This window comes from Oncorhynchus masou, chromosome 16 (assembly GCF_036934945.1).
Source record: "Oncorhynchus masou masou isolate Uvic2021 chromosome 16, UVic_Omas_1.1, whole genome shotgun sequence".
Taxonomy (NCBI): domain Eukaryota; kingdom Metazoa; phylum Chordata; class Actinopteri; order Salmoniformes; family Salmonidae; genus Oncorhynchus; species Oncorhynchus masou.
Genome location: NC_088227.1, coordinates 46,725,826 through 46,870,004, shown reverse-complemented (window position 1 = coordinate 46,870,004; position 144,179 = coordinate 46,725,826). Strand labels below are relative to the sequence as shown.

The 144,179-nt window shown below is 45.7% G+C and overlaps 4 protein-coding genes across 6 annotated transcripts in view; all 4 read left to right on the top strand.

The window, feature by feature from the left end:
- Positions 1–9,110, top strand: part of LOC135558021 (runt-related transcription factor 2-like) — a 112,025-nt gene extending 102,915 nt beyond the window's left edge. For both annotated transcript variants that reach the window (XM_064991791.1, XM_064991790.1), the window contains one exon: positions 8,125–9,110. In XM_064991791.1, coding sequence (XP_064847863.1) covers positions 8,125–8,603 — 479 coding nt within the window. In that variant the 3' untranslated portion in view covers positions 8,604–9,110. The remainder of the gene's footprint in view (positions 1–8,124) is intronic.
- A 30,260-nt stretch (positions 9,111–39,370) lies between these two features.
- On the top strand, positions 39,371–90,185 carry gnpat2 (glyceronephosphate O-acyltransferase 2). Of its 2 annotated transcripts, XM_064991788.1 has the most exons (17): positions 39,372–39,477; positions 57,388–57,582; positions 61,317–61,493; positions 66,234–66,363; positions 66,564–66,691; positions 68,197–68,272; positions 68,921–69,072; positions 75,089–75,219; positions 76,933–77,084; positions 77,190–77,291; positions 79,232–79,489; positions 81,077–81,156; positions 81,259–81,399; positions 81,581–81,680; positions 87,839–87,932; positions 88,224–88,285; positions 89,615–90,185. In XM_064991788.1, exons 1-17 carry the CDS (start codon positions 39,469–39,471, stop codon positions 89,656–89,658), a joined length of 2,031 nt encoding a protein of 676 aa, XP_064847860.1. In that variant the 5' UTR covers positions 39,372–39,468; the 3' UTR covers positions 89,659–90,185. The 2 variants fall into 2 exon arrangements, with proteins under 2 accessions (XP_064847861.1, XP_064847860.1); XM_064991789.1 differs by lacking the exons at positions 87,839–87,932; positions 88,224–88,285; positions 89,615–90,185 and adding an exon at positions 87,732–87,832 and having other exon boundaries at positions 39,371–39,477.
- Positions 90,186–98,619: 8,434 nt separating this feature from the next.
- fam228a (family with sequence similarity 228 member A) lies at positions 98,620–123,318 on the top strand. The gene is made up of 7 exons (XM_064990456.1): positions 98,620–98,744; positions 105,302–105,381; positions 109,210–109,356; positions 109,465–109,542; positions 109,916–110,110; positions 113,422–113,509; positions 122,403–123,318. Exons 2-7 carry the CDS (start codon positions 105,304–105,306, stop codon positions 122,417–122,419), a joined length of 603 nt encoding a protein of 200 aa, XP_064846528.1. The 5' UTR covers positions 98,620–98,744; positions 105,302–105,303; the 3' UTR covers positions 122,420–123,318.
- A 20,244-nt stretch (positions 123,319–143,562) lies between these two features.
- Positions 143,563–144,179, top strand: part of iyd (iodotyrosine deiodinase) — a 20,691-nt gene continuing 20,074 nt past the window's right edge. The window contains exon 1 of the mRNA XM_064991786.1: positions 143,563–143,858. Within this exon, the coding sequence (XP_064847858.1) occupies positions 143,669–143,858 (190 nt within the window). The 5' untranslated portion in view covers positions 143,563–143,668. The remainder of the gene's footprint in view (positions 143,859–144,179) is intronic.

Genomic DNA, 144,179 nt, shown 5'->3' with positions numbered 1-144,179 from the left:
AACTCTGCTGAACCTTTGAATTTCAAAACAACCCCTTTTACAACTCTAAATGTTACGTTCCAGGCTGTCAGTAACATGAGATGGGTCTTATTGTTCTCTGTTAGTTAGTTCTCCTGTAGACTTTAGACGTATTGGGGCTGAGGGGCGAGGCCTGTCTGATTCCCTAAACAGCGGTTAGCACAGATCTGTTTTTTTAACAGTGGAAAAGACGATTGTTTCCTTTTTTCCCGTCTGCAGGGCTTTGATCCCAGAGGACTCTGGGTAATAACAGGCCCAGGATGACGGACAAAAACAGCTTCATACGCTGTCGCCATCGCAATGCATGCTGGGTCCTCAGAGCTTCTCTTTCTCTCTCTCTCTCTCTCTCTCTCTCTCTCTCTCTCTCCTCCTCTTTATTTCTGTCTGTGGTGAGGTCTTGTAGAAACAATAAATGTGGCCAGACTAGTTTGTCTCTACACCTGTTTGATGCCGTGCCAGAAGACTCTTTGTGTTTCTACTACACCCTAATTCCACCTCCTTACCGTTTCCCCGAGTCAGTCAGCCAGAGTGTGTGAGATGCCGACATTCTGCCAGCTGTTCTGTCAACTCTGATTGAGTTGGTTTCATCTCACCAGTGTCACACTTTATTCTCAACACTAATCTCTAGTGGACAGTTCTGGGTTTATCTCCTCTGTGTAGACCTGTAGTTTACAGTCCTGGGTTTATCTCTGTGTTGACCTGTAGTTTACAGTTCTGGGTTTATCTCCTCTGTGTAGACCTGTAGTTTACAGTTCTGGGTTTATCTCTGTGTTGACCTGTAGTTTACAGTTCTGGGTTTATCTCCTCTGTGTAGACCTGTAGTTTACAGTTCTGGGTTTATCTCCTCTGTGTTGACCTGTAGTTTACAGTTCTGGGTTTATCTCCTCTGTGTTGACCTGTAGTTTACAGTTCTGGGTTTATCTCCTCTGTGTTGACCTGTAGTTTACAGTTCTGGGTTTATCTCCTCTGTGTAGACCTGTAGTTCTGGGTTTATCTCCTCTGTGTAGACCTGTAGTTTACAGTTCTGGGTTTATCTCCTCTGTGTAGACCTGTAGTTTACAGTTCTGGGTTTATCTCCTCTGTGTTGACCTGTAGTTTACAGTTCTGGGTTTATCTCCTCTGTGTAGACCTGTAGTTTACAGTTCTGGGTTTATCTCTGTGTTGACCTGTAGTTTACAGTTCTGGGTTTATCTCCTCTGTGTTGACCTGTAGTTTACAGTTCTGGGTTTATCTCCTCTGTGTAGACCTGTAGTTTACAGTTCTGGGTTTATATCCTCTGTGTTGACCTGTAGTTTACAGTTCTGGGTTTATCTCCTCTGTGTTGACCTGTAGTTTACAGTTCTGGGTTTATCTCCTCTGTGTAGACCTGTAGTTTACAGTTCTGGGTTTATCTCCTCTGTGTAGACCTGCAGTTTACAGTTCTGGGTTTATCTCCTCTGTGTAGACCTGTAGTTTACAGTTCTGGGTTTATCTCCTCTGTGTAGACCTGTAGTTTACAGTTCTGGGTTTATCTCTGTGTTGACCTGTAGTTTACAGTTCTGGGTTTATCTCTGTGTTGACCTGTAGTTTACAGTTCTGGGTTTATCTCCTCTGTGTTGACCTGTAGTGTACAGTTCTGGGTTTATCTCCTCTGTGTAGACCTGTAGTTTACAGTTCTGGGTTTATCTCCTCTGTGTAGACCTGTAGTTTACAGTCCTGGGTTTATCTCTGTGTAGACCTGTAGTTTACAGTCCTGGGTTTATCTCTGTGTAGACCTGTAGTTTACAGTCCTGGGTTTATCTCTGTGTAGACCTGTAGTTTACAGTTCTGGGTTTATCTCCTCTGTGTAGACCTGTAGTTTACAGTTCTGGGTTTATCTCTGTGTTGACCTGTAGTTTACAGTAGTTGACCTCTAACTGTATCCTGGTGAGAGTAGAACAGAACAGAACAAAACATAGTATAACAGAACAGAGTAGAACAGAACAGAGTAGAGTGGAACAGAACAGAGCTAACTAACAGAAAATGTCTCATTAGATCATCTGTGAGTCTGAAAGTTCATCAGTCAAGTCAAACACCAAATTCGGAAGTGAGGTTCAAGAGTTTGGGGTTTGTTAAACACTTCCAAACATTTAGACAACCGAGCCTCTGCTTTCATTTAGCCTCATGAAGCTTGATCATGCTCCTCATCACAGTGGGATGCAGTATACACTCACACACATCCCTCACCTCAGCTCAGTAAACAACTCTGTCTGTTCCAGCAGCAGTCATCCAGCCAGTCAGCCAGCTAGTCAGCCAGCCAGCCAGCCAGCCAGCCAGCCAGCCAGCCAGCTAGTCAGCCAGTCAGCTAGCCAGCCAGCCAGCCAGTCAGCTAGCCAGCCAGCCAGCCAGCCAACCAGTCAGTCAGTTAGCCAGTCAGTCATTCAGTCAGGGGTTTACTAAACAATTAGAGCTGTATTCCCAGAGGAAAAATCCCCTTCTAATCTAGAACAGTCTTACAGGTCTGGAACAATCACCTTCTAATCAAGAACAGTCTTACAGATCTGGAACAATCACCTTCTATTCTAGAACAGTCTAACAGATCTGGAACAATCGCCTTCTAATCTAGAACAGTCTAACAGATCTGGAACAATCACCTTCTATTCTAGAACAGTCTTACAGATCTGGAACAATCACCGTCTACGATAGAACAGTCTAACAGATCTGGAACAATCACCTTTTATTCTAGAACAGTCTAACAGATCTGGAACAATCACCTTTTATTCTAGAACAGTCTAACAGATCTGGAACAATCACCTTCTATTCTAGAACAGTCTAAGGGATCTGGTGGGTGGAGGCCAGAGGAAGTTTAAAGACTCTAATTGACATCATATGCTATGTGACGCTGGCGACAATCCGGCTTCGCTATTACTTCTCCACATAAACACAGCCACACACACACCTACTCCTTCTCAGCAGACATGGTGACACGGAAGACGCCGTGTGATTTATGATAAGAGCAGCATGGTGTGCGTGTGGCTCCTATTCTTCTGATACTCTTTGGGCCCATGTTCACCACAGCCAGTTAATGGTGAAGCTGAGAAAGAGGGAGGGTGGTTCAAAGTGGTTCCACATGGGCCCCTGCTCAGTCATCCACATTGCTCTTTATGTGCTGCAATATGCACACACACAGATTACACACACACACACCCATGAGAGAGAGAGAAAGACAGAGAGAGAGAGAGACAGAGAGAGAGAGAGAGAGAGAGAGAGAGAGAGAGAGAGAGAGAGAGAGACAGAGAGAGAGACAGAGAGAGAGAGACAGAGAGAGAGAGACAGACAGAGAGAGAGAGAGAGAGAGAGAGAGGGAGAGAGGGAGAGAGGAGAGAGGAGAGAGGGAGAGAGAGAGAGAGAGAGAGAGAGAGAGAGAGAGAGAGAGAGAGAGAGAGAGAGAGAGATAAAACACACGGCACCATAGACATGCACATACAATTTCCAGCAAACCAAAACATCCCCCAAACACATTTAATCTGTTCTTTAAAGGTTCCCAGAATGTTCCCTTAGGTTGTGGGAACAGTGTGATGATGTCACAAAAGATGTTCTCAAAACCTGTTCAGTTGTGCGGATGATTCTACAATGTTTCTTTTAGGGTGCAAAAAAAAACATTCACCTGATGTCACAAGAACATTCCGGAACACATTTCATTACTTCAGTCTAATAACATTCAGGACACAGAACGCAGTTTCTGAGTTACTCAAATGTTCTCATCCTCTTCGAATGCTGTGTACTGTTACACTGTATTTTAGGATTGTCTTCATGTGTTGAAAGTTGGATTTTTCTGTAAATAACTAGTATTCTTGTGTATTCATGTACTTCTTAAATAGAACTCAGAACCTTCCAACTAAATAAGGAAACAATTTGATTTTAATCAAAACACAAATTTTAATACCCTTAAAAATGATGATAAATAATAAATATACAAAAAAACTAATTCAGGTTCAATGCAATAATTTTTTTATGGATAACATTTTCTGTGCTGTCTTCTTCAACAGGATCTTAATTTAGCCCCTTCAAGAACGCAAATACAGTTGTAACTTATTTTTTTAAACTTATTTTGTACATAATGTTGCTGCTACCGTCTCTTATGACAGAAAATAACTTCTGGACATCAGAACAGCGATTACTCACCTCGAACTGGAAGAAGCTTTTTTTTTTCTTTTTTTTTTTAGTACAACGAGAAGGATATACTGCTTTCCTGGGAACAGGCCCAAATCCCTGTCATTTGCGTGAAGAAAAGACTGAGGAAAAGAGGAAGCAGGCTGCCTTCTGTGAATCTGTAGGCGAGAGAGTTAACTCCCACTTTCCATCAATTCTACTGGCTAACGTGCAATCATTGGAAAATAAAATTGATGACCTACGATTACGATTATCCTCCCAACTGGACATTGAGAACTGTAATGTCCTATGTTTTACTGAGTCGTGGCTGAACGACGACACAGATAATATAGAGCTGGCGGGATTTTAAATTCACCGGCAGAACAGAGAAGCTACGTCTGGTAAGACGAGGGATGGGGGTGTGTGTCTATTTGTCAATAACAGCTGGTGCGCAATGTCTAATATTAAAGAAGTCTCGAGGTATTGCTCGCCTGAGGTAGAGAACCTCATGATAAGCTGTAGACCACACTATCTACCAAGAGAGTTCTCATCTGTTTTATTCGTAGCCATCTATTTACCACCACAGAACAAAGCTTGCATTAAGACCGCTCTCAACCAACTATATATATATATATATATATATATATATATATATATATATATATATATATATATATATATATATACCACCTTGTTGTGGGCCTACAATATGGTCATCAAATGCAAATCGCCATTCAATCATCATGGGATGTATTTCAATCAACTTTCTTATGCATTAAGGAGCTAGAATTGTGTGTGCTGAGAATGTTTTGGTAATGTTCCTGGAATGTTGTGGTAATGTTCCTGGAATGTTGTGGTAATGATCCTGGAATGTTGTGGTAATGTTCCTGGAATGTTGTGGTAATGTTCCTGGAATGTTGTGGTAATGCTGTTTGATTCAGAGTCCTCTGTCTCTGTACAACCCTGTGTGGATGAACCAGTGAGAGCTGGTCAAACTTTTAGCTTTTTGCCATTCTCAGTGCAGGTGGTACATAAAGCCCTGAAATCCTTAGATCAGAGAAAGCCTTATGTCTGTTAAATTGTCTGTCTTTAATGGTGGGCCCCAAGACTCTGTACTTGGTCCTCTCTTATTCACTATTTATATAAATGATTTAGACAAAAATGTCCAAAATGCGAAACTTAATTTTTATGCTGATGATACTGTTATTTACTGTTGTGCCTCGTCTCTCACAAAAGCTTTCCAGAGCTTGCAAACTGCTTTTTATACTGTTCAATATACCTTTTGTCAATTGAAGCTTATCCTCAATACTGACAAAACTAAACGAATTGGTGTTTTCTAATGCAAGAAATAGACCTCTGAACCTTTCATCTATTACTACCTGTCAGGGCAAGGAGATTGAGGTTGTAACCTCATATAAATATCTTGGAATTTTAATTGATGACGGCCTCTCTTTTAAATTGCATATTCAACAACTTACAAAAAAATTGAAGCTGAAATTGGTATTTTATTTTAGGAATAAGGCCTGTTTTTCTTTTGAAGCCAGAAGGAGGCTCGTATCAGCTACATTTATGCCTTTACTAGACTATGGGGATGTTTTATATATGAATGCTTCTTCTCAGTGTTTGAGATCAATTGACACCATGGCACTTTGAGATGTATTTTAAACTGCAAAACCCTTATGCACCACTGCACTTTGTATACCAGGGTTGGCTGGCCTTCTCTAGTCTCTCATAGGCTCAGGCACTGGTATACTTTTATTTACAAGCCATTTTGGGTTTACTACCTTTTTATTTGGGCATTTTTATTGTTCAGAAATGTGGTGGGTCGTCTCTTCGTTCGCTGGACTTTATCCTGCTAACTGTTCCAAATGTCCAAACTGAATTTGGTAAAAGCGCTTTTATGTCCTCTGCGCCATTGTCTTGGAACGCCTTACAGAATACTTTTAAACTGGAAGAACTTGTCCCGATCGGTGTTTTTAAATCACTGATGAATGATCCTGAGGCTGATTCCCTGACCTGTCAATGTTTTTAATTTGCTGTTTTTGATTTTGTTATACTCTTGTGAATTCTATGGTTTTACTAGATTGCCTGTAGTTTTTCATGTTGTTTGTCTGTGATTCTTGTAATGACTTTGCGTTGCCTATCTTGGCCAGGACGCTCTTGAAAAGGAGATTTTAAATCTCAATGAGCCCTTCCTGGTTAAATAAAGGTAAAATAAAAAATATATATATATATATAAAAAAATAAAAGGTGATATGTATATTGTGTGAACATCAATGGAATGTTATGTTACGATATGGAGGACAGAGGCTGGGATGTTTTCACCTAGAGAGGAGGAAGAAGGCCAGATTTACTAGAACAAACTGTGAGAGAGAGCAAGAAACAGAAAGAGATGTAGCAATATAAAAGTAATAAAATGGACTTATTTGGAAAGTGTGAAACATTGTGGGAATGCAGATGACTCCCGTAACCTTTAACTCAGAAAGGCTGTTCTGTTAAACATTGAATGACTGTCATCACAACTGAGCATATTCTATGTTTTGGGAACCTCTCTCTTGTAATGTACCCACACTGTTCCCACAGCCTCATGAAATGTTCTGGGAACCTCTCTCTTGTAATGTACCCACACTGTTCCCACAGCCCCATGAAATGTTCTGGGAACCTCTCTCTTGTAATGTACCCACACTGTTCCCACAGCCTCATGAAATGTTCTGGGAACCTCTCTCTTGTAATGTACCCACACTGTTCCCACAGCCTCATGAAATGTTCTGGGAACCTCTCTCTTGTAATGTACCCACACTGTTCCCACAGCCTCATGAAATGTTCTGGGAACCTTGAAATAAGGCTGTCAACATCAAAGGAGTGTTTTGTGCACCCTGAACCTGATACAATGAATGTCAGCTAATATGTTTAGTGTTTTGGGAACCTCTCTCTTGCCATATCCCCACAATGTTCCCACAACCTAAAACAAAATGTTTTAGGAAATTTTAAAGAACGTAAAAATGTGTTCTGGGAACATTCTGGGTATTTTGCATCCTAAAATAAACTTTGTAATAATCATCTGCACAACTGGACAGCTTTTGTATTTTGGGGAAATGTCTTTTGTGATGATGATCCCAACCTTTATAAGAACAGACAAAATACGTTCTGGGAACATTCTTGCAACATCAGGCGGATGTTTTGTACAAACATTGTATAATCATCACGAATGGACAGTTTTTGAGTTATGAGAACATTTGACGCAACCTAACGAATGTTCTGGGAACTTTCACTGAAGTAATTTTGGTTTGCTGGGAAAACATTACTGTTACATTGTGTTATTACATTCCCTGGAAACCTAAGGAGAACGTTTGGGGAACGTTCTGTTGCAGTTGTTTCAGATGTTGCACAACATTTAAGGTGAATGTTAGGAGAACATTCCAAGGATAATATATTTATAACATTAAAAAATATATAATAAATTGTTGTCAAAAACATTCTTTGAATATTTTGGGGATGTTATCATCCTAATATTATATGATGTTAGATAAAAACCTAACTAGAAAGTATTGGGAATGTTCCCAGTTTGCTGGGTTATGAATTCAGTTTCAACAGCTTCCCTCACATCTGATAAAGAAGCCAATCATTGTTGTTCAAGGATATTTGTTTAAGAATGTTAAAACTCTGAACACAATGAGAACATGTTCAATAGCACATTCTCTACCATTTACGTTTGAAATTATACAATAAATATTATTTCATAGTTTGGGCTTGTTTGCTGCTGGCACAGCTCCCCAAAATAGATTGTAAAATATATTTTCTTATCTTAATGGGACCACATTAATAGAGATTAAATCAATTGTTTTCTTTATGAAGGGACAATAAAGACAAATTAATTAAACTAATTTCTCTCTCTCTCTCTCTCTCTCTCTCTCTCCCTCCCTCTCTCTATCCACCCCTCTCTCACTTTCCCTCCATCCATCCAACTCTCTCTCTCTCTCTCTCTCGGTTCATCAGACCTCAGTCCGTTCCCAGGCCAGTTTGATCGTCAGTTCCCGGGTCTCCCCTCTCTGACGGAGTCTCGTTTTTCCAGTCCCAGAATGCACTACCCCACCACCTTCACCTACACCCCTCCCGTCACCGCCGCCATGTCGCTAGGCTCCACCCACTACCACACCTACCTGCCCCCTCCCTACCCCGGTTCCGCCCAAAGTCAGAGTGCACCCTTCCAAACCAGCAGTACTCCCTATCTTTACTATGGAGCCTCCTCTGGGTCGTACCAGTTCTCCATGGTTCCCGGGGGGGACCGCTCACCCTCCAGGATGGTTCCTCCCTGCACCAGCGCCTCCACCGGCAGCTCCCTGGCTAACCCTAACCTGCCCAGCCAAGGTGGGGGAGAGGGGGCGGTGGAGGGGGACGGGAGTCACAGCAACTCCCCCACTGTACTCAACCCTGCTGGGGGGCGCATGGACGAAGCTGTCTGGAGACCCTACTGAGGAGTTGGAATAGATGAAGGAGGCGGAACACGAGGAGGAAGAAGAGGAGGAAGATGAGGAGAAGAGGAGGAAGAGGAGGATGAAGAGAAGGAGGAAAGGAGAGGAGGCCCGAAGAAAGTAGGTGTGACAATGTAACTGATGTCATGGTTTTTAAAGCACAAATCCTTTTGAAAAGGGAGTTGTTGAGTTGCGATGAATAAACACCAGTGTCTCCTGCATCTGGAAATATACTCTGAGATAAAATGACAAAAGAAACAAAAGTAATGACTAGTATGAACCTGTCTGGAGGAATGTGCTGTGGCCAGACAGACAGACACTACAAAGGGATCTCGTCTCTTCTCAGCATCAATGAGACACAAACATAAACAATTATGGTAGACTGCCGGCCCCAGTGGAGAAGACATTATATTACTAAAGTATTACCGCATAGTAATCATAGTACTACAATATTACTATATAGTACTATACCATAATACTATAATACTACTATATAGTACTATACCATAGTACTACAATACTACTATATAGTACTATATCATAGTACTACAATATTACTATATAGTACTATACCATAATACTATAATGCTACTATATAGTACTATATCATAGTACTACAATATTACTATATAGTACTATACCATAATACTACAATACTACTATATAGTACTATATCATAGTACTACAATACTACTATATAGTACTATGCCATAGTACTACAATACTACTATATAGTACTATATCATAGTACTACAATATTACTATATAGTACTATACCATAATACTATAATACTACTATATAGTATTATATCATAGTACTACAACACTACTATATAGTACTATATCATAGTACTACAATACTACTATATAGTACTATACCATAGTATTACAATACTACTATATAGTACTATATCATAGTACTACAGTACTACTATATAGTACTATACCATATTACTACACTACTACTATATAGTACTACAATACTACTATATAGTACTATGTCATAGTACTACAATACTCCAGTATCATCATCCACAGCCTACATGACAATTATTCAGGCTATTTGAGGCAGACGGCTTGTTTTGGATTTCTATAAGGCTTTTAGCTGAGCATGTTATGTACTAGGACTATATAACAGGACTATATAACAGGACTATATAACAGGACTATATAACAGGACTATATAACAGGACTATATAACAGGACTATATAACAGGACTACATGACAGGACTATATAACAGGACTATATGACAGGACTATATAACAGGACTATATAACAGGACTATATGACAGGACTATATGACAGGACTATATAACTGGACTATATAACAGGACTATATAACAGGACTATATAACAGGACTATATAACAGGACTATATGACAGGACTATATAACTGGACTATATAACAGGACTATATAACAGGACTATATAACAGGACTATATAACAGGACTATATAACAGGACTATATAACAGGACTATATAACAGGACTATATAACAGGACTATATAACAGGACTATATAACAGGACTATATAACAGGACTATATAACAGGACTATATAACAGGACTATATAACAGGACTACATGACAGGACTACATAACAGGACTATATAACAGGACTATGTAACAGGACTATATAACAGGACTATATAACAGGACTATATAACAGGACTATATGACAGGACTATATAACAGGACTATATAACAGGACTATATGACGGGACTATATAACAGGACTATATAACAGGACTATATAACAGGACTATATAACAGGACTATATAACAGGACTATATAACAGGACTATATGACAGGACTATATAACAGGACTATATAACAGGACTATATGACAGGACTATATAACAGGACTATATAACAGGACTATATAACAGGACTATATAACAGGACTATATAACAGGACTATATAACTGGACTATATGACAGGACTACATGACAGGACTACATAACAGGACTATATAACAGGACTATATAACAGGACTATATAACAGGACTATATAACAGGACTATATAACAGGACTATATAACAGGACTACATAACAGGACTACATGACAGGACTATATGACAGGACTATATAACAGGACTATATAACAGGACTATATAACAGGACTATATAACAGGACTATATAACAGGACTATATAACAGGACTATATAACAGGACTGTATAACAGGACTGTATAACAGGACTGTATAACAGGACTATATAACAGGACTATATAACAGGACTATATAACAGGACTATATAACAGGACTATATAACAGGACTATATAACTGGACTATATGACAGGACTACATGACAGGACTACATAACAGGACTATATAACAGGACTATATAACAGGACTATATAACAGGACTATATAACGGGACTATATGACGGGACTATATAACAGGACTATATAACAGGACTATATAACAGGACTATATAACAGGACTATATAACAGGACTATATAACAGGACTATATGACAGGACTATATAACAGGACTATATAACAGGACTATATGACAGGACTATATAACAGGACTATATAACAGGACTATATAACAGGACTATATAACAGGACTATATAACAGGACTATATAACAGGACTATATAACTGGACTATATGACAGGACTACATGACAGGACTACATAACAGGACTATATAACAGGACTATATAACAGGACTATATAACAGGACTATATAACAGGACTATATAACAGGACTATATAACAGGACTATATAACAGGACTATATAACAGGACTATATAACAGGACTATATAACAGGACTATATGACAGGACTATATAACAGGACTATATAACAGGACTATATAACAGGACTATATAACAGGACTACATGACAGGACATCACTGAGTAGCAAAAGAGGACAGGAACATTTATGCTACCATGGTGATGACAGTCACACGTGTTACCATAGTGATGATGAGAGTCACGTGTATGTTATTGTGTGGTGGTATGAACAGCAAGTTTGCTTTAAAATGTCTGTACACTCATTTTATATCCATGAATTAAATTGGTATATTATTTGTGAAAAGATGATGTGGGTTGAGGAGTTTTAACTTATGAAGACATAAATGATGTAATGTATTTGTTAACTTGAGGGTAAAATCGTAATCTGAATATTTTTGATGCATGTGTTTGTCTACGTTTCATTAGATCCGCTCTGTCTCTCTTTTTCATTCAAAGATGTCTATTTTTAACATGTTGTAAGTTTAAACATCCTCTCCAAAGAGAATGAAAAAAATCATTTTGCTCTGTAAAATAATAATGATTTTGTCTGAATGATGACATCGTTGTGCGTACAGTAACTTCCTTAACGAGCAACAACATGACCGAATTCAACACCGAGCTCTGACTTCACACAGCAACAACATGACCGAATTCAACACTGAGCTCTGACTTCACACAGCAACAACATGACCGAATTCAACACCGAGCTCTGACTTCACACAGCAACAACATGACCGAATTCAACACCGAGCTCTGACTTCACACGGCAACAACATGACCGAATTCAACACCGAGCTCTGACTTCACACGGCAACAACATGTATTACGCCGTCGAACCACCGACAACTTGTTACTTCAATCAGGAAGGTACATTTTTGTCACAATGAAACGGTTCAAATCCCCGGAGCCGACAAGGTGAAAAATCTGTCTCAGTGCCCTTGAGCATGGCACTTAACCCTACAGTGCCTTGCGAAAGTATTCGGCCCCCTTGAACTTTGCGACCTTTTGCCACATTTCAGGCTTCAAACATAAAGATATAAAACTGTATTTTTTTGTGAAGAATCAACAACAAGTGGGACACAATCATGAAGTGGAACGATATTTATTGGATATTTCAAACTTTTTTAACAAATCAAAACTGAAAAATTGGGCGTGCAAAATTATTCAGCCCCTTTAAGTTAATACTTTGTAGCGCCACCTTTTGCTGCGATTACAGCTGTAAGTCGCTTGGGGTATGTCTCTATCAATTTTGCACATCGAGAGACTGAAATGTTTTCCCATTCCTCCTTGCAAAACAGCTCTAGCTCAGTGAGGTTGGATGGAGAACATTTGTGAACAGCAGTTTTCAGTTCTTTCCACAGATTCTCGATTGGATTCAGGTCTGGACTTTGACTTGGCCATAACACCTGGATATGTTTATTTTTGAACCCTTCCATTGTAGATTTTGCTTTATGTTTTGGATCATTGTCTTGTTGGAAGACAAATCTCCATCCCAGTCTCAGGTCTTTTGCAGACTCCATCAGGTTTTCTTCCAGAATGGTCCTGTATTTGGCTCCATCCATCTTCCCATCAATTTTAACCATCTTCCCTGTCCCTGCTGAAGAAATGCAGGCCCAAACCATGATGCTGCCACCACCATGTTTGACAGTGGGGATGGTGTGTTCAGGGTGATGAGCTGTGTTGCTTTTGCGCCAAACATAACGTTTTGCATTGTTGCCAAAAAGTTCAATTTTGGTTTCATCTGACCAGAGCACCTTCTTCCACATGTTTGGTGTGTCTTCCAGGTGGCTTATGGCAAACTTTAAACAACACTTTTTATGGATATCTTTAAGATATGGCTTTCTTCTTGCCACTCTTCCATAAAGGCCAGATTTGTGCAATATACGACTGATTGTTGTCCTATGGACAGAGTCTCCCACCTCAGCTGAAGATCTCTGCAGTTCATCCAGAGTGATCATGGGCCTCTTGGCTGCATCTCTGATCAGTCTTCTCCTTGTATGAGCTGAAAGTTTAGAGGGACGGCCAGGTCTTGGTAGATTTGCAGTGGTCTGATACTCCTTCCATTTCAAAATTATCGCTTGCACAGTGCTCCTTGGGATGTTTAAAGCTTGGGAAATCTTTTTGTATCCAAATCCGGCGTTAAACTTCTTCACAACAGTTTCTCGGACCTGCCTGGTGTGTTCCTTGTTCTTCATGATGCTCTCTGTGCTTTTAACGGACCTCTGAGACTATCACAGTGCAGGTGCATGTATACGGAGACTTGATTACACACAGGTGGATTGTATTTATCATCATTAGTCATTTAGGTCAACATTGGATCATTCAGAGATCCTCACTGAACTTCTGGAGAGAGTTTGCTGCACTGAAAGTAAAGGGGCTGAATAATTTTGCACGCCCAATTTTTCAGTTTTTGATTTGTTAAAAAAGTTTGAAATATCCAATAAATGTCGTTCCACTTCATGATTGTGTCCCACTTGTTGTTGATTCTTCACAAAAAAATACAGTTTTATATCTTTATGTTTGAAGCCTGAAATGTGGCAAAAGGTCGCAAAGTTCAAGGGGGCCGAATACTTTCGCAAGGCACTGTAATTGCTACAGAGGCACTTTACAATGGTGACCCTGGTCCTGAGCCCACCACCTGTGCTTGTCAGGGGGATTTGGGATATCACATTTTCATTAGACACTTGAGTGTAAGCACCCCCAAAATTATTATTATTATTATTATACAAAAGCAATATTTATAGTTACTGACACAGGTACACGGATACACAGATATACAGAATCACAGATATACAGATACACAGATACACAGATACACATGTACACAGATACACAGATACACATGTACACATGTACACAGATACACAGATACACAGATACACAGATACACATGTACACATGTACACAGATACACAGATACACAGATACACAGATACACAGATACACAGGTACACATGTACACATGTACACAGATACACAGATACACAGATACACATGTACACATGTACACAGATACACAGATACACAGATACACATGTACACATGTACACATGTACACAGATACACAGATACACATGTACACATGTACACAGATACACAGATACACAGATACACAGATACACATGTACACACGTACACAGATACACAGATACACATGTACACATGTACACAGATACACAGATACACAGATACACAGAATCACACGTACACAGATACACAGATACACAGATACACATGTACACAGATACACAGATACACAGATACACAGAATCACACGTACACAGATACACAGATACACAGATACACATGTACACACGTACACAGATACACAGATACACAGATACACAGATACACAGAATCACACGTACACAGATACACAGATACACAGATACACAGATACACAGATACACAGAATCACACGTACACAGATACACAGATACACAGATACACAGATACACAGATACACAGAATCACAGAATCACACGTACACAGATACACAGATACACAGATACACAGATACACATGTACACACGTACACAGATACACAGATACACAGAATCACACGTACACAGATACACAGATACACAGATACACAGATACACAGATACACAGAATCACACGTACACAGATACACAGATACACAGATACACAGATACACAGAATCACACGTACACAGATACACATGTACACACGTACACAGATACACAGATACACATGTACACACGTACACAGATACACAGATACACAGAATCACACGTACACAGATACACAGATACACAGATACACAGATACACAGAATCACACGTACACAGATACACAGATACACAGATACACATGTAGGCCAAAGATCAAGATGGTTGTGCCAGGCTTTTTGGTGTCCACAACACACAGTACTGTATGGTGTAGCTGGTCAGCATGAACACCTCATCCTGCCTGGCTTCACACTCAGTTCAATATGAGTCACATACATACACTCTCTACATTAACAATCACATACACTCTCTATATTAACAATCACATACACTCTCTATATTAACAATCACATACACTCTACATTAACAATCACATACACTATCTACATTAACAATCACATACACTCTCTATATTAACAATCACATACACTCTCTACATTAACAATCACATACACTATCTATATTAACAATCACATACACTCTCTATATTAACAATCACATACACTCTCTATATTAACAATCACATACACTCTCTATATTAACAATCACATACACTCTCTACATTAACAATCACATACACTCTCTACATTAACAATCACATACACTATCTACATTAACAATCACATACACTCTCTACATTAACAATCACATACACCATCTATATTAATTAACAATCACATACACTCTCTACATTAACAATCACATACACTCTCTACATTAACAATCACATACACTATCTATATTAATTAACAATCACATACACTCTCTATATTAACAATCACATACACTCTCTACATTAACAATCACATACACTATCTACATTAACAATCACATACACTCTCTACATTAACAATCACATACACTCTCTACATTAACAATCACATACACTCTCTACATTAACAATCACATACACTATCTATATTAATTAACAATCACATACACTCTCTACATTAACAATCACATACACTCTATATTAACAATCACATACACTCTCTACATTAACAATCACATACACTCTCTATATTAACAATCACATACACTCTCTACATTAACAATCACATACACTATCTACATTAACAATCACATACACTCTCTACATTAACAATCACATACACTCTCTACATTAACAATCACATACACTCTCTATATTAACAATCACATACACTCTCTATATTAACAATCACATACACTCTCTATATTAACAATCACATACACTATCTACATTAACAATCACATACACTCTCTATATTAACAATCACATACACTATCTACATTAACAATCACATACACTCTCTACATGAACACTTACATACACTCTCTATATTAACAATCACATACACTCTCTACATTAACACTCACATACACTCTCTACATGAACACTTACACACACTCTCTACATTAACAATCATATACACTATCTACATTAACAATCACATACACTATCTACATTAACAATCACATACACTCTCTACATGAACACTTACATACACTCTCTACATTAACACTTACACACACTCTCTACATTAACAATCATATACACTATCTATATTAATTAACAATCACATACACTCTCTACATTAACAATCACATACACTATCTATATTAATTAACAATCACATACACTCTCTACATTAACAATCACATACACTATCTATATTAATTAACAATCACATACACTCTCTACATTAACAATCACATACACTCTCTACATTAACAATCACATACACTATCTATATTAATTAACAATCACATACACTCTCTACATTAACAATCACATACACTATCTATATTAATTAACAATCACATACACTCTCTACATTAACAATCACATACACTATCTATATTAATTAACAATCACATACACTCTCTACATTAACAATCACATACACTCTCTACATTAACAATCACATACACTATCTATATTAATTAACAATCACATACACTATCTACATTAACAATCACATACACTATCTACATTAACAATCACATACACTCTCTACATTAACAATCACATACACCATCTATATTAATTAACAATCACATACACTCTCTACATTAACAATCACATACACTCTCTACATTAACACTCACATACACTCTCTACATGAACACTTACACACACTCTCTACATTAACAATCATATACACTATCTACATGAACAATCACATACACTCTCTACATTAACAATCACATACACTCTCTACATTAACAATCACATACACTATCTATATTAATTAACATTCACATACACTCTCTACATTTACAATCACATACACCATCTATATTAATTAACAATCACATACACTCTCTACATTAACAATCACATACACCATCTATATTAATTAACAATCACATACACTCTCTACATTAACAATCACATACACTCTCTATATTAACAATCACATACACTCTCTATATTAACAATCACATACACTCTCTACATTAACAATCACATACACCATCTATATTAATTAACAATCACATACACTATCTATATTAACAATCACATACACTCTCTATATTAACAATCACATACAGGGTTGCAAACTTGAGGTAGCTTTTCCAAAATTCCCGGTTTTCCAGATATCCAGAGTGAAAGATTGGGACAGAATGAGCAGGAGATCCTGGAATTTGTAACACGATTCCCATTCCTACAGTATGTTCACACCTGTCAATCGTTATATGAGATTTACAAGGACTTGGTGTTCGGCATCTGTTAACAGCACGACCTGTTACCGACCTGTTACCGACCTGTTACCCACCTGTTACCCACCTGTTACCCACCTGTTACCGACCTGTTACCGACCTGTTACCGACCTGTTACCCACCTGTTACCCACCTGTTACCCACCTGTTACCGACCTGTTACCGACCTGTTACCGACCTGTTACCGACCTGTTACCGACCTGTTACCTGTTACCGACCTGTTACCGACCTGTTACCGACCTGTTACCGACCTGTTACCGACCTGTTACCGACCTGTTACCGACCTGTTACCGACCTGTTACCGACCTGTTACCGACCTGGTGTTTTGTGCTGCAGAGGACTTTCTGAAGTAGTATCTTGGTGTCTAACACTTAAAAGCACAAGAGTAAAATATTATATATATTTTTTTCTTTCATTTATTAATTAATTTATAATCCTCCCACTGTTGTTAAAAATATTATTATTTTGATTTGTTTTTAAGTCTGGATCAAAATGTTTTTTTTTTCTTTGAGTTAATTTATTATTATTTTCTTGCTGTTATGTTCTATTTCAGTGTCGCAGTAGTATCTGACCACAGTCCAGTATTCCTCATGTTAGGACGTTACCATAACAACACAGAGAGAAGATGTTTCCAGTCATCTTACTAAACCCATGTGACTGGAGGTGATGGATGATACATTCCATACAGGACTGTCTGTCTGTCTGTCTGTCTGTCTGTCTGTCTGTCTGTCTGTCTGTCTGTCTGTCTGTCTGTCTGTCTGTCTGTCTCTCTGTGGGGTTAGTGGGTTGATTGCTGCTGTCACAGTCACATACTGTGGAGAACACTTAGCCTAAGGTGTCATTGACATTAGAATAGATCTGATCCAATAAGGCTAATGGCATTCAGGTTATGTCTCTGTCCCTAATTACACCCTATTCCCTATGTAGTCACTACTTTAGACCAGTGTTCTGTCCCTAATTACACCCTATTCCCTATGTAGTCACTACTTTAGACCAGTGTTCTGTCCCTAATTACACCCTATTCCCTATGTAGTCACTACTTTAGACCAGTGTTCTGTCCCTAATTACACCCTGTTCCCTATGTAGTCACTACTTTAGACCAGTGTTCTGTCCCTAATTACACCCTATTCCCTATGTAGTCACTACTTTAGACCAGTGTTCTGTCCCTAATTACACCCTGTTCCCTATGTAGTCACTACTTTAGACCAGTGTTCTGTCCCTAATTACAACCTATTCCCTATGTAGTCACTACTTTAGACCAGTGTTCTGTCCCTAATTACACCCTGTTCCCTATGTAGTCACTACTTTAGACCAGTGTTCTGTCCATAATTTCACCCTATTCCCTATGTAGTCACTACTTTAGACCCCCCCCTCCCACCCTCAGAACAGCCTCAATCTGTCAGGGTCATGGACTCTACAAGGTGTAGAAAGCGTTTCCACAGGGATGCTGGCCCCATGTTGACTCCAATGCTTCCCACAGTTGTGTCAAGTTGGCTGGATGTCCTTTGGGTGGTGGACCGTTCTTGATTCACATGGAAAACCCAGCAGCGTTCGGTCAGAGGGAAGGGAAGTCAACATGTTTCTCTCTCAGCAGGCTGAGTCTCAAATGGCACCCTATTCCCTATATAGTGCACTACTTTAGACCAGCCAAATGGCACCCTATTCCCAAAGTAGTGCACTACTTTAGACCAGCCAAATGGCAACCAATTCCCAAAATAGTGCACTACTTTAGACCAGCCAAATGGCAACCTATTCCCAAAATAGTGCACTACTTTAGACCAGCCAAATGGCACCCTATTCCCTATATAGTGCACTACTTTAGAACAGAGCCCATAGGGAAATGGACTATGTACTATGTATGTTTATTACAACACAACAACCAATGACATATAAAGTCCATCTGACCCTAAACCTTCCCTCTGATCCTTACCCTTCCCTCTGACCCTAACCCTTCCCTCTGACCCTAACCCTTCCCTCTGACCCTAACCCTTCCCTCTGACCCTAACCCTTCCCTCTGATCCTAACCCTAACCCTTCCCTCTGATCTTAACCCTTCAATCTGACCCTAACCCTAACCCTTCCCTCTGACCCTAACCCTTCCCTCTGACCCTAACCCTTCCCTCTGATCCTAACCCTAACCCTTCCCTCTGATCTTAACCCTTCCCTCTGACCCTAACCCTAACCCTTCCCTCTGACCCTAACCCTTCCCTCTGATCCTAACCCTTCCCTCTGATCCTAACCCTTCCCTCTGATCCTAACCCTTCCCTCTGACCCTAACCCTAACCCTTCCCTCTGACCCTAACCCTTCCCTCTGACCCTAACCCTTCCATCTGACCCTAACCCTTCCATCTGACCCTAACCCTTCCCTCTGACCCTAACCCTTCCCTCTGACCCTAACCCTTCCCTCTGACCCTAACCCTTCCCTCTGATCCTAACCCTAACCCTTCCCTCTGACCCTAACCCTTCCCTCTGACCCTAACCCTTCCCTCTGATCCTAACCCTAACCCTTCCCTCTGACACTAACCCTTCCCTCTGACCCTAACCCTTCCCTCTGACCCTAACCCTTCCCTCTGATCCTAAACCTTCCCTCTGATCCTAACCCTTCCCTCTGACCCTAACCCTTCCCTCTGACCCTAACCCTAACCCTTCCCTCTGATCCTAACCCTTCCCTCTGATCCTAACCCTTCCCTCTGACCCTAACCCTTCCCCCTGACCCTAACCCTTCCCTCTGACCCTAACCCTTCCCTCTGACCCTAACCCTTCCCTCTGATCCTAAACCTTTCCTCTGATCCCAAACCTTCCCCCTGATCCTAACCCTTCCCTGTGAACCTAACCCTTCCTTCTGACCCTAACCCTTCCCTCTGACCCTAACCCTTCCCTCTGACCCTAACCCTTCCCTCTGACCCTAACCCTAACCCTTCCCTCTGATCCTAACCCTTCCCTCTGACCCTAACCCTTCCCTCTGACCCTAACCCTTCCCTCGGACCCTAACCCTTCAATCTGACCCTAACCCTTCCCTCTGACCCTGACCCTAACCCTTCCCTCTGACCCCAACCCTTCATTCTGTTACGCTTTGTGTTTCTGTGTTGTCTTTTGGTTTTACAACAAAAGGTCAGCTACTTCCCTGTATAAACAACATGCTGACCAGATGATTATTTCATAATGATTGGCTGATTTTTCGGTCCAGCGTCCATAACAAGTTAACATGATGTGTTTTTGTGTTGTCTATGTTCTGTCACTTCTCTCACCAGGCCCCGTCAGGTGGTGTTAGAGGCTTTGGAGACTTTCAGAAAGATCTCTCATCTACTCTGGTCTCCTCTGTAGTTGACTGGTCTCCTCTGGTCTCCTCTGTAGTTGACTGGTCTCCTCTGGTCTCCTCTGTAGTTGACTGGTCTCATCTGTAGTTGACTGGTCTCGTCTGTAGTTGACTGGTCTCCTCTGTAGTTGACTGGTCTCCTCTGTAGTTGACTGGTGTCCTCTGTAGTTGACTGGTCTCCTCTGTAGTTGGCTGGTCTCCTCTGTAGTTGCCCGGTCTCCTCTGGTCTCCTCTGTAGTTGACTGGTCTCCTCTGTAGTTGGCTGGTCTCCTCTGGTCTCCTCTGCGGTTGACTGGTCTCCTCTGGTCTCTTCTGTAGTTGACTGGTCTCCTCTGGTCTCCTCTGTAGTTGACTGGTCTCCTCTGGTCTCTTCTGTAGTTGACTCGTCTCCTCTGGTCTCTTCTGTAGTTGACTGGTCTCCTCTGGTCTCCTCTGTAGTTGACTGGTCTCCTCTGGTCTCTTCTGTAGTTGACTCGTCTCCTCTGGTCTCCTCTGTAGTTGACTGGTCTCGTCTGTAGTTGACTGGTCTCCTCTGTAGTTGACTGGTCTCCTCTGTAGTTGACTGGTCTCCTCTGGTCTCCTCTGTAGTTGACTGGTCTCCTCTGTAGTGTACTAGTCTCCTCTGGTCTCCTCTGTAGTTGACTGGTCTCCTCTGGTCTCCCCTGTAGTTGACTGGTCTCCTCTGTAGTTGACTGGTGTCCTCTGTAGTTGACTGGTCTCCTCTGTAGTTGGCTGGTCTCCTCTGTAGTTGCCCGGTCTCCTCTGGTCTCCCCTGTAGTTGACTGGTCTCCTCTGTAGTTGGCTGGTCTCCTCTGGTCTCCTCTGCAGTTGACTGGTCTCCTCTAGTCTCTTCTGTAGTTGACTGGTCTCCTCTGGTCTCTTCTGTAGTTGACTGGTCTCCTCTAGTCTCCTCTGTAGTTGATTGGTCTCCTCTGGTCTCCTCTGTAGTTGACTTGTCTCCTCTGGTCTCCTCTGTAGTTGACTGGTCTCCTCTGTAGTTGACTGGTCTCCTCTGTAGTTGACTGGTCTCGTCTGTAGTTGACTGGTCTCCTCTGTAGTTGACTGGTCTCCTCTGGTCTCTTCTGTAGTTGACTGGTCTCCTCTGTAGTTGACTGGTCTCCTCTGGTCTCCTCTGTAGTTGACTGGTCTCCTCTGGTCTCCTGTGGTCTCTTCTGTAGTTGACTGGTCTCCTCTGTAGTTGACTGGTCTCCTCTAGTCTCCTCTGTAGTTGACTGGTCTCCTCTGGTCTCCTCTGTAGTTGACTGATCTCCTCTGGTCTCCTCTGTAGTTGATTGGTCTCCTCTGGTCTACTCTGTAGTTGACTGGTCTCCTCTGGTCTCCTCTGTAGTTGACTGGTCTCCTCTAGTCTCCTCTGTAGTTGACTGGTCTCGTCTGTAGTTGACTGGTCTCCTCTGTAGTTGACTGGTCTCCTCTGTAGTTGACTGGTCTCCTCTGCTCTCCTCTGGTCTCTTCTGTAGTTGACTGGTCTACTCTGTAGTTGACTGGTCTCCTCTGGTCTCCTGTGGTCTCTTCTGAAGTTGACTGGTCTCCTCTGTAGTTGACTGGACTCCTCTGGTCTCTTCTGTAGTTGACTGGTCTCCTCTGTAGTTGACTGGTCTCTTCTGTAGTTGACTGGTCTCCTCTGTAGTTGACTGGTCTCCTCTGGTCTCCTGTGGTCTCTTCTGTAGTTGACTGGTCTCCTCTGTAGTTGACTGGTCTCCTCTAGTCTCTTCTGTAGTTGACAGGTCTCTGGTCTCCTCTGTAGTTGACTGGTCTCCTCTGGTCTCCTCTGTAGTTGACTGGTCTCCTCTGGTCTCCTCTGTAGTTGACTGGTCTCCTCTGGTCTCCTCTCTAGTTGATTGGTCTCCTCTGGTCTACTCTGTAGTTGACTGGTCTACTCTGTAGTTGACTGGTCTCCTCTGGTCTCCTGTGGTCTCCTCTGTAGTTGACTGGTCTCCTCTGTAGTTGACTGGACTCCTCTGGTCTCTTTTGTAGTTCACTGGTCTCCTCTGTAGTTGACTGGTTTTCTACACAGGTGCAAATATATCCTCTCGTCAGAAGCCCTGTTTACACCTGTTTCTAACATGCAGCCTTCATCCTGACCTTGTCATGATTTTGTCCTGATCTTGTCCATTTACACTTATTAGATCAGATCACAATGCATCTTTTAACTGTCTACTCCTTTCTAAAAATGTGGGCACAATCAGAATGTGGATAAAATCAAGACATGGGACACATGTTAGCACCAGATATAAACGGAGCTTTAGTGTGGTATAGTTCATCTCAGTCAATCTGTCATTTGGACAAAGAGCTTTTTTCAAAAGGGACAATCAAGATGACAACAGTGAGTGAAATTGGCAATGTGATTGTACATTTTTATGTTTTTAAGAATAAAATGATTTTATTACTGCTGTGTGTTTTCATTCATTCCTCCTGTGTTATGTCATCATTTTAGAGTAGACAGTGGTTCGGGCGTTGGACTAGTAACCGAAAGGTTGCAAGTTCAAATCCCCGAGCTGACAAGGTATAAATCTGTCGTTCTGCCCCTGAACAGGCAGTTAACCCACTGTTCCTAGGCCGTCATTGAAAATAAGAATTTGTTATTTACTGACTTGCCTGGTTAAATAAAGGTAAAGTAAATAAACAGAGGTTATTTAATGTAAAGATCTTTAATACGAGGATATTTCATGTAAAGATCTTTAATAAGAGGATATTTCATGTAAAGATGTTTAATGTGAAGATGTTTAATAAGAGGATATCACATGTAAAGATATTTAATAAGAGGATATCTCATGTAGAGATGTTTAATAAGAGGATATCTCATGTAAAGATGTTTAATAAGAGGATATCTCATGTAGAGATGTTTAATAAGAGGATATCTCATGTAGAGATGTTTAATAAGAGGATATCTCATGTACAGATGTTTAATAAGAGGATATCTCATGTAGAGATGTTTAATAAGAGGATATCTCATGTAAAGATGTTTAAGAGGATATCTCATGTAGAGATGTTTAATAAGAGGATATCTCATGTAGAGATGTTTAATAAGAGGATATCTCATGTAGAGATGTTTAATAAGAGGATATCTCATGTAGAGATGTTTAATAAGAGGATATCTCATGTAGAGATGTTTAATAAGAGGATATCTCATGTAGAGATGTTTAATAAGAGGATATCTCATGTAGAGATGTTTAATAAGAGGATATCTCATGTAGAGATGTTTAATAAGAGGATATCTCATGTAGAGATGTTTAATAAGAGGATATCTCATGTAGAGATGTTTAATGTAACAATGTTTAATAAGAGGATATCTCATGTAGAGATGTTTAATAAGAGGATATCTCATGTAGAGATGTTTAATAAGAGGATATCTCATGTAGAGATGTTTAATAAGAGGATATCTCATGTAGAGATGTTTAATGTAACAATGTTTAATAAGAGGATATCTCATGTAGAGATGTTTAATAAGAGGATATCTCATGTAGAGATGTTTAATAAGAGGATATCTCATGTAGAGATGTTTAATAAGAGGATATCTCATGTAGAGATGTTTAATATGTCAGGATTTGGCCAGGGTTGTTCCGGGTTTTGGTCACTAGATGCTCCCATTGTGCTTTTTGACCTTATGTTTTTTCCCTTGTTCCCCATTATTATTTGCACCTGTGCCTCGTTTTCCCTGATTGTATTTAAACCCTTAGTTTCCCTCAGTTCTGTGCTCTGTGTTTGTATGTTAGCACCCAGCCCTAGTGTTCTGTGTATTCTTGTCGTTTCCGGTGGATGCTCTTGTGGAATCCTGTTTTTGTTTTTGAGTATCTCTTGAGGCTTTTTTGTGCTATTCCTACCACCTTTTGGATTTGCCATTTTGTATTGAAGGACTTCTCCTTTTTACTTTATTAAATACACCGTCTTAAGTACTGCTGTGTCTGCCTCATCTTCTGGGTTCTGCTGACTATTCGTGGCTCAGTTGGTTAAGTGACTGTTTCTCACTCCGGAGACCCAGGTTCGTAACCGGGTCCTGACATAATAAGAGGATGTAACGATGTAGATGGAATCTCGATGGAGCGGCAACACGTCCTGCTGGTTTCTGGTTCACATCACCTTCATCCTCCGCCTTGTCTAGTAATTACCATGACGACCTGAGAGGATCAAATCAATTAAACACACAGGAGCGTGACCCAGACACCTCTTGTATTAAAATACACCCAGAATGCCTCAGGGGAGATACACAGGAGCGTGACCCAGACACCTCGTGTATTAAAATACACCCAGAATGCCTCAGGGGAGAGACACAGGACCGTGACCCAGACACCTCTTAACTTCAATACACCCAGAATGCCTCAGGGGTAATACTGGAACCACAACACCACTGAGTTGGTGAGTCAGGTAAGAGGGAGCCATTTGACTGTGTGGGGTGATGTTTGGCAACTGTTGGTAGTTTAAAGGCCCTCCCCACACACACGTCTGCATTCTTCAAACAGGCATGATCTAGTAATTTTGCCCCAGTATTTGGTCTTCATTGAGGTCCGGAAAGGATGTGTTGACACTTGGTTATACATGCTCTCCATCAAAATGATCTAACACCCAGGCTAACAGACTGACTCCCGGGCTAACAGACTGACTCCCAGACTAACAGACTGACACCCAGGCTAACAGACTGACACCCAGGCTAACAGACTGACACCCAGGCTAACAGACTGACACCCAGGCTAACAGACTGACACCCAGGCTAACAGACTGACTCCCAGGCTAACAGACTGACAGACTGACACCCAGGCTAACAGACTGACTCCCAGGCTAACAGACTGACTCCCAGGCTAACACACTGACTCCCAGGCTAACACACTGACAGACTGACACCCAGGCTAACAGACTGACTCCCAGGCTAACAGACTGACACCCAGGCTAACAGACTGACACCCAGGCTAACAGGCTGACTCCCAGGCTAACAGGCTGACTCCCAGACTAACAGACTGACTAACAGACTGACTCCCAGGCTAACAGGCTAACTCCCAGGCTAACAGACTGACACCCAGACTAACAGACTGACACCCAGGCTAACAGACTGACTCCCAGGCTAACAGACTGACTCCCAGGCTAACAGACTGACTCCCAGGCTAACACACTGACTCCCAGGCTAACAGACTGACACCCAGGCTAACAGACTGACACCCAGGCTAACAGACTGACTCCCAGGCTAACAGGCTGACTCCCAGGCTAACAAGCTGACACCCAGGCTAACAGACTGACTCCCAGGCTAACACACTGACACCCAGGCTAACAGACTGACTCCCAGGCTAACAGACTGACTCCCAGGCTAACAGACTGACTCCCAGGCTAACACACTGGTACCCAGGCTAACACACTGGTACCCAGGCTAACAAGCTGACACCCAGGCTAACAAGCTGACTCCCAGGCTAACAGACTGACACCCAGGCTAACAGACTGACACCCAGGCTAACAGACTGACACCCAGGCTAACAAGCTGACACCCAGGCTAACAAGCTGACTCCCAGGCTAACAGACTGACACCCAGGCTAACAGACTGACACCCAGGCTAACAGGCTGACACCCAGGCTAACAGGCTGACTCCCAGGCTAACAGGCTGACTCCCAGGCTAACAGACTGACTCCCAGGCTAACAGGCTGACTCCCAGGCTAACAGGCTGACTCCCAGGCTAACAGGCTGACTCCCAGGCTAACAGACTGACTCCCAGACTAACAGACTGACTCCCAGGCTAACAGACTGACACCCAGGCTAACAGACTGACTAACAGACTAACAGACTGACACCCAGGCTAACAGACTGACTCCCAGGCTAACAGACTGACTCCCAGGCTAACAGGCTGACTCCCAGGCTAACAGACTGACTAACAGACTAACAGACTGACTCCCAGGCTAACAGACTGACTCCCAGGCTAACAGACTGACACCCAGGCTAACAGACTGACTCCCAGGCTAACAGACTGACAGACTGACACCCAGGCTAACAGACTGACACCCAGGCTAACAGACTGACACCCAGGCTAACAGACTGACACCCAGGCTAACAGACTGACTCCCAGGCTAACAGACTGACAGACTGACACCCAGGCTAACAGACTGACTCCCAGGCTAACAGACTGACTCCCAGGCTAACAGACTGACTCCCAGGCTAACACACTGACAGACTGACACCCAGGCTAACAGACTGACTCCCAGGCTAACAGACTGACACCCAGGCTAACAGACTGACACCCAGGCTAACAGGCTGACTCCCAGGCTAACAGGCTGACTCCCAGACTAACAGACTGACTAACAGACTGACTCCCAGGCTAACAGGCTAACTCCCAGGCTAACAGACTGACTCAGGCTAACAGACTGACACCCAGGCTAACAGACTGACACCCAGGCTAACAGACTGACACCCAGGCTAACAGACTGACTCCCAGGCTAACAGACTGACAGACTGACACCCAGGCTAACAGACTGACTCCCAGGCTAACAGACTGACTCCCAGGCTAACAGACTGACTCCCAGGCTAACACACTGACAGACTGACACCCAGGCTAACAGACTGACTCCCAGGCTAACAGACTGACACCCAGGCTAACAGACTGACACCCAGGCTAACAGGCTGACTCCCAGGCTAACAGGCTGACTCCCAGACTAACTAACAGACTGACTCCCAGGCTAACAGGCTAACTCCCAGGCTAACAGACTGACACCCAGACTAACAGACTGACACCCAGGCTAACAGACTGACTCCCAGGCTAACAGACTGACTCCCAGGCTAACAGACTGACTCCCAGGCTAACAGTCTGACTCCCAGGCTAACAGACTGACTCCCAGGCTAACAGACTGACACCCAGGCTAACAGACTGACTCCCAGGCTAACAGACTGACTCCCAGGCTAACAGACTGACTCCCAGGCTAACAGACTGACACCCAGGCTAACAGACTGACACCCAGGCTAACAGACTGACTCCCAGGCTAACAGGCTGACTCCCAGGCTAACAAGCTGACACCCAGGCTAACAGACTGGCTCCCAGGCTAACAGACTGACACCCAGGCTAACAGACTGACTCCCAGGCTAACAGACTGACTCCCAGGCTAACAGACTGACTCCCAGGCTAACACACTGGTACCCAGGCTAACACACTGGTACCCAGGCTAACAAGCTGACACCCAGGCTAACAAGCTGACTCCCAGGCTAACAGACTGACACCCAGGCTAACAGACTGACACCCAGGCTAACAGACTGACACCCAGGCTAACAAGCTGACACCCAGGCTAACAAGCTGACTCCCAGGCTAACAGACTGACACCCAGGCTAACAGACTGACACCCAGGCTAACAGGCTGACACCCAGGCTAACAGGCTGACACCCAGGCTAACAGGCTGACTCCCAGGCTAACAGACTGACTCCCAGGCTAACAGGCTGACTCCCAGGCTAACAGGCTGACTCCCAGGCTAACAGGCTGACTCCCAGGCTAACAGACTGACTCCCAGACTAACAGACTGACTCCCAGGCTAACAGACTGACACCCAGGCTAACAGACTGACTAACAGACTAACAGACTGACACCCAGGCTAACAGACTGACTCCCAGGCTAACAGACTGACTCCCAGGCTAACAGGCTGACTCCCAGGCTAACAGACTGACTCCCAGGCTAACAGACTGACTAACAGACTAACAGACTGACACCCAGGCTAACAGGCTAACTCCCAGGCTAACAGACTGACTCCCAGGCTAACAGACTGACTCCCAGGCTAACAGACTGACTCCCAGGCTAACAGACTGACACCCAGGCTAACAGACTGACACCCAGGCTAACAGGCTGACTCCCAGGCTAACAGGCTGACTCCCAGGCTAACAGGCTGACTCCCAGGCTAACAGACTGACTCAGGCTAACAGACTGACTAACAGACTGACTCCCAGGCTAACAGGCTAACTCCCAGGCTAACAGACTGACTCCCAGGCTAACAGACTGACTCCCAGGCTAACAGACTGACACCCAGGCTAACAGACTGACTAACAGACTAACAGACTGACACCCAGGCTAACAGACTGACTCCCAGGCTAACAGACTGACTCCCAGGCTAACCGACTGACTCCCAGACTAACAGACTGACTCCCAGGCTAACAGACTGACTCCCAGGCTAACACACTGACTCCCAGGCTAACAGACTGACTCCCAGGCTAACAGACTGACACCCAGGCTAACAGACTGACACCCAGGCTAACAGACTGACTCAGGCTAACAGACTGACTCAGGCTAACAGACTGACACCCAGGCTAACAGACTGACTCCCAGGCTAACAGACTGACACCCAGGCTAACAGACTGACACCCAGGCTAACAGACTGACACCCAGGCTAACAGACTGACTCAGGCTAACAGACTGACTCAGGCTAACAGACTGACACCCAGGCTAACAGACTGACTCCCAGGCTAACAGACTGACACCCAGGCTAACAGACTGACACCCAGGCTAACAGACTGACTCCCAGGCTAACAGACTGACACCCAGGCTAACAGACTGACACCCAGACTAACAGACTGACTCCCAGGCTAACAGACTGACACCCAGACTAACAGACTGACTCCCAGACTAACAGACTGACTCCCAGGCTAACAGACTGACACCCAGACTAACAGACTGACACCCAGGCTAACAGAGTGACACCCAGACTAACAAGCTGACACCCAGACTAACAAGCTGACACCCAGGCTAACAGAGTGACACCCAGACTAACAAGCTGACACCCAGACTAACAAGCTGACACCCAGGCTAACAGACTGACACCCAGGCTAACAGACTGACACCCAGGCTAACAGACTGACTCAGGCTAACAGACTGACTCAGGCTAACAGACTGACTCAGGCTAACAGACTGACTCAGGCTAACAGACTGACACCCAGGCTAACAGACTGACTCAGGCTAACAGACTGACTCAGGCTAACAGACTGACTCAGGCTAACAGACTGACTCCCAGGCTAACAGACTGACACCCAGGCTAACAGACTGACACCCAGACTAACAGACTGACTCCCAGGCTAACAGACTGACACCCAGACTAACAGACTGACTCCCAGACTAACAGACTGACTCCCAGGCTAACAGACTGACACCCAGACTAACAGAGTGACACCCAGGCTAACAGAGTGACACCCAGACTAACAAGCTGACACCCAGACTAACAGGCTGACACCCAGGCTAACAGAGTGACACCCAGACTAACAAGCTGACACCCAGACTAACAAGCTGACACCCAGGCTAACAGACTGACACCCAGGCTAACAGACTGACACCCAGGCTAACAGACTGACACCCAGGCTAACAGACTGACTCAGGCTAACAGACTGACTCAGGCTAACAGACTGACACCCAGGCTAACAGACTGACACCCAGGCTAACAGACTGACACCCAGGCTAACAGACTGACTCAGGCTAACAGACTGACTCAGGCTAACAGACTGACTCAGGCTAACAGACTGACTCCCAGGCTAACAGACTGACTCCCAGGCTAACAGACTGACTCCCAGGCTAACAGACTGACAGACTGACAGACTGACACCCAGACTAACAGACTGACACCCAGACTAACAAGCTGACACCCAGGCAACCAGGCTTGTAACTCCTCTTTCAGAAATTCAACAGATGAGCAATACTGCTCTCTGCCGGAAAGAAGAGTGAACTGCAGTGTAATCATCATTGCGGCCACTGGGGGGTGATGGTACTCCATCAACACAATTCGAAATCTATCTATATATCTGTCTATACATCTATCTATACATCTATCTATATATCTATATATCTATCTATATATCTGTCTATACATCTATATATATATCTGTCTATACATCTATATATATATCTGTCTATACATCTATCTATACATCTATCTATATATCTATATATCTATCTATATATCTGTCTATACATCTATCTATACATCTATCTATACATCTATCTATATATCTATATATCTATATATCTATCTATCTATGAGTATATCTATCCTCCTCCCTCTCTCTCCATCCCACTTCTCCCTCTCTCCTTCCCTCCTCTCTCTCTCCTTCCCTCCTCTCTCTCCCCTTCCCACCTCTCCCTCTCTCCTTCACTCCTCTCTCTCCTTCTCTCCCCTCTCTCTCCTTCCCTCCTCCCCCTCTCTCCTTCCCTCCTCTCCCTCTCTCCTTCCCACCACTCCTTCCCTCCTCCTCTCTCCTCTTCTCTCCCTTCAGTCTCCTTCCCACCTCTCCCTCTCTCCTTCCCTCTTCTCCCTCCCTCCTTTGTTGGACTGGGAAACATATGTTTACATTGCCAAAGCAAATGAATAGATAATAAACAAATTAATAAAGACATTTCAAATGTCATATTACGTCTATATACAGTGTTGTAATGATGTGCAAATAGTTCAAGTACAAAAGGGAAAATAAATAAGCATAAATATGGGTTGTATTTACAATGGTGTTTGTTCTTCACTGGTTGTCCGTGTCTTTTCAACAGGTCACACATCTTGCTGCTGTGATGTCACACTGTGGTATTTCACCCAGTGGATATGGGGGTTTATCAAAATTAGATTTGTTTTCCAATTCTAGATTTGTTAATTATTTTTCTTTGTTAAGTAATTATGTGCTTGTTTTCTCATGATTTGGTTTGGTCTAATTGTGCTGCTGTCCTGCTCTGTGGGGTGTGTTTGTGAACAGAGCCCCAGGACCAGCTTGCTTAAGGGACTCTTCTCCAGGTTCATCTCTCTGTAGATGATGGCTTTGTTATGGAAGGTTTGGGAATCGCTTCCCATTGGATAATCCAGTGGGTTCTGGTCGTCTTTAATAGTTGATTCTGAGATTTGTATTTGATCGTGTATATGTTTTTGCTATTTGTTATTTGTTATAGAGCCAAAAAGATCGGAGAAGTGGTATACCCATCTCCATTTTGGACAGATAACTCTTTGTGTTGTTGTTTGTTTAGTGTTTTCCTGTTTTCCCAGAAGTGGTTAGAGTCTATAGATTCTTCAATTACATTGAGCTGATTTCTGACTTGCTGTTCCTTCTTTTTCCGTAGTGTATTTCTGTATTGTTTTAGTGATTCACCACAGGTTGTCATGGTTTCACCTGTCGCCAGAGGACAGCAGAGACCGTCCTAGAGACATTAACCACACTCGGGTTGTCATGGTTACACCTGTCACCAGAGGACAGCAGAGGCCGTCCTAGAGACATTAACCACACTCGGGTTGTCATGGTTACACCTGTCACCAGAGGACAGCAGAGGCCGTCCTAGAGACATTAACCACACTTGGGTTGTCATGGTTTCACCTGTCACCAGAGGGCGGCAGAGACCGTCCTAGAGACATTAACCAGTGGTGGACCTGGTTATAGAGGCTGTTCGAGTCCAGGGTGGAGTGGTGGACCTGGTCATAGAGGGTGTTCTAGTCCAGGGTGGACCTGGTCATAGAGGCTGTTCTAGTCCAGGGTGGACCTGGTCATAGAGGCTGTTCTAGTCCAGGGTGGACCTGGTCATTGATGCTGTTCTAGTCCATGGTGGACCTGGTCATAGAGGCTGTTCTAGTCCAGGGTGGACCTGGTCATAGAGGCTGTTCTAGTCCAGGGTGGACCTGGTCATAGAGGCTGTTCTAGTCTAGGGTGGACCTGGTCATAGAGGCTGTTCTAGTCCAGGGTGGACCTGGTCATAGAGGCTGTTCTAGTCCAGGGTGGACCTGGTCATAGATGCTGTTCTAGTCCATGGTGGACCTGGTCATAGAGGCTGTTCTAGTCCATGGTGGACCTGGTCATAGAGGCTGTTCTAGTCCAGGGTGGACCTGGTCATAGAGGCTGTTCTAGTCCAGGGTGGACCTGGTTATAGAGGCTGTTCGAGTCCAGGGTGGAGTGGTGGACCTGGTCATAGAGGGTGTTCTAGTCCAGGGTGAACCTGGTCATAGAGGCTGTTCTAGTCCAGGGTGGACCTGGTCATAGAGGCTGTTCTAGTCCAGGGTGGACCTGGTCATAGAGGCTGTTCTAGTCCAGGGTGGACCTGGTCATAGAGGCTGTTCTAGTCCATGGTGGACCTGGTCATAGAGGCTGTTCTAGTCCAGGGTGGACCTGGTCATAGAGGCTGTTCTAGTCCAGGGTGGACCTGGTCATAGAGGCTGTTCTAGTCCAGGGTGGACCTGGTCATAGAGGCTGTTCTAGTCCAGGGTGGACCTGGTCATAGAGGCTGTTCTAGTCCAGGGTGGACCTGGTCATAGAGGCTGTTCTAGTCCAGGGTGGACCTGGTTATAGAGGCTGTTCGAGTCCAGGGTGGAGTGGTGGACCTGGTCATAGAGGGTGTTCTAGTCCAGGGTGAACCTGGTCATAGAGGCTGTTCTAGTCCAGGGTGGACCTGGTCATAGAGGCTGTTCTAGTCCAGGGTGGACCTGGTCATAGAGGCTGTTCTAGTCCAGGGTGGACCTGGTCATAGAGGCTGTTCTAGTCCAGGGTGGACCTGGTCATAGAGGCTGTTCTAGTCCATGGTGGACCTGGTCATAGAGGCTGTTCTAGTCCAGGGTGGACCTGGTCATAGAGGCTGTTCTAGTCCAGGGTGGACCTGGTCATAGAGGCTGTTCTAGTCCAGGGTGGACCTGGTCATAGAGGCTGTTCTAGTCTAGGGTGGACCTGGTCATAGAGGCTGTTCTAGTCCAGGGTGGACCTGGTCACAGAGGCTGTTCTAGTCCAGGGTGGACCTGGTCATAACTTCCTGTATACACCAGCCTTGTCAACTTCCTGTATACACCAGCCTTGTCAACTTCCTGTATACAACAGCCTAGTCAACTTCCTGTATACACCAGCCCAGTCAACTTCCTGTATACACCAGCCTATTCAACTTCCTGTATACACCAGCCCAGTCACCTTCCTGTATACACCTTCCCAGTCTCCCAGTCAACTTCCTGTATACACCATCCCAGTCAACTTCCTGTATACACCAGCCTAGTCAACTTCCTGTATACACCATCCCAGTCAACTTCCTGTATACACCATCCCAATCAACTTCCTGTATACACCATCCCAGTCAACTTCCTGTATACACCATCCCAATCAACTTCCTGTATACACCATCCCAGTCAACTTCCTGTATACACCAGCCCAGTCAACTTCCTGTATACACCATCCCAGTCAACTTCCTGTATACACCATCCCAGTCAACTTCCTGTATACACCATCCCAGTCAACTTCCTGTATACACCATCCCAATCAACTTCCTGTATACACCAGCCCAGTCAACTTCCTGTATACACCATCCCAGTCAACTTCCTGTATACACCTTCCCAGTCAACTTCCTGTATACACCATCCCAGTCAACTTCCTGTATACACCATCCCAATCAACTTCCTGTATACACCAGCCCAGTCAACTTCCTGTATACACCATCCCAGTCAACTTCCTGTATACACCATCCCAGTCAACTTCCTGTATACACCATCCCAGTCAACTTCCTGTATTCCCCAGTCTCCCAGTCAACTTCCTGTATACACCATCCCAATCAACTTCCTGTATACACCATCCCAATCAACTTCCTGTATACACCAGCCCAGTCAACTTCCTGTATACACCAGCCCAGTCAACTTCCTGTATACACCATCCCAGTCAACTTCCTGTATACACCCTCCCAGTCAACTTCCTATATACACCATGCCAATCAACTTCCTGTATACACCAACCCAGTCAACTTCCTGTATACACCAGCCCAGTCAACTTCCTGTATACACCAGCCTATTCAACTTCCTGTATACACCAGCCCAGTCACCTTCCTGTATACACCTTCCCAGTCTCCCAGTCAACTTCCTGTATACACCAGCCCAGTCAACTTCCTGTATACACCAGCCTAGTCAACTTCCTGTATACACCATCCCAGTCAACTTCCTGTATACACCATCCCAATCAACTTCCTGTATACACCATCCCAGTCAACTTCCTGTATACACCATCCCAATCAACTTCCTGTATACACCATCCCAGTCAACTTCCTGTATACACCATCCCAGTCAACTTCCTGTATACACCATCCCAATCAACTTCCTGTATACACCAGCCCAGTCAACTTCCTGTATACACCATCCCAGTCAACTTCCTGTATACACCATCCCAGTCAACTTCCTGTATACACCAGCCCAGTCAACTTCCTGTATACACCATCCCAGTCAACTTCCTGTATACACCATCCCAGTCAACTTCCTGTATACACCAGCCCAGTCAACTTCCTGTATACACCAGCCCAGTCAACTTCCTGTATACACCAGCCCAGTCAACTTCCTGTATACACCATCCCAGTCAACTTCCTGTATACACCATCCCAATCAACTTCCTGTATACACCAGCCCAGTCAACTTCCTGTATACACCATCCCAGTCAACTTCCTGTATACACCATCCCAATCAACTTCCTGTATACACCAGCCCAGTCAACTTCCTGTATACACCAGCCCAGTCAACTTCCTGTATACACCAGCCCAGTCAACTTCCTGTATACACCAGCCCAGTCAACTTCCTGTATACACCATCCCAATCAACTTCCTGTATACACCAGCCCAGTCAACTTCCTGTATACACCATCCCAGTCAACTTCCTGTATACACCATCCCAGTCAACTTCCTGTATACACCATCCCAGTCAACTTCCTGTATACACCAGCCCAGTCAACTTCCAACATGGATCCTTTCTTAGACAATGTAGAAAACATTGCTAAGAAGATAGATAATGATTTCAGGGATTTTTGTGATGATGAGTTATCTGAAATTGAGATAAAAGACTATTAAAAGCCTTAAGGACAATAGGTCCCCTGGAAATGATGGTTTAACAAACAAGTTTTATAAAGCATTCAATGATAAATTGATTCCTTTCATTCTTGCTATGTTTCAAGAATCAATAGAAAAAGGGGCGTCACCAGCTTCCTTGAAGCGAGGTGTAATTACTGATTCCCAAACATAATAAGGATAGTCTTTATAGAGACAAGTGGAGAGTCATTAGCCTGTTGAATAACGATGGGAAATTATTTGCCCTCTTATTTGCTAAGAGGTTGAAACAAGGCTTGCATCATATTCAAGGTTTGCTCCAGTTTCAACTGTTCTGCCTTATTATTATTCAACCATGCTGGTCGTTTATGAACATTTGAACATCTTGGCCATGTTCTGTTATAATCTCCACCCGGCACAGCCAGAAGAGGACTGGCCACCCCACATAGCCTGGTTCGTCTCTAGGTTTCTTCCTAGGTTTTGGCCTTTCTAGGGAGTTTTTCCTAGCCACCGTGCTTCTACACCTGCATTGTTTGCTGTTTGGGGTTTTAGGCTGCGTTTCTGTACAGCACTTTGAGATATCAGCTGATGTACGAAGGGCTTTATAAATACATTTGATTTGATATAATTGATGAAGAATAATCTGGTTTTGGTCGACACATTCGTAATAACATCAGGTTGATCTGAGATATGATTGACTGTAATGACCTCATCCTTGATGATAGTTGTCTTATGTTTGTTGCTTTTTATAAAGTGTTTGACGCTGAAGAACATGAGTTTATGTTCAAAGGAATATGTTTTTTGGGGTTTGGTGACTTTTTCTTTTTAAGCAGTCTAAATGTTATATCGTGGTTGTACTGGCCGTCTCCAAAGGGATATTTCAAAGTATTTCAGTACTTGGAAAGGAATTGAAACGGTCAACTGGCTGATACCACCCTATTTTTGAGACAGGAACGAGGTTTCGAAAGCAGTTTCCTGAAGACATTTTCAGTTTCAGGTCTGAAAATGAATATCAGTAAGTCAGTCTTATTTCCACTCAAGGATTGTGTTTTACAGGAAGTAAACGGTATCCCAATTAAAGACCAGGTTACTTATCTTGGAATTGTTATATGCAAGGATGAAAAACAAAGGAGTGAATTAAACTTTAACCCCATAATTGCGAAAACAAAGAAGATATTGAACCTCTGGTTTCTGAGAGATATTTCGTTATACGGTTTTATTATCCAAAGCTGGAGGGTTATCCAGATCGGCTTATGTCTCGCTATCACTTGACTTACCCCCTACAATTGTAAAGGACTTAGATAAGATTCTTTATCATTTGATTTGGAGGAATAAGCCTCACTATCTACGGAAATGTATTCTCAGTAATACCCAAGAACAAGGAGGTCTTGAGGTTGTAGATTTCAATACTCTAAATAATATTTTTTAAATAAATAGGTTTCTAAACTATATTAAGAACCAGAACAGTATCTGGATTTTTTTAATTTTACCTTTATTTAACTAGGCAAGTCAGTTAAGAACAAATTCTTATTTTCAATAACAGCCTAGGAACAGTGGGTTAACTGCCTGTTCAGGGGCAGAACGACAGATTTGTACCTTGTCAGCTCGGGGGTTTGAACTTGCAACCTTGCGGTTCCTAGTCCAATGCTCTAACCACTAGGCTACCCTGCCACCCCTGAGTATTTATTTGACTCTGTTGGTGGTTTAGAATTTCTGCTTTGATGTCATTTTGATGTCGATAAAATCCCAGTAAAATTGGCCAAATACCATAAGCAGGCAATTTTAGCTTGGATGTTAGTGTATAAACCCAATGTTTCCCCTCACAGATACTTTCTATGGCACAACAAAGATATACGATTTAAAAATAAGTCTCTGGTTTGAGAATGAAAGGATTTTAGTTGGTCAGTTTCCATGAATGAGGATGGATATCAACTCTCATGTGGGGAATTACTTGATCAATTTAGAATTCCAATAACCCCAAAAGCATATTCAATTGTTTTTGATGCGATTCCAAGGGGGATTGTATATATTTTTTAATTCCTATGTGGTTGATGTAAGTAACAGATTTACATGAAAATATATTAATATTTACATCCTCAAAGATAAATGTAGTAATAAACAGATTAGTAATATTGTTTGTGATACTACATTGCCACCAGAAAGATGTTTTTGGTTGAATATATACAATGGAGGAGGGCATGGACAATGGCTAACACATACTGTAACAGTAACAAGGTAACGGAACTTTCCATGGTGACAAGGTAACGGAACTTTCCATGGTGACAAGGTAAAGGAACTTTCCATGGTAACAAGGTAACAGAACTTTCCATGGTAACAAGGTAACGGAACTTTTCATGGAAACAAGGTAACGGAACTTTCCATGGAAACAAGGTAACGGAACTTTCCATGGTAACAAGGTAATGGAACTTTCCATGGTAACAAGGTAACGGAACTTTCCATGGTAACAAGGTAAAGGAACTTTCCATGGTAACAAGGTAACGGAACTTTCCATGGTAACAAGGTAACGGAACTTTCCATGGTAACAAGGTAACGGAACTTTCCATGGTAACAAGGTAACGGAAATTTCCATGTAACGAGGTAACGGAACTTTCTACGGTAACAAGGTAACGGAACTTTCCACGGTAACGAGGTAACGGAACTTTCCACTGTAACAAGGTAACGGAATTTTCCATGGTAACAAGGTAACGGAACTTTCCATGTAATGAGGTAACGGAACTTTCTACGGTAACAAGGTAACGGAACTTTCCATGGTAACAAGGTAACGGAACTTTCCATGGTAACAAGGTAACGGAACTTTCCATGGTAACAAGGTAACGGAACTTTCCATGGTAACAAGGTAAAGGAAGTCTAATTTAAAATGTTACATAGAATTAAGAGACAGGAATGATAAACATGTTTTGTAAAGATTCAAGCTGAATATTGAATATATCTTTGATTTATGTGTAATGGAGAAGGAGACCATTTTTCTTCAATTTTTACCCGTATTTGGGATTGATATACAGAACTTTGTTACAAAGAAAACCGGTTGTACAATGGACTGGTTTTAATGTGATTTATTTCAGAACTTCTGACATTGATAAAGATGTAATATGTTTAATTAAACTGCTAATGATATCAGGTACATTTCATATTTGCAAATTGTCTAATTCAAAACCTAACTTTCTTCACTTTATAAATGAATTTAAACAATATGGCACTACTTTAACCTAAATGAAAAACAAAAAAGCAATTAAAACTTGTATTATTAATGAATATGATTTGTTTGTTTAGGATTCCTGGCCATGTAAAGAGTTTGTATGTATGCTTGTTTGCATGTGATTATTCCTCTTTTGTTTATTGATATTTGCTCATAAAAACAAATAAAAAATAACATCGCCTACAAGTGTGATCTGGGATTTCTATTGAAGAGTTTAGTCTATCTGTACAATGTCCTGTCTTTGTCCGGAGCGTATTCATTCATAATTATGGGTCCGCTGCGGTAGTGAGATTTTCGAAAGGAGTTCCCGAAATACAGCGACTCTATTGGTCCCAGTCTACACAGGCAGTCTTCCGGTAGCGTGATCTGTGTTCGAAGCGTAAGGGGACACACACTTGCTACCAGCACCGAGACGGAGCTGACGCCCCTGCGACGAAAATGACAACGGTAGGGCTGCCCTGTTTGTTATGATGTCTAGCGTGGGTTAATATGGTCTTGACGTTGCTCTAAAACTACCCTGCCACTAGTGTTCTCCTTGACTCATGTACTTTAACATGCTGACAGGCTCGCTCTCGGTTGGTTGCTAACTAAATAACTACTTGAAGGTTGTGCCCCGTAGCAAGCTTGCTGTGTGTGTGCTTTCATTTACGAAATGATCGAGCTCTGTCGAGGGAGGAACTGTTGTTTTTATTTTTTTTACATATTGTGTATATGTATTTATTCTGAACACTTCCGTTTGTTGGCAATGTCCAATTCTTGCGTATTTTTTTCTTCTTCAAAATACTGATTTATGTTCACTTAGCTGGACAGGCAAACGCCGCCGAGTACTACACTGTAAACCAATCAAAACTCGTACTATCCATGGTATTTTCTCTGCTGATCACGTCTGCCAATCAGGTTGTCCGTTTCTAAGTAGACCGCTGGTGACCTATCCAAAGAGTAGTATTCGGCTCATTTGACTTACTCGGATCTTTTCGACTTGTTAAATAATTTTTTTTTAAATGGTTCTTTTTCCAAATTTAACTAGGCAAGTCAGTTAAGAACAATTTATTATTTACAATGACGGCCTACCCCAGCCAAACCAGGACTACGCTGGGCCAATTGTGCACTGCACTATGGGAGTACCAAACACGGCTGGATGTGATACAGCCTGGATTCATACCAGGGACTGTAGTGACGCCTCTTGCACTGAGATGCAGTGCCTTAGACCGCTGTGCCACTCTGGAGCCCAAGAATGACTAATTGTGTTAATTTGAGTCAGGAATGACCAGAACACGCAGGAATATGGCACCAGAGAGCTGCCAAAAGGTTGAATTAACATTTAGTTAGTATCTTAAGAAAAGCCAAGCGTGAAACGTAAATGTGAAATTTAGTTTGACTGGAGCCAGGAGCGGGCCTAGTTTGACAGGAGCCAGGGGCGGGCCTAGTTTGACTGCAGTGGGGCGGGCCTAGTTTGACTGCAGGGGGGTGAGCCTAGTTTGACTGCAGGGGGGCGGGCCTAGTTTGACTGGAGCCAGGGGCAGGCCTAGTTTGACTGGCGCTAGGGGCGGGCCTAGTTTGACTGGAGCCAGGGGCGGGCCTAGTTTGACTGGAGCCAGGGGCGGGCCTAGTTTGACTGGAGCCAGGGGCGGGCCTAGTTTGACTGGAGCCAGGGGCGGGCCTAGTTTGACTGGAGCCAGGGGCGGGCCTAGTTTGACTGCAGTGGGGCGGGCCTAGTTTGACTGGAGCCAGGGGCGGGCCTAGTTTGACTGCAGTGGGGCGGGCCTAGTTTGACTGGAGCCAGGGGCGGGCCTAGTTTGACTGGAGCCAGGGGCGGGCCTAGTTTGACTGGAGCTAGGGGCGGGCCTAGTTTGACTGGAGCTAGGGGCGGGCCTAGTTTGACTGGAGCTAGGGGCGGGCCTAGTTTGACTGGAGCTAGGGGCGGGCCTAGTTTGACTGGAGCTAGGGGCGGGCCTAGTTTGACTGGAGCCAGGGGCGGGCCTAGTTTGACTGGAGCCAGGGGCGGGCCTAGTTTGACTGGAGCTAGGGGCGGGCCTAGTTTGACTGGAGCTAGGGGCGGGCCTAGTTTGACTGGAGCCAGGGGCGGGCCTAGTTTGACTGCAGCTAGGGGCGGGCCTAGTTTGACTGGAGCCAGGGGCGGGCCTAGTTTGACTGGAGCCAGGGGCGGGCCTAGTTTGACTGCAGTGGGGCGGGCCTAATTTGACTGGAGCCAGGGGCGGGCCTAGTTTGACTGGAGCCAGAGGCGGGCCTAGTTTGACTGGAGCTAGGGGCGGGCCTAGTTTGACTGGAGCTAGGGGCGGGCCTAGTTTGACTGGAGCTAGGGGCGGGCCTAGTTTGACTGGAGCTAGGGGCGGGCCTAGTTTGACTGGAGCTAGGGGCGGGCCTAGTTTGACTGCAGCTAGGGGCGGGCCTAGTTTGACTGGAGCCAGGAGCGGGCCTAATTTGACTGCAGTGGGGCGGGCCTAGTTTGACTTCAGGGGGGTGATCCTAGTTTGACTGCAGGGGGCGGGCCTAGTTTGACTGCAGCGAGGAGCGGGGCGGGCCTAGTTTGACTGCAGGGGGGCGGGCCTAGTTTGACTGCAGCAAGGAGCAGGGCGGGCCTAGTTTGACTGCAGGGGGGCGGGCCTAGTTTGACTACAGGGGGGTGAGCCTAGTTTGACTGCAGGGGGGCGGGCCTAGTTTGACCGGAGCCAGGGGCGGGCCTAGCTTGACCGGAGCCAGGGGCGGGCCTAGCTTGACCGGAGCCAGGGGCGGGCCTAGCTTGACCGGAGCCAGGGGCGGGCCTAGTTTGACGGCCGCTGTTACTTTTTAAAGTAATACTTCCCTACGTCTCGATGCAGAGCGGCAGTGAAAAGAGAAAGACAGATGCTGTGTTTTACTCTGAAGGCTGACTTGATTTTTTATTTTTTTTTAAAGCGGTAGCGTGTACTGTTGACGTGAACGTGGCACGCTGAATCCCAACGAATCAATCCTGGATGCTCGCGTTGTAAAAAGCAGAGAGGAAAAGAGTGGTGACGGCCAGCGGAGGAGCTAAAGAACTGGAAAAGCCTCCCGCTTCATTTAAGCCTCATGGAGCATTTTGGCTTCCCTGTCAGATATGATGGCTACGCACCGTAATGGTGTTGTCCAATGTGCCACAAGAAATCCGTATTATCATGGAAATACATGGAGCGTGGCCACACATTTTTAAGTGTCATCACCCTGGTGTGTCAGTGACAGGAGCCAACTCAGCCAAGAGACAACTACTCACCGCGGCATTTAAGCAGCCCTTTGTTGCAGAATCAGACCACGTTAAAGCCGTCACCAAATCTATTGGGATGTTTATCTCTGCAGACATGAGGCCATACTCTGCTGTGGAAAACAAAGGGTTTCAAATATGGTGAAAGTGCTTGAGCCACGCTAGGAAATCCCCTGGCGCACCCACTTCAGTATGAAGATAGTGCCAGAACGTTAGGAACAGGAACAGATTGAAATTGTGGACGAATCATCCAAAGGCATCCTCTCTTGCCCTCGTCACAGACTGGTGGACCTCCAGGGTAACAGGAAGCTATGTGACTGTTCACTAGGCCACAGACTGGTGGACCTCCAGGGTAACAGGAAGCTATGTGACTGTTCACTAGGCCACAGACTGGTGGACCTCCAGGGTAACAGGAAGCTATGTGACTGTTCACTAGACCACAGACTGGTGGACCTCCAGGGTAACAGGAAGCTATGTGACTGTTCACTAGACCACAGACTGGTAGACCTCCAGGGTAACAGGAAGCTATGTGACTGTTCACTAGACCACAGACTGGTGGACCTCCAGGGTAACAGGAAGCTATGTGACTGTTCACTAGACCACAGACTGGTAGACCTCCAGGGTAACAGGAAGCTATGTGACTGTTCACTAGACCACAGACTGGTGGACCTCCAGGGTAACAGGAAGCTATGTGACTGTTCACTAGACCACAGACTGGTGGACCTCCAGGGTAACAGGAAGCTATGTGACTGTTCACTAGACCACAGACTGGTAGACCTCCAGGGTAACAGGAAGCTATGTGACTGTTCACTAGGCCACAGACTGGTAGACCTCCAGGGTAACAGGAAGCTATGTGACTGTTCACTAGGCCACAGACTGGTGGACCTCCAGGGTAACAGGAAGCTATGTGACTGTTCACTAGACCACAGACTGGTGGACCTCCAGGGTAACAGGAAGCTATGTGACTGTTCACTAGACCACAGACTGGTGGACCTCCAGGGTAACAGGAAGCTATGTGACTGTTCACTAGACCACAGACTGGTGGACCTCCAGGGTAACAGGAAGCTATGTGACTGTTCACTAGACCACAGACTGGTGGACCTCCAGGGTAACAGGAAGCTATGTGACTGTTCACTAGACCACAGACTGGTGGACCTCCAGGGTAACAGGAAGCTATGTGACTGTTCACTAGGCCACAGACTGGTAGACCTCCAGGGTAACAGGAAGCTATGTGACTGTTCACTAGACCACAGACTGGTGGACCTCCAGGGTAACAGGAAGCTATGTGACTGTTCACTAGACCACAGACTGGTAGACCTCCAGGGTAACAGGAAGCTATGTGACTGTTCACTAGACCACAGACTGGTGGACCTCCAGGGTAACAGGAAGCTATGTGACTGTTCACTAGGCCACAGACTGGTGGACCTCCAGGGTAACAGGAAGCTATGTGACTGTTCACTAGACCACAGACTGGTGGACCTCCAGGGTAACAGGAAGCTATGTGACTGTTCACTAGACCACAGACTGGTGGACCTCCAGGGTAACAGGAAGCTATGTGACTGTTCACTAGACCACAGACTGGTGGACCTCCAGGGTAACAAGAAGCTATGTGACTGTTCACTAGACCACAGACTGGTAGACCTCCAGGGTAACAGGAAGCTATGTGACTGTGACTGTTCACTAGACCACAGACTGGTAGACCTCCAGGGTAACAGGAAGCTATGTGACTGTTCACTAGACCACAGACTGGTGGACCTCCAGGGTAACAGGAAGCTATGTGACTGTTCACTAGACCACAGACTGGTAGACCTCCAGGGTAACAGGAAGCTATGTGACTGTTCACTAGACCACAGACTGGTGGACCTCCAGGGTAACAGGAAGCTATGTGACTGTTCACTAGGCCACAGACTGGTGGACCTCCAGGGTAACAGGAAGCTATGTGACTGTTCACTAGACCACAGACTGGTGGACCTCCAGGGTAACAGGAAGCTATGTGACTGTTCACTAGACCACAGACTGGTGGACCTCCAGGGTAACAGGAAGCTATGTGACTGTTCACTAGACCACAGACTGGTGGACCTCCAGGGTAACAGGAAGCTATGTGACTGTTCACTAGACCACAGACTGGTAGACCTCCAGGGTAACAGGAAGCTATGTGACTGTTCACTAGACCACAGACTGGTGGACCTCCAGGGTAACAGGAAGCTATGTGACTGTTCACTAGACCACAGACTGGTGGACCTCCAGGGTAACAGGAAGCTATGTGACTGTTCACTAGACCACAGACTGGTGGACCTCCAGGGTAACAGGAAGCTATGTGACTGTTCACTAGGCCACAGACTGGTGGACCTCCAGGGTAACAGGAAGCAATGTGACTGTTCACTAGACCACAGACTGGTGGACCTCCAGGGTAACAGGAAGCTATGTGACTGTTCACTAGACCACAGACTGGTGGACCTCCAGGGTAACAGGAAGCTATGTGACTGTTCACTAGACCACAGACTGGTGGACCTCCAGGGTAACAGGAAGCTATGTGACTGTTCACTAGGCCACAGACTGGTAGACCTCCAGGGTAACAGGAAGCTATGTGACTGTTCACTAGACCACAGACTGGTGGACCTCCAGGGTAACAGGAAGCTATGTGACTGTTCACTAGACCACAGACTGGTAGACCTCCAGGGTAAATGTGACTGTGACTGTTCACTAGACCACAGACTGGTGGACCTCCAGGGTAACAGGAAGCTATGTGACTGTTCACTAGACCACAGACTGGTAGACCTCCAGGGTAACAGGAAGCTATGTGACTGTTCACTAGACCACAGACTGGTGGACCTCCAGGGTAACAGGAAGCTATGTGACTGTTCACTAGACCACAGACTGGTAGACCTCCAGGGTAACAGGAAGCTATGTGACTGTGACTGTTCACTAGACCACAGACTGGTGGACCTCCAGGGTAACAGGAAGCTATGTGACTGTTCACTAGACCACAGACTGGTGGACCTCCAGGGTAACAGGAAGCTATGTGACTGTTCACTAGACCACAGACTGGTGGACCTCCAGGGTAACAGGAAGCTATGTGACTGTTCACTAGACCACAGACTGGTAGACCTCCAGGGTAACAGGAAGCTATGTGACTGTTCACTAGACCACAGACTGGTGGACCTCCAGGGTAACAGGAAGCTATGTGACTGTGACTGTTCACTAGACCACAGACTGGTGGACCTCCAGGGTAACAGGAAGCTATGTGACTGTTCACTAGACCACAGACTGGTGGACCTCCAGGGTAACAGGAAGCTATGTGACTGTTCACTAGACCACAGACTGGTAGACCTCCAGGGTAACAGGAAGCTATGTGACTGTTCACTAGACCACAGACTGGTGGACCTCCAGGGTAACAGGAAGCTATGTGACTGTTCACTAGACCACAGACTGGTGGACCTCCAGGGTAACAGGAAGCTATGTGACTGTTCACTAGACCACAGACTGGTGGACCTCCAGGGTAACAGGAAGCTATGTGACTGTTCACTAGACCACAGACTGGTGGACCTCCAGGGTAACAGGAAGCTATGTGACTGTTCACTAGACCACAGACTGGTGGACCTCCAGGGTAACAGGAAGCTATGTGACTGTTCACTAGACCACAGACTGGTAGACCTCCAGGGTAACAGGAAGCTATGTGACTGTTCACTAGACCACAGACTGGTAGACCTCCAGGGAAACAGGAAGCTATGTGACTGTTCACTAGACCACAGACTGGTGGACCTCCAGGGTAACAGGAAGCTATGTGACTGTTCACTAGACCACAGACTGGTGGACCTCCAGGGTAACAGGAAGCTATGTGACTGTTCACTAGACCACAGACTGGTAGACCTCCAGGATAACAGGAAGCTATGTGACTGTGACTGTTCACTAGACCACAGACTGGTAGACCTCCAGGGTAACAGGAAGCTATGTGACTGTTCACTAGACCACAGACTGGTGGACCTCCAGGGTAACAGGAAGCTATGTGACTGTTCACTAGACCACAGACTGGTAGACCTCCAGGGTAACAGGAAGCTATGTGACTGTGACTGTTCACTAGACCACAGACTGGTGGACCTCCAGGGTAACAGGAAGCTATGTGACTGTTCACTAGACCACAGACTGGTGGACCTCCAGGGTAACAGGAAGCTATGTGACTGTTCACTAGACCACAGACTGGTAGACCTCCAGGGTAACAGGAAGCTATGTGACTGTTCACTAGACCACAGACTGGTGGACCTCCAGGGTAACAGGAAGCTATGTGACTGTTCACTAGACCACAGACTGGTGGACCTCCAGGGTAACAGGAAGCTATGTGACTGTTCACTAGACCACAGACTGGTGGACCTCCAGGGTAACAGGAAGCTATGTGACTGTTCACTAGACCACAGACTGGTAGACCTCCAGGATAACAGGAAGCTATGTGACTGTGACTGTTCACTAGACCACAGACTGGTGGACCTCCAGGGTAACAGGAAGCTATGTGACTGTTCACTAGACCACAGACTGGTGGACCTCCAGGGTAACAGGAAGCTATGTGACTGTTCACTAGACCACAGACTGGTAGACCTCCAGGGTAACAGGAAGCTATGTGACTGTTCACTAGACCACAGACTGGTAGACCTCCAGGGTAACAGGAAGCTATGTGACTGTTCACTAGACCACAGACTGGTGGACCTCCAGGGTAACAGGAAGCTATGTGACTGTTCACTAGACCACAGACTGGTAGACCTCCAGGGTAACAGGAAGCTATGTGACTGTTCACTAGACCACAGACTGGTGGACCTCCAGGGTAACAGGAAGCTATGTGACTGTTCACTAGACCACAGACTGGTGGACCTCCAGGGTAACAGGAAGCTATGTGACTGTGACTGTTCACTAGACCACAGACTGGTGGACCTCCAGGGTAACAGGAAGCTATGTGACTGTTCACTAGACCACAGACTGGTAGACCTCCAGGGTAACAGGAAGCTATGTGACTGTGACTGTTCACTAGACCACAGACTGGTGGACCTCCAGGGTAACAGAAAGCTATGTGACTGTTCACTAGACCACAGACTGGTGGACCTCCAGGGTAACAGGAAGCTATGTGACTGTTCACTAGACCACAGACTGGTAGACCTCCAGGGTAACAGGAAGCTATGTGACTGTTCACTAGACCACAGACTGGTGGACCTCCAGGGTAACAGGAAGCTATGTGACTGTTCACTAGACCACAGACTGGTAGACCTCCAGGGTAACAGGAAGCTATGTGACTGTGACTGTTCACTAGACCACAGACTGGTGGACCTCCAGGGTAACAGGAAGCTATGTGACTGTTCACTAGACCACAGACTGGTGGACCTCCAGGGTAACAGGAAGCTATGTGACTGTTCACTAGACCACAGACTGGTGGACCTCCAGGGTAACAGGAAGCTATGTGACTGTTCACTAGACCACAGACTGGTGGACCTCCAGGGTAACAGGAAGCTATGTGACTGTTCACTAGACCACAGACTGGTAGACCTCCAGGGTAACAGGAAGCTATGTGACTGTTCACTAGACCACAGACTGGTGGACCTCCAGGGTAACAGGAAGCTATGTGACTGTGACTGTTCACTAGACCACAGACTGGTGGACCTCCAGGGTAACAGGAAGCTATGTGACTGTTCACTAGACCACAGACTGGTAGACCTCCAGGGTAACAGGAAGCTATGTGACTGTTCACTAGACCACAGACTGGTAGACCTCCAGGGTAACAGGAAGCTATGTGACTGTTCACTAGACCACAGACTGGTAGACCTCCAGGGTAACAGGAAGCTATGTGACTGTTCACTAGGCCACAGACTGGTGGACCTCCAGGGTAACAGGAAGCTATGTGACTGTTCACTAGACCACAGACTGGTAGACCTCCAGGGTAACAGGAAGCTATGTGACTGTTCACTAGACCACAGACTGGTGGACCTCCAGTGTAACAGGAAGCTATGTGACTGTTCACTAGACCACAGACTGGTGGACCTCCAGGGTAACAGTAAGCTATGTGACTGTTCACTAGACCACAGACTGGTGGACCTCCAGGGTAACAGGAAGCTATGTGACTGTTCACTAGACCACAGACTGGTAGACCTCCAGGGTAACAGGAAGCTATGTGACTGTTCACTAGACCACAGACTGGTGGACCTCCAGGGTAACAGGAAGCTATGTGACTGTTCACTAGACCACAGACTGGTGGACCTCCAGGGTAACAGGAAGCTATGTGACTGTTCACTAGACCACAGACTGGTAGACCTCCAGGGTAACAGGAAGCTATGTGACTGTTCACTAGACCACAGACTGGTAGACCTCCAGGGTAACAGGAAGCTATGTGACTGTTCACTAGACCACAGACTGGTGGACCTCCAGGGTAACAGGAAGCTATGTGACTGTTCACTAGACCACAGACTGGTGGACCTCCAGGGTAACAGGAAGCTATGTGACTGTTCACTAGACCACAGACTGGTAGACCTCCAGGGTAACAGGAAGCTATGTGACTGTTCACTAGACCACAGACTGGTGGACCTCCAGGGTAACAGGAAGCTATGTGACTGTTCACTAGACCACAGACTGGTGGACCTCCAGGGTAACAGGAAGCTATGTGACTGTGACTGTTCACTAGACCACAGACTGGTGGACCTCCAGGGTAACAGGAAGCTATGTGACTGTTCACTAGACCACAGACTGGTAGACCTCCAGGGTAACAGGAAGCTATGTGACTCTTCACTAGACCACAGACTGGTGGACCTCCAGGGTAACAGGAAGCTATGTGACTGTTCACTAGACCACAGACTGGTAGACCTCCAGGGTAACAGGAAGCTATGTGACTGTTCACTAGACCACAGACTGGTAGACCTCCAGGGTAACAGGAAGCTATGTGACTGTTCACTAGACCACAGACTGGTAGACCTCCAGGGTAACAGGAAGCTATGTGACTGTGACTGTTCACTAGACCACAGACTGGTGGACCTCCAGGGTAACAGGAAGCTATGTGACTGTTCACTAGACCACAGACTGGTGGACCTCCAGGGTAACAGGAAGCTATGTGACTGTTCACTAGACCACAGACTGGTGGACCTCCAGGGTAACAGGAAGCTATGTGACTGTGACTGTTCACTAGACCACAGACTGGTGGACCTCCAGGGTAACAGGAAGCTATGTGACTGTTCACTAGACCACAGACTGGTGGACCTCCAGGGTAACAGGAAGCTATGTGACTGTTCACTAGACCACAGACTGGTGGACCTCCAGGGTAACAGGAAGCTATGTGACTGTTCACTAGACCACAGACTGGTAGACCTCCAGGGTAACAGGAAGCTATGTGACTGTTCACTAGACCACAGACTGGTGGACCTCCAGGGTAACAGGAAGCTATGTGACTGTGACTGTTCACTAGACCACAGACTGGTGGACCTCCAGGGTAACAGGAAGCTATGTGACTGTTCACTAGACCACAGACTGGTAGACCTCCAGGGTAACAGGAAGCTATGTGACTGTTCACTAGGCCACAGACTGGTGGACCTCCAGGGTAACAGGAAGCTATGTGACTGTTCACTAGACCACAGACTGGTGGACCTCCAGGGTAACAGGAAGCTATGTGACTGTTCACTAGACCACAGACTGGTAGACCTCCAGGGTAACAGGAAGCTATGTGACTGTTCACTAGACCACAGACTGGTGGACCTCCAGGGTAACAGTAAGCTATGTGACTGTTCACTAGACCACAGACTGGTGGACCTCCAGGGTAACAGGAAGCTATGTGACTGTTCACTAGACCACAGACTGGTAGACCTCCAGGGTAACAGGAAGCTATGTGACTGTTCACTAGACCACAGACTGGTGGACCTCCAGGGTAACAGGAAGCTATGTGACTGTTCACTAGACCACAGACTGGTGGACCTCCAGGGTAACAGGAAGCTATGTGACTGTTCACTAGACCACAGACTGGTAGACCTCCAGGGTAACAGGAAGCTATGTGACTGTTCACTAGACCACAGACTGGTAGACCTCCAGGGTAACAGGAAGCTATGTGACTGTTCACTAGACCACAGACTGGTGGACCTCCAGGGTAACAGGAAGCTATGTGACTGTTCACTAGACCACAGACTGGTGGACCTCCAGGGTAACAGGAAGCTATGTGACTGTTCACTAGACCACAGACTGGTAGACCTCCAGGGTAACAGGAAGCTATGTGACTGTTCACTAGACCACAGACTGGTGGACCTCCAGGGTAACAGGAAGCTATGTGACTGTTCACTAGACCACAGACTGGTGGACCTCCAGGGTAACAGGAAGCTATGTGACTGTGACTGTTCACTAGACCACAGACTGGTGGACCTCCAGGGTAACAGGAAGCTATGTGACTGTTCACTAGACCACAGACTGGTGGACCTCCAGGGTAACAGGAAGCTATGTGACTGTTCACTAGACCACAGACTGGTGGACCTCCAGGGTAACAGGAAGCTATGTGACTGTTCACTAGACCACAGACTGGTAGACCTCCAGGATAACAGGAAGCTATGTGACTGTGACTGTTCACTAGACCACAGACTGGTGGACCTCCAGGGTAACAGGAAGCTATGTGACTGTGACTGTTCACTAGACCACAGACTGGTGGACCTCCAGGGTAACAGGAAGCTATGTGACTGTTCACTAGACCACAGACTGGTGGACCTCCAGGGTAACAGGAAGCTATGTGACTGTTCACTAGACCACAGACTGGTAGACCTCCAGGGTAACAGGAAGCTATGTGACTCTTCACTAGACCACAGACTGGTGGACCTCCAGGGTAACAGGAAGCTATGTGACTGTTCACTAGACCACAGACTGGTAGACCTCCAGGGTAACAGGAAGCTATGTGACTGTTCACTAGACCACAGACTGGTGGACCTCCAGGGTAACAGGAAGCTATGTGACTGTTCACTAGACCACAGACTGGTGGACCTCCAGGGTAACAGGAAGCTATGTGACTGTTCACTAGACCACAGACTGGTGGACCTCCAGGGTAACAGGAAGCTATGTGACTGTTCACTAGACCACAGACTGGTGGACCTCCAGGGTAACAGGAAGCTATGTGACTGTGACTGTTCACTAGACCACAGACTGGTGGACCTCCAGGGTAACAGGAAGCTATGTGACTGTTCACTAGACCACAGACTGGTAGACCTCCAGGGTAACAGGAAGCTATGTGACTCTTCACTAGACCACAGACTGGTAGACCTCCAGGGTAACAGGAAGCTATGTGACTGTTCACTAGACCACAGACTGGTGGACCTCCAGGGTAACAGGAAGCTATGTGACTGTGACTGTTCACTAGACCACAGACTGGTGGACCTCCAGGGTAACAGGAAGCTATGTGACTGTTCACTAGACCACAGACTGGTGGACCTCCAGGGTAACAGGAAGCTATGTGACTGTTCACTAGACCACAGACTGGTAGACCTCCAGGGTAACAGGAAGCTATGTGACTGTTCACTAGACCACAGACTGGTGGACCTCCAGGGTAACAGGAAGCTATGTGACTGTTCACTAGACCACAGACTGGTGGACCTCCAGGGTAACAGGAAGCTATGTGACTGTTCACTAGGCCACAGACTGGTGGACCTCCAGGGTAACAGGAAGCTATGTGACTGTTCACTAGACCACAGACTGGTGGACCTCCAGGGAAACAGGAAGCTATGTGACTGTTCACTAGACCACAGACTGGTAGACCTCCAGGGTAACAAGAAGCTATGTGACTGTTCACTAGACCACAGACTGGTGGGAGATGTGAAGTCTGGTGCTACAGACACATCCCCTCTATGAGAGTCACACGGGCACAACTCAGCAGTAGCAGAGTGGAAGCGAGAGAACCCCAATAGAGATATCCCCACCGCCACAGATAATACCAAGAACGAAGTAAATGCAGTGATATAGGACTGGGGGCCACAGATATCTTGCTTTGCACATGTGATCAAGTTAGCGTCTTAAAGGGGGAATCTCAGGGAAGCAGATGGACCGTCTCCTTGGGAGGATCAGGAAGGATGTTTTCCACCGAAGCACAACAGCCGCTCACGTGCTTAAGACCAAGCAAGAAATGTTCCAGCGACCGACCCATACACCATGTCACAACAAGATGGCGCTCCAACGATTCGTCAGTGGAGTTCCATCTTGACAAGCAGGCAGCTGTATACTGGCAGACAAAGACCCTGAAAACATAAAGACCTCGTCACCTTGTCTGATGATGACGTGAAAGTGGCAGAGGAGGTCTTCCAGGTGCTCAACCCTTTCAAAACGGTTACAACCCTATTGAGCGCTGAAACTGCACCATCTGTGTCCGTGATCCTACCTCTGAAAACGAGATTCTACTATCCATGGCCCCAAATGGGGAAGACAGCACCGTCACAGATATGTCAAGTCTGCCATTAGAGAGGACCTGAACCCCAGATGTACTGCACCGGATCCAAGGTTCAAGTCCCTGCCTGTTCTAGTCCCTGCCCTACACCAGAGGACATACAGTGCCTGTTCTAGTCCCTGCCCTACACCAGAGGACATACAGTGCCCGTTCTAGTCCCTGCCCTACACCAGAGGACATACAGGGCCTGTTCTAGTCCCTGCCCTACACCAGAGGACATGCAGTGCCTGTTCTAGTCCCTGCCCTACACCAGAGGACATACAGGGCCTGTTCTAGTCCCTGCCCTACACCAGAGGACATGCAGCGCCTGTTCTAGTCCCTGCCCTACACCAGAGGACATACAGGGCCTGTTCTAGTCCCTGCCCTACACCAGAGGACATGCAGTGCCTGTTCTAGTCCCTGCCCTACACCAGAGGACATGCAGGGCCTGTTCTAGTCCCTGCCCTACACCAGAGGACATACAGTGCTTGTTCTAGTCCCTGCCCTACACTAGAGGACATACAGGGCCTGTTCTAGTCCCTGCCCTACACCAGAGGACATGCAGTGCCTGTTCTAGTCCCTGCCCTACACCAGAGGACATGCAGTGCCTGTTCTAGTCCCTGCCCTACACCAGAGGACATGCAGTGCCTGTTCTAGTCCCTGCCCTACACCAGAGGACATGCAGTGCCTGTTCTAGTCCCTGCCCTACACCAGAGGACATGCAGTGCCTGTTCTAGTCCCTGCCCTACACCAGAGGACATGCAGTGCCCGTTCTAGTCCCTGCCCTACACCAGAGGACATGCAGTGCCCGTTCTAGTCCCTGCCCTACACCAGAGGACATGCAGTGCCCGTTCTAGTCCCAAGCCCTACACCAGAGGACATGCAGTGCCTGTTCTAGTCCCTGCCCTACACCAGAGGACATGCAGTGCTTGTTCTAGTCCCTGCCCTACACCAGAGGACATGCAGTGCCTGTTCTAGTCCCTGCCCTACACCAGAGGACATGCAGTGCCCGTTCTAGTCCCTGCCCTACACCAGAGGACATACAGTGCTTGTTCTAGTCCCTGCCCTACACCAGAGGACATGCAGTGCCCGTTCTAGTCCCAAGCCCTACACCAGAGGACATGCAGTGCCTGTTCTAGTCCCTGCCCTACACCAGAGGACATACAGTGCTTGTTCTCGTCACTGCCCTACACCAGAGGATATGCAGTACCTGTTCTAGTCCCTGCCCTACACCACAGGACATAGTGCCTGTTCTAGTCCCTGCCCTACACCAGAGGACATACAGTGCCTGTTCTAGTCCCTGCCCTACACCAGAGGACATACAGTGCCTGTTCTAGTCCCTGCCCTACACCAGAGGACATACAGGGCCTGGTCTAGTCCCTGCCCTACACCAGAGGACATACAGTGCCTGTTCTAGTCCCTGCCCTACACCAGAGGACATGCAGTGCCTGTTCTAGTCCCTGCCCTACACCAGAGGACATACAGTGCTTGTTCTAGTCCCTGCCCTACACCAGAGGACATGCAGTGCCCGTTCTAGTCCCAAGCCCTACACCAGAGGACATGCAGTGCCCGTTCTAGTCCCTGCCCTACACCAGAGGACATGCAGTGCTTGTTCTAGTCCCTGCCCTACACCAGAGGACATGCAGTGCCTGTTCTAGTCCCTGCCCTACACCAGAGGACATGCAGTGCTCGTTCTAGTCCCTGCCCTACACCAGAGGACATACAGTGCTTGTTCTAGTCCCTGCCCTACACCAGAGGACATGCAGTGCCCGTTCTAGTCCCAAGCCCTACACCAGAGGACATGCAGTGATCTCACCACTAAGATTGTGGCCACTGAAGAGCTAAAAAGAGAATGACTTTAATAATAAATATAATGCAGTCTAATCTTATTCTATGCGATTGCTATTAGAATCATCAATTTTTTTATTCAATGTTATTGACACAATTATAGTTTTATTAAACAAATTATTTATTTTCATATTTCATAGATTAAGTCATTATCCATGACCACCATAGTATAGGTTTATCATTCTCTATACCTTATAGTCCAATACATTATCCATTATACCACCATAGTATTGGTTTATCATTCTCTATACCTTATAGTCCAATACATTATCCATTATACCACCATAGTATAGGTTTATCATTCTCTATACCTTATAGTCCAATACATTATCCATTATACCACCATAGTATTGGTTTATCATTCTCTATACCTTATAGTCCAATACATTATCCATGACCACCATAGTATTGGTTTATCATTCTCTATACCTTATAGTCCAATACATTATCCATGACCACCATAGTATTGGTTTATCATTCTCTATACCTTATAGTCCAATACATTATCCATGACCACCATAGTATAGGTTTATCATTCTCTATACCTTATAGTCCAATACATTATCCATGACCACCATAGTATAGGTTTATCATTCTCTATACCTTATAGTCCAATACATTATCCATTATACCACCATAGTATTGGTTTATCATTCTCTATACCTTATAGTCCAATACATTATCCATGACCACCATAGTATAGGTTTATCATTCTCTATACCTTATAGTCCAATACATTATCCATTATACCACCATAGTATTGGTTTATCATTCTCTATACCTTATAGTCCAATACATTATCCATGACCACCATGGTCAGCTGCTATTGCTAGCTATGTTCATCAGACATCACGGTTTCACAAGAGGCTGTTTGCATAGAAGCAGGCCATTGGCTGCCTCCATCACCAGGGTGTTTTGATTTGGTTCCAAGTTTAGCAGTTCAGCAAATCTGTCTTCGCAGACGGTGTTGAAATGTACTTTTTTTCTATGACAAAATGTGCAGTAATTGAAGGTGCCAACAAATGTTATAGTCATGAAAAATAATATTTTAAAAATAATATTTTACTGTCATATATATATATATTTTTTTTTAAATCAGCTCCTCCCTCGATGGGGATCGATCAACTTCACGTTATTGGGCTTGGGCTCACCACCTATTGGTTGTTAAATAAAGCCTGTTAATGCTAACCTATTTGTTGTTGCCACAGAGTGTTCAATGTCCACAGTCCAAGGCTGGCTCGCTATTTGGTCGACAGGCAGCTGTGACCCCGTTCAAACACTTAGGAAATCCTTCCTCTTGAAGTAATTACTAGTATCTGAAGAATGTAGCGACCTTAAAGGAGAAGTTTGATTTCTTACAACCAATGGAAGGGTCCAGACAACATTTTTGCGATTTCGCTTGTTTTTAAAGAACTACCCAAGAACTACCGAGCTAGAGCTAGACCTAGAGCTAGACCTAGAGCTAGAGTTAGACCTAGAGTTAGACCTAGAGTTAGACCTAGAGCTAGACCTAGAGCTAGAGTTAGACCTAGAGTTAGACCTAGACCTAGAGCTAGACCTAGAGCTAGACCTAGAGCTAGACCTAGAGCTAGAGTTAGACCTAGAGTTAGACCTAGACCTAGAGTTAGACCTAGACCTAGACCTAGACCTAGAGTTAGACCTAGAGCTAGAGTTAGACCTAGAGTTAGACCTAGAGTTAGACCTAGAGTTAGACCTAGAGTTAGACCTAGAGTTAGACCTAGAGTTAGACCTAGAGCTAGACCTAGACCTAGAGCTAGACCTAGACCTAGAGTTAGACCTAGAGCTAGAGTTAGACCTAGAGCTAGACCTAGAGCTAGAGTTAGACCTAGAGCTAGAGTTAGACCTAGAGCTAGAGTTAGACCTAGAGCTAGAGTTAGACCTAGAGCTAGAGTTAGACCTAGAGCTAGAGTTAGACCTAGAGCTAGAGTTAGACCTAGAGTTAGACCTAGAGTTAGACCTAGAGCTAGAGTTAGACCTAGAGTTAGACCTAGAGTTAGACCTAGACCTAGACCTAGAGTTAGACCTAGAGTTAGACCTAGAGTTAGACCTAGAGTTAGACCTAGAGTTAGACCTAGACCTAGACCTAGACCTAGAGTTAGAGTTAGACCTAGAGCTAGAGTTAGACCTAGAGCTAGAGTTAGACCTAGAGCTAGAGTTAGACCTAGAGCTAGAGTTAGACCTAGAGCTAGAGTTAGACCTAGAGCTAGAGTTAGACCTAGAGCTAGAGTTAGACCTAGAGCTAGAGTTAGACCTAGAGCTAGAGTTAGACCTAGAGCTAGACCTAGAGCTAGAGCTAGACCTAGAGCTAGAGTTAGACCTAGAGTTAGACCTAGAGCTAGAGTTAGACCTAGAGTTAGACCTAGAGTTAGACCTAGACCTAGAGTTAGACCTAGAGTTAGACCTAGAGTTAGACCTAGACCTAGAGTTAGACCTAGAGCTAGAGTTAGAGTTAGACCTAGAGCTAGACCTAGAGCTAGAGTTAGAGTTAGACCTAGAGCTAGAGTTAGACCTAGAGCTAGAGTTAGACCTAGAGCTAGAGTTAGACCTAGAGCTAGAGTTAGACCTAGAGCTAGAGTTAGACCTAGAGCTAGAGTTAGACCTAGAGCTAGACCTAGAGCTAGACCTAGACGCACAAAATGGAATATAAACATGTGAATAAAGTTCGGAATGACACAATTGAATATGTACAAGGAGGAAAGGTGTTGACAGTCGCTGGATCTGAGTGTTCTTTCCCAGGCTGTTTTCCTGAACAATATGTCTTCATCCAGGTTGTAATCGTGGCTTCAAATCTACACACACCAGATATTACATTTCCACCATTTTGAATCGTGTTTCCTTGTTGCAGTGTGAGGATCCCTCTGGCTACAAGCAGAAGGATGAGTTTATGGACATCCTGGAGGAGAGGAGGAGGAGCAGTGACCTAGGCCATGCCCTCCGGACCTTTACCCCCTCCCCTTACAGGGGAGCCCCTCCTCTCTCCGCGGGCGCCCTCAACAGGACGGTTCTGGAGTCACAGTACCTAAGATACGTCACCAAGGAGGTACAGTGTGGGTCCAGAACGTTCCCTGATGTACACTCAACGGGGTCAACAGGTCATTAGTGCAGTTCCTGCCCGACCACATTGCAGACACATGCAAGGCCTTACAATGGCTGGATAGGCGTTTAACCTATCAGCTAGTCATATCAATATAGCCAATCAAATACACTTTATTTGTCACATGCGCTGAATACAACAACCGTGAAATTCTTCCTAACATGCCTTTAACCAACAGTGCAGTTCAAGAAGAAGAGGCTATATACAGGGGGTACCGGTACAGAGTCAATGTGGAGGCTATATACAGGGGGTACCAGTACAGAGTCAATGTGGAGGCTATATACAGGGGGTACCGGTACAGAGTCAATGTGGAGGCTATATACAGGGGGTACCGGTACAGAGTCAATGTGGAGGCTATATATAGGGGGTACCGGTACAGAGTCAATGTGGAGGCTATATACAGGGTATTACGGTACAGAGTCAATGTGGAGGCTATATACAGGGGGTACCGGTACAGAGTCAATGTGGAGACTATATACAGGGGGTACCGGTACAGAGTCAATGTGGAGGCTATATACAGGGTGTTACGGTACAGAGTCAATAATGAGGCTCTATACAGGGGGTACCGGTACAGAGTCAGTGTGGAGACTATATACAGGGGGTACCAGTACAGAGTCAATGTGGAGGCTATATACAGGGGGTACCGGTACAGAGTCAATGTGGAGGCTATATACAGGGGGTACCGGTACAGAGTCAATGTGGAGACTATATACAGGGGGTACCGGTACAGAGTCAATGTGGAGGCTATATACAGGGTGTTACGGTACAGAGTCAATAATGAGGCTCTATACAGGGGGTACCGGTACAGAGTCAATGTGGAGGCTATATACAGGGGGTACCGGTACAGAGTCAATGTGGAGGCTATATACAGGGGGTACCGGTACAGAGTCAATGTGGAGGCTATATACAGGTTATTACGGTACAGAATCAGTGTGGAGGCTATATACAGGGGGTACCGGTACAGAGTCAATGTGGAGGCTATATACAGGGTGTTACGGTACAGAGTCAATGTGGAGGCTATATACAGGGGGTACCGGTACAGAGTCAATGTGGAGGCTATATACAGGGGGTACCGGTACAGAGTCATTGTGGAGGGGTACAGACTCGTTGAGGTAATCTGCGAAGTGACTATGCACAGATAATAAACAAACCGCGAGTAGCAGCAGTGTACAAGAGTGGAGGGGGTCAATGTAAATTGTCCAGTGACGATTTTATGATTTGTTCAGTGGTCTTATGGGAGTAGAAGCTGTTAAGGAGCCTTTTGGTCCTATACTTGGCGTTCCGGTACCGCTTGCCGTGCGTTAGAAGAGAGAGAACAACAGTCTATAACTTGAGTGACTGGAGTCTCTGACAATTTTATGGGCATTCCTCTGACACCATCTATTATATAGTTCCTGGATGGCAGGAAGCTTGGCCCCAGTGATGTCCTGGGCCGTTCGCACTACCCTCTGGTCAGATGCAGAGCAGTTCTCTGTACCTCTGTAGTGTCTTGCGGTCGGAGGCCGAGCAGTTGCCATACCAGGCGGTGATGCAACCGGTCAGGATGCTCTCGATAGTGCAGCTGTAGAACCTTTTGAGGATCTGAGGACCCATGCCAAATCTTTTCAGTCTCCTGAGGGGGAATAGGTTTTGTCGTGCCCTCTTCACAACTGTCTTGGTGTGCTTGGACCATGTTAGTTTGTTGGTGATGTGGACACCAAGGAACTTGAAACCCTCGACCCGCTCCACCACAGCCCGTCGATGTTAATGGGGCCCTGTTCGGTCCGAGACTTTTCCTGTAGTCCACGATCAGCTCCTTTTGTCTTGCTCACATTGAGGGAGAGGTTGTCCTGACACCACACTGCCAGTTCTGACCTCCTCCCTATAGGCTGACTTGTCGGTGATCAGGTCTACCACTGTTGTGTCATCAGCAAACTTATGGTGTTGGAGTCGTGTTTGGCCACGCAGTTGTGGTTGAACAGGGAGTACAGTAGAGGACTGAGCACGCACGCCTGAGGGGCCCCAGTGTTGAGGATCAGCGTCGCAAGACGTGTTGTTGCCTTTTCTTACCACCTGGGGGCGACCCGTCAGGAAGTCCAGGATCCAGTTGCAGATTGAGGTGTTTAGTACCAGAGTCCTTAGCTTAGTGATGAGCTCCGTGGGCACTATGGTGTTGAACGCTGAGCTGTAGTTATTGAACAGCATTCTCACGGGTGTTCCTTTTGTCCAGGTGTGAAAGGGCAGTGTGGACTGCGATTGAGATTGCATCATCTGTGGATCTGTTGGGGCGGTATGCGAATTGGATTGGGTCTATGGTGTTCGGAAGGATGCTCTTGATGTGAGCCATGACCAGCCTTTCAAAGCACTTCATGGCTACCGACGTTAGTTCCATGGGGCGTTAATCGTTTTAGGCAGGTTACCTTCGCTTCCTTGGGCACAGGGACTATGGTGGTGTGCTTGAAACATATAGGTATTACAGACTTGGTCAGGGAGAGGTTGAAAATGTCAGTGAAGACACGTGACAGTTGGTCCGCGCATGTTTTGAGTACACGTCCTGGTAATCCGTCTGGCCCAGCGGCTTTGTGAATGTTGGCCTATTTAAAGGTTTTGTTCACATCGGCTACTGAGAGCGTTCTCACACAGTCATCCTGAACATATGGTGCTCTCGTGCATGCTTCAGTGTTGCTTACCTCGATGCGAGCATAAAAGGCATTTGGCTAGTCTGGTAGGTTTGCGTTAATGGGCAGCTCGCGTCTAGGTTTCCCTTTGTAGTCCGTTATAGTTTTCAAGCCCTGCCACTACTGACGAGCATCAGAGCCGGTGTAGTAGGATTCAATCTTAATCCTGTATTGCCATGTTGCTTGTTTGATGGTTTGCCTGAGGGCATAGTGGGAGTTTTGTATTAGTGTCCTGACTAGTCTCTCGCTCCTTGATCTCTAGCCTTTAGCTCAGTGCGGATGTTGCCTGTAATCCATGGCTTCTGGTTGGGATATGTACGCACAGTCACTGTGAGTTCGCCGTTATCGATGCACTTAGTGATGAAGCCGATGACTGAGGTTGTGTGTTCCTCGATGTCATTGGATGAATCCCGGAACATATTCCAGTCTGTGCTGCAAAACTGTAGCGTAGCATCCACGTCATCTGACCACTTCTGTATTTAGCGAGTCACGGGTACTTCCTGCTTTAGTACTTGCTTGTTACCTGTAATCAGGAGGATATAATTATGGTCAGATTATGGAGGGCTGGGGAGAGCTTTGTATGCATCTCTGTGTGTGAAGTTAAGGTGGTCTAGGATTTTTTTTCTCCCTGGTTGCACATTTAAGTTTGCACTCCTAGTGGAGTGCTGCTTCTGGGTGAGCATTTTCTTCTTTGCTTATGGCCTAATAGAGCTGGTTGAGTGCTGTCTTAGTACCAGTTTCGTTCTGTGGTGGTAAATAGACGGCTACAAATTATACAGATGAAAACTCTCTCGGTAGATAGTGTGGTCTACAGCCTATCATAAGGTACTCTACCTTATTCTAGGGACAATAAGGAGTCCTGCGTATTTCAGCAGTATTTACCACTAGCAATGTTTATTTTGTTTCTCATCTGGTTGGCGGGAGAGTAGAGCCTTGCAGTAGTCTAATCTTGACGCAACCAATGTAGTTGCAGGAACTCAACCTCTAACTCTCTGACCCTTGAACCCTGACCTCTCTGTGCAGGTGGCCATGGAGACTGGTGAGAGTGTGGATCTGGTGAGAGAGGAGGCGTCAGGGATACTGGATGAGATGTCTCAGAACCTCCAGCTGGGATTCATCAGACTGCTGGGGTTCACCCTCAGTAAAGTATTCAAGAGGCTCTTCAGCCACATCAACATCAATCAGGAAGGACTTAATAGGGTCAGAATACTACTATTATAATACAGAGAATACTACTACTACTACTAGAACACAACTACTATAATAAAGTAGTATACAGTTCACCTTCAGTAGTCTTCAAGAGGCTCTTCAGCCTCAACATCAACCGGGACTGACTCAACAGGCTCACAATACAACTATTATAATACTACTACTACTATAATACTACTAGTATAATACAAGTAGAATACTACCACTAGAATAATACTATTATAATTCAAATTGAATACTAGTAATAGAATACTGATATTATTATAATAATAATACTATTATAATACAAATGGAATGCTACTACTAAAATACTACTACTAGCGTACTACTATTATAATACAAGTAGAATACTACTACTATAATACAAATAGAATACTGCTATTATAATACTACTACCCAAATACTACTATTATAATACAAATAGGATACTACTACTAGAATACTGCTATTATAATACAAATAGAATACTACTATAATACAAATATAATACTACTACTAGAATACTGCTATTATAATACTACTACTGCTAGAATAGTACTACCATTATAATACAAATATAATACTACTACTACTATTATAATGCAAATAGAATACTACTGCTATACTGCTACTGTAATACTACTATAATAATACAAATAGAATACTACTACTATACTGCTACTGTAATACTACTATAATACAAATATAATACTACTATAATACAAATATAATACTACTACTAGAATACTGCTATTATAATACTACTACTGCTAGAATAGTACTACCATTATAATACAAATATACTACTACTACTACTACTACTACTACTACTACTACTACTACTATAATACAAGTAGAATAATACTTCTATACTGCTACTGTAATACTATTATTATAATACAAATAGAATAATACTACTGTACTGCTACTGTAATACTATTATAATACAAATAGAATACTACTACTGCTACTGTAATACTACTATTATAATACAAATAGAATAATACTACTATACTGCTACTGTACTACTACTATAATACAAATAGAATACTACTGCTGTACTGCTAATGTAATACTACTATTATTCTACAAATAGAATACTACTATAATAATACAAATGGAATACAACTACTATACTACTTCTAAAATATTATTATTATAATACAAATAGAATACTACTATAATACAAATATAATACTACTATTTTAATACAAATAGAATACTACTGCTATACTGCTACTGTAATACTATTATAATACAAAATAGAATACTACTATAATACTACTTCTAGAATATTACTATAATACAAATAGAATACTACTATAATACAAATATAATAGTACTATTATAATACAAATAGAATACTACTGCTATACTACTCTAATACTAGTATAATACAAATAGAATAATACTACTATACTGCTACTGTAATACTACTATTATAATACAAATAGAATACTACTACTATACTGCTACTGTAATACTACTACTGTACTACTATAATACAAATAGAATACTACTGCTATACTGCTAATGTAATACTACTATTATTCTACAAATAGAATACTACTATAATAATACAAATGGAATATGACTACTATACTACTTCTAAAATATTATTATTATAATACAAATAGAATACTACTATAATACAAATATAATACTACTATTATAATACAAATAGAATACTACTACTACACTGCTACTGTAATACTACTATTATAATACAAATAGAATACTACTGCTATACTGCTACTTTAATACAAATAGAATACTACTATAATACTACTTCTAGAATATTACTATAATACAAATAGAATACTACTATAATACAAATATAATACAAATAGAATACTACTACACTGCTACTGTAATACTATTATTATAATACAAATAGAATACTACTATAATACTAATAGAATACTACTGCTATACTGTAATACTATTATAATACAAATATAATAATACTAATATACTGCTACTATACTACAAATGGAATACTACTGCTATACTGCTACTGTAATACTACTATAATAATACAAATGGAATACTACTATACTACTTCTAGAATACTACTATTATAATACAAATAGAATACTACTGCAATACTACTATTATACTATAAATAGAATACTACTGCTATACTGCTACTGTAATACTACTATAATAATACAAATGGAATACTACTATACTACTACTAGAATATTACTATTATAATACAAATAGAATACTACTACTATACTGCTACTGTAATACTATTATAATACAAATTGAATACTGCTATAATACTAATAGAATACTACTGCTATACTGCTACTGTAATACTATTATAATACAAATATAATAATACTAATATACTGCTACTGCAATACTACTATTATACTAATAGAATACTACTGTAATACTACTATTATAATACAAATAGAATACTACTACTATACCGCTACTGTAATACTACTATTATAATACAAATAGAATACTACTACTGGAATACTACTGTAATACTACTATTATAATTCAAATAGAATACTACTACTATACCGCTACTGTAATACTACTATTATAATACAAATAGAATACTACTACTGGAATACTACTGTAATACATTGTTTTAACCAATAAGGCATGAGAACTCTGATTATCATGAATAACATTCTGTTCTTAGGCACGAAGTGAAGTGTGATTAATTCATTTCTACTTAGATGTACGTGTTGGGTACATGTTGTGTAATTTGTTAGATATTACTGCACTGTCGGAGCTAGAAACACAAGCATTTCTCCGCACCCGCAATAACATGTTGTGTAATTTGTTAGATATTACTGCACTGTCGGGGCTAGAAACACAAGCATTTCGCCGCACCCGCAATAACATGTTAATGTTAATTTTTGTATTGTTTAATCGTTTAAAAATATCCCAATTCAGATATGGTTCTGCCAGGGAACAAGGCAGTTCAGTCTACAGCAGTCCTACCTACCAGTCGTCACTAGTTGACATGGTCATAAAGGAATACTACTATTTCTACAACTTGTTTGTTTGAGAGCTCATGTACTTGCAGAGCCATCCTTGTACATGGTTTTCCCTGTACTGCCACTGTAGCTCGATTCCACCTGGCAGAGTTAGCATTTCATCAAATCAAATGTATTTATATAGCCCTTCGTACATCAGCTGATATCTCAAAGTGCTGTTCAGAAAACCAGCCTAAAACACCAAAACAGTAAGCAATGCAGGTGTTGATGCACGTTGGCTAGGAAAAACTCCCCTAGAAAGGCCAAAACCTAGGAAGAAACCTAGAGAGGAACCAGGCTGAGGGGTGGCCAGTCCTCTACTGGCTGTACCGAGTGGAGATTATAACAGGACATGGCCAAGATGTTCAAATGTTTATAAATGACCAGCAGGGTCAATTAATAGGTCTGGGACAGGTAGCACGTCCGTGAACAGGTCAGGATTCCATAGCCGCAGGCAGAACAGTTGAAACTGGAGCAGCAGCACGGCCAGGTGGACTGGGGACAGCAAGGAGTCATCATGTCAGGTAGTCCTGAGGCATGGTCCTAGGGCTCAGGTCCTCCGAGAGGGAGAAAGAGCATACTTAAATTCACACAGGACACCGAATAGGACAGGAGAGGTACTCCAGATATAACAAACTGACCCTAGCCCCCCGACACTTAAACTGCTGCAGCATAAATACTGGAGGCTGAGACAGGAGGGGTCAGGAGACACTGTGGCCCCATCCGATGACACCCCCGGACAGGGCCAAACAGGAAGGATATAACCCCACCCACTTTGCCAAAGCACAGCCCCCACACCACTAGCGGGATAACTTCAACCACCAACTTACCATCCTGAGACAAGGCTGAGTATAGCCCACAAAGATCTTTGCCACGGCACAACCCAAGGGGGGGCACCAACCCAGACAGGAAGATCACATCAGTGACTCAACCCACTCAAGTGACGCACCCCTTCCAGGGACGGCATGAGAGAGCCCCAGTAAGCCAGTGACTCAGCCCCTGTAATAGGGTTAGAGGCAGAGAATCCCAGTTGAAAGAGGGGAACCGGTCAGGCAGAGACAGCAAGGGTGGTTCGTTGCTCCAGAGCCTTTCTGTTCACCTTCCCACTCCTGGGCCAGACTACACTCAATCATATGACCCACTGAAGAGATGAGTCTTCAGTAAAGACTTAAAGGTTGAGACCGAGTCTGTGTCTCTCACATGGATGGGCAGACCATTCCATAAAAATGGAGCTCTATAGGAGAAAACCCTTGAGGAACACTGAAATGTACAGTTGATTTGTCAGAGGACAAACCATTCAGAGACAAACTGATATCTTTCTGACAGATAAGATCTAAACCAGGCCAGAACTTGTCCTTGTAGACCAATTTGGGTTTCCAATCTCTCTATCACCTTGTCATTTAACTTCTTTAAAGTTTTGCCATACAGGACTTTCCTGCTGTCTGTTCCCTGTCTCTCTCTGCCAACCGTTAAGGAGACATGCAGAACACTCGCTGTGGCAAATCATTGTAAAGATCTCCTCCTACCGTTCCAGCGTTGTTGTTTCTTTACCGGTAGTTCTGTGGTAACTGTGATTTTTCAGATACATAAATATACAAAAGACATTTTCGGTTAGTGATTTATTTATTTTTCTTAGGGATCGTTAACATTTCTCAATGTCATTTAAACATTCACCCGCCTAATTCGAACCCGTTATCTGTTGTTTTCTCAGTTTATTGGTTCATAGTGATGTTTGTCCCGCCCCCAGCTCCAACAGGCCATTCAGGAGTTTCCAGTGATCCTGATGCCCAATCACAGGAGTTATGTGGACTTCCTGGTTCTGTCCTACATCCTGTTCACCTATGACCTGCCCATCCCCGTTATAGCTGCTGGAATCCGCAAGTATCTATTGATTTATCCTGTTTCTGTGTTTCGGTCGACTTAAAAAAAAAAAAAAAACTGGAACAAACATAGAGCCACACCTCAGATAACAAATGTCTAACTTTACCTGTCGGCCTTTCTGTCTCCCCCTGCCTATGTCCGTCCGTCCGTCTGTCTCCCCCTGCCTATGTCCGTCCGTCTGTCTCCCCCTCTGTAGCTCTGATGGACATGAAGATGGTGGGAGAGATCCTGCGTCGTTCTGGAGCGTTCTTCATTAGGAGGGCCATCGGGTCCGACAAGCTGTACTGGGCTGTCCTATCTGAGTATGTCAAAACCATTGTCAGGGTACGTGTCCACACAAATATTTATATTAATACTGCCGTATGTACCAAACACCCAGTCTGTCATGGAAAGAGGTGTTCCTAATGTTTGTACACTGTGTATATATTATGTGTTAGTGCACTAAATAGCTATTTGGGATACACACTATTTTAGACCAGAGCCCTATGCATCCCTATTCCCTATATAGTAGGGAATAGGGTATGCAGACAGGGTATGCTCCTATAGTTGTAACTAGTGTCTTCTCTCTCCCTCCTCAGACAGGGTATGCTCCTGTAGAGTTGTAACTAGTGTCCTCTCTCTCCTCAGACAGGGTATGCTCCTGTAGAGTTGTAACTAGTGTCTTCTCTCTCTCTCCTCAGACAGGGTATGCTCCTGTAGAGTTGTAACTAGTGTCTTCTCTCTCCTCAGACAGGGTATGCTCCTGTAGAGTTGTAACTAGTGTCTTCTCTCTCTCTCTCCTCAGACAGGGTATGCTCCTGTAGAGTTGTAACTAGTGTCTTCTCTCTCCTCAGACAGGGTATGCTCCTGTAGAGTTGTAACTAGTGTCTTCTCTCTCCTCAGACAGGGTATGCTCCTGTAGAGTTGTAACTAGTGTCTTCTCTCTCCTCAGACAGGGTATGCTCCTGTAGAGTTGTAACTAGTGTCTTCTCTCTCCTCAGACAGGGTATGCTCCTGTAGAGTTGTAACTAGTGTCTTCTCTCTCCTCAGACAGGGTATGCTCCTGTAGAGTTGTAACTAGTGTTCTCTCTCTCTCCTCAGACAGGGTATGCTCCTGTAGAGTTGTAACTAGTGTCCTCTCTCTCCTCAGACAGGGTATGCTCCTGTAGAGTTGTAACTAGTGTCTTCTCTCTCTCCTCAGACAGGGTATGCTCCTGTAGAGTTGTAACTAGTGTCCTCTCTCTCCTCAGACAGGGTATGCTCCTATAGTTGTAACTAGTGTCTTCTCTCTCCTCAGACAGGGTATGCTCCTGTAGAGTTGTAACTAGTGTCCTCTCTCTCCTCAGACAGGGTATGCTCCTGTAGAGTTGTAACTAGTGTCTTCTCTCTCCTCAGACAGGGTATGCTCCTGTAGAGTTGTAACTAGTGTCTTCTCTCTCTCTCCTCAGACAGGGTATGCTCCTGTAGAGTTGTAACTAGTGTCCTCTCTCTCCTCAGACAGGGTATGCTCCTGTAGAGTTGTAACTAGTGTCTTCTCTCTCCTCAGACAGGGTATGCTCCTGTAGAGTTGTAACTAGTGTCTTCTCTCTCCTCAGACAGGGTATGCTCCTGTAGAGTTGTAACTAGTGTTCTCTCTCTCTCCTCAGACAGGGTATGCTCCTGTAGAGTTGTAACTAGTGTCCTCTCTCTCCTCAGACAGGGTATGCTCCTGTAGAGTTGTAACTAGTGTCTTCTCTCTCCTCAGACAGGGTATGCTCCTGTAGAGTTGTAACTAGTGTCTTCTCTCTCTCTCCTCAGACAGGGTATGCTCCTGTAGAGTTGTAACTAGTGTCTTCTCTCTCTCTCCTCAGACAGGGTATGCTCCTGTAGAGTTCTATGTGGAGGGTCTGAGGAGCAGGACTCTCAAGTCCCTCACACCCAAGTTAGGTGAATGGGGGGTGTGTGCTCGTCTGTCTGTCTGTGGCTATCAAACCTGTCCTGTTCCCCTGGCTGACTAAATAACCTGTCCTGTTACCTGTCTGGCTGGCTAATTAACCTGTCCTGTTACCTGTCTGGCTGGCTAATTAACCTGTCCTGTTACCTGTCTGTCTGGCTGGCTAATTAACCTGTCCTGTTACCTGTCTGTCTGGCTGGCTAATTAACCTGTCCTGTTACCTGTCTGGCTGGCTAATTAACCTGTCCTGTTACCTGTCTGGCTGGCTGGCTAATTAACCTGTCCTGTTACCTGTCTGGCTAATTAACCTGTCCTGTTACCTGTCTGGCTGGCTAATTAACCTGTCCTGTTACCTGTCTGGCTGGCTAATTAACATGCCCTGTTACCTGTCTGTCTGGCTGGCTAATTAACATGCCCTGTTACCTGTCTGTCTGTCTGGCTAATTAACATGTCCTGTTACCTGTCTGTCTGTCTGGCTGGCTAATTAACCTGTCCTGTTACCTGTCTGTCTCATTAACCTGTCCTGTTACCTGTCTGTCTCATTAACCTGTCCTGGTACCTGTCTGTCTGTCTCATTAACCTGTCCTGGTACCTGTCTGTCTGTCTCATTAACCTGTCCTGGTACCTGTCTGTCCCTGCAGGTATGATGCACATGGTCCTGGAGCCGTTCTTTAAAGGGGAGGTGTATGACATCACGCTGGTCCCCATCAGTATCAGCTATGACAGGGTCCTGGAGGAGTCTCTACTGGCACATGAACTACTGGGGGTCCCCAAGCCCAGAGAGACCACCATGGTATGACCCAACCACACCCCCGTGTTCACTAAGAGCGGTACGACCCAACCCCACACCCCCGTGTTCACTAAGAGCGGTACGGCCCAACCCCACACCCCCGTGTTCACTGAGAGAGGTACGACCCAATCACACCCCCGTGTTCACTGAGAGCGGTACGACCCAACCACACCCCCGTGTTCACTGAGAGCGGTACGACCCAACCACACACCCCCGTGTTCACTGAGAGAGGTACGACCCAACCCCACACCCCCGTGTTCACTGAGAGCGGTACGACCCAACCCCACACCCCCGTGTTCACTGAGAGAGGTACGACCCAACCCCACACCCCCGTGTTCACTGAGAGACGTACGACCCAACCCCACACCCCCGTGTTCACTGAGAGAGGTACGACCCAACCACACACCCCCGTGTTCACTGAGAGAGGTACGACCCAACCCTACACCCCCGTGTTCACTGAGAGCGGTACGACCCAACCCCACACCCCCGTGTTCACTGAGAGCGGTACGACCCAACCCCACACCCCCGTGTTCACTGAGAGGGGTACGACCCAACCCCACACCCCCGTGTTCACTGAGAGGTACGACCCAACCACACCCCGTGTTCACTGAGAGCGGTACGACCCAACCCCACACCCCCGTGTTCACTGAGAGCGGTTGACCCCCTCCCTAGTTCTATAGCTGACCCCCTCCCTAGTTCTGCAGCTGACCCCCTCCCTAGTTCTGCAGCTGACCCCCTCCCTAGTTCTGCAGCTGACCCCCTCCCTAGTTTTATAGCTGACCCCCTCCTAGTTCTGCAGCTGACCCCCTCCTAGTTCTATAGCTGACCCCCCTAGTTCTATAGCTGACCCCCCTTAGTTCTATAGCTGACCCCCCTAGTTCTGTAGCTGACCACCCCCTAGTTCTATAGCTGACCCCCTCCCTAGTTCTATAGCTGACCCCCCTAGTTCTATAGCTGACCCCCCTAGTTCTGCAGCTGACCCCCTCCCTAGTTTTATAGCTGACCCCCCTAGTTCTGCAGCTGACCCCCTCCCTAGTTCTATAGCTGACCCCCTCCCTAGTTCTGCAGCTGACCCCTCCCTAGTTCTGCAGCTGACCCCTCCCTAGTTCTGCAGCTGACCCCCTCCTAGTTCTGCAGCTGACCCCCTCCTAGTTCTATAGCTGACCCCCCTAGTTCTATAGCTGACCCCCCTTAGTTCTGTAGCTGACCCCCCTAGTTCTGTAGCTGACCCCCCTAGTTCTGTAGCTGACCACCCCTAGTTCTGTAGCTGACCACCCCCCAGTTCTGCAGCTGACCCCCTCCCTAGTTCTGCAGCTGACCCCTCCCTAGTTCTGCAGCTGACCCCTCCCCCTAGTTCTGCAGCTGACCCCCTCCCTAGTTCTGCAGCTGACCCCCTCCCTAGTTCTGCAGCTGACCCCCTCCCTAGTTCTACAGCTGACCCCCTCCCTAGTTCTGCAGCTGACCCCCTCCCTAGTTCTGCAGCTGACCCCCTCCCTAGTTCTGCAGCTGACCCCCTCCCTAGTTCTATAGCTGACCCCCTCCCTAGTTCTGCAGCTGACCTCCTCCCTAGTTCTGCAGCTGACCTCCTCCCTAGTTCTGCAGCTGACCCCCTCCCTAGTTCTATAGCTGACCCCCTCCCTAGTTCTATAGCTGACCCCCTCCCTAGTTCTATAGCTGACCCCTCCCTAGTTCTGCAGCTGACCCCCTCCCTAGTTCTATAGCTGACCCCCTAGTTCTATAGCTGACCCCCCCCCCCCAGTTCTATAGCTGACCCCCTCCCTAGTTCTATAGCTGACCCCTCCCTAGTTCTATAGCTGACCCCCCTAGTTCTACAGCTGACCCCCTCCCGAATTCTACAGCTGACCCCCTCCCTAGTTCTACAGCTGACCCCCTCCCTAGTTCTACAGCTGACCCCCTCCCTAGTTCTGCAGCTGACCCCCTCCCTAGTTCTGCAGCTGACCCCCTCCCTAGTTCTGCAGCTGACCCCCTCCCTAGTTCTGCAGCTGACCCCCTCCCTAGTTCTATAGCTGACCCCCCTAGTTCTATAGCTGACCCCCCTAGTTCTACAGCTGACCCCCTCCCGAATTCTACAGCTGACCCCCTCCCTAGTTCTACAGCTGACCCCCTCCCTAGTTCTACAGCTGACCCCTCCCTAGTTCTATAGCTGACCCCTCCCTAGTTCTGCAGCTGACCCCCTCCCTAGTTCTGCAGCTGACCCCTCCCTAGTTCTGCAGCTGACCCCCTCCCTAGTTCTATAGCTGACCCCCTCCCTAGTTCTATAGCTGACCCCTCCCTAGTTCTGCAGCTGACCTCCTCCCTAGTTCTGCAGCTGACCCCCTCCCTAGTTCTATAGCTGACCCCCCCCCCCTAGTTCTATAGCTGACCTCCTCCCTAGTTCTGCAGCTGACCTCCTCCCTAGTTCTGCAGCTGACCCCCTCCCTAGTTCTGCAGCTGACCTCCTCCCTAGTTCTGCAGCTGACCCCCTCCCTAGTTCTGCAGCTGACCCCCTCCCTAGTTCTGCAGCTGACCCCCTCCCTAGTTCTGCAGCTGACCCCCTCCCTAGTTCTACAGCTGACCCCCTCCCTAGTTCTATAGCTGACCTCCTCCCTAGTTCTGCAGCTGACCCGCTCCCTAGTTCTGCAGCTGACCCCCTCCCTAGTTCTGCAGCTGACCCCTCCCTAGTTCTGCAGCTGACCCCCTCCCTAGTTCTGCAGCTGACCCCTCCCTAGTTCTGCAGCTGACCCCCTCCCTAGTTCTGCAGCTGACCCCCTCCCTAGTTCTGCAGCTGACCCCCTCCCTAGTTCTGCAGCTGACCTCCTCCCTAGTTCTGCAGCTGACCTCCTCCCTAGTTCTGCAGCTGACCCCCTCCCTAGTTCTATAGCTGACCCCCCCCTAGTTCTACAGCTGACCCCCTCCCGAATTCTACAGCTGACCCCCTCCCTAGTTCTGCAGCTGACCCGCTCCCTAGTTCTGCAGCTGACCCGCTCCCTAGTTCTGCAGCTGACCCCCTCCCTAGTTCTGCAGCTGACCCCCTAGTTCTGCAGCTGACCCCCTAGTTCTGCAGCTGCCCCCCTAGTTCTACTGCCCTTCTCCTCCTTCCTTAGAGACAGGGAACAGTGTGAACTTCTCCCTTGTCTGACTCGGTAACTCTCCGTACACCACGTTCCTATCCACCCTCTATTGATCCCATCATATACATTCCTTATACACTTAATCATTCAGTTTTAGTATGGTAACATCAATAAGTGCTTTTCACGCTCGAATCCAACACTCCCTTCTTTTTGAATAGTAGCGCTAAACTGTTCGACATGATATAACCTATGAAATGACTCGTAAACAGAAAAGATAACATGATTTAATATTGTCAGTTGATTTAGTATGTTTACACCTTTGAGACTGACCCCTGACCTATGGTATAAAGGTCTCATCGCCCTGTTGGACAGCTGGGGCACACAACTTCCTCTTCCTCCTTCTGGTTCCTGAGAGAGTGATCGCGAAAGACTTGAAAAGAACAAGAAAACACAAAACAAGCCCCCCCCCTTCTGAGTCTAGGGAGTACAGTGAATCTCTGTGGCTAGGCAGGCGGTGTCATCGTCCCAGACGGAGTCCACAACCTTTAGGACTCTCACAGCTCCCGGTCGTCTTGTCAGTAGGGAGTACACGTCTTTGCACCTTGCCTCGGTCCATTGTTAATTACTCAGACTTCTATTTGAGGAAAAAGCTTCTCATTCCTACTCAGGTGAATATTATGATGCAAAACAGGGAATATATAATGGCATAAAACGGAGATAATATAATGACATTGAACAGTATAAATATAACAGAGATAATATAATGACATAAAACAGTATAAATGTAACCAAGATGATATAAAACAGTGAAGCTATAACAGAGATGATATAAATCAGTATAAATATAACAGATGCTATAAAGAGATAATATAATGACATAAAACGGTGATAATATAATGATGTGAAACTGTAACACAGATAATATAATGATATAAAACAGTGAAGCTATAACAGAGATAATATAATGACATAAAACAGAGATAATGTAATTGTATAAAACAGTGAAGCAATAACAGAGATAATATAATGATATAAAACAGTGAAGCTATAACAGAGATAATATAATGATATAAAACAGAGATAATATAATGATATTAAACAGTGAAGCTATAACAGAGATAATATAATGATATAAAACAGTGAAGCTATAACAGAGATAATATAATGATATAAAACAGAGATAATATAATGATATAAAACAGTGAAGCTATAACAGAGATAATATAATGATATAAAACAGAGATAATATAATGATATTAAACAGTGAAGCTATAACAGAGATAGTATAATGATATAAAACAGTGAAGCTATAACAGAGATAATATAATGATATAAAACAGAGATAATATAATGATATAAAACAGAGATAATATAATGATATAAAACAGAGATAATATAATGATATAAAACAGTGAAGCTATAACAGAGATAATATAATGATATAAAACAGAGATAATATAATGATATAAAACAGTGAAGCTATAACAGAGATAATATAATGATATTAAACAGTGAAGCTATAACAGAGATAATATAATGATATAAAACAGTGAAGCTATAACAGAGATAATATAATGATATAAAACAGAGATAATATAATGATATAAAACAGTGAAGCTATAACAGAGATAATATAATGATATAAAACAGAGATAATATAATGATATTAAACAGTGAAGCTATAACAGAGATAATATAATGATATAAAACAGTGAAGCTATAACAGAGATAATATAATGATATAAAACAGAGATAATATAATGATATAAAACAGTGAAGCTATAACAGAGATAATATAATGATATAAAACAGAGATAATATAATGATATTAAACAGTGAAGCTATAACACAGATAATATAATGATTTAAAACAGTGAAGCTATAACAGAGATAATATAATGATTTAAAACAGTGAAGCTATAACAGAGATAATATAATGATATAAAACAGAGATAATATAATGATATAAAACAGTGAAGCTATAACAGAGATAATATAATGATATAAAACAGTGAAGCTGTCGGACAGTGTTATTGGGCAATAGTTCACCATCTATAATATAAGGTCTGTCATATGCCTCCTATCTCACCCTTATGGGAACAGTCTGTCTCAGAGATACCCTTTTGTACTTTGCCTCTGGCCCCACATATATTTGCACATAGATCATTCCCTCTAACCCATAGCACCTGAATCACTGCTGCTAGGCCACTTTATATATTTAAATGTTTTATTTAACTACTTTTAAACATACTAAAATGTGCTCAAGTCAATAAGTCCGTTTCTAACACACCCAACCACACCCCTATATTCACTGAGAGTGGTACCACACAACCACACCCCTATATTCACTGAGAGTGGTACCACACAACCACACCCCTGTATTCACTGAGAGTGGTACCACACAACCACACCCCTGTATTCACTGAGAGTGGTACCACACAACCACACCCCTGTATTCACTGAGAGTGGTACCACACAACCACACCCCTGTATTCACGCGCTCTCTCCCTCTATCCCCCCCTCTCTCTCCCTCTATCCCCCCCTCTCTCTCCCTCTATCCCCCCCTCTCTCTCCCTCTATCCCCCCCTCTCTCTCCCTCTATCCCCCCTCTCTCTCCCTCTACCCCCCCCTCTCTCCCTCTACCCCCCCCTCTCTCCCCCTCTACCCCCCTCTCTCTCTCCCTCTATCCCCCCTCTCTCTACCCACCCCTCTCTCTCTCCCTCTACCCACCCCTCTCTCTCTCCCTCTACCCACCCCTCTCTCTCTCCCTTTACCCACCCCTCTCTCTCTCCCTCTACCCCCCCCCTCTCTCTCTCTCTACCGCCCCTCTCTCTCTCTCTCTACACCCCCTCTCTCTCTCTCTCTCTACCCCCCTCTCTCTCTCTACCCCCTCTCTCTCCCTCTACCCACCTCTCCCCTCTCTGTCCCTCTACCCCCCCCCCCCGTAGGGCCTACTAAAGGCTAGGAGGGTACTGGAGGAGGACTGTGGCAGTATGCATGTGTACTTCGGCATGCCTCTGTCAGTCAGACAGTTGACGAAGGGGAGGGTGGACCGCTGTGAATACAACCTCCTACCCAGGTACACAACCAGCGCTGTCTGTCGTCTGGTCTCATGTTGGTCTTCAGAACACAACCAGCTAACTCTTTCCTTCTGCTCATACAGTTGACGTCGGAGGTTAACATACACCTGAGCCAAATGCATTTAAACTCCGTTTTTCACAACTCCTGACATTTAATCCTAGTAGAAATTCCCTGTCTTAGGTCAGTTAGGATAACCACTTTATTTTAAGAATGTAAATAGTCAGAATAATAGTAGAGTGATTTATTTCAGCTTTTATTTATTTCATCACATTCCTAGTGGGTCAGAAGTTTACCTACACTCAATTAGTATTTGGTAGCATTTCCTTAAATGTTTCGCGTAGCCTTCCACAAGCTTCCCACATTAAGTCGGGTGAATTTTTGCCCATTCCTCCTGACAGAGCTGGTGTAACTGAGTCAGGTTTGTAGGCCTCTTTGCTCGCACACACTTTTTCAGTTCTGCCCACAAATTTTCTACAGGATTGAGGTCAGGGCTTTGTGATGGCCACTCCAATAGCTTGACTTTGTTGTCCTTAAGCCATTTTTCCACAACTTTGGAAGTATGCTTGGGGTCATTGTCCATTTGGAAGACCCATTTGCGACCAAGCTTTCACTTCCTGACTGATGTCTTGAGATGTTTCTTCAATATTGCTACATATTTTTCCTGCCTCATGATGCCATCTATTCTGTGAAGTGCACCAGTCCCTCCTGCAGTGAAGCACCCCCACAACATGATGCTGCCACCCCCATGCTTCATGGTTGGGATGGTGTTCTTTGCCTTGCAAGCCTCCACCTTTTTCTTCCAAAGATAACGATGGTCATTATGGCCAAACAGTTCTATTTTTGGTTCATCAGACCAGAGGATATTTCTCCAAAAAGTACGATCTTTGTCCCCATGTGCAGTTGCAAACCATAGCTTTTTCATGGCGGTTTTGGAGCAGTGGCTTCTTCCTTGTTGAGCGGCCTTTCAGGCTATGTTGATGTAGGACTCGTTTTACTGTGGATATAGGTACATTTGTACCTGTTTCCTCCAGCATCTTCACAAGGTCCTTTGCTGTTGTTCTGGGATTGATTTGCACTTTTCTCACCAAAGTAAATTCATCTCTAGGAGACAGAACGCGTCTCCTTCCTGAGCGGTATGACGGCTGCGTGGTCCCATGGTGTTTATACTTACGTACTGTTGTTTGTACAGATGAACGTGGTACCTTCAGGCATTTGGAAATTGCTCCCAATGGATGAACCAGACTTGTGGAGGTCTACAATATTTATTCTGAGGTCTTGACTGATTTCTTTTGATTTTCCCATGATGTCAAATAGAGGCACTGAGTTTGAAGGTAGGCCTTGAAATACATCCACAAATACACCTCCAATCGACTCAAATGATGTCAATTAGCCTATCAGAAGCTTCTAAAGCCAAGACATAATTTTCTGGAATTTTCCAAGCTGTTTTTAAAGGCACAGTCAACTTAGTGTGTAAACTTCTGACCCACTGGAATCGTGATACAGTGAAATAATCTGTCTGTAAACAATTTTTCGGAAAAATGTACTTGTGTCATGCACTAAGTAGATGTCCTAACCGACTTGCCAAAACTATAGTTTGTTAACAAGAAATGTGGTTTGAAAATGAGTTTTAATGACTCCAACCTAAGTACGTAAACTTGCGACTTCAACTGTATCTCTTGTAAACCTTTCTCGCCCCGCGTCTCTCCCTCAGAGACCTTCCCCAGAGGCCCAGTGTCGAGACCCAGGAGTGTGTGAGCTGGCTCGCCCAGCAGGTGATACGGGTCCAGGAACAGAACTCCATCCTCAGCCCCTGGTCTCTCATGGCCTGCCTGGTGCTCCAGGACCATCAGAACACAGACCCAGGTACACGGCTGAGTAGGAGGAGCAGGACCATCTGTATCCCAGCAGTCATTACTCTCGTTAACAAAAGATGATGTTTATTTTTATGTTTTATGCTTCACGGAGCAGGAGAGGAACAGGAGAAGGGTCTCTCCTGGGAGCTGCTCACCCAGAAGACACTGTGGCTCAAGGGACTGGCGATCGGCTTCGGAGCCCGCCTGGACTGGCCTGGTAGGTTGATTCTTCCACGGACAGACAGATGCTGATTTCTAGATGGTTTCTGCTACAATAGTAAACCTTAGGTCCTGCTGCTGTCTATGGTCAGATATGTCCCGTTCGGCAGGTGGAGGGGTTTGGGGTGAGCTGTTCCAACAGGCTGATCAGGCCATGTGGGTTCAGGGCTCTGTCTCGGTAATACAGGAACACATATCCTGCTGATCTAGGATCAGGGCCCCACCTGGTTCCAACAGTCTCAGTCATTATGATCTAACAGGCTAAACTGATCCGAGATCAGCAATCTGACAGGCGTTGTGTATTTTACTCTGATCCAGTCTAGATGGTACAGCCACACACAGACACACAGACACACAGACACACACAGACACACACAGACACACACAGACACACACAGACACACACACACACACACACACCGCCACACACACACACACAGACACCTCCCCACAGCCACACACAGACACCTCCCCACAGCCACACACAGACACCTCCCCACAGCCACACACAGCCACACACAGACACCTCCCCACAGCCACACAGACACACACAGACACCTCCCCACAGCCACACACAGACACACACAGACACCTCCCCACAGCCACACACAGACACACAGACACACACAGACACACACTAACACACACACCTCCCCACAGCCACACACACACACCTCCCCACAGCCACACACAGCCACACACAGACACCTCCCCACAGCCACACAGACACACACAGACACCTCCCCACAGCCACACACAGACACACACAGACACCTCCCCACAGCCACACACAGCCACACAGACACACACAGACACCTCCACACAGCCACACACAGACACACACACCTCCCCACAGCCACACACAGACACACACACCTCCCCACAGCCACACACACACACACACCTCCCCACAGCCACACACACACACACACACACCTCCCCACAGCCACACACACACACACACACACCTCCCCACAGCCACACACACACACACACACACACACACACACACACACACACACACACACACACACACACACACACACACAGCCACACACTAACACACACACACACACACAGCCACACACTAACACACACACACACACACAGCCACACACTAACACACACACACACACACAGCCACACACACACACCTCCCCACAGCCACACACACACACCTCCCCACAGCCACACACACACACCTCCCCACAGCCACACACTAACACACACACCTCCCCACAGCCACACACACACACCTCCCCACAGCCACACACACACACCTCCCCACAGCCACACACACACACACACACACACACACAGCCACAGACACACACAGACACCTCCCCACAGCCACACACAGCCACACACAGACACAGACACACACACACACACACACACACCTCCCCACAGCCACACACACACACACAGACACACAGCCACACACAGACACACACAGACACACACACACACACACCTCCCCACAGCCACACACACACACACACACCTCCCCACAGCCACACACACACACACACACACCTCCCCACAGCCACACACACACACACAGCCACACACAGACACCTCCCCACAGCCACACACACACACACACACACCTCCCCACAGCCACACACACACACACAGCCACACACAGACACCTCCCCACAGCCACACACACACACACACACCTCCCCACAGCCACACACACACACACAGCCACACACAGACACACACACACAGCCACACACAGACACCTCCCCACAGCCACACACACACACACACACACCTCCCCACAGCCACACACACACACACAGCCACACACACACACACAGACACACTAACACACACACCTCCCCACTGACACACACACACACACAGCCACACACACACACACACTTGTAGTTGTCCTCAGCGCAGTGTGCCGTGTTTCTCTGTCCTCTCCAGAACAGCCAGCTGAAAACCAGGTAATGGCGTCCAGCATGGCTTTGCACCGCTCTGTGATTCGCCGTCACCAAGGCCGTGTCACACTGCTGGAGGAGGAAGGGCCTGCGGGGGCTGGGCCTTTCACAACAGAGGAGGGTGTGGTCAGGCGGGCGCGGGCGGTGCTTATGGTTGCGGCCTATAGGAACCAGGCGCTGCATGTGTTCATACGTCCAGCCATGTTGGCTCTGGCCATACACAGGACACGCAGCTCACAGAGAGGTGAGTTACACACGCAGCTCACAGAGAGGTGAGTTACACACGCAGCTCACAGAGAGGTGAGTTACACATGCAGCTCACAGAGAGGTGAGTTACACACGCAGCTCACAGAGAGGTGAGTTACACACGCAGCTCACAGAGAGGTGAGTTACACACGCAGCTCACAGAGAGGTGAGTTACACACGCAGCTCACAGAGAGGTGAGTTACACACGCAGCTCACAGAGAGGTGAGTTACACACGCAGCTCACAGAGAGGTGAGTTACACACGCAGCTCACAGAGAGGTGAGTTACACACGCAGCTCACAGAGAGGTGAGTTACACACGCAGCTCACAGAGAGGTGAGTTACACACGCAGCTCACAGAGAGGTGAGTTACACACGCAGCTCACAGAGAGGTGAGTTGCACACGACACGCAGCTCACAGAGAGGTGAGTTGCACACCACACGCAGCTCACAGAGAGGTGAGTTAGACCCGCAGCTCACAGAGAGGTGAGTTAGACCCGCGCAGCTCACAGAGAGGTGAGTTAGACGCGCGCAGCTCACAGAGAGGTGAGTTAGACGCGCGCAGCTCACAGAGAGGTGAGTTAGACGCGCAGCTCACAGAGAGGCGAGTTAGACGCGCAGCTCACAGAGAGGCGAGTTAGACGCGCGCAGCTCACAGAGAGGCGAGTTAGACGCGCGCAGCTCACAGAGAGGCGAGTTAGACGCGCGCAGCTCACAGAGAGGCGAGTTAGACGCGCGCAGCTCACAGAGAGGCGAGTTAGACGCGCGCAGCTCACAGAGAGGCGAGTTAGACGCGCGCAGCTCACAGAGAGGCGAGTTAGACGCGCGCAGCTCACAGAGAGGCGAGTTAGACGCGCGCAGCTCACAGAGAGGCGAGTTAGACGCGCGCAGCTCACAGAGAGGCGAGTTAGACGCGCGCAGCTCACAGAGAGGCGAGTTAGACGCGCGCAGCTCACAGAGAGGCGAGTTAGACGCGCGCAGCTCACAGAGAGGCGAGTTAGACGCGCGCAGCTCACAGAGAGGCGAGTTAGACGCGCGCAGCTCACAGAGAGGCGAGTTAGACGCGCGCAGCTCACAGAGAGGCGAGTTAGACGCGCAGCTCACAGAGAGGCGAGTTAGACGCGCGCAGCTCACAGAGAGGCGAGTTAGACGCGCGCAGCTCACAGAGAGGCGAGTTAGACGCGCGCAGCTCAGAGAGGCGAGTTAGACGCGCGCAGCTCACAGAGAGGCGAGTTAGACGCGCGCAGCTCACAGAGAGGCGAGTTAGACGCGCGCAGCTCACAGAGAGGCGAGTTAGACGCGCGCAGCTCACAGAGAGGCGAGTTAGACGCGCGCAGCTCACAGAGAGGCGAGTTAGACGCGCGCAGCTCACAGAGAGGCGAGTTAGACGCGCGCAGCTCACAGAGAGGCGAGTTAGACGCGCGCAGCTCACAGAGAGGCGAGTTAGACGCGCGCAGCTCACAGAGAGGCGAGTTAGACGCGCGCAGCTCACAGAGAGGCGAGTTAGACGCGCTCCTTGTCTCCATGTCTCTCCATCTGTAGCTGGTTCCTGTCTCCATGTCTCACCATGTCTCTCTGTGTCTCCAGAGGACATCTATAGCTACTTCAGGTTCCTCCTGGACCTCTTCTCCAACGACTTCATCTTCATCACTGGCAGATACTCACAGGTAGGTCTTCACCCGTTACAGAGAATTGTGATACATTGTGGGTAAATTGTGACTGATCTGTGTCTGTCTGCCCGCCCCTGTGCCTGCATGTGTGTCCTGAAGGACTTTGAGGAGGCATGTTCGTTACTCAGGAAATGTGGAGCAGTCCAGACCAGTCAACAGGAAGTGACATCACCAGAGGAGGGTCAGAGGACTACCTCCTTCCTGCGAGCCCTGCTACAGCCCTTCATAGACGCCTACCAGGTATGCGGAGGACTTAACGTGTGTTTCAAATAGCACCCGATTACAGACAGACAGACATCTAGTGCACTGTGAAGGGAGTATGGTACCACTTACAAATGCACTAGACACTGATCTCAGGTCTAATCTTAACCCCTATCCCAAGTCCGTTTCAAATACCCTCCACTAAAGTGTGTGTGTTCAGGTGGTGTTCAGTCACCTGTGTTTGGAGGATGTTGAGGTGTTCACAGAGAGACAGATGGTTCCTGCCGTCCGCAGGCTGGCCACCAAGCTCCTCCTATCAGGTAACTGACACACCTGTCCTCTCTCTCTCTCCTGACACACGCCTGTCCTCTCTCTCTCTCCCCTGACACACGCCTGTCCTCTCTCTCTCTCTCCCCTGACACACGCCTGTCCTCTCTCTCTCTCTCCTGACACACGCCTGTCCTCTCCCTCTCTCTCTCTCCCCTGACACACACCTGTCCTCTCTCTCTCTCCCTCTCTCTCTCCCCTGACACACGCCTGTCCTCTCTCTCTCTCCTGACACACGCCTGTCCTCTCTCTCCCCTGACACACGCCTGTCCTCTCTCTCTCCCCTGACACACGCCTGTCCTCTCTCTCTCCCCTGACACACGCCTGTCCTCTCTCTCTCTCCCCTGACACACGCCTGTCCTCTCTCTCTCTCCCCTGACACATGCCTGTCCTCTTTCTCTCTCTCCCCTGACACACGCCTGTCCTCTCTCTCCCCTGACACACGCCTGTCCTCTCTCTCTCTCTCTCTCCCCTGACACACGCCTGTCCTCTCTCTCTCTCTCTCCCCTGACACACGCCTGTCCTCTCTCTCTCTCTCCCCTGACACACGCCTGTCCTCTCTCTCTCTCTCCCCTGACACACGCCTGTCCTCTCTCTCTCTCCCCCTGACACACGCCTGTCCTCTCTCTCTCTCTCTCTCCCTCTCTCTCTCCCCTGACACACGCCTGTCCTCTCTCTCTCTCCCCTGACACACGCCTGTCCTCCCTCTCTCTCTCCCCTGACACACGCCTGTCCTCTCTTTCTCCCCTGACACACGCCTGTCCTCTCTCTCTCTCTCCCCCTGACACACGCCTGTCCTCTCTCTCTCCCCTGACACACGCCTGTCCTCTCTCTCTCCCCTGACACACGCCTGTCCTCTCTCTCTCTCTCCCCTGACACACGCCTGTCCTCTCTCTCTCTCTCCCCTGACACACACCTGTCCTCTCTCTCTCTCTCCCCTGACACACGCCTGTCCTCTCTCTCTCTCCCCCTGACACACGCCTGTCCTCTCTCTCTCTCTCCCCCCTGACACACGCCTGTCCTCTCTCTCTCTCCCCTGACACACGCCTGTCCTCTCTCTCTCTCTCCCCTGACACACGCCTGTCCTCTCTCTCTCTCTCCCCTGACACACGCCTGTCCTCTCTCTCTCTCTCCCCTGACACACGCCTGTCCCCTCTCTCTCCCCTGACACACACCTGTCCTCTCTCTCTCCCCTGACACACGCCTGTCCTCTCTCTCTCTCCCTCTCTCTCTCCCCTGACACACGCCTGTCCTCTCTTTCTCCCCTGACACACGCCTGTCCTCTCTCTCTCTCTCCCCTGACACACGCCTGTCCTCTCTCTCTCTCTCCCCTGACACACGCCTGTCCTCTCTCTCTCAAATGACACACGCCTGTCCTCTCTCTCTCCCCTGACACACGCCTGTCCTCTCTCTCTCTCTCCCCTGACACACGCCTGTCCTCTCTCTCTCTCTCCCCTGACACACGCCTGTCCTCTCTCTCTCTCTCCCCTGACACACGCCTGTCCTCTCTCTCTCTCTCCCCTGACACACGCCTGTCCTCTCCTCTCTCTCTCTCCCTCTCTCTCTCCCCCTGACACACGCCTGTCCTCTCTCTCTCTCCCCTGACACACGCCTGTCCTCCCTCTCTCTCTCTCCCTCTCTCTCTCCCCTGACACACACCTGTCCTCTCTCTCTCCCCTGACACACGCCTGTCCTCTCTCTCTCTCCCTCTCTCTCTCCCCTGACACACGCCTGTCCTCTCTTTCTCTCTCCCCTGACACACGCCTGTCCTCCCTCTCTCTCTCTCTCCCTCTCTCTCTCCCCTGACACACGCCTGTCCTCCCTCTCTTTCTCCCCTGACACACGCCTGTCCTCTCTCTCTCTTTCTCCCCTGACACACGCCTGTCCTCTCTCTCTCTCTCCCCCCTGACACACGCCTGTCCTCTCTCTTTCTCCCCTGACACACGCCTGTCCTCTCTCTCTCTCTCCCCCTGACACACGCCTGTCCTCTCTCTCTCCCCTGACACACGCCTGTCCTCTCTCTCTCTCCCCCTGACACACGCCTGTCCTCTCTCTCTCTCTCCCCTGACAAACGCCTGTCCTCTCTCTCTCTCCCCCTGACACACGCCTGTCCTCTCTCTCTCTCCCCCTGACACACGCCTGTCCTCTCTCTCTCTCTCCCCTGACACACGCCTGTCCTCTCTCTCTCTCTCCCCTGACACACGCCTGTCCCCTCTCTCTCCCCTGACACACACCTGTCCCCTCTCTCTCTCCCTCTCTCCCCTGACACACGCCTGTCCTCTCTTTCTCCCCTGACACACGCCTGTCCTCTCTCTCTCTCTCCCCTGACACATGCCTGTCCTCTCTTTCTCCCCTGACACACGCCTGTCCTCTCTCTCTCAAATGACACACGCCTGTCCTCTCTCTCTCCCCTGACACACGCCTGTCCTCTCTCTCTCTCTCCCCTGACACACGCCTGTCCTCTCTCTCTCTCTCCCCTGACACACGCCTGTCCTCTCTCTCTCTCTCCCCTGACACACACCTGTCCTCTCTCTCTCTCTCCCCTGACACACGCCTGTCCTCTCTCTCTCTCTCCCCTGACACACGCCTGTCGTCTCTCTCTCTCTCCCCTGACACACGCCTGTCGTCTCTCTCTCTCTCCCCTGACACACGCCTGTCCTCTCTCTCTCCCCTGACACACGCCTGTCCTCTCTCTCTCCCCTGGCACACGCCTGTTGAATGGAAGCAAGTACCCGCTTCTACTGGAAAGCCTTCCCAGAAGAGTGGAGGCTGTTATAGCAGCAATGTTCCTACATCTAGTGGAAAGCCTTCCCAGAAGAGTGGAGGCTGTTATAGCAGTAATGTTCCAACATCTAGTGGAAAGCCTTCCCAGAAGAGTGGAGGCTGTTATAGCAGCAATGTTCCAACATCTAGTGGAAAGCCTTCCCAGAAGAGTGGAGGCTGTTATAGCAGCAATGTTCCAACATCTAGTGGAAAGCCTTCCCAGAAGAGTGGAGGCTGTTATAGCAGAAATGTTCCTACATCTAGTGGAAAGCCTTCCCAGAAGAGTGGAGGATGTTATAGCAGCAATGTTCCATCATCTAGTGGAAAGCCTTCCCAGAAGAGTGGAGGCTGTTATAGCAGCAATGTTCCAACATCTCGTGGAAAGCCTTCCCAGAAGAGTGGAGGCTGTTATAGCAGCAATGTTCCAACATCTAGTGGAAAGCCTTCCCAGAAGAGTGGAGGCAGTTATAGCAGTAATGTTCCAACATCTAGTGGAAAGCCTTCCCAGAAGAGTGGAGGCTGTTATAGCAGCAATGTTCCTACATCTAGAGGAAAGCCTTCCCAGAGAAGTGGGGGCTGTTATAGCAGCAATGTTCCTACATCTAGTGGAAAGCCTTCCCAGAAGAGTGGAGGCTGTTATAGCAGCAATGTTCCAACATCTAGTGGAAAGCCTTCCCAGAAGAGTGGAGGCTGTTATAGCAGCAATGTTCCTACATCTAGTGGAAAGCCTTCCCAGAAGAGAGGAGACTGTTATAGCAGCAATGTTCCTACATCTAGGGGAAAGCCTTCCCAGGAGAGTGGAGGCTGTTATAGCAGCAATGTTCCTACATCTAGTGGAAAGCCTTCCCAGAAGAGTGGAGGCTGTTATAGCAGCAATGTTCCAACATCTAGTGGAAAGCCTTCCCAGAAGAGTGGAGGCTGTTATAGCAGCAATGTTCCAATATCTAGTGGAAAGCCTTCCCAGAAGAGTGGAGGCTGTTATAGCAGCAATGTTCCTACATCTAGTGGAAAGCCTTCCCAGAAGAGTGGAGGCTGTTATAGCAGCAATGTTCCTACATCTAGTGGAAAGCCTTCCCAGAAGAGTGGAGGCTGTTATAGCAGCAATGTTCCAACATCTAGTGGAAAGCCTTCCCAGAAGAGTGGAGGCTGTTATAGCAGCAAAGGGGGGGGACCAACTCCATATTAATGGCCATGAGTTTGGGATGAGATGTTCGATAAGGTATCCACATACTTTTGGCCAAGTAGTGTTTGAGTAGTAGGTTTTCAGGGACCAATTTCGGCTCATAAGCGCTATTTTTCAAAACTACCACATTACAGCTGCAATGTGTCGCTTCTGGGGTATGTGAGTTATAGATGTGTCATTCCCATTAAAAGCCAGTCTAAGAAGCTGTAGATGTGTTCTATGCGTTATAGATCTGTCATTCCCATTAAAAGCCAGTCTAAGAAGCCGTAGATGTGTTCTATGCGTTATAGATCTGTCATTCCCATTAAAAGCCAGTCTAAGAAGCTGTAGATGTGTTCTATGCGTGTAATTTGTATGCTTCCCGTTCATACGTTTTTTTGTTGCGTCGTTTACTTTCGTTTTTGTCCTCCAGCTTCAAACACCTGAAAACGCTATATTTCGGGGTTATGGAAAATATATTTCACAGCCGTTTAGATGGTAGAATTATTCTCTACGCTTGTTTTGTCGCACAAACTAAGAATTTTAGCAACAGTCAATGTCAGATCAATTTCTGCACCTTTGCATGGTAGCAGCCAGTCCACGAGGTGTCCCTCTTCCATTCAGCCAGTCCACGAGGTGTCCCTCTTCCATTCAGCCAGTCCACGAGGTGTCCCTCTTCCATTCAGCCAGTCCACGAGGTGTCCCTCTTCCATTCAGCCAGTCCACGAGGTGTCCCTCTACCATTCAGCCAGTCCACGAGGTGGGGCGGTGGACCTCTTCCATTCAGCCAGTCCACGAGGTGTCCCTCTACCATTCAGCCAGTCCGCGAGGTGTCCCTCTTCCATTCAGCCAGTCCACGAGGTGTCCCTCTTCCATTCAGCCAGTCCACGAGGTGTCCCTCTTCCATGCAGCCAGTCCACGAGGTGTCCCTCTTCCATTCAGCCAGTCCACGAGGTGTCCCTCTTCCATTCAGCCAGTCCACGAGGTGTCCCTCTACCATTCAGCCAGTCCACGAGGTGGCCCTCTTCCATTCAGCCAGTCCACGAGGTGTCCCTCTACCATTCAGCCAGTCCACGAGGTGTCCCTCTTCCATTCAGCCAGTCCACGAGGTGTCCCTCTTCCATTCAGCCAGTCCACGAGGTGGCCCTCTTCCATTCAGCCAGTCCACGAGGTGTCCCTCTACCATTCAGCCAGTCCACGAGGTGGGGCGGTGGACCTCTTCCATTCAGCCAGTCCACGAGGTGGGGCGGTGGACCTCTTCCATTCAGCCAGTCCACGAGGTGTCCCTCTTCCATTCAGCCAGTCCACGAGGTGTCCCTCTTCCATGCAGCCAGTCCACGAGGTGGCCCTCTTCCATTCAGCCAGTCCACGAGGTGGCCCTCTTCCATTCAGCCAGTCCACGAGGTGTCCCTCTTCCATTCAGCCAGTCCGCGAGGTGTCCCTCTACCATTCAGCCAGTCCACGAGGTGTCCCTCTTCCATTCAGCCAGTCCACGAGGTGTCCCTCTTCCATGCAGCCAGTCCACGAGGTGGCCCTCTTCCATTCAGCCAGTCCACGAGGTGGCCCTCTTCCATTCAGCCAGTCCACGAGGTGTCCCTCTTCCATTCAGCCAGTCCGCGAGGTGTCCCTCTACCATTCAGCCAGTCCGCGAGGTGTCCCTCTACCATTCAGCCAGTCCACGAGGTGTCCCTCTACCATTCAGCCAGTCCGCGAGGTGTCCCTCTTCCATTCAGCCAGTCCACGAGGTGGCCCTCTTCCATTCAGCCAGTCCACGAGGTGGGGCGGTGTCCCTCTTCCATGCAGCCAGTCCACGAGGTGGCCCTCTACCATTCAGCCAGTCCACGAGGTGTCCCTCTTCCATTCAGCCAGTCCACGAGGTGTCCCTCTTCCATTCAGCCAGTCCACGAGGTGTCCCTCTTCCATTCAGCCAGTCCACGAGGTGTCCCTCTTCCATTCAGCCAGTCCACGAGGTGTCCCTCTACCATTCAGCCAGTCCACGAGGTGTCCCTGTGTGTGTGTGTGTGTGTGTGTGTCTAGGCCAGCTGACGTCTTGTGTGTGTGTGTGTGTGTGTGTCTAGGCCAGCTGACGTCTTGTGTGTGTGTGTGTGTGTGTGTCGAGGCGAGCTGACGTCTTGTGTGTGTGTCTAGGAGAGCTGACGTCGTGTGTGTGTGTGTGTGTGTGTGTGTGTCTAGGAGAGCTGACGTCTTGTGTGTGTGTGTGTCTAGGCGAGCTGACGTCTTGTGATGCCCTGTCATCTGATACCCAGAAGAATGTCCTGTCGGCTCTCCTGAGACTGGGCGCTGTGACCAGGCTGAGAACGTTAGTACACTTGAATGTAGTACACTTGAATGTAGTACACTTGAATGTAGTACACTTGAATGTAGTACACTGTAATGTAGCAGTCTTGATTGTAGCAGTCTTGAATGTAGCAGTCTTGATTGTAGCAGTCTTGAATGTAGCAGTCTTGAATGTAGCAGTCTTGAATGTAGCAGTCTTGAATGTAGCAGTCTTGATTGTAGCAGTCTTGATTGTAGCAGTCTTGAATGTAGCAGTCTTGAATGTAGCAGTCTTGAATGTAATACACTCCAGTGGTTGCTGTGTTTGTTTCAGAGCTGAGCAGAGTGAATTCAGAGCCAACAAGCCAACCATCAGTAGATTAGCAGATACTCTGGGTAAGAATGTGGAAATCACAGGTCAACCCCCTTCTAATAATATCCTGTTTATATACTCTGCTATAGTAATGATAAATATACCTTATACATACTCTCTGCTATAGTAATGATAAATATACTGTATACATACTCTCTGCTATAGTAATGATAAATATACCTTATACATACTCTCTGCTAAAGTTGCTGTAAGTCAGTAGAATTTAATGGTTTCAGTGAGGTGTTTGTCTCTCTCCCCTCTCTTTCCCCTCTCTCTCTCGTCTGTCTCCCCCTCTCTCTCTCTCTCTCTCGTCTGTCTCCCCTCTCTCCCCTCTCTCTCTCTCTCTCGTCTGTCTCCCCTCTCTCTCTCTCTCTCTCGTCTGTCTCCCCTCTCTCTCTCTCTCTCTCTCTCTCTCGTCTGTCTCCCCTCTCTCTCTCTCTCTCTCTCGTCTGTCTCCCCTCTCTCTCTCTCTCTCTCTCGTCTGTCTCCCCTCTCTCTCTCGTCTGTCTTCTCTCTCTCTCTCGTCTGTTTCCCCTCTCTCTCTCTCGTCTGTTTCCCCTCTCTCTCTCTCTCTCTCGTCTGTTTCCCCTCTCTCTCTCTCTCTCTCGTCTGTTTCCCCTCTCTCTCTCTCTCTCTCTCTCTGTTTCCCCTCTCTCTCTCTCTCTCTCTCGTCTGTTTCCCCTCTCTCTCTCTCTCTCTCGTCTGTTTCCCCTCTCTCTCTCTCTCTCGTCTGTTTCCCTCTCTCTCTCGTCTGTTTCCCCTCTCTCTCTCTCTCTCTCTCGTCTGTTTCCCTCTCTCTCGTCTGTTTCCCCTCTCTCTCTCTCTCTCGTCTGTCTCCCCCCCCCCTCTCTCTCTCGTCTGTCTCCCCCCCTCTCTCTCTCTCGTCTGTCTCCCCTCTCTCTCTCTCCCCTCTCTCTCTCTCTCTCTCTCTCTCGTCTATCTCCTCTCTCTCTCGTCTGTCTCCCCTCTCTCTCTCTCTCTCTCTCGTCTGTCTCCCCTCTCTCTCTCTCTCTCGTCTGTCTCCCCTCTCTCTCTCTCTCTCTCTCTCGTCTGTCTCCCCTCTCTCTTTCTCGTCTGTCTCCTCTCTCTTTCTCGTCTGTCTCCTCTCTCTTTCTCGTCTGTCTCCTCTCTCTCTCTCGTCTGTCTCCCCTCTCTCTTTCTCGTCTGTCTCCCCTCTCTCTCGCCTGTTTCCCCTCTCTCTCTCTCGCCTGTTTCCCCTCTCTCTCTCTCTCTCTCTCGTCTGTTTCCCCTCTCTCTCTCTCTCGTCTGTTTCCCCTCTCTCTCTCGTCTGTTTCCCCTCTCTCTCTCTCCCTCTCCTCTCCTCCTCTCTCTCGTCTGTCTCCCCCCTCCAGCGGGTAGACTGCCGGTACAGACCGCCCCTAACCCCAGGCTCTAACCCTGGAGGACTGCAGACCAGACAGACACAGACTGGACCACCACTTCTCACTTCCTGTCTCCAACCCAACTCGGTGCCTGTATTCATACAGTGTCTTAGAGTCGAAGCGCTGAGTCCTCTTGTGCTCAACATCCAGACGCTGACTGACCTGAACTTTCACACCATAATCAACTGAACTGTAAAGCTGTGTCCACTATAGCTGTTCTAATTATAGAGCTGGCCTTACTTAGAGTGAGTGATACCGATCCATTACGTGTGAGCTGCTGTCAGGATCTAGTAGAATCAGTCAAGTTAATTTTTTTTAGACTCCAGACACTTCCGCTGGAGGCCACTAGATGGCAGTGTAACCACTGAGTCGATACACACGGTCTGAGTGGGTTAGTTCAAGATTTCAATGTAATTCATCATACCAATCAATAAATATAATATATGCAAAAACTTATCAGACATCAACATGTGAATTGTAATGTTTTTTACATTTGATTTCCACTTTGTTCTTTTTTTTAAATAAAATGAATGTCACCTTATTGCAAAGACTGTTCCCTATTTCATGTTTGTATATTTCATGTTGGCCTCTAAGTAGCATCACGATGCTTGACCCGTCACTGACAGAGAGTAACAGGCAGTGTTCAGCGCCTTGCAAAAGTATTCATCCCCCTTGGCGTTTTTCCTATTTTACAACCTGTAATTTAAATAGATTTTTATTTGGATTTCATGTAATGGAGAAACATAAAATAATCCAAACTGCTGAAGTGAAAAGAAAATGTTTTATTGTTTAAAAAAAAGCAGTAACAGTACCGAGCTGAACCCAGCTGATGTTACTGTCTGTCGGCCAGATGGCAACCTGATCTGAACTGGCCCCTAAACAATTCAGTGACAATCCCCAAGCAACCGTGAAGAAAGGTCATGGCAATGTGGAGGTGTAGGAAGGAGAAGGAGACCAAATGACCGACGCTGTGATTCATCTCCTGAAGTTAGTCAGTTAGTCAGCAGGGATTACAGACACTGGGTCAGTTAGTCAGCAGGGATTACAGACACTGGGTCAGTTAGTCAGCAGGGATTACAGACACTGGGTCAGTTAGTCAGCAGGGATTACAGACACTGGGTCAGTTAGTCAGGAGGGATTACAGACACTGGGTCAGTTAGTCAGCAGGGATTACAGACACTGGGTCAGTTAGTCAGCAGGGATTACAGACACTGGGTCAGTTAGTCAGGAGGGATTACAGACACTGGGTCAGTTAGTCAGCAGGGATTACAGACACTGGGTCAGTCAGTCAGCAGGGATTACAGACACTGGGTCAGTTAGTCAGCAGGGATTACAGACACTGGGTCAGTTAGTCAGCAGGGATTACAGACACTGGGTCAGTTAGTCAGCAGGGATTACAGACACTGGGTCAGTTAGTCAGCAGGGATTACAGACACTGGGTCAGTTAGTCAGGAGGGATTACAGACACTGGGTCAGTTAGTCAGCAGGGATTACAGACACTGGGTCAGTTAGTCAGCAGGGATTACAGACACTGGGTCAGTTAGTCAGCAGGGATTACAGACACTGGGTCAGTTAGTCAGCAGGTATTACAGACACTGGGTCAGTTAGTCAGGAGGGATTAAAGACACTGGGTCAGTTAGGAGGGATTACAGACACTGGGTCAGTTAGTCAGCAGGGATTACAGACACTGGGTCAGTTAGTCAGCAGGGATTACAGACACTGGGTCAGTTAGTCAGCAGGGATTACAGACACTGGGTCAGTTAGGAGGTATTACAGACACTGGGTCAGTCAGGAGGGATTACAGACACTGGGTCAGTTAGTCAGGAGGGATTACAGACACTGGGTCAGTTAGTCAGCAGGGATTACAGACACTGGGTCAGTTAGTCAGCAGGGATTACAGACACTGGGTCAGTTAGTCAGCAGGGATTACAGACACTGGGTCAGTTAGTCAGGAGGGATTAAAGACACTGGGTCAGTTAGCAAGGATTACAGACACTGGGTCAGTTAGGAGGTATTACAGACACTGGGTCAGTTAGTCAGGAGGGATTACAGACACTGGGTCAGTTAGTCAGGAGGGATTACAGACACTGGGTCAGTTAGTCAGCAGGGATTACAGACACTGGGTCAGTTAGTCAGGAGGGATTACAGACACTGGGTCAGTCAGGAGGGATTACAGACACTGGGTCAGTCAGGAGGGATTACAGACACTGGGTCAGTTAGTCAGGAGGGATTACAGACACTGGGTCAGTCAGGAGGGATTACAGACACTGGGTCAGTTAGTCAGGAGGGATTACAGACACTGGGTCAGTTAGTCAGGAGGGATTACAGACACTGGGTCAGTTAGTCAGCAGGGATTACAGACACTGGGTCAGTTAGTCAGCAGGGATTACAGACACTGGGTCAGTCAGGAGGGATTACAGACACTGGGTCAGTTAGTCAGCAGGGATTACAGACACTGGGTCAGTTAGTCAGCAGGGATTACAGACACTGGGTCAGTTAGTCAGCAGGGATTACAGACACTGGGTCAGTTAGTCAGCAGGGATTACAGACACTGGGTCAGTTAGTCAGCAGGGATTACAGACACTGGGTCAGTTAGTCAGCAGGGATTACAGACACTGGGTCAGTTAGTCAGCAGGGATTACAGACACTGGGTCAGTTAGTCAGCAGGGATTACAGACACTGGGTCAGTTAGTCAGCAGGGATTACAGACACTGGGTCAGTTAGTCAGCAGGGATTACAGACACTGGGTCAGTTAGTCAGCAGGGATTACAGACACTGGGTCAGTTAGTCAGCAGGGATTACAGACACTGGGTCAGTCAGTCAGGAGGGATTACAGAACCTGGGTCAGTTAGTCAGCAGGGATTACAGACACTGGGTCAGTTAGTCAGCAGGGATTACAGACACTGGGTCAGTCAGGAGGGATTACAGACACGGGGTCAGTTAGTCAGCAGGGATTACAGACACTGGGTCAGTTAGTCAGCAGGGATTACAGACACTGGGTCAGTTAGTCAGCAGGGATTACAGACACTGGGTCAGTTAGTCAGCAGGGATTACAGACACTGGGTCAGTTAGTCAGCAGGGATTACAGACACTGGGTCAGTTAGTCAGCAGGGATTACAGACACTGGGTCAGTTAGTCAGCAGGGATTACAGACACTGGGTCAGTTAGTCAGCAGGGATTACAGACACTGGGTCAGTTAGTCAGCAGGGATTACAGACACTGGGTCAGTCAGTTAGTCAGCAGGGATTACAGACACTGGGTCAGTTAGTCAGCAGGGATTACAGACACTGGGTCAGTTAGTCAGCAGGGATTACAGACACTGGGTCAGTTAGTCAGCAGGGATTACAGACACTGGGTCAGTCAGTCAGGAGGGATTACAGACACTGGGTCAGTTAGTCAGCAGGGATTACAGACACTGGGTCAGTTAGTCAGCAGGGATTACAGACACTGGGTCAGTCAGGAGGGATTACAGACACTGGGTCAGTTAGTCAGCAGGGATTACAGACACTGGGTCAGTTAGTCAGCAGGGATTACAGACACTGGGTCAGTTAGTCAGCAGGGATTACAGACACTGGGTCAGTTAGTCAGCAGGGATTACAGACACTGGGTCAGTTAGTCAGCAGGGATTACAGACACTGGGTCAGTTAGTCAGCAGGGATTACAGACACTGGGTCAGTCAGGAGGGATTACAGACACTGGGTCAGTCAGTCAGGAGGGATTACAGACACTGGGTAACATCAGATTCATTATTCTGCTTTTATAAAGACTAAATTCCCGGACTTTCAACTCACCTGATACACGTCTAGACAGACCATCTGCGGCCCAAATTGCACCCTATATCCCACATAGTGCACTATAGGGCTCTGGTCTAAAGTAGTGTACTATATAGGGAATAGGGCTCTGGTCTAAACTAGTGCACTATATAGGGAATAGGGCTCTGGTCTAAACTAGTGCACTATATAGGGAATAGGGCTCTGGTCTAAAGTAGTGCACTATAGGGAATAGGGCTCTGGTCTAAAGTAGTGCACTATGAAGGGAATAGGGCTCTGGTCTAAAGTAGTGCACTATATAGGGAATAGGGCTCTGGTCTAAAGTAGTGTACTATATAGGGAATAGGGCTATGGTCTATAGGTAAATCAAATTTTATTTGTCACATACACATGGTTAGCAGATGTTAATGCGAGTGTAGAGAAATCCTTGTGCTTCTAGTTCCGACCATGCAGTAATATCTAACAAGTAATCTAACAATTTCACAATAACTACCTTGGCTGGAGTCTGACAAATTTTAGGGCCTTCCTTTGACACTGCCTGGTGTAGAGGTCCTGGATGGCAGGAAGCCAGTGATGTACTGGGCCGTACGCGCTACCCTCTGTAGTGCCTTGCAGACGGAGACCGAGAAGTTGCCATACCAGGCAGTGATGCAACCCGTCAGGATGCTCTCGATGGTGCAGCTGTAGAACCTTTTGAGGATCTGAGGACCCATGCCAAATCTTTTCAGTCTCCTGAGGGGGAATAGGTTTTGTCGTGCCCTCTTCACAACTGTCTTGGTGTACTTGGACCATGTTAGTTTGTTGGCGATGTGGACACCAAGGAACTTGAAGCTCTCAACCTGCTCCACTACAGCCCCGTCGATAAGAATGGGGGCGTGCTCGGTCCTCCTTTTCCTGTAGTCTACAATCATCTCCTTTGTCTTGATCCCGTTGAGGGAGAGGTTGTTGTCCTTGCTCCACAAGGCCAGGTCTCTGACCTCCTCCCTATAGGCTGTCTCGTCGTTGTCGGTGATCAAGCCTACCACTGTTGTGTTGTCTGCAAACGTAATGATGGTGTTGGAGTCGTGCCTGGCCACACAGTCGTGGGTGAACAGGGAGAACAGGAGGGGACTAAGCACGCACCCCTGAGGGGGCCGTGTGTTGAGGATCAGCGTGGCGGATGTGTTGTTACCTACCCTCACCACCTGGGGGCGGCCGTCAGGAAGTCCAGGATCCAGTTGCAGAGGGAGGTGTTTAGTCCCAGGGTCCTTAGCTTAGTGATGAGCTTTGAGGGCACTATGGTGTTGAATGCTGAGATGTAGTCAATGAACAGCATTCTCACATACGTGTTCCTTTTGTCCAGGTGGGAAAGGGCAGTGTGGAGTGCAATAGAGATTGCATCATCTGTGGATCTGTTTGGGCGGTATACAAATTGGAGTGGCTCTAGGGTTTATGGGATGATGGTGTTGATGTGAGCCATCACCAGCCTTTCAAAGCACTTCATGGCTACGAACGTGAGTGCTACGGGTCGGTAGTCATTTAGGTAGGTTACCTTTGTGTTATTGGGCACAGGGACTATGGGGGCCTGCTTGAAACATGTTGGTATCAAAACATTTTTGGAGAAGAATTCTTTGACCTCCTAATCTGCCACTGTAGGCAGACAAGGCACACCATTGGTTAGACAGACACAGCACACCATTGGTTAGTCAGACACAGCACACCATTGGTTAGGCAGACACAGCACACCATTGGTTAGGCAGACACAGCACACCATTGGTTAGGCAGACAAGGCACACCATTGGTTAGGCAGACACAGCACACCATTGGTTAGTCAGACACAGCACACCATTGGTTAGGCAGACACAGCACACCATTGGTTAGGCAGACACAGCACACCATTGGTTAGGCAGACACGGCACACCATTGGTTAGGCAGACACAGCACACCATTGGTTAGGCAGACACAGCACACCATTGGTTAGGCAGACACGGCACACCATTGGTTAGGCAGACACGGCACACCATTGGTTAGGCAGACACAGCACACCATTGGTTAGGCAGACACAGCACTCCATTGGTTAGTCAGACACAGCACACCATTGGTTAGGCAGACACAGCACACCATTGGTTAGGCAGACACGGCACACCATTGGTTAGGCAGACACGGCACACCATTGGTTAGGCAGACACAGCACACCATTGGTTAGGCAGACACAGCACACCATTGGTTAGGCAGCACAACAAGAGCAGATCAGCAAGAGCACAGCCATTCTGGGCTCAGGGTTGGAATACCAACTGCAGTGTGTAATGCAGCCTAGTTGTAGGTACACCATCCCAGCAGCTATCTTAGAAATATATACTTTGCACTGTGCTTCTCCATGCATGCACTTCGTAGCTGATAAGATATAGACTATGGATAATTTGATTGAGATTACATTAAAGCCTCTTAAGGATTGGCGCCTTTAAATGTATTTATTTTTAACCTAAAATGACATAACCAAATCCAGCTGCCTGGAGCTCAGGCCCTGAAGCAAGGATATGCATATTCTTGGTACCATTTGAAAGGAAACACTTTGAAGTTTGTGGACATGTGAAAAGAATGTATGAGAATATAACACATTAGATCTGGTAAAAGATAATACAAAGAAAAAACCAACCATTTTTTCTGTACCCTCATCTATGAAATGCAACAGAAAGGCCATAATGTGTCATTCCAGACCAGGTGCATTTTAGATTTTGGCCACAAGATGGCAGCAGTGTATGTGAAAAGTTTTAGTCTGATCCAATGAACCATTGCATTTCTGTTCAAATTTCTATATAAAGACTGCTCCTAAAGGGCCTAACTTTTAATGTTCATAACTGTGCACTCTCCTCAAACAATAGCATGGTTTATTGGTTTATTAATCACTTTTAATGTTCATAAATCTGCACTCTCCTCAAACAATAGCATGGTTTATTGGTTTATTAATCACTTTTAATGTTCATAAATCTGCACTCTCCTCAAACAATAGCATGGTTTATTGGTTTATTAATCACTTTTAATGTTCATAAATCTGCACTCTCCTCAAACAATAGCATGGTATTCTTTCACTGTAACAGCTACTGTAAGTTGGACAGTGCAGTTAGATGAACGTCTTCTACCCCGAAGCCGTGTCTTTGTGAGACGAGGTGAACGGAAGATCTTTGCATGTGTATTTCCTACTTTAAAGCATGGAGGAGGAGGAGGAGGAGGAGGAGGTGTAGAGGTGCTTTGCTGGTGACACTGTCTGTAATTTATTTAGAATTCAAGGCACACTTAACCAGCATGGCTACCATAGCATTCTGCAGCAATACGCCATCCCACCTCCACACCTCCAGATCTGTCTGTTTGTCTGTCGATCTTTTTGTCTGTCTGTTGTAGTTTGGGAAGTCTCTCTTCGCAGGCTGTCTTCAGTGACTGTCTGTCTCTCTGTCTTCAGGGACTGTCTGTCTCTCTGTCTTCAGGGACTGTCTGTCTCTCTGTCTTCAGGGACTGTCTGTCTCTCTGTCTTCAGGATGTGTAAGAACTATTTTACCAAGAAGGAGAGTGATGGAGTGCTGCATCAGATGACCTAACCTAAACCTGTCACTGTTACATTGAACTGGGTGAATGACAGTAACCTAAACCCGTCAGTGTTACATTGAACTGGGTGAATATGAATGACAGTAACCTAAACCTGTCACTGTTACATTGAACTGGGTGAATGACAGTAACCTAAACCTATCACTGTTACATTGAACTGGGTGAATGACAGTAACCTAAACCTATCACTGTTACATTGAACTGGGTGAATGACAGTAACCTAAACCTATCACTGTTACATTGAACTGGGTGAATATGAATGACAGTAACCTAAACCTGTCACTGTTACATTGAACTGGGTGAATGACAGTAACCTAAACCTATCACTGTTACATTGAACTGGGTGAATATGAATGACAGTAACCTAAACCTGTCACTGTTACATTGAACTGGGTGAATGGAATATGAATGACAGTAACCTAAACCTGTCACTGTTACATTGAACTGGGTGAATATGAATGACAGTAACCTAAACCTGTCACTGTTACATTGAACTGGGTGAATATGAATGACAGTAACCTAAACCTGTCACTGTTACATCGAACTAGGTGAATGGAATATGAATGACAGTCATCCAATATGATGTAATAGAAATAAGACCATGCTCATTTAAATAAAATCGTCCTCATTTAAATAAAATCGTCCTCCCTAATCTTAAATGGCGCTGATTGACACCGATCTGCAACGCCAGGTGCTAAAATAGAACTTGGCTCTATTTTAGATGTTTTGACATGCTGCAGGTCCCGCCTCTCCCACCTTCTCATTGGTCTTTAGGAGCATATACCCACATGGCTGATTGAAAGATGAATGACATCCACACTCTGGTTGGGTGCAGTAATGAACCTTAATGTTTGTTGCCAATTCTATATAAAATCCACAAAAACGAAGAAGAGGACTAGGAGATATTACTAGAGACTAACTAGGTTTCCCCTTTAATCTGTGGATTATTTTTGTGTGACTCAAAGTGGGTCAATATTCTACAAGAATACAGAAACAAAAATACTGTGTATTTCAATTAAAATAATAACCCAATGTTTGTATATCCCAGTACAAATTAACTAGCAACGGCAAGATAGCCAAATGTTCACGAATGTTTCGACCCCTGTCCCCAAATGAATTTAGTTGTCTCAGACTTCTTTTTGATAGTTCAACCTGCGTGTCCTGAAAACGTTTGGTGTGGATGGACAAAATCTACATGCACACGCTACGCGCGTGTCCGTTGGGGTCAGTGACATCATGGTAATGTTAATGCCATAATTCTGTTGACAAATGAAAACAGACCCAGAGATGTAATTTGAGCCACACATGCAGATTCGACAGTTCTACCTGGAAAGTGTTGTTTTGAAATTATTAGATACTACACACACACACACACACACACACAAAAAAAAAAATGTTTTTATTTATTTATAACTAAGGAAATATGTTCTTCACTGGTTATTCTGCTCATTTAGCATTTATTAACAATCTTGGTTTACAAAATACAAGTCAACAGGTGTTTGTGGATAGTGAATTATATTTGTGCATATTTGTTACGGATCATATGGGGATTGGGGGGGGCATTGTACGGTGTCATATAATTAACACGATCCGACATTTTACTCGGTTTGTGTGACATCACCTTGACAACGGCGGGACACTAGGCTACTCTCCGGAGAAGCAGCAGACCGGGACGGGAGATCTGGCACGGAGCGGGCACAACTCTCCGTGTTGCAAAGCAACCGGGGCTCAAACCGGGGCTAAATCCTACCGTGAGTAGCCTACAGAGCACCCCTCCCCCATTGTCTTCGTCCTGAGTTCTCCTTGCAAGTTTAGGCCACCTATCTTTCTGACTTCAGCTCAATCGAGATATTTCGTTTAGCCAATGTTTAAACAGGATTACTAGGCCTACTCGTTGAATAACTTCGTTGTTGTTGAAGTTTTAATATCTATTCACTAATACCAATTCAAAAGTGTAGTGCCAATTGTAGATGTGGACGCTCGACCTCTCGTGTAGGGTAACTAGGAGACGAGCTCCACCTCTTGTGTAGGGTAAGAGAGGCTATATACAGTAGAGAGGTTATTTACAGTAGAGAGGTTATATACAGTAGAGAGGTTATATACAGTAGAGAGGCTATATACAGTAGAGAGGCTATATACAGTAGAGAGGTTATATACAGTAGAGAGGCTATATACAGTAGAGAGGCTATATACAGTAGAGAGGTTATATACAGTAGAGAGGCTATATACAGTAGAGAGGTTATATACAGTAGAGAGGCTATATACAGTAGAGAGGCTATATACAGTAGAGAGACTATATACAGTAGAGAGGTTATATACAGTAGAGAGGCTATATACAGGAGAGAGGATATATACAGTAGAGAGGCTATATACAGTAGAGAGACTATATACAGTAGAGAGGTTATATACAGTAGAGAGGCTACATACAGTAGAGAGGCTATATACAGTAGAGAGGCTATATACAGTAGAGAGGCTATATACAGTAGAGAGGCTATATACAGTAGAGAGGTTATATACAGTAGAGAGACTATATACAGTAGAGAGGTTATATACAGTAGAGAGGCTACATACAGTAGAGAGGCTATATACAGTAGAGAGGCTATATACAGTAGAGAGGCTATATACAGTAGAGAGGCTATATACAGTAGAGAGGTTATATACAGTAGAGAGGCTATATACAGTAGAGAGGCTATATACAGTAGAGAGGCTATATACAGTAGAGAGGTTATATACAGTAGAGAGGCTACATACAGTAGAGAGGTTATATACAGTAGAGAGGCTACATACAGTAGAGAGGTTATATACAGTAGAGAGGCTACATACAGTAGAGAGGCTATATACAGACACCGGTTCGTCAGGCTGATTGAGGTAGTATGTACATGTAGATATGGTTAAAGTGACTATGCATATATGATGAACAGAGAGTAGCAGCAGCGTAAAAGAGGGGTTGAGAGGGGCACACAATGCAAACAGCTGTGGGATGGGGGCTCTAGAAAACGTCACCACTCTCAAACACATGGACAGAGCTATGGATGCATGTCTGTCCATGATATCAACATTATAGTTTCACCATGTTTTGATGCTATACAGGGTTTGTTTACAATTAAACTGTTTACAAACAATGGAGCAAAACAAGCTTGTATTTGAGGTTCTGATGGAATATGACATTTGAACTAAGCTCATATGTTATATTCGTCAACAAACCGATGTGTAAATATGATTAATTGCAATCCTACCTTTTGGAAAAATAGAATATAATTATGTAAACCAAATCATTATTCTCTGCCCATCATACTGTGTTTCCGTGTGTAGCCACGGTTCCTAACATTGTCCCCTTCTTTAGGCCCTGATACTGGCTCGGCTACAACTCGTTTCCCGGGAGACTTGAGTTATTGTTATTGTTCAATTCAAATGTTATCTCTTTGTCACAAAGGGGTCCAGGTTTGTCTCACAGATTCCAGTTTGTTGAAGGGTAAAACAAAAGAACCTGTTCATTAAAGGGTTTAAATTAAACAAGATAAATTAAGTGGGTTGTTTCTCTTAGGCGTCTGCTAATACAGACTTGTTCCAATCCAGCTCTAAATCCATCTTTACCCATAACCCCCTGCTACGCTGCAGGTAAACCCAAAAGGTGTCCCAATAACAGTAAAAGGGTTTCTAATATAAATAATGAACATAATTACTTTTCTATACATTTCCTTACATTTCTATACATACTAAGAATGTTCTATACATTTCTATACATACTAAGAATGTTCTATACATTTCTATACATACTAAGAATGTTCTATACATTTCTATACATACTAAGAATTTTCTATACATTTCTATACATACTAAGCATTTTCTATACAGTTCTATATTTTTTCTCTCCTTTATGCAAAATGACTCTAATACACATTGTGAAGAATGAAGAAAACGATGAAAAGCATTTATAATTCATATATTATATTTATAATTTCAAAACAAAATGGTCAAAATAATACATTATACCTTCGTGTTTTTCATGGTCGTGTATTAACACATTATAACACATTATAACCCTGTTCAGTGTGTTCTTCATGGTAGTGTATTAACACATTATAACACATTATAACACATTATAACCCCCTTCAGTGTGTTCTTCATGGTAGTGTATTAACACATTATAACACATTATAACCCCCTTCAGTGTGTTCTTCATGGTAGTGTATTAACACATTATAACACATTATAACACATTATAACCCTGTTCAGTGTGTTCTTCATGGTAGTGTATTAACACATTATAACCCCCTTCAGTGTGTTCTTCATGGTAGTGTATTAACACATTATAACACATTATAACCCCCTTCAGTGTGTTCTTCATGGTAGTGTATTAACACATTATAACACATTATAACCCCCTTCAGTGTGTTCTTCATGGTAGTGTATTAACACATTATAACACATTATAACCCCTTTCAGTGTGTTCTTCATGGTAGTGTATTAACACATTATAACCCCCTTCAGTGTGTTCTTCATGGTAGTGTATTAACACATTATAACCCTGTTCAGTGTGTTCTTCATGGTAGTGTATTAACACATTATAACACATTATAACACATTATAACACATTATAACCCCCTTCAGTGTGTTCTTCATGGTAGTGTATTAACACATTATAACCCCCTTCAGTGTGTTCTTCATGGTAGTGTATTAACACATTATAACACATTATAACCCTGTTCAGTGTGTTCTTCATGGTAGTGTATTAACACATTATAACACATTATAACCCCCTTCAGTGTGTTCTTCATGGTAGTGTATTAACACATTATAACCCCTTCAGTGTGTTCTTCATGGTAGTGTATTAACACATTATAACACATTATAACCCCCTTCAGTGTGTTCTTCATGGTAGTGTATTAACACATTATAACACATTATAACCCCCTTCAGTGTGTTCTTCATGGTAGTGTATTAACACATTATAACACATTATAACACATTATAACCCCCTTCAGTGTGTTCTTCATGGTAGTGTATTAACACATTATAACCCTGTTCAGTGTGTTCTTCATGGTAGTGTATTAACACATTATAACACATTATAACCCCCTTCAGTGTGTTCTTCATGGTAGTGTATTAACACATTATAACACATTATAACCCTGTTCAGTGTGTTCTTCATGGTAGTGTATTAACACATTATAACCCATTATAACCCCCTTCAGTGTGTTCTTCATGGTAGTGTATTAACACATTATAACCCCCTTCAGTGTCTTCTTCATGGTAGTGTATTAACACATTATAACACATTATAACCCCCTTCAGTGTGTTCTTCATGGTAGTGTATTAACACATTATAACCCTGTTCAGTGTGTTCTTCATGGTAGTGTATTAACACATTATAACCCCCTTCAGTGTCTTCTTCATGGTAGTGCATTAACACATTATAACCCTGTTCAGTGTGTTCTTCATGGTAGTGTATTAACACATTATAACCCCCTTCAGTGTGTTCTTCATGGTAGTGTATTAACACATTATAACCCCCTTCAGTGTGTTCTTCATGGTAGTGTATTAACACATTATAACACATTATAACCCCCTTCAGTGTGTTCTTCATGGTAGTGTATTAACACATTATAACCCTGTTCAGTGTGTTCTTCATGGTAGTGTATTAACACATTATAACCCTGTTCAGTGTGTTCTTCATGGTAGTGTATTAACACATTATAACCCCCTTCAGTGTGTTCTTCATGGTAGTGTATTAACACATTATAACCCCCTTCAGTGTGTTCTTCATGGTAGTGTATTAACACATTATAACACATTATAACCCCCTTCAGTGTGTTCTTCATGGTAGTGTATTACCACATTATAACCCCCTTCAGTGTGTTCTTCATGGTAGTGTATTAACACATTATAACACATTATAACCCCCTTCAGTGTGTTCTTCATGGTAGTGTATTAACACATTATAACACATTATAACCCCCTTCAGTGTGTTCTTCATGGTAGTGTATTAACACATTATAACACATTATAACCCCCTTCAGTGTGTTCTTCATGGTAGTGTATTAACACATTATAACACATTATAACCCCCTTCAGTGTGTTCTTCATGGTAGTGTATTAACACATTATAACCCCCTTCAGTGTGTTCTTCATGTTAGTGTATTAACACATTATAACCCCCTTCAGTGTGTTCTTCATGGTAGTGTATTAACACATTATAACACATTATAACCCCCTTCAGTGTGTTCTTCATGGTAGTGTATTAACACATTATAACACATTATAACCCCCTTCAGTGTGTTCTTCATGGTAGTGTATTAACACATTATAACACATTATAACCCCCTTCAGTGTGTTCTTCACGGTAGTGTATTAACACATTATAACACATTATAACCCCCTTCAGTGTGTTCCTCAGTTTAGCCTAAGCCTTTATTTCTTTGACATTTTGCAGGATGGAATCTCTAGAGATTGAGGATCTCTATACATACAGAGCCTTCACAAAGTATTCAGACCCCTTGACTTTTTCCACATTTTGTTACGTTACAGCCTTATTCTATAATTAATTAAATAAATAATTTTCCTCATCAATCCACACATAATACCCCGTAATGACAAAGTGAAAACAGTTGTTTTAGAAATTTTTGAAAATGTATAAAATATAAAAAACAGATACCTCATTTACATAAGTATTCAGACCCTTTGCTATGAGACTCGAAATTGAGCTCAGGTGCATCCTGTTTCCATTGATCATCCTTGAGATGTTTCTACAACTTGATTGGAGTCCACCTATGGTAAATTCAATTGATTGGACATGATCTGGAAAGGCACACCTGTCTATATAAGGTCCCACAGTTGACAGTTCATGTAAGGTCAAAAACCAAGCAATGAGGTCGAAGGAATTGTCCGTAGAGCTCCGAGACAGGATTGTGTCGAGGCACAGATCTGGGGAAGGGTACCAAAACATTTCTGCAGTATTGAAGGTCCCCAAGAACACAGTGGCCTCCATCATTCTTAAATGGAAGAAGTTTAGAACCATGAAGACTCTTCCTAGAGCTGGCCGCCCGGCCAAACTGAGCAATCGGGGGAGAAGGGCCTTGGTCAGGGAGGTGACCAAGAACCAGATGGTCCAGAGCTCCAGAGTTCTTCTGTGGAGATGGGATAACCTTCCAGGAGGACAACCATCTCTGCAGCACTCCGCCAATCACGCCTTTATGGTAGAGTGGCCAGACGGAAGCCACTCTTCAGTAAAAGACACATGACAGTCCACTTGGAGTTTGCCAAAAGGCACCTAAAGGACTCTCAGACCATGAGAAACAAGATTCTCTGGTCTGATGAAACCAAGATTGAACTCTTTGGCCTGAATGCCAAGCGTCATGTCTGGAGGAAAGCTGGCACCATCCCTACGGTGAGGCATGCTGGTGGGGATGTTTTTCAGCACCAGGGACCGGGAGACTAGGATTGGGGGAAAGATGAACAGAGCAAAATACAGAGAGATCCTTGATGAAAACCTGCTCCAGGACCTCAGACTGGGGTGGACAGGACAACGACCATAAGCACACAGCCAACAACGCAGGAGTGGCTTCGGGACAAGTATCTGAATGTCCTTGAGTGGCCCAGCCAGAGCCCGGACTTGAACCCGATCAAACATCTCTGGAGAGACCTTATAATAGCAGTACAGCAACGCTCCCCATCCAACCTGACAGAGCTTGAGAGCATCTGCAGAGAAGAATGGGAGAAACTCCCCAAATACAGGTCTGTCAAACATTTGCAAAAATGTCTAAAAACCCTGATTTTGCTTTACATTTACATTTACATTTAAGTCATTTGGCAGACGCTCTTATCCAGAGCGACTTACAAATTGGTGAATTCACCTAATGACATCCAGTGGAACAGCCACTTTACAATAGTGCATCTAAATCATTTAAGGGGGGGGTGAGAAGGATAACTTTATCCTATCCTTTGTCATTATGGGGTATTGTGATGTCATTATGGGTTATTGTGATGTCATTATGGGGTATTGTGATGTCATTATGGGGTATTGTGATGTCATTATGGGGTATTGTGATGTCATTATGGGGTATTGTGATGTCATTATGGGGTATTGTGATGTCATTATGGGGTATTGTGATGTCATTATGGGGTATTGTGATGTCATTATGGGGTATTGTGATGTCATTATGGGGTATTGTGATGTCATTATGGGGTATTGTGTATAGATTGATGAGGGGAAATACGGCTGTAACCAAATGTAGAAAAATGGGTTTGGATACTTTCCGAATGCACTGTATACCTTTCTATCAGTAAATCTATTTCATTCTCATCCCAGACATGCCTGTCAAGGACAGTGGTGCCGCCGGTCTGATCGTGTTCCACACGTCTGCTCCCAGAGGTCTCCTCACATCTACGGTAAGACTATTGTTAACGTTTTTCTTTCTTTCTTTGTGTAATATACGTTTGCAACTACTGTCTAACAACGTCTACAACTAGTCTAAAAACGTTTACAACTACTGTCTAAAAACGATTATAACTACTGTCTAACCAGGTTTACAACTACTGTCTAAAAACGTTTACAACTACTGTCTAAAAACGTCTACAACTACTGTCTAAAAACGTTTACAACTACTGTCTAAAAACATTTACAACTACTGTCTAAAAACGTCTACAACTACTGTCTAAAAACGATTACAACTACTGTCTAACAACATTTACAACTACTGTCTAAAAACATTTACAACTACTGTCTAAAAATGTCTACAACTACAGTCTAAAAACGTCTACAACTACTGTCTAAAAATGTTTGCAACTACTGTCTAAAAACATCTACAACTACTGTCTAAAAACATCTACAACTACTGTCTAAAAACGTCTACAACTACTGTCTAAAAACGTCTACAACTACGGTCTAAAAACGTCTACAACTACTGTCTAAAAACATTTACAACTACTGTCTAAAAACGTCTACAACTACTGTCTAAAAACATTTACAACTACTGTCTAAAAACGTTTACAACTTCTGTCTAAAAACGTCTACAACTTCTGTCTAAAAACGTCTACAACTTCTGTCTAAAAACGTCTACAACTACTGTCTAAAAACGTTTGCAACTACTGTCTAAAAACGTTTGCAACTACTGTCTAAAAACGTTTACAACTACTGTCTAAAAACGTTTACAACTACTGTCTAAAAACGTTTACAACTACTGTCTAAAAACGTTTGCAACTACTGTCTAAAAAACGTTTACAACTGTCTAAAAACGTCTACAACTACTGTCTAAAAACGTTTACAACTACTGTCTAAAAACGTCTACAACTGCTGTCTAAAAACATTTACAACTACTGTCTAAAAACATTTACAACTACTGTCTAAAAACGTTTACAACTACTGTCTAAAAACGATTACAACTACTGTCTAAAAACATTTGCAACTACTGTCTAAAAACGTTTGCAACTACTGTCTAAAAACGTTTACAACTGTCTTAAAACGTCTACAACTACTGTCTAAAAACGTTTACAACTGCTGTCTAAAAACTTGTACAACTACTGTCTAACAACATTTACAACTACTGTCTAAAAACGTCTACAACTACTGTCTAAAAATGTTTACAACTGCTGTCTAAAAACGTTTACAACTACTGTCTAAAAACGTTTACAACTACTGTCTAAAAACATTTACAACTACTGTCTAAAATGTCTACAACTACAGTCTAAAAACGTTTACAACTATTGTCTAAAAACGTCTACAACTACTGTCTAAAAACGTCTACAACTACTGTCTAAAAACGTTTACAACTACTGTCTAAAAACGTCTACAACTACGGTCTAAAAACGTTTACAACTACTGTCTAAAAACGTTTACAACTACTGTCTAAAAATGTTTACAACTACTGTCTAAAAACGTTTACAACAGTAATGTAAACAAGTTGTTAATACAGGTATGTCAATAATGAACAGGTCCTAATTTACGAGGACCTGTCTAGTGGCAGAGACGACAGCAATATACTGTTTAGCAAACGGCAGGGAGGCAAACCTGTGAACACAATCACCCTTCACATCGCACCATGGACACTTCCTCTGAGGTTCCCATCTCCAGTTTACAATGGGGTTCCCATCTCCAGTTTACAATGGGGTTCCCATCTCCAGTTTACAATGGGGTTCCCATCTCCAGTTTACAATGGGGTTCCCATCTCCAGTTTTCAATGTGGTTCCCATCTCCAGTTTACAATGGGGTTCCCATCTCCAGTTTACAATGTGGTTCCCATCTCCAGTTTACAATGGGGTTCTCATCTCCAGTTTTCAATGGGGTTCCCATCTCCAGTTTACAATGGGGTTCCCATCTCCAGTTTACAATGGGGTTCCCATCTCCAGTTTACAATGGGGTTCCCATCTCCAGTTTTCAATGTGGTTCCCATCTCCAGTTTACAATGGGGTTCCCATCTCCAGTTTACAATGTGGTTCCCATCTCCAGTTTACAATGGGGTTCCCATCTCCAGTTTTCAATGTGGTTCCCATCTCCAGTTTACAATGGGGTTCCCATCTCCAGTTTTCAATGGGGTTCCCATCTCCAGTTTACAATGTGGTTCCCATCTCCAGTTTACAATGGGGTTCCCATCTCCAGTTTTCAATGGGGTTCCCATCTCCAGTTTACAATGTGGTTCCCATCTCCAGTTTACAATGGGGTTCCCATCTCCAGTTTTCAATGGGGTTCCCATCTCCAGTTTACAATGGGGTTCCCATCTCCAGTTTACAATGTGGTTCCCATCTCCAGTTTACAATGGGGTTCCCATCTCCAGTTTACAATGGGGTTCCCATCTCCAGTTTTCAATGGGGTTCCCATCTCCAGTTTACAATGGGGTTCCCATCTCCAGTTTTCAATGGGGTTCCCATCTCCAGTTTACAATGGGGTTCCCATCTCCAGTTTTCAATGGGGTTCCCATCTCCAGTTTACAATGGGGTTCCCATCTCCAGTTTACAATGGGGTTCCCATCTCCAGTTTTCAATGGGGTTCCCATCTCCAGTTTACAATGGGGTTCCCATCTCCAGTTTTCAATGGGGTTCCCATCTCCAGTTTTCAATGGGGTTCCCATCTCCAGTTTTTAATGGGGTTCCCATCTCCAGTTTTTAATGGGGGCATGGACACTATGCTCAATATCGGCATCCCAAATGGCACCCTATTCCCTTTTGACCAGAGTCCTAATGGTCCAAGTCTAAAGTAGTGCACTATGTAGGGATTAGGGTACCAGGCTGTGGTCTAAAGTAGTGCACTATGTAGGGATTAGGGTGCCAGGCTGTGGTCTAAAGTAGTGCACTATGTAGGGATTAGGGTGCCAGGCTGTGGTCTAAAGTAGTGCACTATGTAGGGATTAGGGTACCAGGCTGTGGTCTAAAGTAGTGCACTATGTAGGGATTAGGGTACCAGGCTGTGGTCTAAAGTAGTGCACTATGTAGGGATTAGGGTACCAGGCTGTGGTCTAAAGTAGTGCACTATGTAGGGATTAGGGTACCAGGCTGTGGTCTAAAGTAGTGCACTATGTAGGGATTAGGGTACCAGGCTGTGGTCTAAAGTAGTGCACTATGTAGGGATTAGGGTACCAGGCTGTGGTCTAAAGTAGTGCACTATGTAGGGATTAGGGTGCCAGGCTGTGGTCTAAAGTAGTGCACTATGTAGGGATTAGGGTGCCAGGCTGTGGTCTAAAGTAGTGCACTATGTAGGGATTAGGGTACCAGGCTGTGGTCTAAAGTAGTGCACTATGTAGGGAATAGGGTGCCAGGCTGTGGTCTAAAGTAGTGCACAATGTAGGGATTAGGGTACCATTTGTGATTCATTAAATGTCAGTGTTAGACTCTGTCTGGGAACCCTGTCTGGGAACCCTGTCTGGGAACCCTGTCTGGGAACCCTGTCAGAGAACCCTGTCTGGGAACCCTGTCAGAGAACCCTGTCTGGGAACCCTGTCAGAGAACCCTGTCTGGGAACCCTGTCAGAGAACCCTGTCTGGGAACCCTGTCAGAGAACCCTGTCTGGGAACCCTGTCTGAGAACCCTGTCTGGGTGCATCTTAACAGCCTGAAGTGACTTCCTTCGTTCCCTTAACTCCTTTCCTCAGGAATGTCCTACAGACATTTGAGACCCAGAAATGGCCATGTACCCTTCCTCCATTTGTGTTCATTGTGATGTAAACCCCTGATTCTTGTTGTTGTTGTTTTCATGCTGTTGTTGATGTTCTACTGTGTGTTGTTCCAGGTACCCAGCGGAGTATGGAGAAGTGTCAGGAAGACCGGCCGAAGAGGAAGAGGAGGAGAGAAGAGGAGGAGTGAGGTGTGGCTTCCTGGACCTCCCAGAGGGCCGTGGGTGGACTGGCTCTCTCACACCTCCTTCAGGAGGCTGCAGGTACTGCACACACTCAGCCACACGCAAGCAGATACACATACACTTAGCCACACACGAACACACACTCATTTCTTTCACGTTTGTGTTTTTTCATCTACAATCATTCAGGTCAAGTTAGAATCTGAGAACCAAGAAGCTAGAGCCATCACCCAGCCCCTACTGGACACTGAGAATGGCTTTGTCAAGGTGACCACAATTCTGTCAGAGAATGGCTTTGTCAAGGTGACCACAATTCTGTCAGAGAATGGCTTTGTCAAGGTGACCACAATTCTGTCAGAGAATGGCTTTGTCAAGGTGACCACAATTCTGTGCAACATCTCCTCTGGGAATCCCGGCCATTCTAAGCATGTGATCTATTCCAGAGCCAGCACACCTGATTAAACTTTTAAGCCAACCATCCAGCCCTGGATTAGACCAATCAGTTGTGGTAGAGTTCAGGCTTATAGATCTGATAGATGCTGATGTATGTTTAACGTATGTTACGTTCTGTATCCTTATGTGGTGTCATGACTAGTTTAGCTCCATCGTAACATTCTGTGTCTCTGTCTCTTCCTGTCAGGACCTGGAGCGTTATCTGTGCCAACAGGAAAGGGCGGAGCTTCGTAAGCGAGAGCTGCTCCATAAGCGCTGGACGGAGCGTGTGTGGACCCCTATTCAGAGGAACGTGGAGAACCAAGTGCCCCATTGCTGCTACGACGAGGCAGAGAGGATACGCAGCATTTTCCTGAACTACATTCACTACTGTAACTCAAAGGTACAACACACTGTAATATACTATACTGTAACCCCAAGGTAGCCCTACTGTAACCCCAAGGTAACCCTACTGTAACTCCACTGTAACCCCAAGGTAACCCTACTGTAACACCAAGGTAGCCCTACTGTAACCCCAAGGTAACCCTACTGTAACCCCAAGGTAACCCTACTGTAACCCTACTGTAACACCAAGGTAACCCTACTGTAACCATACGGTAGCCCTACTGTAACCCCAAGGTAACCCTACTGTAACACCAAGGTAGCCCTACTGTAAACCTACGGTAACCCTACCGTAACCCTACTGTAACACCAAGGTAACCCTACTGTAACCCTACGGTAACCCTACTGTAACCCTACGGTAACCCTACTGTAACACCAAGGTAGCCCTACTGTAACCCTACGGTAACCCTACTGTAACCCTACTGTAACACCAAGGTAACCCTACGGTAACCCTACTGTAACCCTACGGTAGCCCTACTGTAACCCCAAGGTAACCCTACTGTAAAACCAAGGTAACCCTACTGTAACCCTACGGTAACCCTACTGTAACACCAAGGTAACCCTACTGTAACCCCACTGTAACCCTACCAAGGTAACCCCACTGTAACCCCAAGGTAACCCTACTGTAACCCTACTGAAACATCAAGGTAACCCTACTGTAGCCCTACTGTAACCCTAAGGTGACCCTACTGTAACCCCAAGGTAACCCTACTGTAACCCTACTGTAACCCCAAAGTAACCCTACTGTAACACCATGGTAACCCTACTGTAACCCTACTGTAACACCAAGGTAACCCTACTGTAACTCTACTGTAACACCAAGGTAACCCTACTGTAACCCTACTGTAACCCCAAGGTAACCCTACTGTAACCCTACTGTAACACCAAGGTAACCCTACTGTAACTCTACTGTAACACCAAGGTAACCCTACTGTAACCCTACCGTAACCCCAAGGTAACCCCAAGGTAACCCTACTGTAACCCTACTGTAACACCAAGGTAGCCCTACTGTAACCCTACTGTAACTCTACTGTAACACCAAGGTAACCCTACTGTAACCCTACGGTAACCCTACTGTAACACCAAGGTAACCCTACTGTAACCCCACTGTAACCCTACCAAGGTAACCCCACTGTAACCCCAAGGTAACCCTACTGTAACCCTACTGAAACATCAAGGTAACCCTACTGTAACACCATGGTAACCCTACTGTAACACCAAGGTAACCCTACTGTAACCCCACTGTAACCCTACCAAGGTAACCCCACTGTAACCCCAAGGTAACCCTACTGTAACCCTACTGTAACACCAAGGTAACCCTACTGTAACCCTACTGTAACACCAAGGCAACCCTACTGTAACCCCAAGATAACCCTACTGTAACCCTACTGTAACCCCAAGGTAACCCTACTGTAACCCTACCAAGGTAACCCTACTGTAACCCTACTGTAACACCAAGGTAACCCTACTGTAACACCAAGGTAACCCTACTGTAACCCTACCAAGGTAACCCTACTGTAACCCCAAGGTAACCCTATTGTAACACCAAGGTAACCCTACTGTAACACCAAGGTAACCCCACTGTAACCCCAAGGTAACCCTACTGTAACCCTACTGTAACCCTACCATGGTAACCCTACTGTAACCCCAAGGCAACCCTACTGTAACCCCAAGTAACCCTACTGTAACACCAAGGCAACCCTACTGTAACCCCAAGATAACCCTACTGTAACCCTACTGTGACCCCAAGGTAACCCTACTGTAACCCTACCAAGGTAACCCTACTGTAACCCTACCAAGGTAACCCTACTGTAACCCCAAGGTAACCCTACTGTAACACCAAGGTAACCCTACTGTAACCCTAATGTAACACCAAGGCAAACCTACTGTAACCCCAAGGTAGCCCTACTGAAACCCCAAGGTAACCCTACTGTAACCCCAAGGTAACCCTACTGTAACCCCAAGGTAACCCTACTGTAACCCCAAGGTAGCACTACTGTAACTCCACTGTAACCCCAAGGTAACCCTACTGTAACCCCAAGGTAACCTTACTGTAACCCTACTATAACCCCAAGGTAACCCTACTGTAACACCATGGTAACCCTACTGTAACACCAAGGTAAACCTACTGTAACCCTACTGTAACACCAAGGTGACCCGACTGTAACCCTACTGTAACACCAAGGTAACCCTACTGTAACCCCAAGGTAACCCTACTGTAACACCAAGGTAACCCTACTGTAACCCTACTGTAACCCTACGGTAACCCTACTGTAACACCAAGGTAACCCTACTGTAACCCCAAGGTAACCCTACTATAACCCTACTGTAACACCAAGGTAACCCTACTGTAACCCTACTGTAAAACCAAGGTAACCCTACTGTAACACCAAGGTAACCCTACTGTAACACCAAGGTAGCCCTACTGTAACACCAAGGTAGCCCTACTGTAACACCAAGGTAACCCTACTGTAACACCAAGGTAACCCTACTGTAACACCAAGGTAGCCCTACTGTAACACCAAGGTAACCCTACTGTAACACCAAGGTAGCCCTACTGTAACACCAAGGTAACCCTACTGTAACACCAAGGTAGCCCTACTGTAACACCAAGGTAACCCTACTGTAACACCAAGGTAGCCCTACTGTAACACCAAGGTAGCCCTACTGTAACACCAAGGTAGCCCTACTGTAACACCAAGGTAACCCTACTGTAACACCAAGGTAGCCCTACTGTAACACCAAGGTAACCCTACTGTAACACCAAGGTAACCCTACTGTAACACCAAGGTAGCCCTACTGTAACACCAAGGTAACCCTACTGTAACACCAAGGTAACCCTACTGTAACACCAAGGTAGCCCTACTGTAACACCAAGGTAGCCCTACTGTAACACCAAGGTAACCCTACTGTAACACCAAGGTAACCCTACTGTCACCCTACGGTAAAGGTATATCAACCCCTTTTTTATATACTAAAAAGCTCCATTGTTATATTGTTTTAACTACTCCTATAGAAATGGTAGTCTGTCAGGTACTCAGCAGGAAGGTCTGATTTCTCTATTATTAAAACAAGACCCAGATGGAAAATATTTTTAAAAAACTGGAGGCCCCTTACACTTCAATGTTGTGATGCAAAAGTACTAGCGAAATGCATAGCACTCAGAATTAAACAGGTTTTTACCAGGTATTGTTCATCCTGATCAGACAGTTTCTTTTAGTGAAGAGGCGACAGTTTTGGATTTATTCATGTTTTTTTTCTACAGTGTGCGAGTCTCTTCCTGAATATGTTAATTGGTTTCACTTCTTCCAGGTTGCCACACCTGCGTCGAGGGACCCACTGTTCCTTCAATCACGTGACGGGACAAAGGAAAAGAGGGCGGTCCTACGCTGTCAGACAGGTATTGTAGCAAAAACAACAAAAATAAGACCTGGAACTTTAGGGATAAATTGCAAACGGAAGAGGACTATTAAGTAAAGCATGAGCCTTAGTTCTATATTACAGCTTGACTGTTAACATATTGTAAAGGTGAGTCCCAGGTGTGACTGTTAGCTATTTAAAGGTGAGTCCCAGGTGTGACTGTTAGCTATTTAAAGGTGAGTCCCAGGTGTGACTGTTAGCTATTTAAATGTATGTCCCAGGTGTGACTATTATCTATTTAAAGGTGTGTCCCAGGTGTGACTGTTATCTATTTAAAGGTGAGTCCCAGGTGTGACTGTTATCTATTTAATGGTGTGTCCCAGATGTGACTGTTATCTATTTAAAGGTGTGTCCCAGGTGTGACTGTTATCTATTTAAAGGTGAGTCCCAGGTGTTACTGTTATCTATTTAAAGGTGTGTCCCAGGTGTGACTGTTATCTATTTAAAGGTGAGTCCCAGGTGTGACTGTTATCTATTTAATGGTGTGTCCCAGGTGTGACTGTTAGCTATTTAAAGGTGAGTCCCAGGTGTGACTGTTAGCTATTTAAAGGTGAGTCCCAGGTGTGACTGTTATCTATTTAAAGGTGTGTCCCAGGTGTGACTGTTAGCTATTTAAAGGTGAGTCCCAGGTGTGACTGTTAGCTATTTAAAGGTGAGTCCCAGGTGTGACTGTTATCTATTTAAATGTGTGTCCCGGGTGTGACTGTTATCTATTTAAAGGTGTGTCCCAGGTGTGACTGTTAGCTATTTAAAGGTGTGTCCCAGGTGTGACTGTTAGCTATTTAAAGGTGTGTCCCAGGTGTGACTGTTAGCTATTTAAGGGTGAGTCCCAGGTGTGACTGTTATCTATTTAAATGGGTGTCCCAGGTGTGACTGTTATCTATTTAAATGGGTGTCCCAGGTGTGACTGTTAGCTATTTAAAGGTGTGACTGTTAGCTATTTAACTTCTTTGGGACTGGGGGGCAGTATTGAGTAGCTTGGATGAAAAAAGTGCCCAAAGTAAACTGCCTGCTACTCAGGCCCAGAAGCTAGAATATGCAAATAATTGGTAGATTTGGATAGGAAACTGTCAGGACCCGGTTACGAACCTGGGTCTCCGGAGTGAGAAACAGTCACTTAACCAACTGAGCCACGAATAGTCAGCAGAACCCAGAAGATGAGGCAGACACAGCAGTACTTAAGACGGTGTATTTAATAAAGTAAAAAGGAGAAGTCCTTCAATACAAAAAATGGCAAATCCAAAAGGTGGTAGGAATAGCACAAAAAGCCTCAAGAGATACTCAAAAATAAAAACAGAATTCCACAAGAGCATCCACCGGAATCGACAAGAATACACAGAACACTAGGGCTGGGTGCTAACATACAAACACAGAGCACAGAACTGAGGGAAACTAAGGGTTTAAATACAATCAGGGGAAACGAGGCACAGGTGCAAATAATAATGGGGAACAAGGGAAAAACATGAGGTCAAAAAGCACAATGGGGGCATCTAGTGACCAAAACCCGGAACAACCCTGGCCAAATCCTGACAGAATCCCCCTAGGAACGGCTCCTGACGTTCCTACCAGCTCTCTCAGGGTGGAGGGCCCTGAACTGACGAATGAGGTCAGGGTCCAGGATGTCTTTGGCAGGAACCCAGGAGCGCTCCTCGGGACCGTAGCCTTCCCAGTCCACCAGATACTGCCAGGACCGCTGCACCCGGCGGGAATCCAGTATCCGATGGACGGTATAAGCCGGCTGGCCTCCAATGACACGAGGCGGAGGGGGAGGTCTGTCTGCCGGGACAAGGGGAGAAAAACAACAGGTTTTAACAATGAAATGTGAAATGTGGGATTAATCTTAAGGGATCTGGGTAAGTGTAGGCGATAAGAAACTGGGTTAACTCTCCTGGCAACCTTGAAGGGACCGATGTATTTTTGGGAAAGCTTGCGAGACTCCACCCGTAGAGGTAAGTCTCTTGTGGAGAGCCAGACTCTCTGGCCGGGGCGCAGGGTAGGCCCGGGACGGCGACGTCTGTTGGCTTGTTGTTGGTACCTCTGTGAGGAACGCATAAGATTAAGACGGGTCTTCCTCCACATAAGCCGACAGCGTCTGACGAACTTCAAGGCTGAAGGCACTCTGACTTCTGCCTCCTGGTCCGGGAACAATGGAGGAGCATAGCCAAACTGACACTCGTGCGGGGACATACCAGTGGAGGAGGAGCGCAAGGTGTTGTGCGCGTATTCGGCCCAAACAATAAAGGATGACCATGTGGACGGATTGTCACGAGTCATACATCGGAGGGTGGTTTCCAGCTCTTGATTCATCCTCTCTGTTTGGCCGTTGGACTCCGGATGGTACCCTGAAGATAGACTGGCAGAAGCCCCCATAAGTTGGCAGAAGGCCTTCCAAAACCTTGAGGCGAACTGGGGACCTCTGTCAGAAACCATATCTTGAGGAATGCCGAAGACTCGGAACACATGATTAATTACCAACTCAGCCGTTTCCTTGGCAGAAGGTAACTTAGTCAGAGGGACGAACCTGGCCGCCTTTGAAAACCTGTCGATTATGACTAGGATAGTAGTATTGCCATGGGATGGAGGAAGTCCAGTAATAAAGTCCAATGAGATATGGGACCAGGGTCTGTGGGGAACAGGTAAAGGGTGAAGGAGTCCTTGAGGGCGGAGGTGAGAAGATTTGCCCTGACAGCACACGGGACAGGCATTGACGAAAGTGGCAACGTCTTCTCTTATGGTAGGCCACCAGAACTTACGCTGGATGAACTCCAAGGTGCGACCTACGCCCGGATGACAGGTGAGGCGAGAGGAGTGCCCCCACAGAAGGACCTGAGTCCTCACTGCCTTGGGGACAAACAACCGATTGGCAGGACCTCCTTTCGGGTCCGGTTCGCTAGCTTGAGCACGTCTCACGGTATCCTCAACTTGCCACGAGATCGGAGCCACAATCTTAGCAGCAGGAAGGACAGGCATGTCCGTGTCATCTCGAATGGCAGGAGCGTAGACTCGGGACAGGGCATCCGGTTTGAGATTCTTCGACCCGGGCCGATAGGTGAGGATAAACTGGAATCGATTGAAGAAAAGAGACCATCTAGCTTGTCTAGAGTTCAACCGCTTCGCCTGCTGGATATACTCCAGATTTTTGTGGTCCGTAAGCACTTGAAACGGGTGAGAAGCCCCCTCGAGCCAGTGTCTCCATTCCTTCAATGCCATCTTAACCGCTAGGAGTTCACGATCCCCCACATCGTAGTTCCTCTCAGTCGGGGTAAGCCGGTGTGAGAAGAAAGCGCACGGATGAAGCTTCTTGTCTTCACCCCTCTGAGACAGGACAGCTCCAACACCAACCTCTGATGCGTCTACCTCCACCACAAATGGTTCATCCGTAGTCGGTAGTATCAGGATGGGAGCAGAGAGAACGCGCTGCTTGAGTCCTTGGAAGGCCGTCTCAGCTTCTCTTCCCCACAAAAACCTTGCATTGCCACCCTTGGTTAAAGCTGAGAGAGGGGCTGCCACCAAGCTGAAGTTCTTGATGAACTTGCGGTAAAAGTTTGTGAAGCCCAGGAAACGCTGAACGTCCTTAACGGATTTGGGGGTGGGCCAATCCGCTACCGCCCCTACCTTCCTGGGGTCCATTTGGACTCGACCGGCTTCCACTACAAATCCCAGGAATTGTACTCGGGATGAATGGAATTCACATTTTTCCGGCTTAACGTACAGATGGCTGTCCAGGAGGCGTTTGAGTACTTGTCTGACATGCTTAGTGTGTTCTTGAAGGGAGCTCGAAAAGATGAGGATGTCATCCAAGTAAACGAACACAAATATGTTAAGCATATCCCTAAGCACATCGTTTATGAGCGCTTGGAACACCGCTGGGGCGTTGGTCAGGCCGAAGGGCATCACCAAGTATTCATAGTGACCAGTAGGCGTGTTGAAAGCGGTCTTCCACTCGTCACCAGGTCTGATCCGCACAAGATGGTATGCGTTCCGCAGGTCAAGCTTAGTGAAAACAACTGCTTCCTGGAGCAGCTCGAAGGCTGTGGCCATAAGGGGTAGCGGGTAACGGTTACGGACGGTTATGGCATTGAGTCCCCGGTAGTCGATGCAAGGACGTAATCCACCGTCTTTCTTGGCCACAAAGAAAAACCCTGCTCCCGCCGGGGAGGTGGATGGACGCATGAGGCCTGCTTCCAGAGCGTCCTTGATGTAGGTATCCATAGCAGCTCGTTCGGGTGGAGATAGGGAAAAGATCCGACCCCTGGGGGGCAAGTGCCCGGAAACAGGTCGATGGGGCAATCGTAAGGTCTATGGGGTGGTAGCATGGTGGCCCTCTGTTTGCTAAACACCAGTTTGAGGTCATGGTAACACTCGGGAACTCGGGTCAGGTCGATGGATTCTAAAGACTCGGGAGTAGAACTCGGGAATTCTGGAAAATACAAGTAGCTTGGCATGTAGGACCCCACTGCTTGATAGTGCCCACAGACCAGTCGATGTGAGGGTTATGGCTGTGAAGCCAGGGGTATCCAAGGACGAGAGGGAACTCGGAACAGGAGATCAAATGAAAGTTCATCAATTCCTGGTGTTGTGAAACTGAAAGTCGCAAGGAGGTAGTGACATGAGTGACAAGTCCAGATCCCAAAGGGCTTCCATCCAATGTAGTGACCCTCATGGGTTCACTTAGAGGTTCAGAGGGAACGCCATTCTCCTTCGCCCAGACACCATCCATGAAGTTACCTGCGGCTCCAGAGTCTACCAAGGCTTGAAGGTGAAGCTTGTGGTTGTCCCAGGAGAGGGTGACTGGAATGAGCAGACGGGAGTTGGACGGATGGGAGGAGGTTATGTTTCCCGTTACAGTTCCCCCCGGTCTGTACGGGACAGAGCGTTTCCCCGGAGCCCGGGACACGTGGAACGGAAATGGCCCGGTTTGCCGCAATATAGACAGCGTCGCTCCCTCATCCGGCGGTCTCTCTCAGCCTGGGAGATGCGTCCAATCTGCATGGGTTCCGATGGAGCCAGCGAGGATAAAGGTGGGGACTCAGAGCTGGGACTGATAGGGGCTAGAGGTCTACGGTTGAGTTCTCTCTCTCAGACGCTGGTCAATGCGTGAGGCCAACTTGATCAGGGACTCGAGATTGTCCGGTGGTTCCCGAGTGGCCAGTTCATCTTGGATAGTGTCGGAAAGGCCTTTCAGAAAGCACACCGTGAGCGCCTCGTTGTTCCAGCCACTTGCTGCTGCCACCGTGCGGAACTGGATGGCATAGTCCGTCACGCTGCGCCCACCTTGGTGGAGAGTCAGGAGCTGTTTGGCTGAGTCAGAACCACTGCTTGGGCCTTGAAACACTCGTTTGAATTCCTCAGCAAAGGCAGAGTAGCTGGCACAGCAGGAACTATGGGCATCCCACACAGCAGTAGCCCAGGCCAGGGCTTTTTCCGACAGCAGGGTGATGATATAAGCGATCTTAGACCGGTCGGTGGGAAACGACGAGGGTTGTAGCTCAAAGGAGAGAGAACATTGGGTGAGAAACCCTTTACAAGCACTTGGATCACCTGAGAACCGTTGGGGAGGTGGAAGACGAGGTTCAGCCAGGGGGTTAACTGCCATGGGTACGTGAATCTGAGGTACTGGGACGGGAACTGTTGCCGGGGTAAGACGATCAGATATTTGCTTAATGGAAGTCAGCATCTCCGACAGAAGATGAGAATGTCTAGCCATTAAGGCCTCTTGCTGAACCAGGGCAGCTTCGTGGCGTTGGACAGTCTCCTGGTGGTGGGACAGCATGGCAAAAAGGTCCTGGGAACTGGCTGCCTCTGGGTTCATTTTTGGCTCTGTGTTTCTGTCAGGACCCGGTTACGAACCTGGGTCTCCGGAGTGAGAAACAGTCACTTAACCAACTGAGCCACGAATAGTCAGCAGAACCCAGAAGATGAGGCAGACACAGCAGTACTTAAGACGGTGTATTTAATAAAGTAAAAAGGAGAAGTCCTTCAATACAAAAAATGGCAAATCCAAAAGGTGGTAGGAATAGCACAAAAAGCCTCAAGAGATACTCAAAAATAAAAACAGAATTCCACAAGAGCATCCACCGGAATCGACAAGAATACACAGAACACTAGGGCTGGGTGCTAACATACAAACACAGAGCACAGAACTGAGGGAAACTAAGGGTTTAAATACAATCAGGGGAAACGAGGCACAGGTGCAAATAATAATGGGGAACAAGGGAAAAAACATGAGGTCAAAAAGCACAATGGGGGCATCTAGTGACCAAAACCCGGAACAACCCTGGCCAAATCCTGACAGGAAACACTCTGAAGTTTCTAAAACTATTTGAATGACTTATGTGAGTATAACAGAACTCATATGGCAGGCAAAAACCTGAGACAAAAATCCAACCAGGAAGTGGGAAATCTGAGGTTTGTCGGTTTTCAAGTCTTTGCCTATCCAATAAAAAGTGTCTATGGGGTCATACTGCACTTCCTAAGGTTTCCACTAGATGTCAACACTCTTTAGAACGTTGTTTCAGGCTGTTACTATGAAGGGGGAGAGAATGAGAGCTGTTTCAACCAGGTGTCTGGCAGAATTTCCAAAGACAAAGGAATTGTCCGGTTGAAACATTATTGAAGATTTATGATGAAAACATCCTAAAGATTGATTCTATACATCGTTTGACATGTTTCTACGAACTGTAATAGAACTTTTTGGACTTCATCTGAACTAATTGCTCGCGCACTGTGCATTTGGATTACTGGGCTAAACGCACAAACAAAATGGAGGTATTTGGACATAAATAAAATACTTTATCGAACAAAACAAACATTTATTGTGGAGTGCATTCCGATGAAGATCATCAAAGGTAAGTGAATATTTATAACGCTATTTCTGACTTTTGTGACACCTCTCCTTCTTTGGAAAATGGCTGTTTGTTTTTCTGTGACTTGGCGCTGACCTAACATAATCGCAAGGTGGGCTTTTGCCGTAAAGCATTTTTGAAAACTGACACAGCAGTTGCATTAAGGAGAAGTTTATCTATAATTCCATGCACAACACTTGTGTCTTTTATCAATGTTTATTATGAGTATTTCTGTCATTTGATGCGGCTCTCTGCACTTTCACCGTATGTTTGTTTGAGACAATGCATTTCTGAACATAACGCACCAATTTCAAATGAGGTTTTTGGACATAAAGATGAACTTTATCGAACAAAACACACATTTATTGTCAAACATGGAGTCCTGGGAGTGCCATCCGGTGAAGATCATCAAAGGTTAGTGATTAATTTTAATGCTATTTCTGAGTTTTGTGACACCTCTCGTTCTTTGGAAAATGGCTGTATGTTTTTCTGTCTCTTGGCACTGACCTAACATATTCGCAAGGTGTGCTTTCGCCATAAAGCCTTTTTGAAATCAGACACTATGGATTACACACGCTGGATTAACGAGAAGTTTATCTTTAAAATTGTGTTTAATACTTTTAAGGAATTTTAATTATGAGATTTCTGTTGTTTTGAATTTGGTGCCCTGCACTTTCACTGGCTGTTGGTGAGGTGGGACGCTACTGTCCCACATATCCCAGAGAGGTTTTAAAGGTGTGTCCCAGGTGTGACTGTTAGCTATTTAAATGTGTGTCCCAGGTGTGACTGTTAGCTATTTAAAGGTGTGTCTCAGGTGTGACTGTTAGCTATTTAAAGGTGTGTCCCAGGTGTGACTGTTAGCTATTTAAAGGTGTGTCCCAGGTGTGACTGTTAGCTATTTAAAGGTGTGTCTCAGGTGTGACTGTTGCAGAAGAGATGTGGTTATACCTGTTATACTGTTGTACCTGTTGTACCTGTTCCAGAAGAAAGTATCTATATCCACAGTTAAAAGAGTCCTATATTGACATAACCTGAAAGGCCCCTCAGCAAGGAAGAAGCCACTGCTCCAAAAAACCCATAAAAAAAGACAGACTACGGTTTACAACTGCACATGGGGACAAAGATCATACTTTTCGGAGAAATGTCCTCTGGTCTGATGAAACAAAAATAGAACTGTTTGGCCATAATGACCGTCATTATGTTTGGAGGAAAAAGGGCGAGGCTTGCAAGCCGAAGAAGACCTTCCCAACCGTGAAGCATGGGGGTGGCAGCATCATGTTGTGGGGGTGCTTCACTGCAGGAGGGTCTGGTGACCTTCACAAAAAAGATGGCATCATGAGAGGGGGAAATTATGTGGATATATTGAAGCAACATCTCAAGACATCAGTCAGGAAGTTAAAGGTTGGTCGCAAATGGGTCTTCCAAATGGACAATGACTGCAAGAATCCTTCCAAAGTTGTGGCAAAATGGCTTAAGTACAACACAGTCAAGCTATTGGAGTGGCCATCACAAAGCCCTGACCTCAATCCTATGGAACATTTGTGGGCAGAACTGAAAATGCGTATGCGAGCAAGGAGGCCTACAAACCTGACTCAGTTACACCCGCTCTGTCAGGAGGAATGGGACAAAATTCCCCCAACTTATTGTGGGAAGCTTGTGGAAGACTACCCGAAACGTTTGACCCAAGTTAAACAATTTAAAGGCAATGCTACCAAATTCTAATTGAGTGTATGTAAACTTCTAACCCACTGGGAATGTGATGAAATAAATAAAAGCTGATATAAACCATTCTCTCTAGTATTATTCACTTTCTTAAAATAAAGTGGTGATCCTAACTGACCTAAGACACAAAAGGAATTTTTAACCTAAGACACAAAAGGACGGGGAATTTTTACTAGGATTAAATGTCAGGAATTGTGAAAAAAAACTGAGTTTAAATGTATTTGGCTAAGGTGTATTTAAACTTCCGACTTCAACTGTATTATCGATCTGTATCATCTGCTCTCTTCCTCTCCTTTCGTCCTCCAGGGCCGCCCAGATTATAGCCACGGTCACACCTGACGGAAGATGTCTACAGACAGCTTGCTGGTCCTACAGGGCATAACAACACCTGACGGGAGATGTCTACAGACACCTGGCTAGTCCTTCAGAGGATAACGACCATTAAACAGGGCTTGAGAGCGCAGCGTTCTGTAGTGTGGCGTCACTGTTGGGAAATATAAACAGCAGCATACACTAGATGCAGGTATTCAATCAGCTCTTCGTCGACAAGGGTAATTCATGCTTGTGCAGACATTGTTTACTGAAAACCATGTATTTGATACCATTCCTCCCAATTAAAGGTGACACCAATCTCCTGTGCTGTACCCAACACTTACAATTATCTGTCAGGTCCCTCAGTTGATCAGTGAATTTCAAACACACATTCAAGTTTTCAATGCCTCGCAAAGAAGGGCAACTATTGGTAGATGAGTACACGTTTTTTTAAAGCAGACACTGAATGTAATATCCCTTTAAGCATGGTGTAGTTATTAGTAATTACACTTTGGATGATGTGTCAATACACCCAGTCAATACAAAGATACAGGCGTCCTTCCTAACTCAGTTGCCGGAGAGGAAGGAAACCGCTCAGGGATTTCACCATGAGGTCAATGGTGACTTTAAAACAGTTACAGAGTTTAATGGCTGTGATCAGAGAAAACTGAGGAGGGATCAACAACATTGTAGTTACTCCACAATACTAAACTAATTGACAGAATGAAAAGAAGAAAGCTTGTACAGAATAAAAATATTCCAAAACATGCATCCTGTTTACAAAAAGGCACTAAAGTAATTCTGCCAAAAAAAATGTGGCAAACCAGTTCACTTTTTCTCCTGAATCAAAGTGTTCTGTTTGGGGCAAATCCAATACAACACATTACTGAATACAACTCTCCATGTTTTCAAGTATAGTGGTGGCTGCGTCATGTTATGGGTATGCTTGTAATCGTTAAGGACTGGCGAGGTTTTCAGCATAAAAAAAGAGGAAAGCCTGTCTCAGTCTGCTTTCTACCAGACACTGGGAGATATGCCACCCCTGTCAGGTGGATGGATTATCTTGGCAAAGAAGAAATGCTCACTAACAGAGGTAAACAAATTTGAGAGAAATAAGCTTTTTGTTCAAATGGAACAATTGTGGGATGTTTTATTTCAGCTCATGAAACATAGGATCAACACTTTCCATTCTGCTTTCATATTTCTATTTAGAGTATATAAAAAATGTTCATGCCACATGACAGCTGTCTGATTTTCGCCTGTCTCAGTGGACTAATCCATTGAAGAAGCCGCAGGGATGCCATGGCCCAAAAATAAGGGGAGTGTGGCTCTGATGCACAAGGCATGTCTCTCTCCAGAATCCCCATTACATAAATTCATCAGTAGTACCTACTGAATGCAGTAGCCAACATTCACCAGTAGTAGCCAACATTCACCAGGAGTAGCCCACATTCACCAGTAGTAGCCCACATTCACCAGTACTAGCCCACATTCACCAGTAGTAGCCCACATTCACCAGTAGTAGCCTACATTCACCAGTACTAGCCCACATTCACCAGTAGTAGCCCACATTCACCAGTAGTAGCCTACATTCACCAGTAGTAGTCTACATTCACCAGTAGTAGTCTACATTCACCAGTAGTACCAGTAGTAGCCCACATTCACCAGTAGTAGCCTACATTCACCAGTAGTAGCCCACATTCACCAGTAGTAGCCTACATTCACCAGTAGTAGCCCACATTCACCAGTAGTAGCCCACATTCACCAGTAGTAACCCACATTCACCAGTAGAAGCCTACATTCACCAGTAGTAACCTACATTCACCAGTAGTAGCCTACATTCACCAGTACTAGCCCACATTCACCAGTAGTAGCCTACATTCACCAGTAGTAGCCCACATTCACCAGTAGTAGTCTACATTCACCAGTAGTAGTCTACATTCACCAGTAGTACCAGTAGTAGCCCACATTCACCAGTAGTAGCCTACATTCACCAGTAGTAGCCCACATTCACCAGTAGTAGCCCACATTCACCAGTAGTAACCCACATTCACCAGTAGTAGCCCACATTCACCAGTAGTAGTCTACATTCACCAGTAGTAGTCTACATTCACCAGTAGTAACCCACACTCACCAGTAGTAGCCCACATTCACCAGTAGTAGTCTACATTCACCAGTAGTAGCCCACATTCACCAGTAGTAGTCTACATTCACCAGTAGTAGCCCACATTCACCAGTAGTAGTCTACATTCACCAGTAGTAGCCCACATTCACCAGTAGTAGTCTACATTCACCAGTAGTAGTCTACATTCACCAGTAGTAGCCCACATTCACCAGTAGTAGCCCACATTCACCAGTAGTAGCCTACATTCACCAGTAGTAGCCCACATTCACCAGTAGTAGTCTACATTCACCAGTAGTAACCCACATTCACCAGTAGTAGCCCACATTCACCAGTAGTAGTCTACATTCACCAGTAGTAACCCACATTCACCAGTAGTAGTCTACATTCACCAGTAGTAACCCACATTCACCAGTAGTAGCCCACATTCACCAGTAGTAGCCCACATTCACCAGTAGTAGCCCACATTCACCAGTAGTAGTCTACATTCACCAGTAGTAACCCACATTCACCAGTAGTAGCCCACATTCACCAGTAGTAGTCTACATTCACCAGTAGTAACCCACATTCACCAGTAGTAGCCCACATTCACCAGTAGTAGTCTACATTCACCAGTAGTAGCCCACATTCACCAGTAGTAGTCTACATTCACCAGTAGTAGTCTACATTCACCAGTAGTAGCCCACATTCACCAGTAGTAGCCCACATTCACCAGTAGTAGTCTACATTCACCAGTAGTAGCCCACATTCACCAGTAGTAGTCTACATTCACCAGTAGTAGCCCACATTCACCAGTAGTAGTCTACATTCACCAGTAGTAGCCCACATTCACCAGTAGTAGTCTACATTCACCAGTAGTAGTCTACATTCACCAGTAGTAGCCCACATTCACCAGTAGTAACCTACATTCACCAGTAGTAGCCCACATTCACCAGTAGTAGCCCACATTCACCAGTAGTAGCCCACATTCACCAGTAGTAACCCACATTCACCAGTAGTAGCCCACATTCACCAGTACTAGCCCACATTCACCAGTAGTAGCCTACATTCACCAGTAGTAGCCTACATTCACCAGTAGTAGCCCACATTCACCAGTAGTAGCCCACATTCACCAGTAGTAGTCTACATTCACCAGTACTAGCCCACATTCACCAGTAGTACCAGTACTAGCCCACATTCACCAGTAGTAGCCCACATTCACCAGTAGTAGCCCACATTCACCAGTAGTAGTCTACATTCACCAGTACTAGCCCACATTCACCAGTAGTACCAGTACTAGCCCACATTCACCAGTAGTAGCCCACATTCACCAGTAGTAGCCCACATTCACCAGTAGTAGCCTACATTCACCAGTACTAGCCCACATTCACCAGTAGTAGTCTACATTCACCAGTAGTAGCCCACATTCACCAGTAGTAGCCCACATTCACCAGTAGTAGCCTACATTCACCAGTAGTAACCCACATTCACCAGTACTAGCCCACATTCACCAGTAGTAGCCCACATTCACCAGTAGTAGCCTACATTCACCAGTACTAGCCCACATTCACCAGTAGTAGCCCACATTCACCAGTAGTAGCCCACATTCACCAGTAGTAGTCTACATTCACCAGTACTAGCCCACATTCACCAGTAGTACCAGTACTAGCCCACATTCACCAGTAGTAGCCTACATTCACCAGTACTAGCCCACATTCACCAGTAGTACCAGTACTAGCCCACATTCACCAGTAGTAGCCCACATTCACCAGTAGTAGCCCACATTCACCAGTAGTAGTCTACATTCACCAGTACTAGCCCACATTCACCAGTAGTACCAGTACTAGCCCACATTCACCAGTAGTAGCCCACATTCACCAGTAGTAGCCCACATTCACCAGTAGTAGCCTACATTCACCAGTAGTAGCCTACATTCACCAGTAGTAGCCCACATTCACCAGTAGTAGCCCACATTCACCAGTAGTAGCCTACATTCACCAGTAGTAGCCCACATTCACCAGTAGTAGCCCACATTCACCAGTAGTAACCCACATTCACCAGTAGAAGCCTACATTCACCAGTAGTAACCTACATTCACCAGTAGTAGCCTACATTCACCAGTACTAGCCCACATTCACCAGTAGTAGCCTACATTCACCAGTAGTAGCCCACATTCACCAGTAGTAGTCTACATTCACCAGTAGTAGTCTACATTCACCAGTAGTACCAGTAGTAGCCCACATTCACCAGTAGTAGCCTACATTCACCAGTAGTAGCCCACATTCACCAGTAGTAGCCCACATTCACCAGTAGTAACCCACATTCACCAGTAGTAGCCCACATTCACCAGTAGTAGTCTACATTCACCAGTAGTAGTCTACATTCACCAGTAGTAACCCACACTCACCAGTAGTAACCCACATTCACCAGTAGTAGCCCACATTCACCAGTAGTAACCCACATTCACCAGTAGTAGCCCACATTCACCAGTAGTAGTCTACATTCACCAGTAGTAGCCCACATTCACCAGTAGTAGTCTACATTCACCAGTAGTAGCCCACATTCACCAGTAGTAGTCTACATTCACCAGTAGTAGTCTACATTCACCAGTAGTAGCCCACATTCACCAGTAGTAGCCCACATTCACCAGTAGTAGCCTACATTCACCAGTAGTAGCCCACATTCACCAGTAGTAGTCTACATTCACCAGTAGTAACCCACATTCACCAGTAGTAGCCCACATTCACCAGTAGTAGTCTACATTCACCAGTAGTAACCCACATTCACCAGTAGTAGTCTACATTCACCAGTAGTAACCCACATTCACCAGTAGTAGCCCACATTCACCAGTAGTAGCCCACATTCACCAGTAGTAGCCCACATTCACCAGTAGTAGTCTACATTCACCAGTAGTAACCTACATTCACCAGTAGTAGTCTACATTCACCAGTAGTAACCCACATTCACCAGTAGTAACCCACATTCACCAGTAGTAACCCACATTCACCAGTAGTAGCCCACATTCACCAGTAGTAACCCACATTCACCAGTAGTAGCCCACATTCACCAGTAGTAGTCTACATTCACCAGTAGTAGCCCACATTCACCAGTAGTAGTCTACATTCACCAGTAGTAGTCTACATTCACCAGTAGTAGCCCACATTCACCAGTAGTAGCCCACATTCACCAGTAGTAGTCTACATTCACCAGTAGTAGCCCACATTCACCAGTAGTAGTCTACATTCACCAGTAGTAGCCCACATTCACCAGTAGTAGTCTACATTCACCAGTAGTAGCCCACATTCACCAGTAGTAGTCTACATTCACCAGTAGTAGTCTACATTCACCAGTAGTAGCCCACATTCACCAGTAGTAACCTACATTCACCAGTAGTAGCCCACATTCACCAGTAGTAGCCCACATTCACCAGTAGTAGCCCACATTCACCAGTAGTAACCCACATTCACCAGTAGTAGCCCACATTCACCAGTACTAGCCCACATTCACCAGTAGTAGCCTACATTCACCAGTAGTAGCCTACATTCACCAGTAGTAGCCCACATTCACCAGTAGTAGCCCACATTCACCAGTAGTAGTCTACATTCACCAGTACTAGCCCACATTCACCAGTAGTACCAGTACTAGCCCACATTCACCAGTAGTAGCCCACATTCACCAGTAGTAGCCCACATTCACCAGTAGTAGTCTACATTCACCAGTACTAGCCCACATTCACCAGTAGTACCAGTACTAGCCCACATTCGCCAGTAGTAGCCCACATTCACCAGTAGTAGCCCACATTCACCAGTAGTAGCCTACATTCACCAGTACTAGCCCACATTCACCAGTAGTAGTCTACATTCACCAGTAGTAGCCCACATTCACCAGTAGTAGCCCACATTCACCAGTAGTAGCCTACATTCACCAGTAGTAACCCACATTCACCAGTACTAGCCCACATTCACCAGTAGTAGCCCACATTCACCAGTAGTAGCCTACATTCACCAGTACTAGCCCACATTCACCAGTAGTAGCCCACATTCACCAGTAGTAGCCCACATTCACCAGTAGTAGTCTACATTCACCAGTACTAGCCCACATTCACCAGTAGTACCAGTACTAGCCCACATTCACCAGTACCAGTACCTACACACTACCCTTTCCCACCTGGACTAGAGGAGCACCTATGTGAGAATGCTATTCGTTGACTACAGCTCAGCGTTCAACACCATAGTGCCCTCAAAGCTCATCACTAAGCTAAGTACCCTGGTAATAAACACCTCCCTCTACAACTGGACCCTGGACTTCCTGACGGCCGCCCCCAGGTAGTGAGGGTAGGCAGCAACTAATCCCCTCCTGTTCACCCATGACTGCGTGGCCAGGCACGTCTCCAACACCATCATTACGTTTGCAGACGACACAACAGTGGTAGGCCTCATCACCGACAACGATGAGACAGCCTATAGGGAGGAGGTCAGAGACCTGGCAGTGTGGTGCCAGGATAACATCCTCTCCCTCAACGTGATCAAGACAAAGGAGATGATTGTGGACTACAGGGAAAGGAGGACCGAGCACACCACCCATTCTCATCGACGGGTCTGTAGTGGAGCAGGTTGAGAGCTTCAAGTTCCTTGGTGTCCACATCACCAACAAACTAGAATGGTCCAAAAACACCAAGAGAGTCGTAAAAAGGGCACGACAAAGCCTATTCCACCTCTGGAAACCAAAAAGCTTCTCAACAGCTTTTACCCCCAAGCCATAATTCTCCTGAATGGGTAATCAGATGGCCCAGACTATACCCAGACGATTTGCATTGTGTCCTTTCCCCCAACCCCTCTTTCATGCTGCTGCTACTCTCTGTTCATCAAATATGCATAGTCACTTTAACCATATCTACATTCACATACTACCTCAATCAGCCTGACTAACCGGTGTCTGTATATAGAGTCGCTACTTATATAGCCTTGCTACTGTATATAGCCCCTCTACTGTATATAGCCTTGCTACTGTATATAGCCTCTACTGTATATAGCCTCTCTACTGTATATAGCCTCTACTGTATATAGCCTCTCTACTGTATGTAGCCTCTCTACTGTATATAACCCCTCTACTGTATATAGTCTCTACTGTATATAGCCTCTCTCCTGTATATAGCCTCTCTACTGTCTATAGCCCCTCTACTGTATATAGTCTCTAATGTATATAGCCTCTACTGTATATAGCCTCTCTACTGTATATAGCCTCTCTACTGTATATAGTCTCTCTACTGTATATAGCCTCTCTGCTGTATATAGCCTCTCTGCTGTATATAGCCTCTCTGCTGTATGTAGCCTCTCTACTGTATATAGCCTCTCTACTGTATATAGCCTCTCTACTGTATATAGCCTCTCTACTGTATATAGCCCGTCTACTGTATATAGCCTCTCTACTGTATATAGCCTCTCTACTGTATATAGCCTCTCTACTGTATATAGCCCGTCTACTGTATATAGCCTCTCTACTGTATATAGCCTCTCTACTGTATGTAGCCTCTCCACTGTATGTAGCCTCTCTACTGTATATATCCTCTCTACTGTATATAGCCTCTCTACTGTATTTAGCCTCTCTACTGTATATAGCCCCGCTACTGTATATAGCCTCTCTACTGTATATAGCCTCTCTACTGTATATAGCCTCTCTACTGTATATAGCCTCTCTACTGTATATAGCCTCTCTGATGTATATAGCCTCTCTACTGTATGTAGCCTCTCTACTGTATATAGCCTCTCTACTGTATATAACCTTTCTACTGTATATAGCCTCGATAATGTATATAACCTCTCTACTGTATATAGCCTCTCTACTGTATATAACCTCTCTACTGTACATAGATGTATACAAATGTCACTAGAAAACACCTTAAACAGATGCCGCTACTTTGTTGTTATTCTGGCTGCACTTTTTGACTTTTTGACTGTAAATTAGCTGTAGTTGACTAGATCGCAAGCAAAGGTTAAGAACTTTGCCAGCCAGTATGACAATGGAACATTTAGAACAAACGACTGGGTCGCGTCCATGGATACTGAACGACTGGGTCGCGTCCATGGATACTGAACGACTGGGTCGAGTCCATAGATACTGAACGACTGGGTCGAGTCCATAGATACTGAACGACTGGGTCGAGTCCATAGATACTGAAAGACTGGGTCGCGTCCATAGATACTGAACGACTGGGTCGAGTCCATAGATACTGAACGACTGGGTCGAGTCCATAGATACTGAACGACTGGGTCGAGTCCATAGATACTGAACGACTGGGTCGAGTCCATAGATACTGAACGACTGGGTCGAGTCCATAGATACTGAACTACTGGGTCGAGTCCATAGATACTGAACGACTGGGTCGCGTCCATAGATACTGAACGACTGGGTCGAGTCCATAGGTACTGAACGACTGGGTCGAGTCCATAGGTACTGAACGACTGGGTCGCGTCCATAGATACTGAACGACTGGGTCGAGTCCATAGATACTGAACGACTGGGTCGCGTCTCTAGATTTGTGTCCCGACTATAACTTGTAGACGGATTAAATAGTATGAATCAAAATAAAGTTTTTAATGAAAATATATCAATAATTATATGAATATGTTGGTAACCCGTTGTATAAAAGAGAATAAAGCCTTCGAAGCTGATTGGAGGATAATTTGGCACAATTTGCCATCCTCGTCTCGGGCCTAACAACACCTGTCTCAACATGTCCTCCTAACAACACCTGTCTCAACATGTCCTCCTAACAACACCTGTCTCAACATGTCCTCCTAACAACACCTGTCTCAACATGTCCTCCTAACAACACCTGTCTCAACATGTCCTCCTAACAACACCTGTCTCAACATGTCCTCCTAACAACACCTGTCTCAACATGTCCTCCTAACAACACCTGTCTCAACATGTTCACCTAACAACACCTGTCTCAACATGTCCTCCTAACAACACCTGTCTCAACATGTCCTCCTAACAACACCTGTCTCAACATGTCCTCCTAACAACACCTGTCTCAACATGTCCTCCTAACAACACCTGTCTCAACATGTCCTCCTAACAACACCTGTCTCAACATGTCCTCCTAACAACACCTGTCTCAACATGTCCTCCTAACAACACCTGTCTCAACATAGGAACACGTTTCTGTTTATTTAGTCCTTTAGTTTTTGAGTTTATTTCATTCCAGTTATGAGTTTCGTCAATGTATTAATCTTCTTTTGTTTGAAACGGTACTGTCAATGTTAAGCGCGTTTAACCTGATCATGCACAGGCCTATAGAAGTAGGCCTAGTCTTCCTGCCTGCGCGTAAATGCCTTGAAATGTCCCCATGTGTGGTTCTGATAGTGTTTCTGATTGTCTCATCACCATCTGTGATCTGTGGCGCTTCTCATTTTTACTTCACCACAAACAGCAACTGAACAAAGTCTGTTTTTATAATTAATTGAGAATGACAATAGTTCCTCAAAGTATTTTTTTTTTAAATATTTCCAGCTCCACTTGGCATGAAAGGGACAAATGTCATGCTATGATCCAGTGAAAACTCTTAAAATATCTGATTACTTTTTATCCTTTGTGCAAATAGCCTCCAGCTGTGTCTGTCCAGAGCAGGAAATACAGAGGACTCTAAATATTTGATTGTTGCAGACGGGCCATGTGATTTATAGGATATTCATTTGTATCAGGATATTTTCTACCTGCAGGCTTTGTGTCGGCTATTTTTACATTGTTGGAGGTGGCAATAAAAGTTACTTTTAGATTTGTATTTGACAATGAGATACAAAGACTTGGAAATTAGATGGAAGAGTTCCACGGAAATGTGCATATGAAGATCAGAACTGGCATGGAGAGAGAGGGGGGGATAGAGAGAGAGAGGAGGAGAGGAGGAGAGAGGGGGGAGATAGAGGAGAGAGGGGGGGATAGAGAGAGAGAGGAGGAGAGGAGGGGAGAGGGGGAGATAGAGAGGAGGAGAGAGAAAGGGGGAGATAGAGAGAGAGGGGGGATAGAGAGAGAGAGAGGAGAGGAGAGGGGGAGATAGAGAGGAGGAGAGAGAAAGGGGGGAGATAGAGAGAGAGAGTAGGAGAGAGAGGGGGGATAGAGAGAGAGAGGAGGAGGGGGGGATAGAGAGAGAGGAGGAGAGAGAAATGGGGGGAGATAGAGAGAGAGAGTAGGAGAGGGGGGGGATAGAGAGAGAGAGGAGGAGAGGGGGGGGAGAGAGAGGGGGGATAGAGAGAGAGAGAGGAGGAGAGGAGGAGAGAGGGGGGGAGATAGAGGGGAGGAGAGGGGGGGATAGAGAGAGAGAGGAGAGAGAAAGGGGGAGATAGAGAGAGTAGGAGAGAGAGAGAGGGGGAGAGAGGGGGGGATAGAGAGAGAGGGGGGGATAGAGAGAGAGAGAGGAGGAGAGAGGAGGAGAGAGGGGGAGATAGAGGGAGGAGAGAGGGGGGGGGATAGAGAGAGAGGGAGGAGAGGGGGGGATAGAGAGAGGGAGGAGAGAGAAAGGGGGAGATAGAGAGAGAGAGTAGGAGAGAGAGAGGGGGGGATAGAGAGAGAGAGGAGGAGAGGAGGAGAGAGGGGGATAGAGAGAGAGGGGGGGATAGAGAGAGAGAGGAGGAGGAGAGGGGGGAGATAGAGAAGGAGAGAGGGGGATAGAGAGAGAGAGAGGAGGAGAGGGGGGATAGAGAGAGAGGAGGAGAGAGAGAAGGGGGAGAGAGAGGGAGGAGAGGGGGGGATAGAGAGAGGGGGGATAGAGAGAGAGAGTAGGAGAGAGAGGGGGGAGAGAGAGAGTAGGAGAGAGGGGGGTTAGAGAGGGGGGAGATAGAGAGAGAGTAGGAGAGAAGGGGGATAGAGAGAGAGTAGAGAGAGAGGGGGAGAGAGAGAGAGAGAGAGGGGGGGATAGAGAGAGAGGAGAGAGAGAGGAGGAGATAGAGAGAGAGAGAGAGGAGAGGGGGGGATAGAGAGAGAGAGGAGGAGGAGAGAGAGAGAGAGAGAGGGGGGGATAGAGAGAGAGAGGAGAGAGAGGAGGAGATAGAGAGAGAGAGAGGGAGGAGAGAGAGAGAGAGAGAGGGGGGGATAGAGAGAGAGAGGAGAGAGAGAGGAGGAGAGGGGGGGAGGGAGAGAGAGAGAGGGGGATAGAGAGAGAGAGGAGGGGAGAGGGGGGGTAGAGAGAGAGAGAGGGGGGAGACAGAGGGGGGAGAGAGAGAGGAGGAGAGAGGGGGAGATAGAGAGAGAGAGGAGGAGAGAGGAGGAGAGAGAGAGTAGACTCACATTGCTGTCTGGGGTCGGAGTCTGTAGTCATGTAATTCGTTGGCAGCAGCCCAGTGACCCTGTTGACAGGAGCAGGGTATTCTCCTGGTGGGAGAGAAAGGAACCAGCCTCTTTGACGCCTCTTCTACTGTTCTGGTGTTTTGTAGCCTTTATTTAACCAGGAAAGTCACCTTGAGATTGATCTCTTTTGCCCCTAGACACCGATCTTGATGACTTGCCCCTAGACACTGATCTTGATGAGTAGCCCCTAGACACCGATCTTGATGACTTGCCCCTAGACACTGATCTTGATGACTTGCCCCTAGACACTGATCTTGATGACTTGCCCCTAGACACTGATCTTGATGAGTAGCCCCTAGACACTGATCTTGATGAGTAGCCCCTAGACACTGATCTTGATGACTTGCCCCTAGACACTGATCTTGATGACTTGCCCCTAGACGCTGATCGTGATGACTTGCCCCTAGACGCTGATCATGATGACTTGCCCCTAGACGCTGATCTTGATGACTTGCCCCTAGACACTGATCTTGATGACTTGCCCCTAGACACTGATCTTGATGACTTGCCCCTAGACGCTGATCGTGATGACTTGCCCCTAGACGCTGATCATGATGACTTGCCCCTAGACGCTGATCTTGATGACTTGCCCCTAGACGCTGATCTTGATGACTTGCCCCGAGACGCTGATCATGATGACTTGCCCCTAGACTCTGATCTTGATGAGTTACCCCTAGACACTGATCATGATGAGTTGCCCCTAGACGCTGATCATGATGACTTGCCCCTAGATGCTGATCTTGATGAGTTGCCCCTAGACGCTGATCTTGATGAGTTGCCCCTAGACGCTGATCTTGATGAGTTGCCCCTAGACACTGATCTTGATGAGTTGCCCCTAGACGCTGATCTTGATGAGTTGCCCCTAGACGCTGATCTTGATGAGTTGCCCCTAGACGCTGATCTTGATGAGTTGCCCCAAGACGCTGATCTTGATGAGTTGCCCCTAGACGCTGATCTTGATGAGTTGCCCCTAGACGCTGATCATGATGAGTTGCCCCTAGACGCTGATCATGATGACTTTCCCCTAGACTCTGATCTTGATGAGTTGCCCCTAGACACTGATCATGATGACTTGCCCCTAGACGCTGATCATGATGACTTGCCCCTAGACGCTGATCTTGATGAGTTGCCCCTAGACGCTGATCTTGATGAGTTGCCCCTAGACGCTGATCTTGATGACTTGCCCCTAGACGCTGATCTTGATGAGTTGCCCCTAGACACTGATCATGATGAGTTGCCCCTAGACGCTGATCTTGATGACTTGCCCCTAGACGCTGATCTTGATGAGTTGCCCCTAGACGCTGATCTTGATGACTTGTCCCTAGACGCTGATCTTGATGAGTTGCCCCTAGACGCTGATCATGATGAGTTGCCCCTAGACGCTGATCTTGATGAGTTGCCCCTAGACGCTGATCTTGATGAGTTGCCCCTAGACACTGATCATGATGAGTTGCCCCTAGACGCTGATCTTGATGAGTTGCCCCAAGACGCTGATCTTGATGAGTTTCCCCTAGACGCTGATCTTGATGAGTTGCCCCTAGACGCTGATCTTGATGAGTTGCCCCTAGACGCTGATCTTGATGAGTTGCCCCTAGACGCTGATCTTGATGAGTTGCCCCTAGACGCTGATCTTGATGAGTTGCCCCTTGACGCTGATCTTGATGAGTTGCCCCTAGACACTGATCATGATGAGTTGCCCCTAGACGCTGATCTTGATGAGTTGCCCCAAGACGCTGATCTTGATGAGTTTCCCCTAGACGCTGATCTTGATGAGTTGCCCCTAGACGCTGATCTTGATGAGTTGCCCCTAGACGCTGATCTTGATGAGTTGCCCCTAGACGCTGATCTTGATGAGTTGCCCCTAGACGCTGATCTTGATGAGTTGCCCCTTGACGCTGATCTTGATGAGTTGCCCCTAGACACTGATCATGATGAGTTGCCCCAAGACGCTGATCTTGATGAGTTGCCCCTAGACGCTGATCTTGATGAGTTGCCCTTAGACGCTGATCTTGATGACTTGCCCCTTGACGCTGATCATGATGACTTGCCCCTAGATGCTGATCTTGATGACTTGCCCCTAGACGCTGATCATGATGAGTTGCCCCTAGACGCTGATCTTGATGACTTGCCCCTAGACGCTGATCTTGATGAGTTGCCCCTAGACGCTGATCTTGATGAGTTGCCCCTAGACGCTGATCTTTAAGTTATTAGGGTTGGGAACACTTCATATGGGTGGGAAATCTATCAGTGACCTTACCCTGTAAGCAGTCTGGTATGACAGCAGCCCATGCTTGGCATTGTTTACCTGAGTACTTGTTAGATATTACTGCACTGTCTGAACTAGAGGCACTTTGACTGCCCTCGCATTAACATCTGCTAACCATGTATATGTGTGGATCCATACAGCCTCCATCCTACTAAACTACACTGTAGCAGTTACAGATCCATACAGCCTCCATCCTACTAAACTACACTGTAGTAGTTACAGATCCATACCGCCTCCATCCTACTAAACTACACTGTAGTAGTTACAGACCCATACAGCCTCCATCCTACTAAACTACACTGTAGTAGTTACAGACCCATACAGCTACGGAGCCTCCATCCTACTAAACTACACTGTAGCAGTTACAGATCCATACAGCCTCCATCCTACTAAACTACACTGTAGCAGTTACAGATCCATACCGCCTCCATCCTACTAAACTACACTGTAGCAGTTACAGATCCATACAGCCTCCATCCTACTAAACTACACTGTAGCAGTTAGACCCATACAGCCTCCATCCTACTAAACTACACTGTAGTAGTAACAGACCCATACAGCCTCCATCCTACTAAACTACACTGTAGCAGTTACAGATCCATACAGCCTCCATCCTACTAAACTACACTGTAGCAGTTACAGATCCATACAGCCTCCATCCTACTAAACTACACTGTAGTAGTTACAGACCCATACAGCCTCCATCCTACTAAACTACACTGTAGTAGTTACAGACCCATACAGCCTCCATCCTACTAAACTACACTGTAGTAGTTACAGATCCATACAGCCGCCATCCTACTAAACTACACTGTAGTAGTTACAGATCCATACAGCCTCCATCCTACTAAACTACACTGTAGCAGTTACAGATCCATACAGCCTCCATCCTACTAAACTACACTGTAGCAGTTAGACCCATACAGCCTCCATCCTACTAAACTACACTGTAGTAGTAACAGACCCATACAGCCTCCATCCTACTATACTACACTGTAGTAGTAACAGATCCATACAGCCTCCATCCTACTAAACTACACTGTAGCAGTTAGACCCATACAGCCTCCATCCTACTAAACTACACTGTAGCAGTTACAGATCCATACAGCTACGGAGCCTCCATCCTACTAAACTACACTGTAGCAGTTACAGATCCATACAGGCTCCATCCTACTAAACTACACTGTAGTAGTTACAGACCCATACAGCTACGGAGCCTCCATCCTACTAAACTACACTGTAGCAGTTACAGATCCATACAGCCTCCATCCTACTAAACTACACTGTAGTAGTAACAGACCCATACAGCCTCCATCCTACTAAACTACACTGTAGCAGTTACAGATCCATACAGCCTCCATCCTACTAAACTACACTGTAGTAGTTACAGACCCATACAGCTACGGAGCCTCCATCCTACTAAACTACACTGTAGTAGTTAGAGACCCATACAGCCTCCATCCTACTAAACTACACTGTAGCAGTTACAGATCCATACAGCCTCCATCCTACTAAACTACACTGTAGTAGTAACAGACCCATACAGCCTCCATCCTACTAAACTACACTGTAGCAGTTACAGATCCATACAGCCTCCATCCTACTAAACTACACTGTAGCAGTTACAGATCCATACAGCCTCCATCCTACTAAACTACACTGTAGTAGTTACAGACCCATACAGCCTCCATCCTACTAAACTACACTGTAGCAGTTACATACCCATACAGCCTCCATCCTACTAAACTACACTGTAGCAGTTACAGACCCATACAGCCTCCATCCTACTAAACTACACTGTAGCAGTTACAGACCCATACAGCCTCCATCCTACTAAACTACACTGTAGCAGTTACAGACCCATACAGCCTCCATCCTACTAAACTACACTGTAGCAGTTACAGACCCATACAGCCTCCATCCTACTAAACTACACTGTAGTAGTTACAGATCCATACAGCCTCCATCCTACTAAACTACACTGTAGTAGTTACAGATCCATACAGCCTCCATCCTACTAAACTACACTGTAGCAGTTAGACCCATACAGCCTCCATCCTACTAAACTACACTGTAGTAGTTACAGACCCATACAGCCTCCATCCTACTAAACTACACTGTAGCAGTTACAGACCCATACAGCCTCCATCCTACTAAACTACACTGTAGTAGTTACAGATCCATACAGCCTCCATCCTACTAAACTACACTGTAGTAGTTACAGACCCATACAGCCTCCATCCTACTAAACTACACTGTAGTAGTTAGACCCATACAGCCTCCATCCTACTAAACTACACTGTAGTGGTTAGATCCATACAGCCTCCATCCTACTAAACTACACTGTAGTAGTTACAGATCCATACAGCCTCCATCCTACTAAACTACACTGTAGTAGTTACAGACCCATACAGCCTCCATCCTACTAAACTACACTGTAGTAGTTAGACCCATACAGCCTCCATCCTATTAAACTACACTGTAGCAGTTAGACCCATACAGCCTCCATCCTACTAAACTACACTGTAGTAGTTACAGATCCATACAGCCTCCATCCTACTAAACTACACTGTAGTGGTTAGATCCATACAGCCTCCATCCTACTAAACTACACTGTAGTAGTTAGACCCATACAGCCTCCATCCTACTAAACTACACTGTAGCAGTTAGACCCATACAGCCTCCATCCTACTAAACTACACTGTAGTAGTTACAGATCCATACAGCCTCCATCCTACTAAACTACACTGTAGTGGTTAGATCCATACAGCCTCCATCCTACTAAACTACACTGTAGTAGTTAGACCCATACAGCCTCCATCCTACTAAACTACACTGTAGCAGTTACAGACCCATACAGCCTCCATCCTACTAAACTACACTGTAGTAGTTACAGATCCATACAGCCTCCATCCTACTAAACTACACTGTAGTAGTTACAGACCCATACAGCCTCCATCCTACTAAACTACACTGTAGCAGTTAGATCCATACAGCCTCCATCCTACTAAACTACACTGTAGCAGTTAGACCCATACAGCCTCCATCCTACTAAACTACACTGTAGTAGTTAGACCCATACAGCCTCCATCCTACTAAACTACACTGTAGCAGTTACAGACCCATACAGCCTCCATCCTACTAAACTACACTGTAGTAGTTACAGACCCATACAGCCTCCATCCTACTAAACTACACTGTAGCAGTTACAGACCCATACAGCCTCCATCCTACTAAACTACACTGTAGTAGTTACAGACCCATACAGCCTCCATCCTACTATACTACACTGTAGCAGTTACAGATCCATACAGCCTCCATCCTACTAAACTACACTGTAGTAGTTACAGACCCATACAGCCTCCATCCTACTAAACTACACTGTAGCAGTTAGATCCATACAGCCTCCATCCTACTAAACTACACTGTAGCAGTTAGACCCATACAGCCTCCATCCTACTAAACTACACTGTAGTAGTTAGACCCATACAGCCTCCATCCTACTAAACTACACTGTAGCAGTTACAGACCCATACAGCCTCCATCCTACTAAACTACACTGTAGTAGTTACAGACCCATACAGCCTCCATCCTACTAAACTACACTGTAGCAGTTACAGACCCATACAGCCTCCATCCTACTAAACTACACTGTAGTAGTTACAGACCCATACAGCCTCCATCCTACTAAACTACACTTCCTGAGTTATGCTTCCTCACAGGTGTTGGAGCATGCTATATAACTAATTAGCACAGGTGGTCACCTCGTCTTCCATCTTTTTTTCTGTAAACAAGTGCTGTGACTTGGAGATATGGCCGTGTGGGAACACTAACCTTATGAGGTGTGAAAAATGATTTCTCACTGATGTGAAATTTAAGGTCCTTATGCTTCCCGAAACAGTACCGCGAGCAACGTGCGTTAATGTTCACACCGAGCATTGAAGATCTTACCAAGATGCCCCTCTACTGAAGACACCTTCGTCCAACGACTCTGATGTGTAATGTAGTGGAACTGAGACGATCGAGTGGAACCGAGACGATCGAGTGGAACCGAGACGATCGAGTGGAACTGAGACGATCGAGTGGAACCGAGACGATCGAGTGGAACCGAGACGATCGAGTGGAACCGAGACGATCGAGTGGAACCGAGATGATCAGGGGTTAACCCTACCCCTGGTTATTTAAAACATGTTGCAGAAAAGTTATTATATTTTCAAATCCTGAACACTTGATTTTTACCGGCCCAGATGTAGGCTATAGACTAAATCAACGACCCAGATGTAGGCTATAGACTATATCAACGACCCAGATGTAGGCTATAGACTATATCAACGACCCAGATGTAGGCTATAGACTATATCACGACCCAGATGTAGGCTATAGACTATATCAACGACCCAGATGTAGGCTATAGACTATATCAACGACCCAGATGTAGGCTATAGACTATATTTTACCGACCCAGATGTAGGCTATAGACTATATCAACGACCCAGATGTAGGCTATAGACTATATCAACGACCCAGATGTAGGCTATAGACTATATCAACGACCCAGATGTAGGCTATAGACTATATCAACGACCCAGATGTAGGCTATAGACTATATCAACGACCCAGATGTAGGCTATAGACTATATCAACGACCCAGATGTAGGCTATAGACTATATCAACGACCCAGATGTAGGCTATAGACTATATCAACGACCCAGATGTAGGCTATAGACTATATCAACGACCCAGATGTAGGCTATAGACTATATCAACGACCCAGATGTAGGCTATAGACTATATCAACGACCCAGATGTAGGCTATAGACTATATCAACGACCCAGATGTAGGCTATAGACTATATCAACGACCCAGATGTAGGCTATAGACTATATCAACGACCCAGATGTAGGCTATAGACTATATCAACGACCCAGATGTAGGCTATAGACTATATCAACGACCCAGATGTAGACTATAGACTATATCAACGACCCAGATGTAGGCTATAGACTATATCAACGACCCAGATGTAGGCTATAGACTATATCAACGACCCAGATGTAGGCTATAGACTATATCAACGACCCAGATGTAGGCTATAGACTATATCAACGACCCAGATGTAGGCAATAGACTATATCAACGACCCAGATGTAGGCTATAGACTATATCAACGACCCAGATGTAGGCTATAGACTATATCAACGACCCAGATGTAGGCTATAGACTATATCAACGACCCAGATGTAGGCTATAGTCTATATCAACGACCCAGATGTAAGCTATAGACTATATCAACGACCCAGATGTAGGCTATAGACTATATCAACGACCCAGATGTAGGCTATAGACTATATCAACGACCCAGATGTAGGCTTTAGACTATATCAACGACCCAGATGTAGGCTATAGACTATATCAACGACCCAGATGTAGGCTATAGACTATATCAACGACCCAGATGTAGGCTATAGACTATATCAACGACCCAGATGTAGGCTATAGACTATATTAACGACCCAGATGTAGGCTATAGACTATATCAACGACCCAGATGTAGGCTATAGACTATATCAACGACCCAGATTTAGGCTATAGACTATATCAACGACCCAGATGTAGGCTATAGACTATATCAACGACCCAGATGTAGGCTATAGACTATATCAACGACCCAGATGTAGGCTATAGACTATATCAACAACCCAGATGTAGACTATAGACTATATCAACGACCCAGATGTAGGCTATAGACTATATTTTACCGACCCAGATGTAGGCTATAGACTATATCAACGACCCAGATGTAGGCTATAGACTATATCAACGACCCAGATGTAGGCTATAGACTATATCAACGACCCAGATGTAGGCTATAGACTATATCAACGACCCAGATGTAGGCTATAGACTATATCAACGACCCAGATGTAGGCTATAGACTATATCAACGACCCAGATGTAGGCTATAGACTATATCAACGACCCAGATGTAGACTATAGACTATATCAACGACCCAGATGTAGGCTATAGACTATATCAACGACCCAGATGTAGGCTATAGACTATATCAACGACCCAGATGTAGGCTATAGACTATATCAACGACCCAGATGTAGGCAATAGACTATATCAACGACCCAGATGTAGGCTATAGACTATATCAACGACCCAGATGTAGGCTATAGACTATATCAACGACCCAGATGTAGGCTATAGACTATATCAACGACCCAGATGTAGGCTATAGACTATATCAACGACCCAGATGTAGGCTATAGACTATATCAACGACCCAGATGTAGGCTATAGTCTATATCAACGACCCAGATGTAAGCTATAGACTATATCAACGACCCAGATGTAGGCTATAGACTATATCAACGACCCAGATGTAGGCTATAGACTATATCAACGACCCAGATGTAGGCTTTAGACTATATCAACGACCCAGATGTAGGCTATAGACTATATCAACGACCCAGATGTAGGCTATAGACTATATCAACGACCCAGATGTAGGCTATAGACTATATCAACGACCCAGATGTAGGCTATAGACTATATTAACGACCCAGATGTAGGCTATAGACTATATCAACGACCCAGATGTAGGCTATAGACTATATCAACGACCCAGATTTAGTCTATAGACTATATCAACGACCCAGATGTAGGCTATAGACTATATCAACGACCCAGATGTAGACTATAGAATATATATGCGACCCAGATGTAGGCTATAGACTATATCAACGACCCAGATGTAGGCTATAGACTATATTTTACCGACCCAGATGTAGGCTATAGACTATATCAACGACCCAGATGTAGGCTATAGACTATATCAACGACCCAGATGTAGGCTATAGACTATATCAACAACCCAGATGTAGGCTATAGACTATATCAACGACCCAGATGTAGGCTATAGACTATATCAATGACCCAGATGTAGGCTATAGACTATATCAACGACCCAGATGTAGGCTATAGACTATATTTTACCGACCCAGATGTAGGCTATAGACTATATTTTACCGACCCAGATGTAGGCTATAGACTATATCAACGACCCAGATGTAGACTATAGACTATATCAACGACCCAGATGTAGGCTATAGACTATATCAACGACCCAGATGTAGGCTATAGACTTAATCAGTCTATTTTCTTAAATACTGATTGGTGCTCCTAACTTTTTAAAAGTAGCCTATATTTATAGCCCTATAGATGTTATAGGCCTAATGTATAATCTGTAAATAAAGCCTATTATGTCATGCAGTGTAGTTCAGTGCTTGATGATTAACCCAGTCAACTTCCCCTGATTCCGGACTGTTTCGCAACCAGGGCTTGTGTCCAAGAATACTGTTCCCTACATAGTGCACTACTTTCTACCAGATCCCCATGGGCCCAGCTCAAAATAGTGCACTAGATAGGGAATAGGGTGCAGTTTGGGACGAAAGAGATCTGTTGAGCAGCGGAGCGCCCGACTGGCTGGCAGACTGTCTGTTTCTATCAGTTGTGTTCAGATTATTGCCGTCAGTCAGCATGGCCCTTCTCTCCACTCTCACGCCGGTGTTCGTGGCTGTTTTATGCGTGATCCTAGTTTTTCTGTTCAAAAGCTCTCAGAAGAAGGAGAACAAGGCAGTGAAACCAGAGCGGAAGCCCGAGGCCGAAGCCCGACCGTGGGTAGACGAGGATCTTCAGGACGACACAGAGATCAGACACAAAGATGAAGGTAGTTAATGTAAATGTAGTTAGCCCTAATAACCTCTCCTATCCACCGAAGTGTGCACTTGTTCACGTTCCTTCATGGATTTGAAAGGAAATTACCATTTCTATTGGTCAACAGCTTGCGAAAATATGCAAAAAAAATCTAACTTGTACCAAATAAATAATTGACGGATTGTGGCAAGATGATATTTCCCAATTTAGTGTGAATGAATATAAACAAGACGTGTTCGTACACATTTTTTACATTCAGATTACTGGATGAAAATAACAGACTGAGAAAGGGCATTATTGGAAAGTAATGGTATTCAAACTTTTTCAGGGGGGA

What these genes read in the sequence shown, in the direction of transcription:
- gnpat2 (XM_064991788.1), top strand. An exon ending in TAAGATACGTCACCAAGGAG is followed by an intron (nt 57,583 to 61,316) that starts GTACAGTGTGGG and finishes CTCTCTGTGCAG; the next exon opens with GTGGCCATGGAGACTGGTGA. An exon ending in GAATACAACCTCCTACCCAG is followed by an intron (nt 75,220 to 76,932) that starts GTACACAACCAG and finishes TCTCTCCCTCAG; the next exon opens with AGACCTTCCCCAGAGGCCCA.
- fam228a (XM_064990456.1), top strand. Translation starts at nt 105,304, where the DNA reads ATGCCTGTCAAGGACAGTGGTGCCGCCGGTCTGATCGTGTTCCACACG. An exon ending in GAGGTCTCCTCACATCTACG is followed by an intron (nt 105,382 to 109,209) that starts GTAAGACTATTG and finishes GTGTTGTTCCAG; the next exon opens with GTACCCAGCGGAGTATGGAG. An exon ending in CTGAGAATGGCTTTGTCAAG is followed by an intron (nt 109,543 to 109,915) that starts GTGACCACAATT and finishes TCTTCCTGTCAG; the next exon opens with GACCTGGAGCGTTATCTGTG.